We start from the raw sequence: 144,179 nt of genomic DNA on the forward strand, positions 1-144,179 counted from the left end.
GGCATTCTTTTCTGTGACAAACCCCTACTGAAACAACTTGTGCTTGAAATTCTTCCCTCTTCTTTTGTTCCTTCCACCCTCTACACCTTTCATCACAGGCAAGCTTCTTCTTATGCCTTTGTTTCTTTGTGTTGTCTCCATCCCACCCCCCGCCTGGCTCATGGCAGGAGGAAAATACATCATATACAGGGTGAAGACTTCTAAACCACACATGCTTTACTTCAGCAAACAGGCAAAATGGGAAAAGTTTAATTTGCATATAGCAGTCACATATAGTCACGCTTGCAGCAGGATTAAAGTGAAATATTAATAATGGTGAGCATTTCAGTTCAACGACAGAGGAATGCGTACCACTACAGTAGTCTTTGAGTTCCAGTGCTAAGCAGATGCTTCAGCTAGCTTCCTAGCTTCCATTTCCTGCTTAGCCTTTTCTCTCAATTCCCTTTCTCTCTCAATGAGAAGTGCTTGTTCTTGTTCCCACTCCTTTAGCTTCTGCTCATGTTTTGCAATGTCTTCCACTTCACATGCTGGCAGCTTTTCCTTGACAAATTGGGTGGTCAGGGTTAACAGGCTTTCAGATTCAACCTTGTCAAGTGAATGCAGCTTAGAGCACAGCTCCTGTCATAAAAAGGGATTCGGTGGGGAGTGAGAATGAGAGAGCCAGTCAGTCACAAAATAGTCAGCCACAAAATACGTCACTATTAACAACCAATACATTGCTGTTTGAATCTAACTATTAGGCAGGCCATACAGGCAAAGTGTTTCAACTGTAGTAGCTGGTACCATTTTTTGAAATTCTAACCTCTAGAATAATTTTTTTGAGCAATAAATCTAAACCAATGAAGTTTCATTTTTATTAACCATTGAAATTATATTTATTTTTCCAAGTTCAGTTATCTGGTATTAACAAAGATCAGTTGACCAGTCAACTATAACAAATATAATCTAAACACCTTACCTCAAAACCAATTGAACAATTTGCTCCACACTGCCTGCATTAGTATCCCTCTCAACAGATGCACATCACTTTAAATGCTCTCTTGCTAATGGCATACTCCCATGATTTTTCTTCCCAACAGTTACTGTGATCTGACGCTTGACTATGCTTACACAGACTGTACAATAGCACTAAAGCAAGGGATATTTTTTCAGGGATATTCTACACTGAAACTAAAAGCAGAGCTTCAGTAAGAAACTCTGCAGTATTTCTTTCTTGAGCTTTACTTATCTAGATTTCATGCAGCATAAAAATGTTAATTCACTTAAGATGATGAATCATCCAGTGATACTATTTCTGGCTTTCTGGAATATTTAGCCTGATGGCTCACTAACAATCTGATTAATTGCCTTAAAAGTGCAGATACACAACCAAGGAGGAGTCTCCTAGAGGAGAAAGATGACATGGCACTGGCAGATTCTTTACCCCTCACTCATTAGATAGCAACACATTTTCCTGACTCTTCTTTTAAATAAAACATTTTACTGAGCCCAACACTTGCAGAAATGTTTAAAGTAAGTACGTGTCCTAACGAAAGGTAAGGTACATCCATGCTGCTTTCCCAGGCCCTTTGAATAAAGCCTATTGTTTTGCATTGCAGGATGATGGAAAGAAGATATGGGGATCACTCACCTCCAAACAAAATGGCAATTCTGGGGCCCTGCAGATATCCAGACTTCTACTTCCAGTTATGACTGGAAGGTTATGCACTGTGCTGCGGGCGCACAGTGTTCCTCTGACCCCAGCCCACACTGGCAATAACGTGCAAAGGCACTGCCCCTCAGCTCCTGTCTTGAGGCTCTGCCTTGTTCTTACGCAGTAAACTCTGATATCCCCTCTGAGGCCTCTCTACTTCTCTCTGCCTTAGCCAACACAACTACCGGCTTTGTTGTGTTTTGCCAGACCCTTGAAGGTTTGAACTGGACAGACAGCAGACAGACTCTTTGAAATGCTACGCATATAGGTCTGAGGGGCTTGGGTATTTGGCTGTTTGTCTTCTCATTTTATGATAAAAAATGAAAACAAACCAAATGGCTTTGAAGCTAATGGACTAAAGCAATACTCAGTAATATTTAGAAGTATTCGTCTGTTTCGTTTGAGATGTCAGTATGTATACAATGCATCAGTGAGAAACATGAAAAGACCATACAGCTTGGGTCTGGGGAAGGAACCTGACTATGCATGTTTACAGATGAGATATTCAGTTTAAACGTAACTGGTTTAGATCCTTCAGACTCTCCCTACTAAGCACTACCATGGATGTACTGAAAAAGGGGTTTATGGACTGAACCTAAGCAGTATGAATTGAAATACAGAAAGGCACAAACTGGAAACTAGCAGGAATCCTCTCCTAAGCCACTGCTGGTACCACTGAACTGCTGGAATCTTCCCTGCTCTGCTGAGACACATTAGTGAAACTAGTTTAGAAAAGCAGCGGCTCTATGTCCTGCAGGTACCAAAAGGGCACATTCTTAAGTGGCTAAATCATTGATTTTTATAAGCAGTCTCCAGGGCTCTGCATGCAGACAGTTGGAGAAGGAGCACTGCTTTTAGAGAGGGTGTTCCCAGCATTTATGTGACTAATGCTTGCCCACTGATCATTGACACAGACGGAAGGAATTGCCTGAGGAACACTGTGAGCCTCAGCATACGAGACCTGAAAACAGGTAATTACAACACGAATGACAGTGTCAGACAGAGAGTCTAAGTTACAGCTCTAAAGGCTTTACCTGGAAAGAGCTAAATGCCCTCAAGTCCTGTTTGTTTTAGTGGAAGTGAAGGATGTGCTGCCTCTCACACACAGTATCTGTTAGGCTGACGTGGCTTTTTCAGGTACTTTCACAAATCGCTGTTCTCTATGAGACATGAAGTCCAAGTACGTGTATAAAAGCCATGCAGAACAAGCTACAGTTCTAGACACGAACTGTATGTCTGCAGCAAATCCACATGCTTTTCCTCACATAGCCAGATGTATGATTTGTGAAAGAACTGAGCAAGCAGGAGACATAAGCAATTGGTTTTGAGCTCAAGGTGAAAGACTGGGACATGCTGGCTAATGCAGGACTGGATAAAGCACAAAGTGTTTTCAGCAGCAGAAGTGCAAATCCTGTGTTGGGTTTACATCACATGAGGGGCAGATGATCTGTGCTGGGACAGCAGCTGTGAATGCCAACATCACCAGGCTGCTTCAGAGCTGCCACCCTCCCTCAAGCTTGTATGGATTTCTAGTGAACTTCTCTGCTCTGTGAACTATGCCCACAAGCGTCCAGGGGTTCAGCTGGGAAGACTGGCTGGTGCTGGCCTAATGGATTTGAGAGAAGAGTCTGAGAGCTCTTTCAGGCTCAGCTGAAATGGCATTCTGACTTGAGAGTTCATTTTCTCATCCAGACAACCAGAAATTGTGGCTTATTTACATATAAATTACTGTTGGATGCCTAGACTTCAGGAGGGCTATGTCTTTCTTATAGTCAGACTCTTCTGGCGAGAGCTTAGAGCTAAGCATTGGGACTGCAGTTTGTTGGCTCAAAGTCAGGGCACTCACTGCCACACCAGGGAATGCCTGAACTGGGGTTAATTATGGAACTTGTGGAAAGGTTGAGGTGAGAAGAAAACTAATCCTCTTGGCACTAAACTGTCCCCAATTTGACATTTAGGCCTTGTTTTGAGCAAACTGCATAATTTTCTTCAAGGCTAGACAACAGCTAGACAATGACAGACTCATAAAAATGTCTCACTCCCTCCTTCAAAGGGCACTTGTGTTTACCTAATTCACTGTAATTCATCCAGGCATTAATTATCACATGCTGAGCACCCACTGATTCCCAAACACTTTAATTAAAAAGTTCTAAGTGCCTACAAAGCAATTTTAGTATCTAAAGATTAGTGGCAAATAATTTATGTAAATAAAAATTAAAGAAAGCAAAGGTGTGTGTATGTGAGGTGAAACCATTGGATACTAGTCTTTTAACTTCTGAAATTTCTTTAGAACAACAATGGTCTGTATCCAGAGTAACTGTCCAAGGTCATGACAGCAACAATGAAAAGTGATGGGCTATGGAAAGAGTACGGCTCCTGGAACTATAAGCCAGATTAGTTTCAACCTGGGGTATTTGATTTTTACCACAGCACAAATCAGAGATGATAAAATAAAATGAACTCATTACATAGCTATGAGATCAAATAAAATGCACTCATTATATAGCTGTGCCCTAATGAACAACTGTTTGTGTTTCATATTGTTATCATCAGCATGACGACCTAAAGATAAAAAGGAGGCAATACAGGCCTTACTTAATTCCCCAGACTGAAAGTATAGGATGCAATGTTCCTACTTAATCAACACAAATGGACAATAAATTCAGGATGGTCTCATGCCTATTACAATATATTTTAATGAGCAAGAGCCCACACAAGGTCAGATAATGGATCTCTAATGACATACCACTTTCGCAAACAGGATTGGATTTATCATTTTGATGTATGAAAAGTGAAGATAAAATCCCAGCAGACAAAAGACAAGTGGCCTTGAGCATTTATGTCTTTGTAAGCTGCTGCTTCCTGTTTGAAGAATTGAAAATACAAGGTGACATCAGTTTCAAAAATGCCAGGTAGGACCCCTGATGCCCTGAAGGGGTGTCAGTCTACTAGCCATAATAAGTCAGAATATATATTTTCTAGTATATATTATGGAGATCTACTACAGCTTAGAATATTTAGATAAATGAAACTCTCTTACCTTGAATCGGCTGTAGTACTCAGGTGCTTTAGACTGCTCTGTTTCTTCTGATTCTGCACACCGTGACTTCTGCTCTAATTCCTTGACTTCAGCTGATTCTGGACCAGGTTTTGCTTCAAGGACAGACTGCAAAATGGTCTCCAGAGCATCAATCTGAACAAACACATTTGTCTTTGTTAGCATAAACAGTTTAGAAATACAATCTGAGTAACGCTGCTGTCACGTTTACAAACAACTTCATCAGTTACAATGTATTTTGAGATGACTTCTGTGTATAATAAAAAGAAAACCAAATTCTTAAAGGAAATGGGACTTACTCTTGGAAGAATTTTATACTGTACTTTTGGACCTTTGAGGTTAGACATTAAATCTCTGCAACAGAACAACTCCATCAATCCCTGCCAACAGTAAAACTCCCCACAACTCAGATGCTGACCGGTATTTGCAGACCTGTCAGGCTTTAGGCTAATGTCTCCTCTTGGCCTGATATCTGGCCATGAATACTAACGCTAAATGGTAGTCACAGTGATAACAGCACTAGCATGATACACAATCACAGATACATCTAAATAAGGTATTACTATGGAACGTTTGACCAATATAATCTCTAATAGATCATCTCAATACCTCTTTGGTGAAAAGAAGCAGGGAAATCACCTGTTCATCAACAAGAACATTCATTCCTATCATTAGTTTGATAATTTAACAGGAAAAATGGTAATGTAGGCATATAATATATTGGTATAGGTGCATTTTTAATCTGTGACACCTCTGTTCTCTTCATGCTTTTGTCTTTTGAGGTAGTAAGAGAACCATCCTCTGCTAATCTAATTGCAGTTGTATCAAATGAACACATTAGGTTTACTAAGGGACTTGGTAAGTCATTTCTGTATGTATTATTGATACAAAACATGGAACTGCTATATGGATGCTGCTGCTGTTTTGGGAATAACATAATCTCCATAACTGGAATTATTGGATGCAGGTTGCCTGCATTTTAAAGTTCAGCTTTCACAAATGCAAACAACTGTTATCCTTTCATGAATCCTAATTCTGAATGTTTAGCAGTAGGATGAAATAACTCTGTGTAACCTTTGAATCTGTGATGCTTTCTCCAAGCAAAAGGGATTTTGATACTTACGGTTTCATCTTCCTAGCATACAATGCTAAAGGAATATAACTTGCTAAAGGAATATATGGTTGCTAAAGACCAAGTGTATAATGCTAAAGGAATAAAAGTTAGTCTTATTCAAAATAACATTCTTGACACTGAAATGTAATCTTTAAACTAGCAGTACGAAGTAAGCAGTAAAATAATAACTGTGCTTCAAAATACACTCATTAAGAGACCTTCTCAGACAACTGAAAAAACCAAAACTTGTCTTGCTTGTTCAGTTAACAACATAGCGCAATACTAAAACAGTATTTCTATTATGTTAAGATAGTCATGGCAGAGAGAAAATCAGACACCCTTCTAGTCAGAAATGAATGAAGCTTAAAGCCTGAAAGAAAAGTTGGTGACTGATAATGATTGGGCAAATCACTTGAAAATGTTTACACCAAAACTCCACAGTTAAAAAAGTTAATTTGAAAACTTCCCTTTTGGATAATGAAATTTATTCAGCCAGAAAATACTACATTTTGGAAAAGAACCAAGTTCACAAAACCAGGGCTATGTCTTTATCAAGTAACTCTGACTGTGCAGGCATGCAAGGACAATGATTTATAACACGGCCTGTACTTCTCAGTGCTGTGATATGAATTTATAAGAAATGCATAATTGTCCTGCCCAAGAGAGGCCCAGGATACTACAGAAAAAAAGGATTTATGGCACTTAAGATGCATCATATCTGCTGCTGAATTCAGTGGAAGCTGACTGACCCCAATATTGACCTGGTCAGTGCTCTTAGTCCTTCACCCTTAGGAATACTGCATTTTAGTTGGAAATAGTAATTAAAAATATCTTGTATGGATTTTAATAGGAAAATCTTAATGAGAATTTAGGTAGAAAAGGCCAGATGATACAAATCAATACACTGTAATTACTTCACACCACATAAGGATATTGACCAACATATTTTCCTTGTTTTCCCTTCTGCATTGGGGTCACAAAAATGCATTAGAGAAAAATTATTTTGATAACAACAAACCATCCAGGCCTGATCTTGGTCCTCAGCTTGGTGAAACTTATGTGACTTGCACTATTGTTTATACACTGCTACCTAAAATCCAAATGAGGCCAAGTATCCCTTCAGGGGAGTTTCTGTGTGGCTCCAACAGTCATTGCTTTTTGGGCTCTACTACTGGGTTTGTACAGAGACACTTGCAACATTAGTGAGTAACCAGTAATAACCTTGTAAGTTCTTAGTTGTTCACTGAACAAACTAAAAAGTGTCTCTGCAAAGAAAGCATTGCTAGGTATTACTAGCGTTTAGTATTTTTTACAGTATCCGTACACAGAAGGAGCGGATCTTCTATGGACCTGTTGTACCACAGACAGATGCAGCCTTGTTTCAACACTAGGATGTTCATCTACGACCCAGAGCAAGCTGAGGACTTCCTTAATTTGTCTAGGGTTTGTAAGCAGAAAGAATCACAAGTGTATTAGGGTGAGTTCTTCAGACTTGGAGTAAGGAACAAATCCCCAAAACCACACACCTGAAGAGGTAACTCAAAATGGTGGAAGTTGCAGATGTGACACTTCCTTCCTTGCACTGTCCAGTATTACACAGAGCTGCTTCCGAGCATGAAGCAATACATAGGGGAACCTGCTGAGCAGTGCCCTGGCCTTTGTTTGTCAAAGGAAATGCAGAAACTACAAGCCTAGTAGTGGTGCTAGCAAAAGGGAGATTCCCATCACCAGAGACACCTTCCAGAAAGAGTACCAAGAAGAGGAGCTGAGACCTCAGTGCTGTTTCTATGCTCCAGCCCATGTGGTGGTGGTTTCCTAAGTTACTTCTCCTAAGCTGTCTGATTCCAGGATCAGCCTGATGCCCCACAGCACTCCTAAGCCCCAAGTCCCTTAGTCAGTGCTGACCTCACAAATGGACCAAATCTATCCATCTCCCCAACTGAGGGCACTACAATCCTTCTAGAAATCACTCTGTACCGCTTTTGGACCAGTATCACTCAGGACATCATCTCAGAGGGCACAGAATACATGCAATTAGCCAGGAGAGGAACAAGATTTGATATTTCATCCTCACAGCTACGAAGTCATGTCTCTGAGTTCAAAAGCTTGGGAAACAAAGGTGTCTTCCCATCCCCACAGACATGTGCTTCCTGTGACAGAGACCCAGATGTCTTTATAGGGAGGGAAAGGCTTAGGAAACATACTTAAATGATTGTGGCAATAACAGACACTCATTCCTAAGGACATGCCAGTAGATAGGATCACTGGCTTATCAACTGAAGCAGTGGTTCTGTTCTAAACATTACTACTTCTCCTGTCTTCTAAGGACCTGTGAAATATTGCTGAGCCTCTTCTCATTAGCAAGGCACAGAATTCACTGGTTTTACTGGAGTTTGGCTTGTATGAAATTCCCTCTGTTCAACAGGTTATAGCCTTCATACTTACAGCTTCCTTGCAGATTTTGCTGTCCCCTGACAATGAAGCCACATTCTCCATTACTTCCAAGGCTCTATTCAAGTATCCAGGTGTCCACATCAGTGGCATTAGATTGTATACAGCTCTTAGCCCTTTATTCAGCTCCACTTTCCCTGTGATAAAAAAATACTTTAGTGTTAGTACTTCAACACTTGAGTCTTAACGGAATCCTTATGGATTGGCTCTGTTTTTTAGAAGTGACAGCAAGTGTCTGGCTTTTGTAGTAAAAACAACACACTCTTCTACAAAGCTACTCTGACAGAACTGCTATTACCTTATTTTATTGAGGTGCCTTCTTTTTGCCCAACTTCACAGCTATTACATGTAGCCTCTCCCCTCACCTAGAAATTTTGTCCAGACTGAAAAGAGGAAAAGTGGTCCGGTTTTCTCGCTGTCTGGCAGTTGTAACAGCAGCTCTGAGGAGGACGTCTAGAGATCTCAGACAAATGTCTCCTTAGCCTTCAGGGACTGACTGTGCAGCATGCGTGCACTAAATCTGAGGCTCTGGACTCACCTCTGTGGCCTTTATGGTCTACTCACACAAGTGTCATAGCCAGACTGTACAGTATTTACAGTACACTCTCTGGCTAACCATACAGCCTAGTACCCCTATTTCTGCTGGAGCTTCCTGAGAGGAAATATGGGAGACCTGCCAAAATGAAAATTTTCTTCTTGATTTAGGACATTCTGTGCAACAAGCTCTTCACTGAATTTAGCAGGACCTTTGATGCACAGCATCACTGAACATGAAACTCCAGCGTAACAGAGGAAATGTACATCACGTTGCAGTTTCTGAGTACTAATTTACTGTGATTGTCACTCTAAGGTTTTGATTTTGTCATTGTCAATGTAACAAATAATACCACTTCATTGTAGCTTACGAGAGTTGTATCCAAGCTCTCAATCTAATTTGCATTCTGGCTATAATGACACAAAACTTTGAAACACACCTTACTCTTCTTTACATGGAAGAGAACAGTTTAGGAAAGGCAAGGTAATAAGTGCACAGACAAAGCTCATGGACCATGGCTAAATTAAAATAGCTGAGGTGCTTGAGGCCACTCTGTGCCGGTAGACATCTTTCACTCTCTCAGAGGTCGGTTCTATCAGTGTTGGCAAGACTGTGGAATACGTGACATAACAGTAAATAGCTTTTGATCTACTGAATGTCAATGTCATGGAACAAGTACTACTGCTCACAGACAACAGCGAAGTGCATTTTTGAAATACAGCCACTATTCAACCAATCTATACAACATAAAAAACACTCCAAACTGAATGCCAGCGGGACGGCAAAGTCCCTATTTGTATCAGTAACTCCACTGAACAGCAAACCATAGCTCTATGGAGAATCCTGCTTTCAATTTAATTTTCACATTTACCCCCCTTTTGACTGAAAATTAGTTTTTTGTCTTACAGTCATGATAAATCCAAATCAGCATCCTAACTCTGCCACTACACATTGTATTTTGAGGCCACATTTTAAGAACAAGTCCACTTTTTATTACCCTCAATAAATTCTAGAATAAAAATACAATGCAGTAATGGAACAACTGCATAATCATAAATTTTACATTAAATAATTACTTTCAAGTAAATAATCGTACTGTAGAGAAGGACAAAACCTATTTGCACTATATTCCTCTAAAGGTTAGAGGAAATTCAAGAATTACTTACCTAATTCCCTCTTCCCCTTCCCTCCAATTCTGGATATACTCTGATCTAACTGCTCTTTAATAATGTAGCGTATCATTAGCAGTGAAGACTCCTTAACAGATACAGGATAAAGGCACTGCTATCTGCTGTTCACAACAGAGACATTACCTTTACAGTGAGTAGTAAATGTTCTAAACATAGTGTTTTTCAGGCTGTGTTCTCCAAACTTCTTGAGGTTTAAGGATTATTTTAAGAAGCTCACTAAGTAGAAAAAGAGTTTATTGTCCACAACCTTAAATATGTCTGAAGGAACTCTGTATTTTATTTTTTTTACATTTGTTGGTCCACAAACAAACCAACTCTACTGTTCTTTAAGAACATCTTCTTTCTTTCAGTTGCCAATCCAAACCTGCAGGGAGCCCTAAAAGAGGTTCTGAAGCTGTCTGATAAAGGGCATACCATTCAAATCAGTACTACCCTCCAGGCTTACAAAACAGGTTCGGTCTTAACTCTGAAATTGTTCCTTCTGCTATTTTTGCCTTTTTTTTTTTCCTTAGCCTTCTCCTTGATTACATTTTAATAAAGCAAAGATGCCAATTTAATTCAGCCACTGAAGACAAGAGAGAAAAGATGACTGAGAGGGAGGTAAAACTTACCAAGGAATGCATAGCCATACAGCTGGGAGCTAAAACCCACAGTGTTTGTTTGCTTTAGACCTGTAAGCACTAGTGATGCTCCAAGATTTCTCTCCTCTTCCCACTGCAAATAATATAAACTAAGTAAGCGTTCCTTGACAAACACAAACATAAAATGGCAGCAGTCAAAGACAGCACACGTGGCTTTCATCAGATGTCTTGGCAATAAAGTAAAGAATCATTGAACATGTCTAGTGTTCAGAGTTACAGTATGTATATCCTGAGGAATAGTACACATTATACTGAGGATCACCCCTCTTTCCAGAAGACTGTAAAATGTGAGTGGTTGAGATTTTCCATGGAAGTCAATAGTGCACCTCCTGCAGGACAGAGGGTTGCACTGATTTACACTGGCTCTGTCTCTGCCCTGTATGTCCCACCACATGCTTCAGGCTAACATTGCTGAAGAAAAAAATTACATGGCATCTGTGCTAGAGCAGCCTTCTTTTAAGTATGTGCTAAGATACATGCTCCACTATCCCTCACTGGAATAGGAAAATGCTGAGAGAAGAATATGCTGCTAATGCGTTGCTCTGAGTCCAAAAATCTGCACTGTGAAAAGAACATATGCAACTCACCAAGACCACTGTATGCCCCAGGATTAAAAGTACAGCTGTCTCTCCAGCTACAGAGAAGTACCAGATGTCTGAGCCAGACCACCAGTGATGGCTAAAGAAGGGCACCCAATCAGTAAGTACATTAAAACCACAAGAGTACTGTGAATTTTGTTTTGCTACGGGATAGTACAGTACATTTTTCAAGACCAGAGAAGCACAAACATCAATGATAAATGTCTCTTTACTGCAAGTGAAAGGAGGTGAACAACTCCCATTGCTAAGAAAATGAGGAAAAGGAAGGTATAAAAGGCAATAGATTGGAGGAATTCTGACTGTAACACATGGGGTTTGTGGCACGGTACTTCAGTGTCTTGTTTATTACCTTATGACCTGAAAAAAAAAAACCTGGAGAAAGGAAGAAGCCTTCTGAAAAATTCCCTGAGGTACAGTGAGTCTTAAAAAGCACAAAGGTTCTACCTTCTGGTTTAATGCATTATTTAGAGATGTCTTTTGAAGGTATGGCATTTTTTTGTGTCTCCATTCAGGTGCTACAAGAATTTGCATGTTATTGTCCGACACAAAATACTGTCACCTGACAGCCAGGCAAGGTATTTGCCTGACCCAGAAATGGGATACAAGGAGACAGGGCTGTTTCGTGCTGAATTCAGCACTCCAGCTGAATGTTACAGGAAAATCAAATGTAACCGGAAAAAACAGGGCTTTTAGTGGTCTAGGTTCTTTGGGAGCTAGCCCATTTGGCTCCAAGAGCTGGAGGAACTGCAAGAACTTAAAGTTAACACCTTTGCAGTGGAAGGTATCAATTATATTGATTGTCTGCAGCAGTCAAGGAGGAGACTTTCTGGGGAGAGCCAAGACCACTTAGGCTTTCAGTGGTGTTTACAACAGCAGAAAAATGGAAGCTCTCTATCACCAATGCTACACACACTAAGGACTAACACAGTTAGATTGCCCAAGATTCAGCTCTCAAAGATAAAAAACATTTCACCAGGCTGCTGGACCCTAAGCTATGGTCAAGGGCCTGTCTGCAACAGGACACTGGCTGACCTGTCTCACACCTTGGGAAAAGGGAATGGGATTTTTAGGAGCAGCTGAGCAGATCTCATAACTCTGTCTATCCCCACTTCTTAAATCAAACACAGAAAATTGGTACTGAGCATTATGAGGTGTTCAGTGGTACTCTGTATGGTGTATACATATACAAATATGGCTTATTGCTGTCTTTGGATGGGGTTACTTCAAAATGCATAGTAAATAAGTCACAGCTATATAAATACACTTGCCCTTAAGTGTGTCATACGACCATACCACCCTTGCTTGCATATTCAGCTTTCATGAAAATGCTACACGTACTGACAAGTGCTTGTCTTTGCACTGAGGATACACAAACATGGACAAACACAAAGGGAGAATCAGATTTTGGTCCCTCTGCTTTTCGTATACAAGTGATCAAGCATACTTTACTCCTGGGGAATGAAGAAGAATACAGAACAGGGCAAATGCACATCTGTTTTCTACAGTGAAAACTGAAATTACAATCCAGTTGAGTAAAACCTTAAGGCACCTGTAATATGCATTTTGGAAGATGCTTCATGTAAGACAAATGGAGGCTTCAAGCATTTTCCTTATGGATAACATGCTATTGAACGCTTGTGCCAAACTACATGAAAAGTAGCTGCCTGAAGTGACGGACATGGCAGGGCCCTTTGCTGATACCTAACTGAGACCCTTCTGCAAAGGTAGAATAATGCCTGTTCCAAGAGCCTGAACTGTCCTGTTGGCCTTAAGCAAGCAAGACGTGAATAAGAAACCCCTAATCCTTGGAGACAGAAGAGATGTAACAAATTTAGTTTTAAAACAAATACATACTAGAAACAATACACCCAAAGCCAAATGGGATAGTAAAAATCCTAGTGAAAATGCTTTATAATTCTGCAACATCCCCATTACCAAGCTCTAATGGTGAGGAATACTCACCTTAACAGGGTCCTATACAATAGGTGACACAGGTTTTCTGTGTTAACTCATAGAGGCCTCTCTGAACTGAACTGTCATTTCATAACCTTACAATGGGCATACACTACATCTGAAAATCCCAACACACCTTCCCTTTCAGACAAAGGAGCAAAAGAGGTGATAAGTTATTTGATGGCTTTCCTATTTTGTTGTTTCTTTTTTCTTTCTTCTGCAGTTGTAATAATAATGAAAAAAAAAAAGGAGTATTTATTTTTTCCAGGTAAACTTAGGGGAAATAAAATATATTCAAGACTGAATGCCCAACTGACTGCACCATGACACTTAGAAATGGAGGCTTTGTGTATCATTTTGAGTGTGGTCAGCTTACCGTATATTCAGATTTGATTGCCAAGTATTGGTATGAAACATAGAGAGAAAGAAGCTGTGTTGAGAATTCATCAAAACTTTCTTGCAGCATGATCTCTGTTACTACTGACATAGCATCTAAGGAGGAAAACAATACGTAATTAGCAAGTGCAGATTTCAACAGCTCCCTTTCGCACCCACTCACGTTCACTGATGCTTTATTGCTGTACTGTGTTTTGAAGTAGCTAGCGGGAAAGTTAAAGATTTCTTATGACTAGTAGTATAGAATTTGTCTTACTCACTTGGGTTATTCAAACAAACTGCAAGAGGGAAGAATGGGTTGAATAGCATGAGACCACAGCAAAGGAGCTTTCCAAACTCAGCTCTACACTCTTCAATTGGCTCTTCTTTGCTCAGCCCTTCAATCATTAACATTTTTTAAAAAAATCTCTAAAAATGACGACTCTGTTCTTGTGTTTAGATTACAAACAAGAGAAGACTGACTTAAATTCACTGCCGTTAAGGTGACAGGACAGTACAACGGAGCAGAAATGTTGTCACAGATCACCCACCGCACTCCCTGTATTCAGTAAACAGTGCTCTGGAGGAGCTCCACAGGGAGTTCCAGTGACACTCTCTGTCAGGAAGGACATTTTATTAAACAAAAGGCCTTGAGCCTGTCACAGAAAAGAGATATGAATGGAATAAGGGGGAATTCACAGATAAGGGGGCTATCAAAATAAAATAAATATTATGTATTAATTTGCCATTTTGCAAAACCTTCGTGATAAAAGCTATAGACAAGTCCTGCAATTGTACTGTCCCTTTCAGTTATTTGTTTTACAAGGGGTCGATCCAAAGAAAAGCTCACAAAAAAAGCAAGTCTACAGTACCAGAAAACCTGCAGTGAAATGAAAATCTTAAATATTTGTAATCAAACATGACATGATTATTAATCTCAACACTTAAACAATCAATTGTGAAAGACAGGCACCTCAACATGGCAATTCAGCATGCTGGCTCTCTCCAGTGACAGAAAGTCTAGACAAACAGTTTAGACATGTAGCTTTTTGAATAGCTAAATGTAGGTAAGATGAACTCTACCAACATGCATTTCAATTCTTATAATACTCTAATTGTCACTAATAACTCCTACGATGTCGTCAGCATGTAAGTCAGACTTGTAAAAACTGGACAAGTTGGTTTACATTTGGAATGGGATTAATCACTGTAGAAGCTGTGAATTGCACGTTTCAAAATTATATAATGAATAAAAACCCAACAGAAATGAGATATAAACATGCAAAGAAGTAGTTTAAAGGAAGGACAAGGCATGTTTTTAAGGTGACGTCAGAGAAAATATGGCTCAAAGTTTTTAGTTCAAAGAAAGGCTCTGCAGATATAAGAACATGCAACGAAGGATAAATAATTGGTACATATTTTCTTACCTTCATATTTCTTCTGCTTTATAAAACAATCCAACAAAATATTGAATGTAAAATTATCTGGGAAAATTCCATACTGAACCTGAAGAGAAGAAGGAAAAAAATAAACCATCAGCATGAAAATCTGCTGTTCAAATCTTCCCAAGCACAGCACTGCAGGTATCAGAAAGATCAGAACCATAGCACCGCACACTGCTGCAATGTGACAGTTAGTCAAGCAACACAAGGAGATTAGCATGGCTCCTGTGATGTAGGCTTTCTAGCTTTCCATGTACTGGATTTGTGTTGGTGTTTCATCTGAGCCTTCGGGACCAGGAGGGGCATTGCCTATCAGGTTTTTATGCCTCTCCTGCATCTAGCATGTTTCGGACACGAACACTGTTGAAAAACAAAAAGGTTCCTGGGAAAGAAGAGGAAATTAAAGCTGTAAAGAGCTTTACCTAAAATTCAAGTGCAACATTAATTTTTGTTTTGACAAAGAAATATCTGAACTTTAAACCACAGTCTACAGGACCTGGCTGCAATAGGAATTCCAGGTAAGCCACACTTACCTCAAAAAGCTGACCAAATATATTCATGGCTTTTCATTGTAAAAACTTACCTTGTTTTTTAACGTGTATAAGGCTTTGTCTTGTGCACCATATTTTAAGCACTGTCTGATCCAGCTGTGGATGGTCCAGTCTCTCAAGTACCAGCAATTTGGACTATGCCGAAACCTAAAGGATAATAAACGGTCCAAGTGACAATATGACTCTTGGTTATCACAGAAACAAATTCTGTGATCAACAAACTATGAGTTTCAGAACCCTCGTCTTCCATGATCTTAAATATAAATCTGTCTGTATTTGACTTTGCAGTAAACCATTGCCCTTCAAAGAGCTCCAGCTAGCCCTTTCAAGTAAGAGAAACAAATTTTGATACACTTTAACAGTGTGTACGAAGGGGGAATCTGACCTTTTCACAAATGCACAATATTTTAAACATCTCACTTTCCAGAAAGCCTACTGGTTTTCCCCTGAAAAGATGAACACCATAAAATAATAGCTTGGTATATTTATGCAGGCCAACTGAGATTGCTATAAACACTATAGTACTTTTTAACCTTGTCCTTCTGATCTAGTCAAAGAGCAACACCAGTCCATGACCGATGAAATCAGCAATTATCAGAGTTACACCAAAATACAACTGGGTCTGAACCTTTGGAGCTTGTGTTATCTGGTGTCTTCCACCCTCTCTAATTCATGTCTAACTTCAACTACTTAAGAACTCACTGTGCCTCAGCACAGGCCATCCCTGGGCTGCTGCAGGCTTCATTTGCTTTAGAAATGCTTTATCAGTGAGGCATGCCTCATGCAAGGGGAAACTGCTGGACAGCCCTCCTGTGCCCCCTTGCACCAGCTGCCTTGTTCCAAACAGATGTTTCTCTAACCTGTTCTGAGACACCTCATGCCATGGCTTCAGCAGTCTTCCCAGGCAACCTACTCCAGTGCTCTATCAATTCGTAAAATTAAATACTTTTAAGTTCAGGCTCTTTTATTTCATCATTATTCAGATATTTACACTTTGCTCTGTATTTGGAGAAGTGGTGACAGAAAGTATAGGGGACTTTCCCTTTGGCAAAGACTCAAAACCCATTGAATCCAGTGGTAGCAGCTGCTGCCTTAGTCCTGGGCTGAATTTCACAGCCCAGTGTGAAGAGATGCACGCAACCTTTCCCAATTCAAATTGTATGTATGAAAAATGGGCTCAGTCCCCAGCACAGGAGTGACTGCCACTTCCTGTAGAAAATGCCAATGACTGAGCTGGGCTCATGTGCAGATGCTTGCAGCCTCAAGCCAAGCTGCAGCACCATTTAGAGGCAGGGCTGGCTCTTCCATCTGAGTGAGCATGCTTTCCAGAACATTTATCAGATTAATGTGGCCACCAAGTCTCTTTCCTCCTCACTGAATCTCTGCGTATTGCATCCCACAGATGAGGGCTACACAGATGACCAAACCTGGAAAAGTACTGCAGCCTAGAGAGCCTTCAGAACGCAGAAGACATCCATGCCAAAAGCAGAACTAAACAACTACACAAAGTCTAAATATACAGTTTTGTAAGTGGCACACGAAATCTCCCCATTAAATTAGAATTTAACAGAAAAAGAAATGCATGCTTTGAATATTAAATTACAAACATCCATTTTGTTGCTCCAATTGCTTTCCATTTTCTTCCCTCTGGAGTTCAAATATTGGGAACAGCAAGAACGTGTATTTGCTTTCATTAAAGTCCTGTTTCAATAAAGCTTACAGAAAGCATCAATTACAGGCATTTCGATTTAATCATATTTTGATGAAACAATTATCTAATTGCTACAGATTGTTTCACCAGCCATTAAAGACGGGTCAGAGTGCAACAGCAGCACCCAGCAATAAAACTGCCAGCATCTTTTGAAGTTGCTTCATTAAATGGTTAATATTGTTTCACAAGTGGAAAACAACTGACTTGTCTTATAAGATGACACTGATGCTCTCAAAGACTTAGGCCTTTCTTTTGATACAATCTTTGGCATCCTTCCTACTAATTAGTTACACAGGAGGGAAGCAAACATAAAAAAAAAAAAAAACCCAAACAAACCAAAGGTTTAAATGGGTTTGAATATTCACCTTTTTGCAGAGCTGTATTTATTCTCTTGAGTACACCACAGAGGGAGCACTCCAATAACTCCTGCACCTCGGGAATGCTACAGCCTACTGTAATAATGAAATGCTTCTAGGTTTCAGAGTCAAATTGCACTTGGACAGTAAAAGGCCTAACAGGGATGCAATAAGGTCTAGAAACAGGATGAAACTGATCCTCAATCAACAGAAGTTTTTTGAATTGATATGCACAAATTCAGAGGCATGTTACAAAAAGTCTTTCAAAAAAAGTCTTTGCATGAGCTTTGTAAGACAGGCACTGATGTGAGTGTGTGTGTGTGTATGGACAACCACAGGACCTATGAGATATAATCACTGCATGTTACTATTAAGATCTTTATGTTTGGACCAGGTCTCCACTGTGCTAGGTACTATGCAAATAAAAAGCAAACAGCTTCACAGCCAAAGAATTTTCTAGTTAATCCTAATAATTAATTACAAAACAGTTGCCTGGGAGTGAGTGAGGGGACTGGTGCCAAAATTTTTCTGTCTCCATGTCAACAAGAATGCAATACATATGTGTGTACATGATCCCTCAACACTACACACTTCCATTAACACATGATGTGGTAGAAGGAGAATTGGAAGTGAAAGGGAAGGAGGTACGCTGCAATCTTTAATTGTTTCTGATCCATATAATGTTGGGATAAGCTCTGTCTCTATTCTACTAGCTGAGAAGGGAAGCCAACAGAGTATCTGTTTTTACAGCTAACCTAGACAAACGAACCAAAAGTTGTGGCAGACATTTTTATTTGAAAGGGAATCAGGGAAAAGAGGAGATTGCTGGTCATTTTGACAAGCATCAACATCTTCCTCCTTTCTCCTCCACGAAACACAAACCAGGATATAATTAAGCAAGGCAATATGTTCAGGGACAGATGAAAAGACAGAAGGAATCTAAAACTACAGAAAGCAGAGGATTCAGAGTGAATTAAATAAAGGAAGCCTCTAGCAACTGCTGTGTGTTTAATGGAAAGACCAGGATGTTATCTTGCAGATGTCTGCTGCTGAAACTCATTTTTCTGAGAACTAATAAAAACCTGAGAAGCACAAGATTCTTATAATGCATTCAGAAAAGTCAAGGGGAAGCATCCATACAGTATTGAGGGAGCTCCCTGTTGGTACACTTCAATATTAATTACTGAAGAATCAATATGGTCATCCTTCTAGTCATTGAACTGAGAACATCTGTCCCCACAAGGACAAGAGAAGTATCTGTAAGACAAGGAGGTCCTGAAATTCAAGGTCATTCAAGGTCATTGTAAATCTAACAGCATACAGTGCAATGGTACTAGAATTCCCCTTATTTTGGAAAATTGAATGATGCAGTCCAGAAACTTGATTTTCATTAAACCATTGCTTTGTACTTGCAAAACTATTATAACTTGGAAGAGATACACTGAGTGTACAGCCTCAGCACAAGGCAACCAGAACATTTTTAGCCAAGCAAGCGCACACTCTCTCTTGCTCACAAACTGGTCAGCACATTGGGCTAAGAATACATTTTTAGTTTACCAATTTCCTGCACAAGACCCTGTTGTTCATTATTTACAACAGTGCTGAAGTACTCACGCTGTGTTAAAGAAACTGAACAATGGAAAAGTTTATTAGATACTGAGTGTGCTTTATGGAGTATCCTACTAATACAGCAAGCATGACTTACTTCTATTGGTGCCCTGCCACAGTGCAGAAAAGCCGAGTTGCTTCCGTTTATTTATTTTAAATGGTCTTTCATACTTGTTTGGTGCCATCAAGTGGTGATGCACTCTAGTGCTGCTTTCACATAGCTTGTATTCTCAAGGGAAGTAATACAGCAACCCTGAGAGAAAACAGAAGCACCAAGATGCTGGACTGTATTCTTTCACCCAGATCTGGTAGAGGGGAGTTCATTGCTTTGGGGGCAGTCACAAATGAAGAAGGTGATGAAGGAAAATTTGCTGATTACAGAAGAGCAAGTGCTACAGAAGTAATATACTACCAGGAACAGCTCTGCTGTATGGAGGGAAAGCCAGCTCAGCAGATCTGTTCTAATTCTTTGCTAAGCTGATCAGAAGCTCCCATTTTATACCCTGGGACTTTCTCAAGGGTCCTCGTACTGCCAGAGGCTATCCTTGTATAATACCCTATTTTTTCTTTTTTCCCTATCTGGGAAACAGGAAGAAGAGTCCCCTTCCTTTCTCCATCTTCATCTCACCTAATGAGAAAGTATTTTGTAATGATCTTGTCGTGGTTTAACCCCAGCCAGCAGCTAAGCACCACGCAGCCGCTCACTCACTCCCCCCCCACCCAGTGGGATGGGGGAGAAAATCGGGAAAAGAAGCAAATCCACGGGTTGAGATAAGAACAGTTTAATAGAACAGAAAAGAAGAAACGAATAATGATAATGATAACACTAATAAAATGACAACAGCAATAATGAAAGGATTGGAATGTACAAATGATACACAGTGTAATTGCTCACCACCCGCCGACCGGCACCCAGCTAGTCCCCGAGCGGCGATTCCCCGCCCCCACTTCCCAGTTCCTATACTGGATGGGACGTCACATGGTATGGAATACCCTGTTGGCCAGTTTGGGTCAGGTGCCCTGGCTGTGTCCTGTGCCAACTTCTTGTGCCCCTCCAGCTTTCTCGCTGGCTGGGCATGAGAAGCTGAAAAATCCTTGACATTAGTCTAAACACTACTAGCAGCAACTGAAAACATCGGTGTTATCAACATTCTTCACATACTGAACTCAAAACATAGCACCGTACCAGCTACTAGGAAGACAGTTAACTCTATTCCAGCTGAAACTAGGACAGATCTACACACCCAGTGCACACAACTGTATGATCTCTTAGGCCTCCAGATTCCTTCAAGACTTTCTAAATTTCACCTGCATTTTGCTTTGCTAATTGTGCATTACCATACATAAAAGAAATCCTTAAATAAAACCTCTTGTACTACAATGTTCATCTCTGATGATGCTGTATATAGAGATGCTGTATGCTTTAGAGATTCCTGTAGCATCTTCTGCCACATTGCAAGGATGTGGAGGTAGTAACAACAGAAGGACACTGAGCAATCTCCTTTCTTTCATTATTTCTAATGTACATCATTTAGATGTGTTATTGTGCTTTCCTCAGAGTTAAAACCAAAAAGATTTCTTATGTTGCTAGTCCCGTTGTAGGATCTAGTCCAGGAAGGAAGGAACCTACCTAGTGACAGTCACTGTAATAAATTTCTTCCACCTATACTTCAGATCTCTCTTACTTCTTTTAGAACTAGACAGAAATAAGGGTTTGTATGTTCATTTGCTTTAATCAGGAGGGGACAGTGCCAGATTTCTTCTCATCCACTTAAAATTCTAAAAAGTCCTGAAGCAAAATGCAGGAGACTTAAAATGAATAAGTATCGTAAGAAATGTCTCTGCGAGCCAGGAATAAGTTTTCTCAATGGAATGAATCCAAAGCCACTCTACATTTTACACAAGTCATACAGGGCTGTGAAGCTCCTTGGCAATGCCATGTTTTTTCTTCCTAGGCACATTTTTTAAGCTGCAGTGCATAATGACCAAATGGATTCCAGGCAGGCTTAGCTTAGAAACTGGAAGGCTGAGGAAACGTCACCCAAAACTCTCCCTTTGTTTGTCATTTCAAGCCACAGGCCTTGGGAAAAATTGTCTGCATTTTAAATGGACCCAGAGGCATTGCTCATGTGTCAGTGTCAAAGGCAACAGCCCTGAAAAAAATCTTTGTTGATTGAAATTTCCTTTTAAACATGGACAAAACTTTATTTTTCCATCTCTTCTTTGCCGGCATCATAGCCTTCACCCTTCTTTGTATGCATCCTTTTAAAAATTCACGTATAAACGTATCAGTCCTATAGGAAATACCTCATGCATTAACTGCCTGCACTCAAGTAAAACAGAGGGAACACTTCCCTTTTGTGTTGAAATAAAACACTGAACTAGCATACGTAGTATAAGAAATCAATTACCAAGAGCAGTAACAGGACAGATTTAAAAAAATAGACGAGTCAACTATAACAGAGGATAGTCTAATGCTGAGGCAGAATTGTACCTACACAAGAAGAGAAGCAGTTTGCGGACTCGCTGAAGAAAGCTCACATTCAGCCCTTATTCTGTTTTGATTTTTTATTGACTTTCCCTGATCTTTGATTTTAAACTAATTTAGCTCTTGATTGCTTTGAACATAAAATTAATTCTTCTAAATTAGGCTCGCTCCACCTCCACATGAATGCATTATTTCTTGCACAGCATCTTTTGTTCAGGAGTTGCACAGAGCTCTACCACCACTGATGAATGCGGCCTCAAAACAGGCCTAAATGATCAAGTTTTAGATATGGACAAACTATGGTACAGAAGCATAGTCAAACATCAAGGCTGAACAGGAGACTTGAAAGAATATTTTTAGTATCAAGTCTTGCTTTCCAGTTATATCACATTCAGCTTTCATTTCTGTCTATCCCAATGTCACAGGTTTACCTGTTTCTTAACCCTTAAGCTTGGTAAAAGGACCAGATCTGGGAGAGGAGATATTTTGGGTAGAAGTACATACTATGCAGTCATTTAGGAAGTCTCAGAATATCAACCTGGTAACCACCTTATCCTAACAACTGCAGGGACAGAATTCACCATTCAGCAGTCTCAGAGTAGCTATTGCCTTGCTCAAAACCACAATCCTGCACAGAAAGCTCATCTTTGCAAAGTCTCTTTCTAACAATGACTATCACATACAGCAATCAACCATACAGTGGCTAGGATCTTGTTTACCCTTTACTGACCTAGCTAGTTTGACAGCCAGTTATTAGAGTTGATTAACAAATGACAAGCTGAATTTCTGATACAACAAGCATTTCTGCCCATTGTTGTCAACCTCTTATATCACTAAATGCTCTTCTTCCTTTTGATGGAGTTAAGGCACCTTTGTGAGTAAAACAGAAGGAACAGCCTTAAGTTAAAAAGAAAAAATAGTATCATCAAATAGTTGCAAAATCCTAGATAAATGTTATAAATTTCAAAACAACATATTACAGCAGCACAAAAGAAATGCTTTGCTTATACATAAATAGACGTAAGAACCACCACAAAAGAAACAGTAACAGCAACAGATCCAGAGCCTACAGCAAAGTCTGACAGAATTTATTGGGATTCCTGGCTCTGAAAAGTAACTTATTTATTTATCTGTCCCTTATCAACATGCAGTGAACATAACAGAACTGCAGCGGAGCAGGTCTTCCAACCTTCTGCCACTAGGTTACACCAGGCAGCCTTGAGCCCCTCTAGAATCATTTGCAAAGCACAGAGAGGAGGAATGCTTCAGACAACTCGATCAGCTTAAGTATCCCACATGCTCACCTTGAATGCCTTCAACCTTTATACTGATTAGTTCATAACCAGACTGAAAAAGCAAAGCCCAGGCTCAAACAACATACTGCTTCTCAGTACACTCTTTGTCCCTGGGAAAACTCTTCCAGGCTGTTAAACGTGTTTCCTAAAAAGCTCCTGTAGCCATGTAGATTCAAAGTACTCCAGAACTATGCACTCCCCGGCAGGACACCAATGGAACTTCACTTCCCCAAAGAACATCAGTTAAGATTTCTTCTGTATCAGCTTGGTTGAAGGTGCTCTGTATGACTCACCCTGACATAATAGGACATCGGTCACAGGCCTTGTCTAGCTAGAAACTAAAGGACTTAACATTTAAATATCCAGTATCAACATGGTTCCTTCTTCTAAATATAGTATTTAAAGAAGACAGGTTAAAGGGAAGGTCGTCAGCTAGCTCACTAAAGCTAAAACTGGCCATTTGGGTATCCCCAGCGTGACCGGTAGAGAAAACAACATTGTGATGGTACAAATACTGCTACCGAGAAAAGGTAGTGGTGCCCAGTTCAGTTTCATGCAGAAAATAAAACCGGGCCATTTAATCAACACTCAGAAGTTTTATTTCAAATGCAAACTATGAAACGAGCAACCCCCCTTTTTGGCTTTACTCCTTTACGGTCAAGACGGAATGATGAGGTGAACAGCACGGGAGATTTGCTTCACTTTGTGCTGCTTAGAGATATATCCCCAATGACAGAAACCAAATATACAGACACTTCCATATAGTACTTCTATTTTTCTCCTTCACCTGGGATAACAGAGTGTCTTGTTACCCAACTTCCTTCACCTCTCCCACCCCTTTTGGAAAAGACAGGCAGGAAAATCAGATTTTTCTTCTCATCACACATAAAGAATCTGTACCACTTTCACCATAAAGCTGAAATTCACTCAAAGGGCAAGAGTTAACAAGAAAAAGTCTTGTCATAATAATAACAAGAATAAAAAGCCCAACATTTCCCCAAACTATTGACTGTAAAGGACACAGCTCCTAGAATTTCTCTCTGTTAAAAATACTTCTGGTCTTACAGCTGCAATGACTGGTTTTGAATATAAATGCCATTAATAATCTAGTGACTGAATAGAGTATCATAGGCTGAGGAAAACACGGGAATGATGGGGTGAGCTGTTGCTATAGTGATCCTGATAAGACATTCTCTAGTGCCTTTCCTTGTCCCCATGCAACCACATAAAGTCTAATTTAAACCAACTCTTTCATTAATTATATCTTTTCCTGGTATCCTGGCATACAAAAACAGAGAAAGAGAAATTAAGAACTGTACAACACACTACATTTCTTGCTTTGAGGAGATTGTTGAATCTCAGAAATTTTGAAGTGTGTCAGGCTAAAACTTACTGTATTAAAGCTCAACAAAGGGTCAGTTCTGCTGGAATCTTTACTTATATCTCTGAAAACTGATTAACACAAAGGCCGTAAAAAATGGCATATATAAGTAAAGTACTGATTTGATTGTTACCTTTTTACTAGCCCAGCTATGCCTGTCATTACTTCAATTAATTCTCCACCTGTCTGAAAGCTGGTACACAAGTTATCAACTAGATTAATTTTTCAAAATGAAAAAGAAATGTTAGTGAAAGCCTGCTTGTAATTTGTAATTGCTGAAATCACCTTTGTAGCTGGCTCACTTTGCAGAGTGAGAGAGATCCCCTGCTAAAGACTGCCAGAAAGTCAGTTTCTAGCAGAAAGCTAGTTCCCACTAGCTGCTTATCAGAGTAAGTTTAAAACCTTCTGGGTACCAAATAGTATCTACATCATGGACTTTCTTCAACCAGGACTATCTGTAAGATTATGTGATTTTAGGGAATAAATTGCTTCAAAGCTAGTTAGAAGTTTAATTTTAAAAAATAAATAAATTACTGCAGATGCTTTAGAAAACCTCCATCTTTTAGCCATCAACTATTGCAGGGACGCCACAGCAAAGCCTGCATTCCAGTAACCATTAACCAACCTAGATAGAGATGTAGCACCAAAGGCTTTTCAAGCTGCTTAGACAGCGATTCCAACTTTTGTAATTGTTCATTCAGTGTCAGAGGGAACTGAATCAGAGTTAGGACCAGAGTTCAGGAGTTTCTGCCTTCTAGTGCTAAGCTTCAAACTATGACAGTACACCCCTTTCACGTTATATTAAAAAGGAACACTTTATGGGTATGCCTAAAAACCACTGTCAACAAAAGCCAATAGTGACTTCTTATTATAAAAGCAGGCAAAAACTTCAGACTGTAGGTAGACATTGCTATTACAGTATTTGCAAACAGCAACTTTTTAACAGTGCCTAATAAGCAGCCTAAATTTAACCTGAGACAAAATTAACATAATTTTTACAGAGACCTAATTCGCTGAGAGCTGGAGTCCACATTGTAACTATGATGCATTTTCCATTTATTCTACTCAAATTTTTTATGCTTCACAAAAAAATCTCCCAGAAATATATCACACACTATCTTCAAACTACTGTTAACATTACACTGACTGACACAACCCTCGACACTTTTCAGTTTGATCACAGTTGAACTTGCACAGATTACAAGCGATGTATACCTCTGGCTTGAGTATCAAAGCCGGCAATACAGAAGCATATGAGCCAAACCGTTTATTCTGCAAAGTTGCTCAGTTTCACACCACATGCAACCTAAGCAAAAAGGAGGCACTGGCAAGAGAGTGCTGCAGGAATACAAATACTGAATGGATCTTGGTAGCCAACTTAAGCAAGGAAGGAGCCAAACCTTACATTTGCTGCCAAAGACTTCAAAAACTGGATTTGCACAGACCAGGTTTTACCTTTTCAGATTTGCTGCCATAGTCCCACAGTTCAAGTTAACCTAATTTTGACCTACTACCTACGCGCTCTTCATTCTTCACCGCTAGAGCCTGATTTCCTTGTGCATTGCTGTCCTTCTACACCCCACGAGCAAAAGGGAGGCAGAGCTACATGGTAAGCTTTCAGGGTAAACAAGTAAGGTTTTCATATGAAGCATAAACACCTGCAACAAAGGGGACAGAACACCTGATGCTCACCTCTAGTTTCAACCACAGTGCTGTCAAAAAGGCAACCATTTCCAAAAAGTAAACCATAGGTGCATAGGCAGGTCTTGGCTACTGGGCAGTCCACCATAAATCCATCTACATTTCATGTCACGTCTTAATGAGCAACAGCTTACTGATTTTTTTTTTGTTCTTTCATCCACGCACTTTCCTCAGAAAAATATTTTTTGCAATGAAAAACAAAAATCGAGTCCTTCATGATATATTTTTAACCGTTCCCTAACCACAGTAAGTTAGCCAATCATAGTACTTCAGAGGCTACCTTCTATTTAGCATATGTCTTAGTGTATCTAACTTCTTCCAAGCCTAATGGCACAGAAATGTCCTTTATTCCATTGTGTATGATGTCAAGCACATGGACCAATAAGCAAATCAAGGATAAACATAGCAAAACCAACTCAAGCATTTGCCAGGCAGTTTGAAATTTGTGGACTCTTACCAGCTTTGGGAATGTTTTACTCTTATTCTTTTCAGAAAAATACCATACTGTCAAATCAGTTATTTAAAGAGAGAGACAGTAGGTACCTCACTTTAAGTACTGCATGTACTGTAGGACAAATGTTCCCTTGCTTAGGTAGGTACAAGCTGTGCAGTAAAATGAGGTTGTGCTACTCAAAACAGGCAGAGAATTTCAAAATGCAAAGGGGTATTTTGTAGTTCCTCCCCTTTTGAGACAGGAATACAGCCAAGACTGTTAGTTATAAATATAACCCACTACTGGCTTTGCTTCTGCTGATGAGCATCAGTGCATGGTGCAAGGCCAGGACGACCTGCCAGTTTGCCTTGTAGCAGTGCCCCACTCAGATCTTGTATTCAGGGTCCAAACTGACATTTACAAGCATCCAGTTCTCCAGGGCACTCACAGTATAGCAGGCTTATATGTGTCATGTTACCCACTGCACAGGAGAACAGAGAAGACAGAAGAGGGGGAAAACACTATAACTATATGCAATTACGTACCAGATGTGTTTCAGTCTGGCTATTTTTATTTAATTCCTCCAAAGAATGATGACTTTCAAAACAACACAATAGTATCTTACATAAAATGAACTTGCTGCTTTATGATTTAACCTGGACAAGGGAAACTCGGCGAAAAGGTGCAATCACTGCAGGACACTAACTTCCATGGAAGACAAAAAAAGAAACCCCTTTGCAGAGAAAGCAGAGTGTACCACCCCTGCTGCGAATGCTCCTCTGTCATGGTGTCACAGTAGCTGCTATACCTTGCCCAACCCCAGTTACAAGCACCAGCAGCCAGTCTGGTTTGTCAGAGCTTTGGCACAGGCAGTGTAGGCAAGGGAGGGAGTTGGGTTGTCCATTTTATTCCCAGCTGTCTGCTGCCATAGGCCATCTATTTTGCTTGTGGCTGGATTTAGCCCTGCTCTGCTCACTCCCTAAAGGAACTAAGTAGAAAGTGGCTGATCAGACTGAAGAAAGGAGTATTTTTCCCCTTTGTTAAATGAAAACAGTAGTGAAAGAGGAGAGATCAGAATTAAATAAATTACAATTTAAAGAGGATGATCATAAAGTTGACTCTAGAGATTAAAGCCAGCTTTATATCCACACCAATTCTTAGAAAAAGATATTACTCATAAAGGTGCAAATCTGCTTGCAAAGCCAGCTGCCTAAATCCATGTGCTTTCAGCTTGACAAGCTCTACAGTGGAGGAGGGGATCAAAATCCCCATTCATTTTTCAGCAAGAGAAAGAAGGAATGTTTATTGTGTCTATACTTACAGCTGAGAAAACAGGAGTTTCCACCAGCTGCTCTCTTGTATACCCCTTTCCAATTTTAACAACAAACCCAATAAATTATTCTTTGTTGGCTGTTTAAATGCGTCCTGAACTAGATCCTCAGTCAAATCCTCACCTGGTCCAAGGAGAAAACGCATGGTTCCCCCAGTTACCAGGAATCTGCCTCAGTCCGCTGAGGACCTGGCATACCACACATGCGCATGGATCATTAATTAGACTAAAGCTGGGAGGCAAGGACAACTCCAGCACCTTTCAAGGATGTGCAGCCCAGTGTCCCACAAAATCTGTCACGCTGGTGAAGATGGAAACCAACTGCTGAGAGCTGCCACAGCATTATTCCTGAAATGACCAACTCCACATTTAACAGAGCCCCTCAGGCTTTCAAACTGATGTAGCAAAGGGGAGACAGGGAGGCTGCTGAAAAGCCTGGGGACATTCTCCTTCAGGGACAGGGGACAGCCAGGATCTTAGGAAATAGGTAAGGGGATACCATCAGCTGATAGGAGGGACTTGGGCTTCTATCCAAGCTTCTCAAGCCTCATCCTGTCCTACTCCCCCCCCCACCCCCCCCCCCCCAAAAAAAAAAAAGAGTAAGGAAGGGATTATTCTGCCTAGGAACCAAAGATTTACCAAGTAAAGGACAGAAATAGAAAAAGAGGTAACAGGCACTCTGCCAGAAGAACAGTCACAGGTAGCTGAGCAGAGTGACTGGAGTGCTTGGCACAGAGAAGTACTGAAAATGCAACTGGCCTCATTCCAGCAGACAGTATAGATACGTTATCTGGAGCATGCAGCTTTAAAAATAGCTATTAAACCAGCATTAAAACAACCCCTCCTCAAAAAAACCCCACCCAAAGTAGGCACCCCGAATAACAGGTTTTTTCACTTTGCTACTGGGCATCTTACATTCACAAATTTGCACCTTAATTTCCCATTTCTGGAAAACACAGAGAGAAATAACCTCAGATATCACCCCAGGAAAATTTTAAACTATGACCTTTTCTTATCAGTACCTCTATTCAATTACAGCAAAGCATTGTTTTGTGGGTCTGTTTGTAATAAAAGCTTCTTCTTTCCTTAGGGAGTAGAACACTTTTTCACAGGCATGAATGTATATGCAGAAATAAGCAGCCATACAAGTTGAATAAATGCACCTGCTTATTTTCATTTTTGTTCTGCACTCTAATGTTTTTGGACATTTCTAAAGATGGAAGTACATATTTAGAAAAAATGAACCATTGAAATCACGCAACGTAAGCTAGCTTTTCAAGTTTCTTTGTTACTGGAGCCAAAAAGAAACCTACAGCTTGATGGATATAATCAGGTAATTTCCTAAACGTCTCAATAACTAATGGCTGACCAAACATTTTGAGTCCTACAAAAGCATAAACATCTATTTCTGTAAATAAAAACAGCCAGCTATTTGAAAATTAACATTCCCAATCATTTATAAGCTAAAGAAAGATGTATGCTAAAGTAGGTCTCTCTCCTCCCTGTCACAGTAATTTTGATTTTGTTGTAACCATTTTGTCTATAATGGTGTATAATAAAACAAAAGAAGATCAGACCTGTACCTATGGTGCATTATTTCATCCCTTATCATGGTCATTTTAATGTTCTTTCCATTTCCAAAGGCTTTTACCTTCTGGAAACACATCACATCTGCTAGCTGTTACTACATACTCTGCAGCAACATGCATCAAAACCACAGATATTCTCAGAGCACAACACAACAGATACTCTACTGGATCATATTACTAAGTTGAATGTCTTCACTGTTACCAACAAAGCACAGAACACTTTTCTTGACTACTAGGAAGTCCAAGAAGATGGTGTAGGCCTTTTTCACATGCTTGATCAGACTGCGTTCATCTTACATGCCCCGTGGAACACAGCAAGCTTATATACCATGATTTGTTTAAAATTAAGAACATATGGATTTTTCCTTGTATACAGTAAAACGAAGGGAAGTTCTCACTGAAAATGCACGAGCCTTATATTTCCTATGTTGGCTGAGGTAACACAGGAAAAAATACTTCAGTGCCTTTGTCCTTCTCTCCATTAGTCTGCACTATAAAACCAGCACATGACTTGTCATCATTCAACCATTCTGACAATCTTCTCAGTAAAGGTGGTGCAGAATGGGAATTCTCATGCAGTGGAATGTCAGAGAGGTGCTTTGTTTCCAGCTCTGCTTCCATGCACCCTGCAAGTGCTGATACTGTTTCCACAGTAGAAAAACAACAGTGTCATGAAACTGCCCGTTTAGGTATTACTAGCATTCATATTAGTCTCCTGGAGAAACTTTTCTTCAAACATTGTAAAGAAAAAAAAACAATAGAAAGACAGATAAACACAAATCCCTTTCCATCCACTGCTAAGCTACAGTGTAATATGGCATAGAATGTTTCAAATCATTTCACATTCTTAGCCGATCTCCAGTCCTACTTTCTTGTAAGCATTACTTTTAGTTACAAACAAGAAAAACAAAACAGAAAATCCTGAGTAAACCTAGGTAAGTGGATCAGCTTTATAACATGTACGTTCAGCCCAAGATGTATTTGCAATTTAACAACTGTGGCAGGCTATACAACTCCTATATCCAATATCAGGACACTAGAGAGTCAACACTACTTTCTGCGTATCTTTCCTCTCCAGCTCCTACATTAAATTTTTCCAGAATAAAACTGACAAAGTCAAAACAATGTCCAAGCTCTAAATACTCAACCTGTTCTTAAAAATCCATTTTCAATAAAATACTTGTCTTCATCTTACCAGAAGCTCATCCACAGTTGCTTGCACAGTCCATCTAAGCCATGAACACCCTAATTCACCCCACAGAAAACCATCACTAATGGCAATAAATCAGCACCATAACTTACCTCATAAATAGCCTTTACTCTCTCTTTTACTACTGATTACATTAAAATAATCACAACCACTGACATTCCTAAGAAATTTTCTGCCTGATCTGGAAGCCTTTTGACTTTGTACTTATTCCTCTGTCTTGTGACATTAAAACTGTTCAGCATTTTGAGTACATGCTGGTTGCAATAGGACAAAAACCTGTATTTCCCAAAGTATAGGATAAATACCTTCCCATTTTTAGCCTATTTTGTTATTTTATACATAATGTGTGAAGATGGATGAAGTTAAAATGGCCTAACATTTTCATTTGAATGGCTACCCCTGGTTTTGCTCAGACCACAATTCAGTGCTACTTAGCACTGTGACTCAGTCAGCTAAAGCTAACAAAAAATTAACAGAATTTCTATTTGAAACAAGCTGCTTACAAAAAAACCCACCTGAATTCAACAAGTTGAACTAAGTATCTTTTTTCCCTCAAGAAACATATTTTACAACATATTTATCCAGCAGGATACCACAGACTGGAGAAAGTTACTAGCTAAGCAACTGAAACCAGGATTTTTAATGACTGTTGCCCCTTCTACAGCTGCAATCATAATATATTCCTTATTCTCCTGTGTTATGTTTAGTTCAGCTCAATGAATAACTTGTGACTGAAAACAGCAGGAATGCATGCTTACCCCTTCTAAATAAGAGAGAAATAAGAACTGGCACCTACAAATACTAAAATCCCGACATCTTGAGAATCTGTTAATTTCACCAAATGAAAACAAGATTTCCTGGAGTTGCTAAGTTTTAAAACATGTTCTGATAAATGCTTTCCATATTCTATCTAATATAATTAATGTTTACATAATCATTAAAATCTGTACATTTGCAGAAAAGTAATACTTTCATTCAAGTTTCCTTCTCAAGAGAGTTGTCCACATCAATGAAAAACAGCACTCTGGTAAACACTTCTCTCTTTTTTTAAAGATAATCAAATACGTAAATTAAACGTGCAAATAAATACCTGTCAACCTTGTAAGTACCTACACGAGACTGCCTCCTCGCTCAGTAAAAAAATAGTTCCAAATTTAGTACAGTCATTCCAAAGAAAATAAAATGGTTTAAAGGGTTACCAGAAAACAACCATAAGGCTTTCTTTAGAAAGATAAATAAAATTATAAACATGAAACATGATTAAAGTCTTTTACTTAAACTAAGGTTTCTTGCTTGCTGATTTAAACTGAGATCAAATTCAACAATTCAAATAATTCTAACTGTAATCAACCTATCTGTAATAAGACAGCTCAGGTCTACAGCATGTCAAGATTATTCCTTAACAATGTAGTTTTTCATTATTTTTTCTGCTGTATTTATTTTGAGTCAAAAAGGAATAAATGCTGCACCATAAAGGAATGATTTAGGCTGATGGATACAATAACAACAAAGTTAGCAGTTCCCAAAGAAGGGATCATGGCAGCTCTAGGTATGGTTGTAAGCCTAATAAAAATTCAGGTTTTTATCCTAGTAGTTGTCATCTTCAACATTACTTAAAGGGAAAAGATTGCTGTACTGTTTAACACTACTTAAGAATGCTGTAAGAGAGGGAACTCAACAGGAACAGTAACTTTATATGCTTTTTTCTTCTGTTTACACGGGTTTGGACCTGCTGCCTGGCTCTGGCTGCCATTACTGCTCAGGGGCTGTAATGGAACCTTAAGTTCCTTTCAGGGGAAGCCAGATGGGGTTAATTCTCAAGTGTATCTTTACAATTATTAGTCATCAAAGCTGGCAAAGGAATAAATCTCTGCATGTGTCTGTGTTTTAAATTCTGAAGCTTATAAAAGGCTTTACTCTATCCCGGTCATTTGTATTCATATGAACAGCTCACTCTTTACATTTTTGGCTGCAATTTAACCTCTGTCTAGACTTTCAGTATTTCTAAAATATAATGCAAGATCTGCCTCCAGACAGGCTTTTTGCTGGTGCAGGAATTTACAAAACAACCTTTAGAATGCCACTGGATATGGCACCCTGAACTTCAAGGTGAGTAGGAGTCAAATTCTGAGACAAAATTGCCTTTTCTCCTTCAACATGTAATGAATACAATATTTGAGATCTAAATACTTACTGTTCACATTATACTTCAGTCTATTTACAATACTATCTACTAGATAGAATGCTTTGAGCTGATGGCAAGAAAGACGCTGGTTGAAAGATACGAAAATTCTGCTAATAATCTTTTCTTGCAAGAATAGCATTGAAAGCCTTTCTCCCAATACTAAACATAAAATGTATCTACATGGGGTGTGGACTGATTCAGTTCTTTCCATTTCTGAATCTGACTGGCTTTATCTTCCTATCTACTCCAGAAATATTGGGGGGCTGCCCCTAAGGTTGATATATACATTCTGTCTGTAGGAGAATCCTTCTTTTTCCCTTGTTTTAAATAGGAAGGTTTTTAAAATCCAAATGCTTATCCCTCTAGTGTTGGCAACATAAAAAAAAGAAAAGATTAGTGTTGAAGGAAAGTCTTCCAACTTTTTCTGCTTTTATATGCAGTGCCTAGAAAATTCTTGTCCAGTTTCTGCCAAGCTTAAAGGAAAGCATATACAAAAAGATGAACTATGAAAAGCAGATGACTGAAAAAGCCTGTGTTACAGGAAGAGATCTTTCTGAATGCTTTTCAGTGTTATATCTTTATTGATGGTTCTCCCCCACTTTACAGCACAGTTATGCTGACTGAGCACACCCACTTGAATGAGATGTGGTTACAGGATTAGGCTTGCTGAAATTTGGCTCTGGGTTCTGAAATGTAGTTGCTAGTTACTTTCTCCAAAGGTTCCTATAGCTCAGACTCTGACAACAAAGAAACAGGGAGAGTAAGCACATGTGCCCCTCTGTGCAGAGATGAGTTGAATGCTGAAGCCTGAAGAGCAGTGGGGTCTCTAAGACCAGAACATTTACATCTGACAGCACCAGCTTGGATAGCAACCAATAGTTCTTCCCATGAAGCAGCATCACATGCTAATGCAATAGCATTAAACACAGGTATTTCTATCACTCAAGTGCAAATAAGGTAAATCTCTCTGGTGCTCTTCCTTCTGCCTCCCTACCTGTCAAACAGCAGCCCAGATCTTCTGCAAATGAAGTTATTTTGGATTGCTCAACTGAGGCAGGTGTCCAAACTGGTAAAACATACCATTCTGGCTACGAAGTGTATTTTTCTCACCAATTCTCAATATCATTTGAAAACAGAACTGCTGCATAACTTGAATAATAGGCAGATATTTCTGACTCATTTATTTTTCTCTTTCTTTTTTTTTTACCCACATATTTCTCTGGAGGCAGCGAAAGCCAAGACCTCATGAACTGATGAAGTCTTTATCAGCTACAGCCTTAGGACAATGAAAACATCTCAAAGGAAGAATTAAATATGTTGTAGGATTGTGTCTACATCTCTTTTCCTATTTGTGCTGGAACAGGTTAATGGTATTCATTACATCCTGTAGATTTATATAGAGAAACAAAGTATCATATTAGTGGGAATGAATGCCACCCAAAGTATATTTTAGGAGTAAAGAAAAATTTTTTTTTGGTCCATTGTGATCATTTAGTAAAAGCAATATTTTACAGTAACTGAACATTTTCAGACGCTATACAACTTGATCAGCATGGAAATATCAAAACCTGCAACTTCTGCACCCACAGAACAGAGAGGCAGATATAGACAGTACAGGTGAAACTTACTTTGCATATGATGTTGGACTAACTACTGATGGACTGGCATTATAAGGAATAAGCACAAATGGAGACCACTGTAGTCCCAAAATTATTTAATGACTGAAATCAGGCCTCAAAACTGTAACTTGCTACTATGAAAGATTTAACAGCGTATCTAAGAATAACTTCTAATAGTTTGCTATTATCCCATTTTGTGATTATAATCAAGTACTGACCCCAGGTAATAAATCCTGAAATCTGCAGATATAACTTCATTTCCAAAAAAGCAATTACCAACCGAGGAAAGGCAATGAAAAAATCTAGGCAGATTGTGCAAGAATTTGCAAAGTACATGCACACACAAACATTTACATTCTACAGACAGTGTGCATGCTTTTTTCTGTGGGTCATGCGTTTAATGCAATTAAAAATCCTCCTGAGTAATCTCAACATAAAACTTCCCCAATTGCTTTCAAACACATTGCAAATCTTTGTTGGCATAAAACCTACATAGAGAATCAGCAGAGTTACCTCACCACAAAACCTCTCTCCATTATGCTAATGTTTCTATCGTATGAAAAACACCCTGACGTGAGAAATAGTGACATCTCAGCGAGACAGGACAAAGTAAGGAGAACTGCAGGTCTTTGATCTGGCTGAAAGTGCTCTGCATTCTGATTAGAATTTCTGCTGGGATCCTAGGAGATGAAAGGATTTTTTTAAGTCTGACAGTTAACAGAGCGGGGGGAAGGTATTCAGAAAAGAACAAAAAGAGGAGCACTGAAAGCAGATGACGTCATGCCTCAAAATGGCCTTTACCATCTTACTGACATGTTCCACAATGTAGTGAGGCAGCTTCTACACAGCTATTCTTGAGAGCTCAAGATCCTCCATGGAGACAGTATGGCTGGAGATCCACTGCTTTAAAAGGATGTAAAGTTGGAACAGGTCTAAATATAATATGTATATTGTATTTCAGGACCCTAAATGCATTACAGTAATGCTCCAGAATACTACTTTTTGAAACTGTGTTCTGCCTCACACACTGCAAGGGAAGTCTCCAGTCTACAAAGCTTGCAAGTTCTGGCACTCCCATCTTCAGGGAAAGCCCACACAGCAAGCATGGAAATGCTGTTTACTTTGCCCTTTTGTACCAGGAACATCTTCCAACCTTGTAAGGGCCTTGGAACTGACTGCCCTTCACCTCAGATTGCCAGAGGCACCCAACATTGGGGAGAGACATCAAAATCTCTCCCTTATACTCTACAAGCAGTTAAGGGGAAAAACACAGGACTCTGGGAGCATTCTGCTTATTTATGTTCACGCAAATGCCCATACAGCCAACTTAGCAGGCCGGGTACATGCCATTTGCTCACAATGGATTTGTATACCTTAGAAAATAGAAAAAAGCTTTTTGCTGACACTGCCTTTTTCTTTTTTAGAAGCTTACTCTCCTTACATAAAGTACAAAAATTGTGCATTGAACTGTTTCTCATTAAGCCAGAAAAAGAGATTTCTTGTCAAAGCTTCTCTGCTTCTTAACTCTCTCTCTCCCCCACTTCCTTTATGTCTCATGGTGTGGCCACTTTTGCAGGACTTTCTCTGTGTCAAACATCCTCCCAGCCGCAAAGAGATCTTGATAAACATGTCCTTCATTTGAACTCCAGCCTAAGTGCAAAATGTGAAGAACAATAAAACGGGCCTTGTGGATACCAACCACATCTCCTATTTCCTGAAGCTAGCACACTTATTTTCATTTGAAAGGGAAGCTGATGTTGTAATTGGGATTTTTACATTTTCACATGAATTACAGACCTCTCTACACTGTTTCACTACCTGCATGTAAATGCATTTTGAGAATAGTTTCACGGATCATGCTGGAATGAAGTCTCCTGGAAAACTGATGCTAACATCACCAAAAGACCAAGCATTTTGCAACACCAAAACAAAGCAGCATTACAGGGAGACACACAAGAAAAATTCCAACCAAAGCACATCCGATAAGCTATGTGACACGTCAGTACCTCTCTATTCTCTCCACACAGACTACTAAAATCTGTATCAATTACAAATGATCCTATTTGATGTGCACATAACTACACTCTGACGAGCCGCAGGAGAATTATTTCTTAGAGAAAGAGTAATTAACTGTAATTATTTTTGAACCGCAAATCTCTCCTTTAGAATGTGTTTTTAAGGATAAAACCCCTGAATTTTAAACTGATGTATTAACCAGGCACAGATAGAGTGGGGAGGATATTTACATGTTAGAGATTCCCATTCTATTCTCTCCCTCTTACTATGGAATGTTTTCTATGCTTCTAATTTTTTGTCGCTCTCTCTGAACATCTTGTTTTTAAGAACAAACCTGTAAGATACATTATGAACATCTCACTCTGACTATCTGGATTTTATCCATAGCATTTTGAGGCTCAGCAATTAAACTACCACACTTTCCTCTTGATGTCAGTGCATTCAAAGGTCTCTTGGCATCACTTACCCTACAGGGCCTGTCGCCAGAGAACTTAAGTCCATGTGGCACTACGTACTCTACAATCTTCAAGAATGTTAGCAAAAGGTACTAAGAGCACATCTGTAAAACAAAAATGAGGGCTTGCCTTAAACTAGCTTTTCTTTCTCCTGTTTCCATCTCACCTGTTGCAGGATGGAAAACTGATTTTTGACCACATATTCTGACAGGACTAATGAAATCTTGATCAGATGGAATGAAAGCTCCACTAGCCTCCTCTCTGTGAGGGATTCTTCTTCCTCCTTTTATTTTTTCATTACAGGATATTGCTAGTATTAGCAAACTGGGTTCTCTTGTTTCCATCTTGAAGCTCTGAGGTTCAGATACTGCCCCAGTACTACCAAAGAATCACAGAGATCTGAAGTCTAATGCAGTCATGCACTTAAAACTATGCATATACTTAAAACAGCCATCCGGTAAACTTTTTCATTAAAATAACAATCTTTATTATTTACAAATAACAACCTGACATTATTTGTAAAGATGCTCTCTCATGCACTTTGACAGAGTGAGTTACTTTCTCTGTCAGGAAACCTAGCTCTCAAAATGTGTGTGCAACCATCCATAAAAGAACTAATTTATTTTAGTGATCAGCAAGAATTCTGCCCTCTTAAAGTCAATATTGAGATGTACTAACCTGAAATAAGCAAGCATTCAACCTGACAATATACCCAATATGCTTCACTCAACACAAAAATAGCTGCAGAAAACCTTAAAAACCCATGCATTAGGTGAACAACACAGCTTATCTGGGGAACGCAAAGTACTAAGGGGATAAAAACCAAAACTATACTTCATTTAGCCTTGGTGACTTGATCATTACCACAGCATGCCCACTCTCATTTCTGTTCATTCTAAGGAAACAAGATTCCTTGAGTCCTACAGTTACCCATGCAAATATGCATATAGCCAATTTAGTTAAATTATGACTTAGAGAACAAAAAAGTATCAGAAGGAAAAACTGTAAACAAACATAATTCCTTATAATTTCAGCACCTCTAATGTAAATCATAGCTGAAGGTTGTATTAGCTGTTCAGTGACTCAGACTAACATGCTTAACAGGAGTCAATGCCAAAGGTCCAGAAAAAGGGTAGCCATAACAAAGGAGAAGTTACCAAGAAGGCCCTTAGCTGTGAGTTGTAAGACAAGTAGATGCACATATTTTGCAAAACAGAAATCAAAGCCAGTTAGCTGGAAAGTGTAAGAGTCTTAAAAGGGCAAGACTTCATGGTATTTACTTGTATGTCTCAAAGTTCATGTTGGGGGGAAAAGATGCTTACTTGTAAAGGTAGTATTCGGCTTGATCCACTTCCTCTCGTGAAGTAATGTTGTCAACAAACTGATTAAAAAAATAAGAAATAAAAGCCTCAGAGGGAGCACTCACAAAGCCTGTTAGAAGAAAATGCCACTTCAATAAACAAAATACATTTGTTTGGCATATTTAGGTGTCTGACAGTACTGCAGGTCTTCAAGTCTTTGTTTGCTCCTACTGCTAAAAGTCAAATCTTTTTTAAAAAACTGGGAGAACTCCCCTCCTCACCTCTAAGAAACATTATGCACCTTGAAAACATGGAGACCACCTGAGAATTATGTCCATATAGCTCAGTACCCCGTATTTTTGCTGCTCCTCTCTGAATTTTTTGCTCTTTAATTTAAGAATACATTCAGATCCTTACTTTTTCTTCCCCAATTTTGAGTGGGTCTTGATATGCCCTACTTCTCTTTCTAAAAAATATTCTTTTCCCTAAAGTTTGCCTGTTGTGCCTATTCATACTATAAATCCTGAAGGACAGCAGCAACAGCATTTTGTATTTCACCACACATAAAAAATGGTAAGACAAAATCATCCCCTGTGCTGTAAAGCACAATTTTCCTCTCCTTTAAAACCTTGTCTACTCCAGGCAATCTTCCAAAATTCCTAGTGCTATCAACTATTTAAATAAAAGCCAAGTTTTCAACCAGACTTTGTCTTATGGTAACAGTGAATCCTGTTTTCCTGTAGGTTTTACTAACATAAGCATAGAGATGCTGGAACATTCCAGACTCTTCCCAACACAATACTTTTAGCTCAGACTATATAAACAACATCTTTTCAAGGGCAGTACTTCTCTTCATTCTAAGCATAAGCTAAAAATAATAGTTTCAGCTGACTGGTACTTGGTCTCCAGTTTCTTAACTCTCCTTGCACACTGTGTACACGTAGGTCTCATCTTTTGAGTGTGGCAATAGCAAGCCCATGTGCTTTATTTACATCTTATAAAATAAGAATCTGATGTGAGCTCCAGGTATTGGAAAGGGGAGCTGTTTCACCATCTGGAAATGCCACTTCTCCAGGGAAGAGGACAGCCCAAAGCAAGAACACAAAAGAAAGGAATAGAGCTGATTAAGTAATAAAAGGGAGAAGAACACCCACTTCCCGCTGTCTGAACGCTTGATCTGTATAAATGCTTGATCTTGTAACTGTAAAAAGATGTACAACATCTTGTCACTGTTCTGTGACTCCTCCATTAGCGGTGCCAATGATCCTAATTAGTGATGTCAGTGAGGTACCAGGATGGTGCCTTGGCTTTTTTGGATAATTTTGAAGATAGAAACCAGTTTGGTTTGTGGTTTTTTTTAAACAAGTGACATATTTATTCTCCTTCTGCATGCAATACAAACACCCACACAGGGAACTTAAAAGCACATCTCACATCTCTGCCTTCCATCCCCCTCCCCAGATTAAACCATCCAGAGGATGGAAGTAGTTACTAATTCCAGTAAAACCAATGGCTTTTCTTATCCCACGCCAGCATTTGTCCTGCCTCAGTCTGCTGAGGCAAGGAAACAAAACCACAGAGGCAAAATGTATTCACCTCTGCCTCACTCTGAAAGAAGCCTGAAAGTGGAGGAAGATACACGCAGACAGGCAGTGTGCTAATTCACTGCATTCCCTTAGCAGCCTGGGTTCTTATAAAGTGCCTGAGGGGTCATTAAAACTCTGGCTAAGACAGAAACCACAGGAAGGCAGGGAACATATATCAGGGAAACACATAGCCAGTAACAGCGAGGCCCAATTTTACTGAGAAAAAAAACCTATTTCTGTTTTGAAGACCCTACAGTCCAGGTACTACCTAATGAGTACAAAATAACAATAAAACAGCTTTACACAGCAATTGAACAGTGTAACAAGACATTTACGGTCCCAGAACTCGCAGCAGAGGTGATATCATTTATCCCCTCTCAGCTCACTTGATTTCATAAGCATTCCATCACTTTATGATTGGGATTTATTTCCTTACCCGGCCTATTGTCAAAGAGCTGACAGGCAGCTTTCTTTCATAGGTTCTGTCCATTAAGTGGGCTAAGTCAGCTGGAGAAAACAGAAAAAGAGTACGTTTAATCAACTGGCATTACAGGAAAATCTGCAGAGCCATCATATAACCTAGAATAGAACCTCTGTTCATGAAATCAAATTCTGGTTCCTTGTTAACATCTCATTTTGAAGTTGTATGAAAACAATACTTTCAATTATTGTTAAGTACTTTAACAGAAAATAATAGATGGAAAGGTTCTCAACATGATTATTTTAACTTACTAGAAAGAAGGGGTAAACAAGCAAACTACCCTACAATGTCTTGGATGAAATTAGCATAATTAATGTAACTCATCTAAAAAAACTGAGCAGATGTCCTTAAAACTCACACTTGCTTTCAAGCTTAGCGTATGCTGGACAGTGCTTTTGACGTGGGTTTCTCCTTTATTTTACAGTAAAACAATGAGACACAGAAACAAGCAGTACCATACTGATAAAGCCTAGTCAAAAACAGCAATCCAAAGAAATCCTGTTAATCAAACTGGGCACTGTGCCAGTACCTTATTAACGTTATAGCATTCTGCTCCAGCAGTTGTGTAACAATATTAATTTGACCATACAGGAACTTTAAGCTTCTGACTGCTGAACAGGTAGCCAACCATTCCATTTAGTGAATTTACAGAATTTAATTGGAAGTTAAATTAATTTAATTTAGAGTTTTAGTTTTGTACTGTTCCTGGAAAATAACGACGACTCAGGAAGAGCAAACTGTTTATTGTATGCTTAGTGTCAGCTGTTTGATTCTTAGCTGAGACGTGAACTGATGTATTTAATCTATAAAATTTGGAGACTTCAATCGTACTCTTTCTTTCTATTCTCCTGCACCTTCCCAGGACCACGAATCCAACATATTCTCTCTGCACCACTAGCAGTACCTTGCTTCATCCTTTGCACCCCAAGACTACAACTGTTACTAAACGAGCCTCTCCTTTGACACCTCTCAATTAGTCCAATTGGCCATACTTCAAGAGCTGACAGGTTGGCTCGTTTTACAATTCATTTTCCAAAAAGGTCATCTGACCTCCACACCTGTCAATCAAATGTGAGGTGGGCACAACTTGCAGCACCACATCAGAATTGACTAAGCTTTCTACTCTGGCAAAGTTGTCAGGGGCAGGATGCAGCACTGCACCAGTAACATGCTGTGTCTCAGAGGGATGAAGTCCGTGTTATGTTCTGTCCGCACAACAAGTGGTATCACTATTCAGTTTAAAAACACACCTGTACTGCCAGTGAATACTGAGGGGTATGTAGCTCTAACACTACGAATGGCATTCAATGCTACTCTGACCTTATAGGTATTCTCTAAAATTACAACACATGTGCAAAGATCTTTGCTGCAGTAAAATGATAGAGCCTTGATTTGGAATAAAATGATTGACTCTTAGTCTGTACAATGCTGCTGTCTGCCACATAGCAGTATTTTGTATTTACATAACACCTTCCTTCCTGAGGTACTTTAAGGTGTTCTTCAAAACACAAAAAGAGCATTTATCTCTGGCTGAGGGAAGGCAAGCATTTCATGACCATGAAAGCAAACGGAAATCTGGGGCAAAGTTACTGAGGCAAGTACCAGCTCCTACAAAATACAACACAGGATGCTGAGCTGATGTGGGCCACCAAGGCCATGCCATACCAGATAACTACTAAAACAGCAGATCAACTTTTTTTAATGGTAAAGAATTTTCTGTGGGAATATCCTTACAAGAATGGTCTGTATTGACTCTATACTACCCGTGTCTCCAGCGCCCTCAAAGGTCAGCAAGGAGCATGCAGATAAAGACTTTGGGAGCATTCCCAGTAGCGCTGTAAGTTACAGAGAATGGATGCTATGGCCAGGTCATCTTGTCAGGAAGTAAGAACTGGCTAGACCCTTGCCTAAACATACTAAGCTTACTGCCATCCAACACTCTTCATCTGCATTTCAAGGTAACTGGAAAAAAGTATTAACTCCAAAATCTGCCGTGTTTGATGACAAAGCAACATGGACCTGAGACAGACAGCTGCACAGGTTGGGAGTTCGTTTATCTATTCCAGAACTGTTTTTGTTACGCATCACCCTCTGAAAACTGTAAGGTGATACCTAAGACCACGTTGGGCCATACTCAACCCCTGACCATGGCACTTCTTTGGTCTACATGCTCATGAAGATGAAGAGCCCATTTCAGGAAACACTGAGTACTTAAGTAGAATATAAACCAAATGAATACAATGCTATGAGTGCAAGATCCCAAGACTGTTAGCCGTTACACACAGGCCTCCTCTGGGAGACTTCACACACAGAATTTTAATGACTGACCTTTTATGCTGTCTACAAAGCTAGAACTCTCCATCAGAACTTTAGCATGGAAAGCAACATGAAACACTCATCTATCAGCTCCAGTATAGGAGTGACAATAAAATTAAAGCTGATTAAACCTTAAAGATTAGAAGACAACTCAAGTTAATGGGAAATTTAGCTTTGTTTCCAGACAAATTGCTGTTTCTGCTGTAGTTTCTAGATATGAATAATTTGTAGTGAGTGATTCTTTCCTGGTTTGTTTTCTCTGAAGAGCATCTAAAACCAGATTTTTTTCTCATATTCATGATTTGAAATAATTGATCTACCTTTTGTAAACCAAGTTTGCTCCATAAGTTGCTATTCAATAATCAAGATTAAACTTCTTAGTTAAAAACATCTGACAGAAGTACTAGAATGCAAGAATGTGAATGCTTAAGTCTCCTATCACTGCTGGTAGTAAAAATTGAGCGCGCTAACACTGGTGTATAAACCAAACAAATGTTTTAATGGCCAAAGCAAAATTTTATGTACGTTCCAACAGCTATGTGTTGCAAGCACTTTTATCTGATAGTCATAGTACATATGATCTCTCATACACATCGCCTAAAAATACATTTCTACAAGATAAACTTTTACAAAACTTTAATTTCTCTAAGAACATATTTCTGGATGTTGCAGAACCTTATGGATTTAAACAAACTAACAAAACAAACCGTACGTCTGAGCTGAGGCCATTTAACTTCTGGACATGACTTCACAGTTGTCTCTAAAATATAGGTATCTGAGATTTCGTATTCACTTTTATTTTCATTTGTTCATAGAAACTCAATGTCTTGCGGCCTGCAACAGGGTGATTCAGAACAATGACCAGGAAAGCATTGACCCTCACCTTCCAAGTCAGTGGTTATGACATCTAATACCAGTTTGCTGGCCTAGGAAATCAACTCGGTTTCAGTTTGATTCTCAGTGTGAACCTATCCACAGCATGTAGCCACCATGTAAGGACTGAAATCCAGTGATGGGGCAGCAACGGGAAAGCAGATACAACCATGATGCAAAGTCTACCTGTCCTGGGAGTGATAGGCAGAGCTAATACCTTAGCACACAGGCTAACATTTCATTTTCTATACAAAGAAAGCCTTGAATTATTTTAAAGACCCAATCAAAATATAAAGGAAGGCCAAAGCAAGTACTTTGCCTTACAAATTTATATGTTTCACATTTCTCAGTACTTCCACATCCCTAGCAGCTTCTGGAAAGAACCACAGCTTTGTACCAAAGAAGGCTTTGAATGGAAATTATTCAGGTTTGTAAAGGCAGCACTGCCACCTGGTGTTGCAGATGAGCCATTCTGGGTTTCTAACAAAAAAAGGCATTTCATCTCACTTGGATTCTGCTGTCCCCTTGGTTTCTGGTAACTGCTATTCTTCTCATCAAGATGCTTATTGTCACTTAATTTTACCGTTGTTAATGATGAACAAGCTGAAACATTGGAGAATCTATGTCCAGCCATGCCTCCTGTTTCCTTGATATCTCATTTTTAATAAGTGGAGTCCAAATTACTTCTAGACAGATGTCTTCCTACCAGCAAGCAGCTTGTAAATTCCAAATTAACACATTTTCAATTCTTATGTTTTGAACAAATGTGCTTCTGTACATAAAATACAGTCTTGTTCTTTCCCATACTTTTTTCAATACTGAAGTTTGCTAAACTCATTTATGCTTGGGAGTGCTACACTGAGACTATGGAGAAGAGAATAAAGCATATCTTCTATGGACACAGTAAATGACTTTGAGTCTGGGATGGCACCACATCACTGCAGCAGAGAAATGGAACTGACTTTAAATCAAAAATACTTCTTTTTCCTTTAAATGTATTCTCACAACACAGTTTTGCAGAATAACAGTTCTGAAACAGTGTCTGAAATACACAAATAAAAGAGCATCTCCTCAACACAAGGAATTCACTCTAGCTACAATCACCAGTTACCTCACACAAGATTACATGTGCAACCCATACAGCTGACAGCTACAGAGCAGACGTCTGCAGGGCTGTCTCCTCTTTGAAAATGCTAATACAGCTGACACCGTGTTAACTTGTTTTGTCTTTTCTGTGAACACAAAATGAAAATGCAAAGCAGTTCTTTGAAAAGCATAGAACAGACATCTGCTTTGCGTCAAGATTGTCGGCAGAGCAACAGCAAGAACTGTGCTTGCCAAGCAGTCACAAAAGGTCTTGCCAGGCCTGGGGAAAGCCAAACATGGGCTGTACCAGCACTTGCACAATAATGTTTTCTTCTACAGTGGATTTCTATCGCCTATGACATTTATCAAAGTAAGAACTCTTTCTCATCTGGAAGCAACTGGTTCAAATGCATCCCAGGGCACTAGTCTGTGGCTCCAGCCAAAAAACACTGCATGAGCAGTCCTATTGACAGTAAAGGCTTACAAGGTATTAACAGTCTCTGCAGGATCCAAGCTACAGCCATGAGCACCCACCGGCTGTTTCTGGCCCACGTACAGTAAAACACGTTGACAATACCAACCTAGCTGTTTATAGGCAAATAACAGCAACAAATTAGTGCATAAAAATCATCACTCTGATCACTTTGTCTGTCTTCCTGTCTGAGACAAATGCCCTTGAATTTTACCTGCTGATTCTTCTGTCAGCCTCATAATCTGTGTTACAATTAACAAGCACAGTTCAGGGGCCCAGGAATGAAAAATGGAAGACAAAGATTATGCATTAAGGCATCTCCACAATACTTGTGGTAAAAAATAATGCATATATATCTTTAGCATGGAAAAATGTTTTGCATGATGCTTTCTATTTAACATAGTCACCAAAAAGATGGTGGAATGTCATTTCAAATGTAATCTAATCAAAAAATTTAGCTATGAAATTCGCACAAAAGATCTCAGCACCATATGCAGATACAGTTTAATGTACAACTTCTCGGAAAAAAAATGTTTAGTTTTGTTTTTCCCCAAACAAAAAATTTACATTTCTTGTTGAAATTTTAGCTTTGCCTCCTGCAAAACTCTGAGGAAAATGTTCTTTTAAGAAAATGTTTTTAAACAGGAATGCCCTGTAATACTTATAGAATAGGTCTTCTTTCACACTGCATTACAATTAAAACAATGTCAATGAAGAGGACACTTGGAGACAGTCTAAACTGTCAGACAAAAAACTATGACATTCATAAAAGCTTGGAATTTTGTGAAAGAAAAAAAATCAGCTTTTAGAAACCAAACACTAATTAAATGGGCAAATTCTAACTTATTTCTGCATTATAGCTTTGAATATATATGACAGATTTTTAACAAGTTGAGCAGATTTTGACATAGAACCTCAGAAGCGTTTTGCCCCATGTATTTTTTTATTTTGAAGTATATATAGGTGATGAGCTAGTCTAAAATGAGTTCAGGTTCCAATTAATTAGTCAAAGCAGAAAAATAGAAACAAACTTTTCTCACCCAGGCTATGCTCCTCTTTTTGCCTCTTTTCCCATTTTGAGCTGTCCACATAGGCCGCAGAAAGAAGAGATCTTCTACCTAATGAAGAAAGAAATGACTACATAAGCCAGGTTGCTTAGACATTTCTAAACAAACTAACACTTTATTAGGTATCACCTTCTCCTGTCACATTTACTGAGTTGGATGCATTAAACTGTCTATAGGACACAGCTGGCTGCAGCAGCTACCATAACAGTTCAGATTCCTTGTAAGTGGAATTACCTCATCCTTCTCACAACAGAAAAGCTTTCCCCTTTTTTTTTCAGCATGAAACAAATCTTCCCAAACCTGAACTCTGTATTTTAAGAAAATGATAATTTTGTAAAGGTAGAAAAAACCCCAAACAACAATAAAGGATAGCTTCTTTGTGCACACAGATGTTTTTCATCAAATGCTAACAATTAGCTAAACATAGGCATAAAAGTATAAGCAAAAAAAGATGAATATGCACAAAAAGGCTTTTCTGTTGTTGTTGGATCATTATTTTTTCCACCTGTAGAGATTTGTCTCACTGGAAATGAAAGGTAGATGCTCATCTGGATATACTCTCATTTTTGACCATCTCCTTTTTTTGCGTCTCCTGTGAACTGCAGAGTTCACTCAAATGTTTTTGAAAATTTTTTCCAAATACTCTTTGTACCACCTTTGAAATGTCCTCAAGATGCTGTTCTAGCTTTTGAAACAAAAGGGGAAAAAAAGGGAAAATGCCTCATTTCAAAGTAAAAAATAATGTTTGTGCATCACTCGCAAACGATGAGGCCTTGAAGATGCATGGGGAACATCTGGATAAAATTTGTTGAAGGAAAATATAGAAATACATGCAGAAGATTGCAGAAATTAATGTGAAGAAACATTAAATATTTTAAAAATAGACATTACTATGCTACACAGAATTCTTAGCAACTACCTTAAAGCCTTTATGTGAAAATCTATCTGCTACCACTAAAAGTTTGTTATTCTTGGGTGTGAAACAATTTTTCTCTTCATCATCCTTCTGGCTTGTAAGTATACATACACATGCAGCTCTGAACACCTTTGCAAATTTTTGTCAAAAAAACCAAAATTCCACAGTCAGAATATGAGAATACGTACAACACTTTACCAAACAGTTAGCAAATAAGAAAAAGAGGTATTTTTGTTTAGTTGGTGGGGTTTCTTTTAAAGCTATTTTTCTTTATGTTGATATAACAGGCACACAAAAGATCTGGGGTTCCGTTGATTTTTTTTTTTTAGGATAAACTTCTGTATGCTCATTCACAGCTAAGGATGCCACTAGCAGGCATGAGGGTTTAAAGAACTGTTTTCTATAGCACAAGCAACTGTCTGCATGACAGGGCTTTGCTCAGGTCAGCTGGAGGTCTGGTTTGAGCTCTTCACGCCGGTTCACTGCTGGGCAGAGCCAGAGGAACCGGCGGCCTTTTTGAGACATGGGTGTCCAGCTACCAGGAAGCAGCACAGACAAATTTCTGCTCGGGGAGGTGAAAGGGCACAACAAAGTTACCCATCCTCACCACACTTCATGTACACATTACTGACTTCAGTTCTTCCAAAGGCCAGGATTTTTTGGAAAGGTGGCTTTTCAAAAACATCAGTCTTGGTTGTGCTTCTGCCACCTGAGTTACTAGTAGGTCTTGTTGAACACTCACTGCCGCGGGTTTGGCGGCCTCCATACAAGTCCATGCGGCTTCCCGTGACCCAAAAAGGCAGGTCCTAACATATTAAGCTATGAAATCGGCAACGTGGAACATCTATGAAAAACAAAATAAGAACACCCTCCCGCACCGCATGTTAGCGCTACGCCCTCCTACAGCTGTCCCCAATTTTATATATGGATGTATGAAGGGGAAGTCCCCGCGCAGCACTCCGTCCCTGCTCACGCTCCCCACGGCGGCGGCCACCGCAGCCAGCGGCTACCACGGCGACTCGAGGGCCCGGCCCGGCCCGCGCCGTCTCTCAGCGCGCCCCCCCACCCCCGCCCTTGCCCCGCTGCCGCCTGCCCACGGACCACCGACCTGCCGCAGCGCCAAGGGCCCTCCCGCTCCAGAGCACGCCTCTGCCGAGCACGGAGGCGGCCATGGCGCCGAGGGAGGAAGCGAGCGGCGGCGAGGGGCAAGGCCTGCGAGCGCCCCGCCCCCGGTCGCGGCGGCAGGCCCGGGCGCAAGATGGCGGCGGTGCTCGCCGGCGGCTCCCAGCGGGTGGTGCGGGAGGCGGTTCGCCGCTCGGCGGTTCGCCCGCCCGCCTCGGGCTGCTGGGGCTGCGCGCCTGGAGGTACCGCGGGCTGCGCGGCGGGGGCGGGCGGCGGGATGCCCGGCCGGGGCCTTGGGGTGCCCGCCGGCTGGGGGGCCGACCCTCCGGCGGCCGCCGCTGGCCTTGTGCCTGACGGGAGTTGTAGTTCCTGCGGGGACGGCGGTCTCGGTAGCGGGGAGGGCCGAGGGGCTCCCGCTGGGTTCCGGAGCGGGCCCCGTTGAGCCGCGGTGGGTGGGCAGAGCTGGTGCGGCAGGGTTACCCGGCGGGGAGGGTTGGCAGCAGCGTTACTCAGTTTATCCCGTGCTTGCTGCTGGCTGGATACGAAGCACTGAAAAAAAAAAAACCCAACCCCATGCAGTTTCATAAATATATATTCCGAGAGGACAAAAACGTTAGCCAGGCCCTGTGCTGCGCCTGCTGGTTGTCACCACCACCGCACCCGGGCTTCAGAGGCCCTTCAAAGGTGCTCCCCCGCCCAGAGAACAAAACGGGGACACGTGGGGGAAAGGAGGTGTATGGCGGAGGGCTCCCCAGCGTAGGCCTCGCCTGGGCTCCCGGCTGGCTGTGCCAGTGTCAGTGGAGGTTTTGCTCAGTTTACAGCTCTGTTAGACCCCTCAGAGACATCCTGCGTGGTGGTCTGCCCGCCACTCTTCACTGGCCTTCCTTTTCGAAGGTTGCGGCACAGCTGAGGTAAAGCAAGTTGGTTGGTTAACTTCTCTGCCACGGCCTGCACTGCCTGCGTGCACCAGCCATCGTATTAATCTCCCTTCTTTTTCCTCGGAGGCCCTCTTAATTTGATTTTGCAGTGGTTTGTTTCTATAGCATTGTAAGGTATGAATTTAAGGAAACGGTCGAATTCAGCAAATTGAATTCAAGAAGGGTAAAATTCTGCAGCCCCAAGCAAGCTCTCTGCTGACACCGCCTCTGGCCACTGACTGTCTATGAGGTGTGATGTGCCTGTCCTGCCCCAGGCACCAGCATGATTCCTGCATCAGCTCTGGAGAGGCCCAGGACAAGGATGGTCTTTTGGTGTTAGACGGGCTGAGAAGGTCTGTGGGAAGTAAATGGCAGGGTAATACAGGCCAATTTCATGCTGGGTAAAGTGTATTTGTTTACCCATTAGAACTGTTTCCATTAAATTTAATGGCTAAAGGTGCCATTTAATGGAATTTTTTTCTTCTGATTTTATGAAATGTATCATTAGCATGCTTCGCTTGCATAGAAAACAAGTGTTTTTATTTGCATGGCCTGTTACATTTTGCTAGGGAAATGCAGAAGGAGAATATATAACCTAACTTGGGTCAATACTTGCTCTTGTCCCTTCATGATTAGAATCATTCTTTAAGAAGCCAGAAACTTAAAAGATCAGACCGTGGCAACGTAAACTGTTACAATGACTCTCTGTTACAAAATCACTGGTTGCAAATAAAAATCTACTGGAGAGCTGGTTTTGTGGCAGCAAAAACTTCACCAACAGCATTTGCATAACGCTTTCGTTAAACAAGCATACAACACAGTACAGTTGAGGTTGACACTCAAAGTTAATGTTGAGATTCTAGACTCAATGACTTGTCTTATCTCTGATAGTCTGTACTGCACCAGAACTTCACTAGGTCTCCTGAGTGTTACTACAATCCAAATAATAAGCTTTTGGTTTTTTTCCCTTTTGTCTTCCTACTGCATTTGGAACTTCCAGAGCAGTGCATTCTACAATAGCGGGGACAGCACATGTGAGGAAAAGAAGCTATGCCACTAATCAATTGTGGTGAACGAAGAGAGTACAAGAAAAATCATTATGAAAGCATGAAAGGGGGGAAAGATCTTATTCTTGTGCAGAGTCCTCTTGTACCCTGGCTAGGTGGAGAGAAACGGTGTCTCTAGTTTTTCTTTTGCACATCAAATAAAAATATACTTCTTCATCCTTGTACACATTAACTCTGGAAAGCTGTGACATAGTGCGGGGGTTCTTTTGTCAGTGACATGAGCAACTGCAATGTTTGCAGTCTTTTTTTTTTTAGTGTCATGCTGCCAGTGGTCTGGCATCACACAATAAATAACAGCAGTAATTCATAACTGCAAAGTTCAGTAGTATTAAAACAGACTGTGTGAAGTAAAACTCAACCTTCCTCTTTTTTTCTTGTTGTAGGGAAGCGGTATCTGCTAACAGAAGATGATATAAAGTTACAAGAATTTCAGCAAATGAAAGTGGCAATTAGAAATGAAGTTCATGGCAATAAAGGTATTGGTATTTATTTCATAGTCATCATTCTCAGTTTTAGCATGAGTCCTTGGAAACAAGACAGTCAAAGTCAGTGTGACACCAATTGACCCCATTTAAAGCAACAACTCACAACTTCCTCTTGCAAATTTTTCTTAGCTAAAATTATTGGAAGATCTGAGGCTTTGTAGAATAAAACAATATTAGTCATGCTGTGTTGGAAAATGTGGAGAAGCTTTCAAGTATGCAAGGTGTTTACATAAGACCTGAAATGCTTGTGTCCTTGCTTTTCTGACTTTGTCAGATAGTCAAATAGAAAATACTGTTTCAGTCTACAAATCTTGCTTCAAATACACCATCAGCAGAGAAGGTTAATTCAAAGCCTAATAGCTACTGAACTATACAGAGAAGGCCTATGCCAGTAATTCTCTTTTAATCTGCTCTGTAAATCTAGTTAGCTTATTCTTTTAGGTTTTTTTCCTTTTACCTAATGTAAGTTCTCAGTTGTACACCCAATTCCAGTTGACATATGCATACTCAGAATATGAAAAACAAATTCAGGTTTTCCAAACTAACAAAGGAGCAAGATCAGTGGATTTTTTTCTGATGGAATTTGGTCATGCTGTTTAAAGTGTATACAAATTCCTTTCCTTAATGAACATAAAAGCCCTTAATATTTAAGAAAGGTTATGTAAAACTCCATATCCTGCACCTGTTTAATCATGTGCAGGTGTTCTAGTGATACAAATTGACAATTGTTCCAAAGGATATAGTTAATTTTAATTTATTTTGTGTGGCAAGGAAGAGACAAATAATTAAATTTAGTTTTATATAAACCAGTCTTCTGGGACAGAGAGGGAGGTAAAGTCAAGATGACAGGTTTTCTATATTAATTAAAAGTAGAATTTAAATTGGGCAGTGGCAAGTCATAATGTTACTGTATTTTGCTGTGATGACATACTCATGTTGGGGATTATTCATCCTGTACTTGAGATACATTGAATTTATTGCTATGGGCCAATCACTTTTGCTAAAACAGGTTTGTAGAAGCCAAATATTTGGCTTTACAGGTCACAGTTGACCTTTTTGTTTTGTACAGATAGTAGCCTCTGAAGACTGATGAAAACAACGTGCCAAGCACCTACTTGTGTCTATGTGTGTATGGTTTCTATACCCAGTGTTTAGTCTAATACTTGAAAGATGAAAAGAAGTAATTAGGGCTAGTAGTAAACTTGATTTAGAAATGAAAAAAAGCAGTAATAACTGTTCTGTTACACAGAATATGTAATAGGTATTATTTATTACAGTTATAATGCAACTATTAACTGTAATAGTTATACTATTACTTACAGCAGTTAAACAATTACCTACAGTAGTTATAATAACTATTATGTGTTCTTTACAAACACATCTCAGCTTCCAGGTGTTTCTGTGCACCTTTGAACACATCACAACCATTATATACGCATACTTACATATATGCATTCTTCTGACTTCACAGGACTCAGCTCTGCATCTCAGTCCTGAGTAAGGACTTGTATTTGCATGTAGCAACAGATATACATCCAGTAGCTAATATGTTGTTCTCTGGGGTGCTTACTTTGCACCTCTTGTGTAGGTTACTCACTTGTAAACAGCAATGACCCAGCAACCTCTACAAAAAAGTTCACTTCCCCACCCAAGACCAGGGGCAGCACCATTAGAGGAATGGGGCTGCCAGGTGGTACGTGTGATTTTAGTCTTGTGTATGTGTGAATCAGAACCTTGAGATTACCAACGGGAGGATTACCCCCTCTTTGCGGGAGGCGGCGGGGAAGCAACTCGTAAGTTTATGGCTAGGTATAGAAATACATAGATTATGTATAAGACTCTGTGTTTGCATCAATCATGAGGGAATTTAAATCTTCTGATCAAACAGTGTTGAGTAGAAGTTCTTATGCTCGTTTGAATGCTGAGTGGGATTAGTTTTGTTTGCTTGCTTGTCAAAAAAAGAACATAAGGCAGAAAATGTCACTTACTAAATTTCCATCCTCTTTAAATTTTTTGTATTACCTGATATATTCCATAACATACACAATGAAATTAAGTTCACAGTAAGCGTCTTCTTGGTTTTGCAAGTCTGACATGACTTCATGGGGACACCTAAGCATGCTTGTCTGTGAGAAGCTTTATACCTTTTTCATGGTGAAGAAAGCAAGCGTTCTGCTTCACTGAATCTCCATGTTTCAGGTACTGAGTACGCAGCACAGGTAATGAAATTGTCTATAGACTGCTGCTATAATGTGTTTTATTTTCAGATCCGTATTTTAAAAGTATTAAAGAAAAATTAAAGAAAAATGGAATGATTCTCAAAAATGAATTAAAAAATCTACTGCATTTATGTCAGACTTCATCTGATGTGGAACTAGCCAGAAAAGTTATTTACAGGTATTTTTAACAATCCAGGTAACGCTTTTTTCTGTCTTTATTTTTTTGCTTCTATTAGATCATCTAGGGTTATGTCTGCAGTTGAGGGCTTGCCCTAATTCAGTGGCTATATGCATACTTAATCCCTTAAACTAAGGCTGTATTTCCATTTACTTTGGATCTTCCAACCTTTCAGAGACTCTCAGATCAAAGGAGAGTCAAGCTGTGGGAGCAAAGTGATGTCCCACTGTATGCAGAATGAATAGCGAGCTACACAGAATGTCATCTCTCAGCTGAGAGGTAGTGGTGTGTTCAGTGGCAGTTTCCAGCCAAGACACACCTGGTTATAAACTAGTCTGGATGGACCCAGCAGTGGCAGGTCAGGAGGTTTGTGAGTGAAAGCCTTCCAAGCAATTACAGTGTAGGAGCTAATAAAGAAAAAAGTAAAACACTTTAGCTTTTTATTTACTTATTAGCGTAGGAGAGAAAAAGTTGAGGTATTTTAGCAGGGACTCCTGCAACTTCCTGTGCTATTGCCCTGTAAATAGAAGGTAAAGTAGCTGGGGATTTTCATGGCAGAGGCCCATTCTATTACTAATCCAATGCAGGTTACTTTCATGGAAATAGAAGAGATTACATATTACTTTTTAATTTATTAGTTTGATCAAAACAATATTTTTTCCATAAAATTAATCTCCTGTTATCTAAATGTCATTGGCTGGTGCAGATAGAGAAGTGTGCCTCTGTCATTGCACATACAGATCTTGCTGTCTATTTAAAGCTGTTTTCCCTTGACAAATTCCATGCCCTGCGTGATTAACTTTTTTTTAACTTTTCCAATAGGTACCATGAACAGAATGGAATCGCAGCCTTACGTAATTTTAAATTTGGGCCCCTCTTTATGAGGCTATGTTATGAGCTGGACCTTGAAAGACCTGCAGTAGAACTTATCAAAGATCAGGTAATTCTCCTATATATTTTGAAAATATTGTTATTAGTAGTAGTAGTAGTAGTAGTCCAATGTGAGCAATGGGTATGCTACGCATGAGCCTTGCTTGAGCTCATAGACTTGAAGTATATGTGTTGCAGTAGCAAGGATGTCTATGACATTTATGTAAGGATGCAGATTACATGGTTTTTATTTTAAACACAGCAAAACAGTAATTAAAAGAAAATTAAATGCCAGTTTGACTGATAACTTTATTATTGCACTTCTGTATAATTGCATCATTTGAATAAAAAGTATTGATTAAAAAATAATTCCTCAGATGAACACAGCTGATGCATGTTTTCCTACATCCTCCGTTGCATTAGGTCATTCTTGGAATTAGGTCATTCATTTCAGTAGTCCTCTGAAATCGCTTGGATTATTTGCACCAACAGATTTGTCATGTTACTCTGTACTTCAAACTCCCTCTGAACCCTGTAGAGGTGGTATGATATTTGTCAGCTCAGGAACTTGGCCGTTTTAGTGCTGAAGAAACTTAAAGGCCTTGGTTTTGAACATCTGTAAAATGCAATGTGTGCTATTATGACAAGAGATTAATCATGCCCAGTGCATAATAAATTAAAAAGATTCAGTGCAATAATGTCGTTTCTTCAAAGATCTCTGGCAGCCAGTGGAAAGTCATCGCTATGATGTTAATTCATTAAGGCATGGGATATGCCTAGTCAGAAATGGGAGAAGTCTTGCTTGGGCTACTATTCTTGAATTAGACACGTGTAAGACTATGTGTGGGTTTTGTTTTGTTTTGTTTTTAATTGAGACCTATGTCATTAAGACAGGTCCTGCAGTACTTGCAGGACTTGGTGACTGATGGGTAGTAAGGTACAGTACCACATCTTCAGACTCTGCTGCAAAAATTTAGACTTAATACCTCTGGCATTTTATTTGGCTATTCCCAACACACAGTGTGATTGAAGTGTGATGTAAAATACACTTGCTCTTTCTTGTGCTACTCTGCTTGTCATTACTCAAGCCCTTGTGCTGATCGGTTCATCAGTTGATACAGTGATTAGCAAAAAATTCTTTCAGTTTCATGGTGGTGGTACTTTACGCCAAAGATATTGTTAATCAGCTGCAGGCTATATTTCTGCTGAGATTTTGGAGTTGTCATTAGTCAATGACTTCTGCTTACATTAACTTAGAGGTCACAATCTGTCATTTAAAAAAAACAACAGTGGGAATCTCTGAGAAATTTCTGTTTAATTTTAGTGAGCTTTTGACCATACTGCGTCACTGGTATTTTAGAGATTACTTGACAGAGGGACAGTCAGGGAATCCAGAGAGTTAAATGTTGAACTTGTGAAGGTGGGGCTTATTCCAGTAGGAAGACCTGTTAAATGCTGTGCTGTTCGTAGTAAGAGTGCTCACTGTTCTAACTTCCTTTACACTTGCTCTGTTTGTTTCTTCTCCAGAATTTGCGTGGTTTTTTCTCAGAGAGTACATCATTCCATATTTTGATGACTATGTTGTTTAAAAAGGGCCATTTTGAAAGTAAGTACTGTGTTTACTAAGCCAAATGCATTTTGAGGAGGATGCTTCTCACTGTAAGTGTGTGTGTATATATAAATATATATATTTTTAATGAGTGTTGCTGATTGGTTTATGGTTTTAGAAGGCCAAACATCATATAAATCAGTGTAGATGTGAATGAGCTGCACTGTAGCGTGTAATAAAAATGGAAGGCTGTATTTGTTTCATACTTCCAGTGGTATTCTTACCATTCTCAGTTGCACAGAATTGTGATTATCCAGGTGGCCTGTTTCCTAAACTCTCTTCTCTGAAGGCTTAACTTCTCTTTGCCATGTTATTTCCCATAGCTTTTTGTTTTCTCTCTTGAAAGTTTGTTTTACATGGTTTTTGGAACAGTAAATTTTTCAACAATTTTTTTGGCAGTTCTGGATTTCTGTCAGAGCAGGAAGGAGTACCCTTTTTCCTTTGATAACAAAACCAGACCATAGTCTTCTCTTGGTTTGTCTTACTAGTGTGCCCACACAAGGTGGCTACTGCAATATTTAAGTCAAATGCTTCAAATTAGTTTGGCTCTTTGTAAGGGTTAGGGGGAATCATCTGACCTGACTGAAAAGTCTTTCCATGAGAAAATCTTAAATTGAGTATGGAGTAAGCTTTTCAAGCAAATCCCTTTATTTGAAATTTGTTGAACATGCAGTGCTTTGTATCTTGATGTTTGACAAATCTAAGTCCAGTAGTTGTCCTAAAAGTTGAGACAGAGCCACTGTAAAAATAACTAGATCAGAGCCTGAATGCAGTGTTGTGGTGTAGTAAAACGTGTGTGTGTGTGTTTGCCTAAAATGGTGGAAGCTTTGATCATGTATTTAAAAGGCTTGATTTCTGGGCAGTTAGGAAGAATGAGAGTGGCTTTGTCAAGTATCTACAATTTAGTTTTAGATTTTTATGAAAATAATAGAACAGTAAGGCCAGATGCTAGTGTAGAGTGAAAACCTCCTTGCTGGGAAGAAATATTTACATCCAACTGACTCTAAATGAAACTTTTTGAAATGTATTAATTAAAAAAACCCCAGATTTCAGTTTATGTTCTTATGTTGAAATAGACTTACTGAGCTCATACCACATTGAATTTTTTTTTTTTTCCCAGTTACTAAATGTACAGCCTTACATTTGTGAAGTGAGTAATACTAATGTATTTTTGATAGGTGCTTTGGAAGTTCTGGTAGAAATGAAAAAACAAGGTATACCTTTCAACAGAGAAACATACCTACTTGCATTTGCAATATGCTACAAACTGGTAAGTACTTTGAATGTGATCACTTTTTATGTGATGAAAAAATATTTGAAATGGCATCTCTGTGTCTTCCTTTTTGATTTTAAAATTTCCATATGTTCCCAGTCATGATTTCTTATCTAGTGCAAATATTTTAGATATATTTAAGTCCTAAATTGCTTTATTGTGCATGACATGGTGCACATATATAGCTTCCCATGCAAACTAATGTCACAAAGCAAATCTCTAAAAAATTACATGGACGTAAGCACTAAGGAACAAATTTGATACAGCCTTTGATTAGCTGATAGTATTCTTTCTCTGGGATCTCTGCATCTCTTCAGACTATACTCTGTGCTTGAGCCTCAATATTGGTTTTATAGTCTGGCTTCCTTAAGAGACAAGACATATATATGATATGTTCTGTTTGTCAGGCATCTCCCATTCATTTCTCCCCCTCCAAGTAACCTTGAACCGTTTCTGTAATTGCACCCAAATTTGACAAGGATTAGAGTTTTCGAAGGTAACCTGTTCCTACATGCCTGATGAAAATGGGCAGCTGAGTGGAGAAAAGAAACCTAAATGAATGCCTTCAGTGAGAGACAGGCTGCCCTTTGAGCTTAACTGTATTTTTATCTCAGAGAAAAAGAGCATGAACACAGTATGAAACTAGGCTACGGAGGTTCTACGACTGTTTCCTTAGAACTGTTTCCCTTTTGTAGCATAGTGAGATCCCCAGACTTTTTTATTTTGATCTTCCTCTCCAGATTTGAATTAGTTCTGCAATTTGAAATATTAACATAGGCCCTTCCCAAACTCAGTAGGAAACTATTCTTAAATTTCCCCATGTTTTTAGGAAGAAAAACACTAGTGGAGGAAAAATTACACCACTAGACTAAACTTCCTCAGGTTTCTCAGTTAACCATGCAGTGAAACTGAGTGCACATGTGATAAAAAGGAGTTGGCCTAAAATGGTAGCTCAGTAGTAATTTATGTGGTGCTTCCAAAATTCTCAGTTCTAATGAATCAGGGCTGCCTTTAGGTCAGGGGAAATAGAAATAGCCACATGGCTTTGGTGTTTGGTGAGTGGGGCAGTAGACAGAGTGGAGAAAGAGCTGTGGAAGTTGTCTGCTGTTAAAAACAGCTAGAGATTGATGATTGCAGTCAGTTTAGGGATGTTACCAGTTCTACGTAGAAGGCACCTTTTTTAGAAAGTTTTCAATGTGGAAAGACTCTGACACTGTGCTACAAGCCAAGTTTATAAGCTAGTGTTTGCTACTAGCATCCACTGAGGCAATATTTACCACTTGAAGGTTGCTCCTTGGTCTGTACTCTGCCTGTTTAGGTAAAGGCTTTCATAGAAACCCACTGTGTTTCTCTGAGGTATCCTTTACTCCCTCTGCTGTAGCTTCTTCCATAAAATCTTTACACAGTTCTTTCCACGGCCTGCTGTCACAAGGCTTGGATCCATGGCATGTGCAACAGGAAGATGTTCCTGAGACTTCTGTTTTCTACTACCTCTGGCCCTACCTGTGTTTTCAGTAGAGAATCTGGCCCATCGTTACTTGTTTAGTGAATTGGTAAAAATAAAGGGGAAATTATTCTAAACTGTCACCCAGCTGTTTTAACAGCCATAATAAATTTGTGGGTTTTTTTTCATTAAGATAAAATACTATCAATAAGGGAATAAGCTGTCGTAACCCTTTATGCACTAAAGAGGATTAGGTGGAGCTCTTTCAAAAGCTTAATCTGTTGATTCAGCTATTAGTGGTAGGAGGAGAAATCATGAAGCTCAAAAGTGATTTTGGTCGTGATGCAATGTAATAAATTTCAGAAAAAAACCTGAAGGGAAAGATCTTCAAGATGCACTACCTGAGTACTAGAAATAATGGTGCTGGTATCATTAAGAGCAGTGCTGGATTTTTACCAGGTTAATTCTTGGTTTCTTTTGAATAACCAGGCCAGAGACCAGTACAGAAAAATGTACAAGGCTTAAATTTCAGATTATTGCTAGTGGATAAACAAAGGAATTAATGTTTAATCTTTGTACAAAAGTAGTTTAGAGGTCAAGTCTAAAACACTACTGAGATGTTTTAAATCATTGTAAGGCACTGCTGTCCTCTAAGGTAAAAGATGGTCCTTCTTTTAGTGCGGGAAAGGCTATAGGCCTTTTGATGACAGCAAAATATTTATGTAATAATCAATCTCCTGTCAGAATGTTTCTAAATTTTCAAAGAACGTGGTTTAAACCACAGGTTTCTCATGTGGTTCAAAAGGTATTTTCACAAGCTGTGCAGACCATTCAGGAGTGGCATGGAAAAGCATCCCCTAAGCACCCAAAGGATGACCATAATCTCTTAAATCATGACCAGTATTTTGCAGGAATGACTCTTTGAACAGTAGAAACAGAAATCAACACCAAATACTAGGAACGAATATGAAGGCTCTTACCCATATTTATGGTACCAGTTGTTACAAAACCTTCCCACTGCCAGCTTTTAAGTTTGGCAGGTATTATTTTGTTTGGGGTACAGTCAGCTCTATTCATGATTTCCAGTGTGAGTAGCATTGTTTTTGAGAGTTGGTGGTCTGTGAGACAACACACGGGTAAACTCATTGCCTTTTACTATAGACTCCTATTGAAAATAGTCTTAGCAATAATGGAAGCTTTCTGTGTTGGAAAACAGGCAGATGTCTAAGCTATTGTATTAGAATATATACTTGGGAAACGTCTTGCAAGATTTAATCCGTAAGAGAGGCTAAAAATTGCTGAATGTCCAAATTTGCATTTCCACGGATTTCTTTAGTGTAATGGTGCTGAGTAGTTCAATGCTTAGAAAACACTGCTTTTCATTAACTATCTAATGTAGCTTTTAGAATAAAGTTAAGGGCAAAAAATCAGCATTTTTCCTGATTTGGGAATGACTGGAAAGTGGAAAGGAAAGTGTCAGTTGGTTTTAGCATAGTACCGGGGTTGTTTTATCTCTTGTAGAAGCCAAAACAGTTAGGGCAAGGTGTAGTTGTTAAAATAATGGAAGTTATTTTTACCCTCTTCTGAACTGTAGCTTTGAATATCATATTTTGATGTTGTGTTTCTCAAGAAGTGGTGCACAGAATCTGCTTGGTTGGGTTCAGATATGGATTGCCGTAGTAATCTTACAGTATGTTGACTCTGAATGCCTTCTGAATGTGATTGCAATTGCCTACAGTCCTTTCAGATCACAAGAATAACAAGTGCAACTTCGGTTTGAAATTTCTATGCAGGACAATCTGGAGTCTTGCAAAATCTCTGCAAAACTGCTCGAAGAAGCACAGCTAAAAGGTGATGCGTTACCACTGCGAGCATTCTACTTTGCTGTGGCAACTGCTTTGAAGCAGGTACAGTAACTTTTGTTTTGATCTGTGCCTGAATCTCTATAGTTTTATTGTAGTAAAATATACTGTAGTAAGTAAAATATATTGTAGTAAGATAGTCAGTGAAAGGAAGCTAACATAGAGGAAGCATAACTGATCTATCTAATAACTTCAATTTCTAGGACTTTTAAGCCCCCGAAAGAGTAGGATTATAGACAACTCCCACACAAAGTGAATGTGGAAATTCTGAAATCTAAACATCTCATGTCTATTGCACAGGTATTTTGTGCTAATGACAATGTCATGTAGAATATTTTTAGAAAATGAAAGAGATTTAGGTCAGCAGGTTAGATCTAACCATGGACTAAGTCCTGCAGATACTGCTGCTTAGTGATAGTTTCCTTTAAATAGAATTAAAATGATAATTTAAAATATTTGCATAATCACCTCTTTAAAATGTTTGTCTTGGGAGGCAAACGCAAAGGTTATGATGTGTATTGCCCTACTGCGTGGGAGATGGCCTGTCTTTTTCCACAAGTTTCTTTAGGAGGAGGTTTTCATATACCTCATGTGCCTAAGCACTGATATGAAGAGGCTCTGAGGCAGTACAGGGTGAAAGACTGAGCAGGAGAATAACAGTTAGGAAATTCTAAAGTCTAGTATTTCCTCTGCCATTAATTTGTGTATACAGCTTGAGGAAATTCTGAACTTTCTCTGTTTCATGTCTAAACAGAGGTTAGAGGCACTGTAACAGCTAGCGATTTGATGTTGTCCGTGGATTTGAATGAATGAAGTAGAATTGTTGAAATTTTCTAATGCACTCGGTGGTCTTTTTTGCACTGTCTCAGTGAACAGAGACACTGAACAATAGCATCATTGAAATTAATTTATTCATGTGCATGATGGTGTTACAGGGCATGTCACTGGCATTGAGGTTAAAAAACAAAATCTCTGTCTCTGAAACAACATGAAGTATCCTTGATGCTGTTCCTTCATGTAAAAATCAGTTAAAATTCTTGTTTTGCAAACAGAATAATGCTTCACCTTACATTTAACTATTCCTTAAGCTGCATTATCTTTGACAGTACATCTTGCTGTGAGTAAGATCCCAAGTAACAGTGGTTGGTCTAGTAAATGTCAGTGTAACATTTAATGTCTATACAAATCAGTTGATGACATAGATACAGTGCTGTAAATGTGTATGTCCAAAAGGTTAAAAGTGCTGGGCAGGATAAATACCCACATTAACATATGCTGCCCTTCATTTAAGTACTCTGACATGTGCCAAACGGAGCGTATGTGTAGATCATTTATCTTTTAGGTGCTCTTATGCTCAGTGTTAGTTACATGCTTCCTCTCTCTGCTGATCTGAGGCAGGGAGTACTGTCTAATGTGCTGAAGAGCCAGATGACATGGGAACTCCAGTGTGGGATGTTCCTTTCACAGGCTGAATGCTGTTTGGAGTCTATGGGTCTTGGTGAAGGGGTTCTAAATGCTGGTTTGTGATTCATTGAAAAGTTGTGAAAGGCTATTGTTCTTGAACTTTATTGTGAAAGTATGTCACACATGTTTAACCGTATTTTTTTATTATTTACAATTCCTTCCTAGAATGATGTAGCACAAGCCAAATTTTATTGTTCCCAGATAATAAAAACAGAGAACAAACTATACAATAATCTTAAAGTAAGTATGCTTGTTTTGTATTAGAATCTTGCAGAGAAGTATGCTATACTGGACAAAAAACTCCCATGTGCAGAGTAACAGAAGGCCAGCTTCTGATACAGGCGTGTATCACTACTGTTGCTGAGCTTGTTTTTGAGCCAACAGACAATTTCTGTCAGTTGGATGAGCTACTTTCTGAATTGTTAACATCCTCACCCCGTTTTTTAAAATCGCTTCCTGCCGCAGATGGAAATGGAAACTAGAGCAGTCCTACATCTGGGAGTATAGACCCATGAGCAATTTCTAATTATGACATTGTGACTTTGTGCTTTCTTGCTACAAGAGATTTAAAAAAACACATCTCCAAGTAAATGCCTTCTTTAGCTGTGCTCTGCCCACTTCAGGCCTCGTTCAGCCCTATGAACCTTAACCACATATGTACATACAACAATTTTTTTCTCTAATTGCATGGTCTACAACCTTAGAGAATGTCTGGTGCATGTGCCCTGTAAGTGACCTCTCTAAGCTATGGAAAAAAAACACTTTATTCAAGAACAGCTAATGCAGCTCTATCAGAGGCAGTCTGCCTCCAGGCTCACCTTTCCTTTCCAGGTCCCAGCTGCAAAAAAACCCCAAACCTCTGTGGAAATTGATAATTCCCTCTGCTTCCTTCATGATTTATGGATTTTTGTCAGCACAGCATCTAGAAATGTATTTTGTCCTGCTTTGCTTCATGTCTTCCTCAAACAATTTTTTTAAAATTTGCGTTCTTATGATAAGTACTATTTGTGTGGTGTGGTTTTATTTTATTTTTAAGGTTCTTGTCCAGCTCAGATCTGGTTTGCTAGAAGAAGTAATAAAGACATTAGAGGCAGCAGTGGAAGTAGATACTCCTCCTTTTGTGAAAAAAATCGAGTTTTCTGAGCAGGTGGTAAGTATACAGTAATGAGACAAGGTCCATGGTGCTCAGCTGAGCTACGATGACAGTGGTTCAGCTACAGAACTTCAGGTACCTGAGTTCACCCTACTAAAGTTGTTTGGGTTCTCATGCATTCAGATGCCAAAGCAGCTGGCTGGCTTTCTGTACTGTTGGACAAAGCACTTAGCTGTCCACTTCCCTTTTTTGTTACGGATCTTGCTCTTAGAAGCTCAAATTTCATCTGAATGTAGATTAAGTGTTCCCTAGTAGCATGAAATAATTTAGTCCCTTGCCTTCTATGCTATTTCCTTTTGATGTAAAGATGAGAATAAAGTTCTAATCACAGTGATACTGTTAGGCTGGTAATATTTGGAAAGACCTGTGATGCTATTCAGGGAAGTGTGACATGGGAAATAACAGCTTTTGCTATTTTACTATAAAAAATAGCTTTTACAGTTATTGATCACCAAGAAGGCTTCCTTCAGAGCACATATGTACCCCTATTAGCTTGGCAGCATGGCTGCTGCTTTTCCTGAAGCTTACTAGTGTATTAATTTTGAACGTGTCTATGGAACAAGATATTTTAAGACTGTGTTAATAATTAAATACTTAGCCTTTCACCACTGCCTATTAAACAAAATGAATAACTGATATGTAAAATAACACATACTAGGTAGAAGGGGGGCATACCTTTCAAAAAATAGCCCATGTATATTAACTGCTATGTTAAAAATTTTTTTAAGCAACATTTCATTTTATAAATTCAATGCAATAAATGTTGCATGTCTCAATGTTGTATTTTGATTTTGTGTTGCAAATTTGTAACAGTCCCTAAGAAGACTAAGCATTAGTCCTAACCCATTCCTTCCACAAAAGGTTATTGATCAATAACAATTTTTAAGAGATTTACTTATACCTCAGCTCATACTCTGTGTATGGCATACAGAACTTCTCAGTGTTCTATAGTCTGACTTCTATTGATTTGTACTCTAGTGTACATTTAGTGTGATACATAGTAATAATTAGAATTGTGCTGATCTGGAAAGTAGATTCCAGGAAGCAATTATGTTTCCTGGTTTTAAAAAGAAAATAATTGTGTTAGTCTATACTAGGACTGCAAATAGGACTGTACAACTTTGAAGAAATTTTAACTCTAATAAACTCTCTCTAATAGGTATCCAGTTCTTTTCCACCATTGTCTGGTGATACACAATGTGTTCTGTGTAAAATCCTTATGAGTCATTGCGTTAGCCACATACCTTACGTTCTGTACTTTTTTTTTTCTTTGAGTGATTGCTTGTCTTCAATATGATGGTTGAATGAGATCTTCACTTGCTGAACTGTAACAGTCTGTCATTTTCTCCTCCTTAGCTGGCTACAGTCAGGGAAAAGATGGAAGAAAACCCCAACCTTTCTGCCAAATTAGGAGATATTTATACGAAACTACAAGCTTCAGGACGGATAACCATTTGCACACTGGAAGACATGCTTTTCCAGATTCCTAGTTCAAAGAAGACCCCTGCAAAGCTTTTAAATCAGAAACAATTGGTCTATCAGGCTGCTAAACCACGTCGGTCAGATCTGTTGTTGGAATAGTTCAATATTTGATGGCAAACTGAACTGCTGTTAGCATCTCTTAGAAGCCAGGTTCAAATAAAATGTCTTCCCCCCTCCTCCACAATGAGCAATTAAGTTGTTTGTGTGAAACTGCATTTTCAATACAGATCATGTAGCTTCCATGTTTCAGTTTTGATGCTAAAAACAAGCTGTGATGGTGGGTATTTGTGTTTTTTTCAGAAATGGGGTGATAGAATGATTTGAAGTTTTTCCTCAGGCACTTAAGTCAGGATTTTCCTATGGTAAATGTCCTGATGGAAGTCAACAAAATAGTATGCAGATCTGACCTGACTTCTGTGGTTCGTGAGAAGAAAATTCAGTCTTCATCAGATGTAATGTTCTGACTGAAATGATAGATGCAGTCCAGAGTCTAGATAAAAGAGTATGGAAGTGCTTTAACTGTTTATTCAAATTCTGTACATCTCAAGAGAATCAGAGGAAAGCAAGCATCTTTTGTTCCTTTTAATATCTTTTTCTTCAGAAGCAATGTATTAATATGTTTCTTCATATCAAATCGGATCATGGAAATGCTGTGGGGGTTGCAGGGTAACCAACCGGTTGTTTTCTCACTTGAAGGAGATTCCCGAACGAAAGTCAGAGTCTCAGTGTGAGTGGCCCCACATAGTGCTTCCTTCAAATTTTCTGATGTTAAGCCTCCCAAGATAAGCAGATCTTGATAAAAATTTGCAACCAAGTCCTAAGAAGTTTCTTAGAGCAAGTATGATTACTTTTTTAGACTAGAATTACATATCATCTGCATAATTCACTCATACGTACAGCAAGTGATCACAGAAACAGTACAAAGAAGCTTCACGTTGACCAGCTTTAATGACTCCAGGTCAAATGTGCTTGGTTCTAGTAATAAAAAGCTGTTTGTAACTATGAGTCCTGTATACCCAAAAATCTTTTCTCATTCACCATCAGGAATAGAAGGAATTTGAAACAGGTATACCTTGGCTGACCCTCACGTACTTTTGCTTTACTTCTGCATATGAAGTGTATGTACAGAGCTTAGCAGTCCTGTGAGCACAAGAGTAGGTGGAGCCCAGCTTGGATCCAAGTTGGGCCACCTTATTTCTCCTTTGGCTTCTGTTCTTTCTATTTTTGTTTTGTGTCTCCCCGTCTCAAGCAAATGCCAGAACTCAAAGGATTCCTTCTGTGAGTGAATCTGTGCATGCTATATGAAACTTTGTTGAAGCCAGTTAGTCATTGAGAAGAAACAAGAACCCATCCATGCAGAAACACATCTTTGGCCATCAGAGCAAATGTGGCTACAGCAGGTCAGAGGTTTCCGTCTGAGGCTCCAACACTGTAACTCACTTCTGTCACCAGTATGTCTTGTTAATACTAAAATACACAAAACTATTATGCAGTGGATGGAATTTCATGCAAGTGTACGTGAAGAATAATTTGAAGGTTGTGATTTTTGCAAAATAGGTGCACACTTTATGAGTGGTTGCAGTGGTTAAAGTACTACATACATTAGTCTAAGAACACAGCTAATTACTTGTTCTGTAATATTGTGTAGCACCTAATTTCACACATAATTCAGGAGTACAGGTTTTTAGCCAGTTTCTTTTCCCTCAGTTGGAAATTCTTTCAACATTTCCAGTACAATATGGACCCTTAAGTAGCTCCCAATCTTTTCTCCACAAATAAATTTGATACAGGATTTGTAAAGGCTGCTTGCAGTGTGGCAAAGATTAGTTTCAAAAAAATAAAGGAGTGAACTACTCTTCAATTTTGGTTGGTACTAGCAGCACAACTGTTTGATGTAAAGCCACATTTTTATAGGCAACAGAAGATAGTTTGACCCATTTAGCCTGTTGGGTAGCAAATATATACGGTTAGTTCTGTTTAATTTCCTTATTTGCCATTTTCAAACTTGCATTAATTGCAAGAAGTTGGTTCATCCTAGGACTGACGTGCGCATGGTTGATTGCTTGTTTTAATCTGAATTGGTTAGATTCATGACTGAAGCTGTGTCTTACCTGCAACTGAAGTAATGGTAACTTCTATTACAATTGTCAATATAGCTGATGTTTTCCATGCTTTGTTCTCTTGATTACTTGTTTTGTTGAGGCTGATTTACTTAAGCTAACTATTAAGGCAATGATTTGTTTTAAAGAAACACCATTTCTTTGTCTTGAGAGAGAAGGGGATGCCCTTAAATAACTAACAATACTTCATTAGAAAAAGAAAGCAGGGACCCAAGAAGGATTAAAGGGTAGGTTCAAAGAAACACACACAAAATTCAGACAATTAAACACTCGAATATTGAAGGGTGCTCTAGAAGTGTTGTAGAAGACTGGTAATATCCTCCCTTAGGAAAAAAGGTAGGAGAAAAGAACAACTTTCAAGATTTATGCAGCTGATTTCAAGCAAAGTCTAATTTGTTTTATTAAAGTTGCACAGAGTCTTGTTAATTGGGAAAGCTTGGATCTGAATGTGTATTTATAAATACACCTTTTGATGCATCAAGGTCCTGAACACACTGGCTGTTGTGCGGAAGAGTCTTCAGCCATGTGCTTAGTTTAGTGTATTTAGATGTGGTTGGCTTCTGGTTTCCCAGTGCCCAAGAGCAGGAAACCAAACTTTTCTAAAGTTAAGCAAATACTTAGGGGATTTGCTGTGTCAGAGTGGTGGGAATGTCAAGGGCTGAGTTACTAGAAAGCGTTTCTTGGAGACAGCCTCAGAGAATAGGATGTATGCTGTATTATTGCAGTCAGTGGAATAATTATCTTTGCTTATATGGAGTTTTAATCAAGGATGAACCTTGAAATTAAAGAGAAGCCAACATTGTGAAATTCAATTAATAGATTTTTTTTTTTAATTTGGTGAACAATCTGGAAAAAAACAAGGCATTTGTGTTTCAAAGTGAATCGCTGCATTTTTTTTCTAGGTTTCACTGCAAAAGACTTCTGTAGGAAATGCTGCTTAAAGCTTTATGTAGTAAGTAGCCCAGATGAGGATCTGATGGCTGTTTTGGGTACTGTTACATGGCAAGGGATTGCTATTTATCGTATTCAAATATTCTTCTTGCAGTAAAACAAAACATGAGCTTTGTGCACGTCCTTGCACTCCAGCAGCTGTTTGGAACAGTAATCCAGGCGACAGCAGGTGGCGTTTCTTGATCATCCTTTCCTACCGACGCGATTTCCAGGGATAACTTTTACCTGCAGTGTCAGTTATGTAAAGGCAGGGCAGAATGAACGGTTTGCCTTATGTTTAACGCATTGCCATCTTAAAATGGAAAATCGAGGCATTAGTCAGCAGCCTGGAATGGTTGGTGATGGGCATATACTGCAAACCTATAGATTCACAGCATTTAATTTGAAACTTACAGCATTTAATTTGAAACTTGCTGCATTTATTGAAACAACTCATTTTTTCCCATGATCAATGCAGTTTTTACGGTATTCTGTGGAAATACTAGCCAATGACCTAGGACACAGGCTGCTGATGTTAGTTCTAGTACACCAGTGACAATTATAAAGGCTTACTTTGCTATACCTTTAAGAGAAAGTTGGACACCTTTTCCAACTTGAATTTTAAGAGCATTCATTTTTACATCCACAGTGCGCAGTCTTCAAAGGACTGTTATCCCCCTGCTATAGATGCTTCTGCTTTTCTCCGTGGGTTAATACCTCTTTCTTTTTCATATTCTTTTCCACAAGCATCTTGAGTCTTAGTAAGGAAGGATCACTTTCTCTGTGCTTGTCCCAAGTTAATTTTCTGCTTCAAAACAATAAAAATGAAGGTGAAAGGCTTAGTCATTGCAGGGGAGCTCAGGAATGCTTCCAGGCCTCAAGAAGAGTTTTTCTGTATTTAATGAACCTTCTACACAAGTTTAAATAACTTTTGAAACAAAGACTTGTTAGAACTTTGCAGCACTATAGAGAGTAGGGAGACCTATAGTGTATAGGCCTAGAGCTATTCAACTTTGGGTTTGCTCTTTTTTTTTTTTATCAGGGTTGTTTTAGATTGCATCATTCTAAAAAATTTTAATTGCAAAATAAGCAGAGACTTGTTTGTTTTAAAGCTACATCTGTTGTGGCTGCTTACATGCCCTTGTGCTACCACATAGTCCTTAGCAAGTTTATTAGAAGTAGATGTTGCTCATACACCCCCTTCCTCCTCTGTTTTTCTCCTGCTGCTTATGAGCAGTGTTTTGAACTCAGTTAAATGCCTGATTGTCTGCTCCCCTTCCAGATTACTTTTTAAGTCACCTTATTTTCATCTGATTGATAAATTTAAGCAGTGAGATGGACTAGGAAGTCTTAAAACTACTACATGTACTGGCCCCATGTTTTGTAATGTGAAATACAGTGCTATTTCCGTATTTATCTTTCGTTGTGCTGTTGAAGATAGTTGGCTGAAGACCTTCAGGAGCTTTTGCTATGTCTTTGCTCTGTGCAGTTGTCTGGATCTCCTAATAATTCCAGCAGCACATGCAGTGAAAACCTAGATGATAGTCTGACTTCACCACCCCAAGCATAGACACTGCTTTTTGGAAGTACTGATAACTCTAACTAACCACAAACCCTTTTGTATACTGTCAGGTAAGGTCAGCTCCCAAGTCGCTATGCCAAGCAGCAACTCAAAATAAATGCAGGAGCACCGATATCAGAGGGAAGTTGAGTTAGGGACCATCTGCGCAAATCAAACACATGGGATCAGAGCCAGCTGACCCTGAACCTGGTGTCTGCATGAAGGCTAAAAGCAGTGTGATAGTTACAGGAGACTCCCTCCTGTGGAGATGAAAGCAGCAATCTGACAAACAGTCTGGAAGCTGTGGAGGTGCTGCCCAGGCTTGTTCATCCTTTGGACTCTTAGCCCTTGCTTATCTTCCATGTGGGCACCAGTGATGCTGCTGGGAGTAACCTGGAGTGCTTTAATGGTGGCTACAGAGCACTGGGAGTGAGGGTGAAGGGCCAGGGGGCCAGCTGGTGTGTCCTCAATCCTGTCAGTGAGAGAGAAAGACCTAAGCAGAAGTGAACTCATCCAGGGTGTCACGGCTTGGCTGCATGGCTGGTGTCACAGGCAGGGCTTTGGCTCCTGTGACCACAGTCACAGCAAGGGCTATTGAGCTGGGATGGGTTATGCTTGACAAAGTGTGGCAAGGGTGTTTTTGTAAACAGGCTTCCTAACATGATGAGGAGGGCTTTACATGAGGTATGCTGGGGAGGGTTACCATAACCTGGAGAGATCTGAGGGCACAGGAGGCAGAGCAGATGCGTCTGGGAGTCAGCATGAGAGGGGAGGCTCTCACACATCCCCTGTAAAAGCAGCACAACTTGCGACCATCTCAAAAGCCTGTACACAAATCCATGTAGCATGAGGAACAAGCAGGAGGACAGTCTATGCACAGCTGCAGAGCTAAGACCTCATTAGGATCATGGTGATGTGATGGGATAGCTCGTGACTGGAGGGATGCAGGAAAGACAGGAGTGGGCAGGGATGGGACAGAGGTTGAGCTCTGTATAAAGGAGTTGTATGCATAGAGCTTTGCCCTGGGACAGGTGATGAGCCAGTAGTGAGCTTGTGGGTAAGGATCAGAGGACAGACCAGCACAGGTGGTGCTGCAGTGGGTATCTGCTACACCCCATCTGATAAAGAAGAGGGGGCAGGTGAAGCATTCTTTAGGCATCTGGAGAAAGTCTCAGTCACAGGCCCTAGCACTCATCAGTGACTTTAATCACCCTGCTGGAAGGGCAACGTGGCTGGGCATAACCAATCCAGGAGATTTCTGGAATGTACTGAAGATAATTTCTTAATGCACATGACTGATGAACTGGTGAGGGAAGGTGCTCCGTTGGACCTGCAACTCACAAGTGGGCAACAACTGGTGGATAACGTAAAGGGCAAGGGCAACCTTCGCTGCAGCAACAACTGAGACTTCAATGAGTTCAAGATCCTGAAAGGAGTAAGCTAGATCCAGGACTTCAGAAGAGTAGGTTTTGGCTCGTTCAGGGAAGGAACTGTAGGAAACTTTCATGGAAGGAAAGGTCTGGGACACGCAGCTGATCTTCAAGGACAGCCTCCTCAGAGCACAGGAATGATCCATCTCAATGTGCAGGAAGTCAAGCAAGCTGGAAAAAGGCCAGCACGGATGAACACAGAGCTCCTGGCTGAGCTCAAACATAAAAAAGATGCACACAGAAGGTGGAAGCAGTGGTAGGCAACCCAGGAGGAATGCAAAGAAGTTGCCCACACATGTAGAAATGGAGTCAGGAAAGCTAAAGCTTAGCTGGAGTTGAAACTAGCAAGGCAGAAGCAGCATGTCAAGAAAAGTTTTTCTAAGTAAGTACGTTGGCAGCAAATGAAAGGTTAAGGAGAATGTGGGCCTACTGGTCAGTGAGGCAGGGGAACAAGTGACAAGTGACAGAGGAAAGACTGAGGTGCTGTCCCTTTTTGCCACCAAGTTGGTCAGGGGAAGAGAGGCTGAGAGAAATGGGTTTGCTCAGCCTTAAAAAGAGAAGACTCAATGAAAACCTTATTCCTGCCTACAGCAACCTGATCAGAGGACAAAGAGAAGATGGAGCCATACTGTTCTGAGATGCATGATGATAGGACAGGGGGCAATGGACACAAGTTGAAACATGGGACATTCTGATCAGATATAAGGGTAAAAAAAAGTTATAATGAGGGTGATCAAACCCTGGAACATGTTGCCCAGAGAGGATGTATAATCTCTGTTCTTGGAGTTCTTCAAGACTCAACTGGGTATGGCCCTAAACAACCTGACCTGATTAGACCTGCTCTGAGCTTGGGTTTGGACTAGATGACCTTTGGACGTTCATTCCAAACTGAATTGTTCTGTTAAACACCCATGTGAGCTACTGACTATCCTGGCTTGTGTTCCCCCACTGTCCTGTGAGAAACAAAAGCATATGAAGATTTCAAACTGCCAGCATTCCACCATGTAGCTGGCTTAGTAGTTGGCTTCTGCACATTTGTATAGACAAGTCTCTCTTTTTAGTCTCTTCCATACTGAGGATGGTGATCACCCAGCTGGGGGGTTGCCTGGTCCCCATGCTCACTTGGGGTGTCAGTGTTATGAGTTAAAATGAAGGTTCTGGACTCAGACCTGGCCCCCCTGCTGTCCCTTTGTTATCCAGAGCATAGCAGTGCAGAATTCCAAATCATGTGCTGTACAAACAAGCAAGATGACAGCTAGTCTGGCTAATTCCTTCTGACTGGAAATAACCAAATTTAGCTAGACATGAGATAATAAGAACAAAGTGGCCTTGGGAATCCAATAGTCAGCAATGACCTAGTAGATATCCTGAACAGGCATGAATAGTCTTTTCTCAAGTTCTTTTATAGAACCCATGTTATGTGGTCAAACATTACTCTTTTTTGGTCGTAAACATCTCTAACATCAAATGTCCAAAACTCTTGGGGAGTGGTGGTGGGGGAATTTGAAATTAGTTCAAGAACACTGTCAGATACTTTCATCTACAGTAGAACTATAGAACATTTTATTCCTTTTCCACAGCTTGTCTGATTCATATTGTAAAATCCAAGATAGAAGGGGGTAAGATCAACATTGTGTTGCTACCTGGACTCTTCTAGACAGAACTGGTGTCCTCAGCCTCTGATTCAAATATTCAGTTGCTAGACTCTCCATTTAGACCCAGAATTATCGCTACTTCTCTGGTTTGTTTGAATATGACATACCTCGCGGTATTTTGGCTTGAGATGCTGGTACAAAGTTTTCACAGACAGATCATGTATATAGTCATTTAATTTCACATACTATCAGCCTTTATTTGTCTTCTGAAACTTTACAATTTGCCAGGATAAAAGAAAATGCACATCTCAAATGAGCTTTGGTTTACCATATCAGTAAGAACAGGCCACTAGAGCAACAGTCTTAATGTTTCTTGCTATCTTTGGAGTAATTTAAGGGGGCATCTCATTTTCACGTACAGTATCAAAGCAGATAATGATGTGGACTAACATCACATTACCAGCAGTCTGCTCTAATTTTCTTACCAAAGAGTCACAGCTCTATGTGCAAGTCATACCCACTGCCTGCTTCAGGAATGAGGCAGAAGAAAAAAGTGCAGTCACTTCTGTCAAACACAAAGCTTTGACTTAGCTGCTTGGGCTGATGGTATCCTTGCACAGATGACGTGACTGTTGTTTATATGAAGTAGCTGGGGCTCTTTGTTCCTGGAGTCCCAAGGGGATGGGTACTTGCAGTGACCTGCCCTTGCATCCACTCCAGTACCTACTCCAAAAAAGAAATTGTCCTCCTAGTTCACATTAAAGGTGTTTTTTTCAAGGCTTTGTACTCAAGGTAAATTGTAAGATGTGCTTTTCATGACCAGTTTCCTAAGTCTTGAGCTGGTCCTTGCTTTCAGTTTCTATGCAGTTAAGGGAACTTTGTCGGGTCTCAGTCCCATTGACCTTGTGAGATGTTTGGAGAAATTAGGACTTTGGCCATATCCAACAGAAACTGCAACATCAAAATAAAATAGAAAAGCACCCACCAGTGTTCTTGCCTGTGCTAGGTAATTCAGGCTAACTACCATGCCAGAAATTACATTTACTTTAGGAACAGGAAACGTCTTGTAGCAGGAGACTTGGCAGCACCAATCTTGATGGAAAATTTTAGAAAAGAATAATGGAAAAGGTAACTTAATATTAACATTTGAAACAGCTGAGACAGTGCAGTGTGAATTCCCAGGTAACAACTCCCTGGTAATTATTCCGTTTACAAGTACTTACACGTGCTGTACTACTTCTTTCAGCTTTACGGCAGTAAATGGACCTTGCTCTGGATGGCAGGATTTTAACGATGTTTTTTTTTTTTGTTGCTGGCTTAAACCATTAGAAAGAGTGGTCCTGCACTCCTTTCAGGCACCATGTGCTGCAGAACCGGAGCTAGAGAGTCCAGCATAACTTGCTAGAACAGGAAAGGGAATAATTTCACAGATTCATTTTACCTAATTAAAAAAATCCTACGTGAATGGTTAAATATTAGCAAAATAGTTTGAGAAACTTCTCATCCTCCTTCTCTATAATACTGTCACTTGGGGAGGGGTAAAGGGAAGGGAGGAAAAAAAAGGAGAAATAAAAGGCAGAGGCATTGTTGAGAACTTCTTCTTTATGTTTGAAGCTTTATCAGTTCTCACATCAGAATGACAGAAAAAGAGAACTGTGATGGAGAAAGGATGATACATGTACAAAATTGCTCTAGTGGTTAAGTACTTTCAGGGGAAATTCAGACCACAGAATCTGCCCTGCTGCACTTTTACTACCCTTTGGAAGGGTTTAAGATTTGTAAGCATTGGCAAATTAAAGCTTTGAAAAATGCCTCACAAAATGCTAAAAAAAGCATATGCTTGATTTTAGAAAAGAACCTGTGGTGGCTGTTGCCCTAATGCAGCTCCCTATGGCCAGCCACAGAGATGGAAACATCAACATGACAAATTTCAGATCTGACAGTTTACACAGTATACACCTTTGCATGGGCAGAACTGGATGGGCTGCAAGGCCTGTCTCCCTCAAATTGCCACGTATCTTTCTCTGCTGTGGGTATCCAAAGTAGTTTGCTGCCTTGAAGAATGTGATGGAAAAAGCGTGGTGCCTTGTCATACTTGCGTTACTAAAGCCAGTTTTAGGTTTTTTGTTTGTTTTCCATATATTTGTAACCATTTTAGTGACACCTATGTCTTGGGTTGATGTTTTTTTCTTGCAAACTAATCACAGAACTATAGAGTAACTTACATTGCAGGAGATTGCTGGAGGTCATCTTGTTCCACATCCCATTACATATTAGCGGCGAATAGCACTGAAATGTTAAGTCAGAGAAAGGAAATTTGAATCCTTGCCTGTGCAATTGCAGCCATATGGGTGTAGCTCCCTTTTCTTCCAATGAAACCATGCTTGTTCTTTCACTTTTTATTCATTTTAAGAGCCATATATTTTCAGTTAATTGTCTTGCTTCATACCTGGTCATATTTAGCTCTTGTTCCTGCCTCCTAAAACGACTGTGCTCCAGACTCAGTAGAGTGTTTTAAGTATGGGCTGAGAACCTCTCTGAATGAGGGCCTGTACAAGTAACTAGCTTTTATTGTTTTCTTCCTAAGCAGGGGTGCCTAAAAATATCCTCTGACCTCCCGAGAGTGGAGCAAAAAGTGTTCTTCCATCGACAGATGATTTTAAATATCTCACTGCTGTAGCACAGTTTTATTCTGCCCACAGTCTATTTCTTTCTTACAAGCTAAATATTATCAGTCAGTCTCTACTACAGGTGAACCTTTCCTACCAACTAGTATACAATTTGGAGTTCCATTTATTTTATTAACATTCTTTTTATAATTACACTGTTCTTTTAAATGCATTTTTCTTAGGGTCAGAGTGGATGTACAACTTCCTGAACCAAGTCAGGACTTCCCATGTTAGTTATTTAATGGAATACCTATATAATTAGCCACTTTTATCTCCTATAAGTCCTAGGGATGGGGATGGTAGTGATGTTTTTCCTAAGGATATTTGTCTAAAGACCTCTTGCCAAATCCTGATGACATACACAGAAATGTCCAGATCATGGAAAGCGTTTGCATACTGCCAAAATAGCAGCAATAAGAAGCAATATCCCAGTGTGTTTCTGATTATTCCTGTGTGAGATGTATGTTGTGTATAAGGCTTATAAGCAATATACAACTTTCTGTTCTGTCTCTTCTCACTCGCTGAGATTTGGATGTCCAAAGACCAAGCTGTTTTCTTCCCAAAGTGAGCTTCAGCAGTCAGACATTTTCTGTGGTCCCACAATGACATGGCACTGTATGTTTCTTCTCCCTTGTACTTACATATAAATCCAGGTGTGATTTTTTTTTCCCCATTGTGTTCTGCTTGGTCCTGTTCCTTCCCTATCATTTAGCGAGAGGTGTAACACTGTGCTCAATTAGCCAATGGGCATATCATGCATGTTATTATAACATTTTGCTTGCATAAATGGTTAGTCTTCCTGTTAGCTGCAGGGTATAATTTACACATGTGCGTTTTGTCTTATAAATATTCAAGGTCAGTCATAAATAGTAAGTCAGGCCATTATTGTGTGTTGTGAGCAAGACTGCTTATTTAATTAGTCTGGTCATTTATGCAGACAGCCTGGAAGCTGCAAGTTAGAGTTGTACTGTGCTGGTCTTCTGTTTGATTTCTTAATATCTCTTTCCTTAAAGTTGCACATCCAGAAAGGAGACCCATTAAAACAGAGTGGTGGGGAAGAGGAAGTGAGAACTGCTTCTCCGTATCAGAAGAAAACTACAATTGTGAGCGTTTACTTCATCAGAGCTGTTTTCCTACCCTGGATGCAGTCACAACTCCTGAATTGAACTAGGGAAAAATCAGAGAAATGAGGAAGGGTAGTAACAAATCAGCTGGTTCATCGGTATGCGGAGAATGTTTCCCAGCTGTTTCAACACCCATGATATCCTATTAAATAGCCCAATATGCTTCCAATTAATATATTCTTGAAAAAGAAAACACCTAGAAAATTACTGTAATGCTGAAAAATTGAGTCAGTTCCACTATGCAATGCAATAACTCAGAAATTTTCCTGTGAATGCATGAGGAACTGGCATCTCTCTCTGATTCTGACTAAAAGTAGAGGTATATCCTCTGTATGCTGCAGTAGCCATAATCAATAACTCATGTGAGAACTGAAATCTGTTCCTTAGGACTGCCTGAGATAATTTAGCTAACCTGATTCCTGAGTTGCTAGCCAGAAAGACTGAGGGGCTAAGAATTAACATTTATGTGATGGGTTTATTTCATGTAGTTTATAGACAAATATGTATTTATAGCCAAACTTTTGATATTTTCCCCAGTTTTGGAGACACTGTCGCTGGAAGTTTAGGGACTGATTTTCATATGCTGTTTCACGTGGATTTTCTGTGCTGTCTGGCAGCTTAGAAAATCAGGTACAAGGTAGAGTGTCCCAGATATGAGGCACCCCAGACTGGATGCCTTTTGTAAAAGTGGTGTTGACAGTTTTGGCTGGTAGCTATACGGTATCTCGGTGACTTCCAGCTGTGAAATGAATTAATAGCTCCTGGCAGCCAAGTCACATGCCCACTGTAAGTGTTCTTAACCAAGCTGTTTTACTTCCAAAGCCCTTCCTTGTACCAGAAATAGACGTGCAGGAGTATGATGGGAAGCGATGTGATCTTGTAATTTACCTACACACCTTACAATTCCAAAGATCCTGAAATCTTGACAGTTTTTAAATTCCAGCACAATTAACCCGAAAACTTCATAAAACCCAACGTGTTTGAATGTTTCCATAAAACATACCATATCTTGAAATAGAACTACTTTGGTATTATAGCATCCCAATAGGCTTCATTCAGTTACGTGAATCTCCTGGGCTTCTGTAGAAACTCAAGAAAATATAGAAGCCAGACCTCCACTGGTATAAATTGTTGTGTGACACTTTTTGCTTCAGCTCAGCTCTGATTAATTCTGCTGTTAAGAGGATTTTCCATTGGGTTCTAACACCAAGCACCCAGTCTGTAGGCTTTGTAAAAAATGTGGTTAAAAGGGCAGCTCAGAGAATGCTGGTGTTTAAACAATGAGCAGAAACATAATGAGTGAGAATGCTTCCTGTTTCCCTAAATGACCTTAAGGGAAAAAATGAAGGTATAAATCTGAGAATACCAGACATTTTTTAAAAGAGCCTTTTTGAGTCATAGAGATAAATTCAGTTCAGAAGTGTAGAAAAACCCACGAGAGATTTGCAATTTGTTGCGCAAAACTAATTTTGGCCTTGTCTAATTTAACTTAGTTTCTTCTTTGTATAAGAGAATAAACCCCACATTTTTTGTAAGATTTATGCCTCATCATTGGCAAGGTTATTTCAGTATGCCCTGACCTGTGAGGAAGCCATTCTCCTTGTATAGATCTTTATCTATGCACATGGTTTTCTTTCTCTGGTGGGGCAGCATTACCACTGAGCATGTACCTCATGCTCTGCCAGGTAAGACAGGAGGCAGGGACCTTTACCTTTGTTATAGACGGATCTTTCTTTCTTTGTGCATCTCACAACTCCTTCTGCTGCCTGTATCTGCAGCCATTCTTTATTGTTTCTTGTTCCTTTACATTTATGGAATAAACTGAGACTCTGAATTCACCATTTCTACAGCAAAACGGTGGTGAAGATGTCTTGCTAAATCTGGGCCCACCTATGTCATGTTTGTGAAGCTAGAGTGAGACTGCAATTATTTTTACTGATGGATTCAAATGTCTGAAAACTAGCAAGGCCAAAGGGCTTTCTGAGAAAAGAAAATGTTCTGCTTACGTACTCCATTGAAAGCCAGCTGTTGCTTTGTGCACTTCCTCTCGCTAATGATAAATGTAATACTGCTCTTCTGGCATAGAACAACTTTTTGTGTGTGTAAACTATATATTGTAGCTGTAGGCTGTAAATTTCAGCAGCATGGACAGAAGCTGGGCAAATAACACACAGAACGGTATTTCGCTGTTTCATGGGACCAGATAGTTGCACGTGCACTCTGAAGCATGGTAAATGAAATAATGTGAGATCACCTCACAGTATTACAAAGAATTTACATCTGGAATCAGACCTGTTAATACAGATATCATCATGCTGAATCAGCTGAAACAGCAGAAGGCAAATGAAGGCAAGATAAAGCAAGAACTGTTCAAGCATTGCAAAAAGAGCTGTATCTCAAAATCCCATATGTCAAACTTAGAGCAACAAGTTCAAGCAAATTCTCTGTACATAGGAGAAACCTTCTGCAGCTGGGGATCTAGATAGTGAGTGCTAGTTATGCTGGTTATTCTACAAAACCAAATATATTAGTATACAACAGAAAAAAATAATTTTTTACTAGGAGACAATGTTTCACCTAGGCAATAGTTTCTTAAAGTTTACTGAATCCATTGTGTGTGACAAATACATAAAATAAATTCCTTACATACTGTGGATGTAATGAAGTATATAGTTAATGTTTCTGATGTATGAGGAGGACAACTGCAAGTTTGTCATTGACCCCATATGCACTGTTTACCTAAGTAAGTCAACTACTTGCCATATTTTATGTACTTTCAACATAGTTCTGTTCTGTGTTCAACATCTGTAAGACAAAATTTCTCTTATGTATTCTTTGCAAGTAAATATGGCTTTTGATTCATATTACATACCTGCTGAATTCTGTACTTGCACTTGCTGGTATTCTTACATAGAACAGGCATCTACTGGCTACGCTGAACTTGCATGTACTTAAAAGATGCTCTGCTTCAACTCCACCACTGGTTTTGCAACTTCATTTGACTACGACCTTAGTTTCAGCTATCAGAAGAGATAACATTGAGGAAACACCTTGTTGTGTACAAGGTTTTGTTCACAGAATTAAAATCTGTCTAACTGTGACACTGATAGAGTAAAAATATGCCCTCTATCGTTTTCAGCATGAGATGCTAACTCTCAAGAACTTCACAAACTATAATTCTATCAAAGTGATTGCATCTTTGGAAAGGTTTCAAAGAGTAATGGAAATACAGAATAATGTATACAGTTATTTATGTATGGTTTTAAAGAAGCCCCGGAGGTCACAGTGACCTTCATCTGTCCACCTCTACACATAAAAGAACAACTAGAAGAATTTTGTGGTTAAAGATATTTTCTACTCTTGACTCACAGTACACAAATAACCAAATTGCTAAATAAAACCCAAATATCCCATCACACTTACTAAACATGACGGACTTTTCTCTTCTGAATATGTGTTATACTGTTTTGCATTGGTACCCCAAGTTTGGTATCCATGGCTCTCAGTAGTCAGAAGCCTAGTATTGCCTGAACAACACTATATTTAGGAAAACTCCTGAAATGCCTGAAAAATGCCCATGTGCTGCACCAACACATTACAGTAAGCACAACTGAATCTTAACTTCACTAAATGCAAAATCAGAAAGTCAGAGTTACCTGTTCTTGCACCTTGTCTCTGCAGCAGGACTGAAAATAGACCTCCACATGTCACTGTAGTTACGAAATTTTCATCACTGAAGGAATGCTCCTTATGCTTTCTCTGAGATCTTACATCATGGTATGAAAGCATTATTTTTCCAATATATTTTAGATGCTCAACCATGAAGAGTGGTGTTGTGTGGAATCCGCAGTTTATCTAGTACTGGTGTACTCCCATGTGTTTTCTACAGTGGCGACTAGAGATGCTTTAGACTCCACAACAAAAAGCTTAACCATTCCAACCACTTTCTACCAATACTTTGAAAATAAAGTTTTTGAAACTTGCCCTCTTAAAATTATTCCTCTGGAGTATATGATTGGAGGGAAGCAGCTATGCAAAATAAATAGTCATCCTTTTCCAATTAAGAGGCAAATAGACACCAAGACACGTTGACTGACTATTTCTGCTTGCCTCCACAACAGCAAATCTTGAAATTTGTCACTATACTGTGAAAAAACCTTTAAACATTTTTGACTGCACCCAAATTTTGCCTTTTCTCATTTTTTCTAGCTTTCAGGCATGCTGTTATCTGCTTATCTATTACAACATTTAGTAAAGATCATTGTGAGTTCTTTTTGTAGCTAGTCAATAACATACTTTTGTTACATTTCCTCCAGATCTGGGTTTATTGTTGGCATTAGAGTAGACAGATTTCCGATCAATTTAGTTCACAGAAGCTTAGAAATGTGGGCTGGAAGGGCCACTGGTGGTCATTCAATCCAATTTCCTACTTGAAGTAAGACTATATCCCAGGCTAAGTCACATCAGCCACAGCTTTTTCCAGCCAAGTCTTGAAAATGTCCATGGACTGAGACATACATCTGGGCAAGCTGTTCCAGTGCTGAACTAGTTTTTGCTAGCAAAACCATGCTTTCTAATGCCCCTAATGTACAACCTGAACCTCCCAAGCCACAATTTCTAGCCACCATCTCTGTTACATCATCTAGCACTACCAAAAACTGGTCTGTCATCTTTGTAACTGCCATCCAAGTAGTGACAGGTAGCTGCTAGATCACCCCTTAGCATTCTTTTCCCTAGGTTAAGTAAATCCTTCAGACTTTCTTCTCAACATATATGCTGTAGACCCCTGGTCCTGTTGGTAACCCTCCACTGGACCCTTTGCATTTTGTCCACATCCTTCTTGAAGGGAAATGAATAAAACTGGAGGCAATATTCCAAAGCCAGCCTCACCAGCACAGAATATAGTGTGTCATAACAAATTTCCTTGGCCTGCTGGTTATAGTCCTCCTAAAGTAGCCCAGCACATGAGCCAGGTTTGCCTGATGTGCAACAAGAGTGCTCTTAGTGAGTCCATTCCCAGCCATACAAGTGCATGAGCTTCTTCCACTTCGCTTTATTGAGTCTTGTGAGCTACTTGTTGGCCCAGCCCTTAGAGTTATCAAGATCTCTCTGTGCTGATACTCTGCAATTCATTGTGTCAGCCACTTAACCTTGGTTAGTGCCACATTTCAATTATGTTGCTCAAAATGTTTCTCCGCATCTAAAGAGCCTCTCCTTTGAATCCCCCCTGGCTCCACCCCTATCAATTTAAACCTCCTCTCATCCATGTGGTATATAATCCCTCATGGTTAATGACATACATGGGGACTTTGAATAAACAGAATGTATAAATCATTTGCCTTCTTGTTTTTCAAAGATTTTGTCAGTGCTGGAGAAAGAAAACAAGCCCATTCCCACTGGGTGAATAGAGATTGGATATAGACTACATGCAAAGAATAGACACCTGTAATTTATGGAAAAATGCCTTTGATAATGAGGGTTGGATTTTTTCTACAGCAAATCTGGGAACTTGCTAACTCATTTATTATTAATGTGCTTCTTCAATATACATTAATGTAATTTCCTTTACAAGTTGCACACTCTGGATCTTCTTACTTTTCCTATATGGGAGAACAATAGCAGGAAGGAGAAATATGTGTGTATTATTTAAACTGAGGAAGGGACAGGTGCAAAATTAAGTGACTGCTAGTTCAATAGCACAAAATGTTTACACAAATTCAAATGGGAACCACTTAGATATGTGCTAAGAAGATATTTGCAAGAACTGATGTCATGAAGGATAATGATACATAAGCTACTATTCTAATATTTTTACTGCAAGGTACAAGGAAGTTACTAAAATATCCTGAGAAAGAATGCAATGGAGATTTGTTAGAGCACATCAGGGATTTTTGTGGTCAAATGGATGTTGGAGGCAGGGCAAACAGCTCTGATGTCTGATGAATCAGAAATTTGGGGCAATTATTTTACTTGGTCCCCCTAACATCACACAACTATTGTTAACATTTGTAAATCTGTGTGTCTCTCCTTTATTATAAGAATGTTGTAAGGAAAAAAATGGACTAGCGACACTGTTCTACGTGTTTTGTAATAGTAATAATTTATGTTGGCTATTCAAACATATACTTGAAATGTTCATTTGAATAATTTCAACAAAAGTTTTAGTAGCAGCTTGGAAGCAGGCATTTTATTATTAGAGTAACTTGGAGCATTTTACAAAGTGTACATAAATGTTATTAGTTCTATCTTTACTTTTAAATGACAGGACTTAATTTTCAGCTCAGTTCCAGTGACTCACCACACCTAGCCTTAGCTGACAGATTGGAAATATTCTCTAGCTAAATCGCTCTTCAGCAGAAAACTAAATTTTTGATGAAATTTTTGTCCAAAGATTTTCTGTCTTCCATGAAGAAGAATAAACTTTTTTTTGGCCAAGTCATGGAATTCCTTGAAATCAGTAAAGGTTTTCTTTGTGGCTGAAGTTTATTATATTTCAGCTGAAATTAAAGACTTGTTTTCTGAATGATGTCTTTGCAAAATGTTGTCTATCAGCAATGAATAAACTACATCTTCTATCATGTCTTAGCTCTGCAAGCACTATATATAATTCTCTTTCTTTTCAGAGGAGGACAGCACATAGTGCCTTCCCAGAGGCTTCAGCCAGCTAGGAAACCTGGCCAGTAGAGAAAAATAGCATTCTGACTGAAAAATCTATTTCAAATGCAACTGTGTTGTACCACCTAGCAGGAGCCATAAGACAGTGCAGGTCTCCTTTCAGGGGCTCCTGTTCCTCCTTTCACTCATTTGACAGGATCTTTGAGTTTTCAAACAGTACCAGGTCAACTGGACAACAGAAAAGAGAAACTTTAACTGAGTATGAATAGCAGGGTCAAAACTACTGGCTGAAAAGAAACAGGCAAAACTCAATAAATCAGTATGAATTTTTAGCAGCTCAAAGGTCACTGCCACTAAACTGACTGACTCTTATGATGAGATGACTGCACCACACTTCGCAAGGCTTTCGACATGGTCTCTCATAGTATCCTAGTCCCCATATTGGTGAACCAGGGATTGGATACGCAGATGGTTGAGTAGGTGGAAAATTGGCAGGATTGCTGGACTCAGGGGGTTGTACGACCATGAGTGTCAAGTCCAGCTGTTGGCTGGTTACTCACTGTGTCCCTCAGGGACAGATACTGAGACCCATACTGTTTAACATCTCTGTTAATGACCTGGATGATAGGAAGTTCACCCTCAGCAAGCCTGCCAATAATACCAAGCCAGGGTATGGTAGATATGCTGGAGGGCATGCTGAGAGGAACCTGAAATTCTCAACAGGCTGCAGAAATGGGGTGCCAGGAGCCTCAGAAAGTTTAACAAGGACAAGTCCAAAGTCCTGGTAAAGAACAACCTGCAACACTACAGAGAATGGGATGAGTGATTGGAAATTAACTTTGCAGAGAGTATTTAAGTGCTATCTACAACTGCCTCATGGGAAGATACAGAGAAGACAGAGTCAGACTCTTCCTGGAAGTGCACAGTGACGGGTCTGGAAGCAACAGGCACAAATGAGAACATGGGAATAAGAAAAAATTTTCATTGGAAGATTTCCATTGCACTGGAACAGGTTTCCCTGAGAGTCTGTGGAGTCTCCATCCTTGGCAGATACTCAATACACAACTGGTCGATATCTTGAACCATCTGATCTAGTTGGACCCATTTTGAACAAGAAGTTGGACTAGATGGCCTCCAGAGGTCCCTTCCAACTTCAGTTATCCTGTGATTCTCCCGCTCTATAAATACTGTGTCCTCTTCAGCTGCTGAAATTATTAATACAACAAATCTGTTTTCCTTTGTCAGTCAGACAAGTTGTAATTTCCATGGTAACAAGGGGAATTCCTCTTTCTCAATTTTTCCTACTTGTTAGATTAATCACCGTATTTTAAGAAGACCTAACTGAGGGTGGAGGAATTCCTGATTACTACAGGATTATCTTGTTTTTCACCATGATGTACTACTATTCAGTTACTCTATCAGATGGGGATTTTGGAAGACAATGTTCAGCAAATTGTCTGCATAGTGTCTTTTGGTGCCAGTAAAAAATGTGGAGAGACATTTCAACTTCTGCCTATTGCTTATTGCACAAAGATAGCTAGAGAAAAGGAAACTACTCTCATCTGCTTTACCAGAGTCTGATTAGCAACCTCCCACATGTGAACAACCTGACTTCAAATGAGTTATTCCTGGTTTACACCGTAAGAAGGCAATCAAGTTCACCATAAGAAGACAATCAAGTTATATTCCTGGGCTTAAAACCACTACTTAAAACCACTAATAAGAACCAACAAATAGTTAAACATTTAACATGTCTTGCTGTGGAGAGGAGCAATTGGGCTTTAGATATCTACTGAAATCTCTTATGCCATTGTTCTGACTTTGTGTTGCTTTTTAACTGATTTAGAAAGATACTCAATTTCAGCAGTGTCTGCTGTGCTGTAAAATGAAGGCTTCACTAACTGCTATTTACCTTAATAGTTTTCAGATTGCATCCCACATAGCTACAAAAAGGGAAACATCAGCTATATTTACAATGTCAAGAAAGACAACATTTTTTTCCTTAAGCTTTCATCTTGTTTGCTCCCTTAAAAACACTAAAAATGAATAGAAAAGAATTTCCTGGGGAAAACTCTGAAACACTTAGATATAATAGAAGGAAATGACAGTGAAAGAGAGTGACAGACCTGTGTGTCATGGATGGGGGTGGGAGACTTCAAATTATGAAGCAGAGGGTAAGAAGCAAAGTGTTTCTTCGTAGTCGGTGGCTAAAAAGTCATGACATTATTAATCATTTGTATAGGACAAGAAATGTGCATGGCTCTGTACTGTGAAAGATAAACAAATAGATGGATCTGTCATGGGTTTACATTTTAAAGGAAGGGGAAAAGTCAAGGGAACACAGTACTGCACATGTAACCATCACAGCTTTCAAGTTTTAGAGAGCAGTTGAAGTTTTTATAAGGTCAGGAGTGGCTACAGTTGAGAAACACTTTCTGAGTAACTTCTGTCAGAAAAAGCTGTTTCAAATCAATCTATTTCTCTCCTGCAAAGCTGTACTGATTTCAGTGAAAAATTCTGCGGTCAGAAAGGGGTTGACTGCAGAAAAGATTCAGATTGCATTTTTTAATCTATTCTGAAAAAAAAAATTGTTATTTGATGTCATTAAATGATATTATGTAAGTAACGTAAGCTGTGCGTGTAAATGTTTCAAGGCACCTGCTATAAATTTCTTGCCATCACTAGCTCTTCATTTGCCTAGTGTAACATGTGACTTAGATTTGATTTATACTGAAATATTCTGGAGAGAAGAAGTTGGTATATATGCTACTTTTATCCAGGCAAATGGGCTGCTCACTAGGAAGCCAGTCTCCTTGCATAGCTAGCAGAGAAAGAGATATGTCTTTGTTTTCTGTGATGGTGATTCACAAGAACAGGGAGAGCAGATTTGGAGGCTGAGACAATTACTGCCCTCCATTTGCTACAAGGGGATCCTACAAAAGTGTAAGCTCAGAAAGCATTTTTCTAAGGCAACACGTCAAATTATTTTTCAGTACGAACAATAAAACAAACATCAAACTGCCATTCTCATTAAAGTGGATTTCAGCCAGCTTTAGGACCAACCAAGCAGCTTCGTTGGTGAATTAAGTCAACTCTCCTATTTGATTCCTAAACTGGACTAACTAGGTATACGCAACGCATTTACTAAATCACAGTGTTTGTGATTCACATCTAACAACCGCTGCTGCTAAGAGCAAATTTGGCAGAGGGACCACATTGTTATACCCTTTTGTTTTGTATATCATCAGCTGGAGTTATTTTTCAGAACAATGCTGAATGCCTATTACATACTGCTTCAAGCATGCTAGTATATATTAATATTACACTGACCAGCCATATTTCATTTTCATGGATGTCATGAAAGGAGTCAGGGAGGTAATAATTATGGTTTAGCATACAAGGTGACCCTCAGGAATGTGAAACCAAATTAGTTTTAAAGTAGATTAGGTAAACTGCATGTAATTCCTTTTTGTATAGTGTTTTTAAGAATTAAATTTTTATGTGGCTTAATTCAAATTCAAAGGAAATTTAATCAAATCAAATTCACACCACCTTAGCACCTAACAATCTAAAGCTGAAGAATGCTCCACTTTAAATGCATACCTTTATATAATTCAGATTCATCTTCTCAATCCTGATCATGTTGTCAACCTGCCAGATTAATTCCTTCATATTCTAATCTGTTTTCTTTTAATAATTACAACACCTCTAGGATGGAAGATGCTGGTAGCTGTCACGGTTCATAATTTTGATGTATTGGTGAATCTCAAATCTCGGTATAGCTGTCTAGTAGACTCTCATATAACCTCACTGAAAAAATAATTAAATACTCTTTTGCTTGGCAACAAATGAAACAGTAGAAACTGCTACCCAAGTCACAGACCAGCAAGGTGCTAAGGAAAGCCTAGACTGTACCAGTCAAAAAGCTTTCTCTGGGACATTTTGCAAACACAGGTGATGGGTTCAGACTAGATCATAAAGGTACATATGTGTGAGTGTGAAATGAACCTAACAAAAATGCAGTCAAAAAAGAGCCAGGGCCAGCCAAGGAAGTACCAGCAGCATGGCCCTGGAAGAAATCCAAAGAGGGAGAGAAAGTTCTAATTTTGGACAGAATGCTGGCTTAAAACATTTGATTTTCTGAACAAAGAAACTGCCTCCTGTTGTTTGTCCCTACTGTATTCAAAGAGACAGAATTCTGTGTACTTTCTTTGTAAATAGAGAGTAACACACCCCCCAAATCTCAAACTCTCCAGCTTTAACATGTTTTGCATCAGGAGTCCTGGCTGAAAGCAGAATTATGTGCCTGGGGTACTTGGTATTTGGTTCATAGCTACTGTTTTTCTAAAATCCACTGCCTTTGTTACCTCTATTCCTCAGTTTCTTTTGCACAGCTACAAGTGGCTATTGATCTTTGGCAGAAAAAATAGTCTATTCAAGAATCTAAACACTACTTGTTTTTTCTCCTTGCGTATTTTGCATTGATGTAAATAGCAGAACAAGTCATCGTATCTTTTTCTCCCTGCACTGCTCCCTGGTGATGCGGAGCACCCCTGCAGAAAGGCATAGAATCATTAAGGTTGGAGAAGACCTTTGAGATCATCAAGTCCAACCGCTAACCTAGCACTGCCAAGTCCACCACATCCCTAAGCACCACATCTACACGTCTTTTAAATACCTCCAGGGATGGTGACACAACCACTTCCCTGAGCAGCCTGTTCCAACGCTTGACAACCCTTTCTGTGGAGAAATTTTCCTAATACCTAAACTAAACCTCCCCTGGTTCAACTTCAGGCCATTTCCTCTTGTCCTATCACTTGTTACTTGGGAGAAGAGACCAACACCCACCTCGCTACAGCCTCCTTTCAGGTAGCTGTAGAGAGCGATAAGGTGTCCCCTCAGCCTCCTTTTCTCCAGGTTAAACAACCACGGTTGCCTCAGCCACTCCTCATAAGACTTGTGCTCCAGGCCCCTCACCAGCTCTGTTGCCCTTCTCTGGACACGCTCCAGCACCTCAGTGTCTTTCCTGTAGTGAGGGGCCCAAAACTGGACACAGTACTCGAGGTGCGGCCTCACCAGTGCCCAGTACAGGGGAACAGTCACCTCCCTGCTCCTGCTGGCCACACTATTTCTGATACAAGCCAGGATGCTGTTGACCTTCTCGGCCACCTGGGCACACTGCTGGCTCCTATTCAGCCGGCTGTCGACCAACATCCCCAGGTCCTTTTCCACCAGGCAGCTTTCCAGCCACTCTTCCCCAAGCCTGTAGCGTTACACGGGGTTGCGATGACCCAAGTGCAGGACCCGGCACTTGGCCTTGTTGAACCTCATACAATTGGCCTCGGACCATTGATCAGCCTGTCCAGATCCCTCTGTAGAGTCTCCCTACCCTCAAGCAGATCAACCCTGCCTCCCAACTTGGTGTCGTCTGCGAACTTGCTGAGGGGATGTTTAGCACAAGGTCCTCATTCCTGGGGGAAGCTCCCTGGGTGCTGGCCTGGCTGTTTTCAGCCAATGTGAGAATGTGAACCCACATTCTCCTCTGTGACACAGCAGCTTTGTGAGAATGCCCGTTGCCTGAATTCACCTCTCAGCCTTTTGGGAAACTAGTGGAAATGATCAACAAGAGGTGAAAGCTGCTCATGGGGCCATGACTCAAAACCACCATGGTCATAATAATGAAGCAGCTTGGAGGGGAAGGTTTTCTGCCTGAAGCGTGATATTCTTCTATGAATACTCTTTATTCCTGCTGTGGATTTCTTATCTGTCTGGCTTAGACAAATACACTGTACACCATAGAGCCTGCAAATGGGTATTAATGAACTTCCAATGATTTTAATTTCCCTAAATGCTTTCTTATCACTGACTTTATTTCCAGTTACTCAGCTGAACAGTATGCTAGATCTCCAGTGTCTACCACCTTGGTTTCAGGGTTGGAGTGTAAACCAGTCCCACACTATACCCATGATACAATAGTGTAACAAACAGTGAGAATGAGTAAAAATTATGAGACTGTGAGGGTATGAATGGTAACAGAACATCTTTGTTTCAGTTGGAAACTAAAACATAGGCTCCCCATTTCTTTCCTCCTGCTATTCCAAGCCTTTCCTTCCCCTTCGGATGAGGAGCTAAGGAGATCCTTATACAAACACATGGCTTGTATTGGTGCCTTGGTGTTCTTAGATGGGACAGATAGCTTTTCTAAATTGCTGTTCACCGGGAAGAATATTGTGCATCAGCTCAAGTGACCAGACTAACAAAACCCAATGCAGGCTGATGTAGCCTTTTTTTTAAAATAGGATTAAGAGTTTCTGTGAGGATGGAAAAGGAGAGGAAGAAAGTGATCTGATATAACCAGTTTAACCCACAGATGATGTCCTTTCTAATAGGTTAGCATTCTTGACAGCAAGATGAATGTAATCAAACTCTGCAGTGGCACCTTGAATTCCAATTTAGATTACCACCTCCCATGTCCCATTTTATTTACCAGGGACTTCCAGATCACACATTTGCATCCGAATATGGGGTAACTGCTGCTATAGAAACTGTAACAGCAGTTCTCTATTGCAAGAACTCCTTTCTGTCTTTCCAGGATTTGCCACGGGTAATGATGTTTTTTGCTGCTGGCTAGCACAATGAAGCTGAAGTACAGCCTTGGGTCAAGACCCATATCTTTACAGGGTCAAATTGTTCTTTATCTAGCTCAGCATCTTTGACTGCCTGCACTGCTGCTTAGGCAGAAGAAGAAGGAAGTTTGCATGTCAGGAAGATTGCTTCCTATTGCAGCATGAATAACCCAACTGGTAGCAAGCTGGCTGTGTGCCATTCAAAATTGAACAGCCAAGTCAAACTGGGTCAGGTTTGCACTTTACCAGGGTAAAGCTGTCTAGTCAGACACCGACACAGGAGCATTTTCAGATCAGTCTGCTCAGCTATCGGAGGAGGAAGAGAGAGCAAAGGAAGCTTGGCTGTCAGAAACCTTGTTTTATCTTCTCTTGTAAATAGCCAACTGGCAGCTGGTCAGGCATTCAAAGTTGAAAGGTCTAGTGGCACCTGTTTTAGGTACATCCCTTCCTCAGTTAATGTGCTGAAAGTGTAAGCATCAGGCAGCAGCCTCAACTGACTGTTTTCCATTTCAGCTGTGTGGTGGACTACATTGATCTGTAAGTTCTGCGTGTATGCCCTGCCTATGGGCACACAGCTCAGGTTGATATTGTCATCGCCAGTGGATGAGGCAACCTCTGTTCTAGCTGTCACACCCAATCTGCTGCCTGTTAAAGACAAGAAACAGACCTGGGGTGCTGTTCATGAGTGCTGAACTGGCTCCATGAAGTCCTCTTTATTCTTGTACGTGTTACAATCAGTTTGCGGTAAAGTGAAAGTAAGTTCTGAAAGTCAATTCAACTTTCCTGTGGATCATGGTTTTAAAATTTACCCTTTTAAAAAACCATTCCTTGAGATGGCTAAAGACAAGAGAATTAAAACTTTCAGGTAAAGGCAGAGAGTGCAATTGCATCTGCCATAAATACAAAGCTACTATTACTTTCTTGCACAGTGAACCTTAACACGTGCTTCAGCTGCACAGTTAGGGCAGCATGCAGTTTTGCTCTATATTTTCATCTGGACTAACATAACCACTTACTGCTTCCCAGCTGAAGACAGGATGTGCCAGTTGCATCTGCCTAGAGGAAAAAATAAAAAACAAGCAAAAGAAAGAAAGAGCAGAAGGGAAAAAAAGTGTTGCTAGAAAAAACATGGAGCACAGCCTGATGGCACTTGAGGCCAGTGATGATATTCCTCCTTTCACAAAGAAGAGCTCCATAATGACAAAATGTATACTCGAACAGAACTTTATTCAGGTTATAAAGTCAAACACCCAAAGGTTAGCAGAAGACAAAGTAAAGAAGGTGTGAGGAGAAGGGTTCTGACCAGGAGAGGAATGGGTTTGAGCACCTCCATCAGTGTGGAAACCAAGTGAACTCACCCACTCAGTGAGGGAGATTCATCAGTGTGAGCAGCGAGGTGGAGAGAGGCAGTCAGGGGGTCTGGAAGGAAGAACTCCTGTTTCTCCAGTGCTCAGAGGAAAAACTGAGGTTTTGGTAAGTAACTTTGCTTTAAAGGTGTTGGAAACCTGTGATGAAAATGAGAAGAGATGCGTAAGGACTGGCTATCCTTGTCAGATGGTTACTGGAGGTGTTACGAGAAGGGCTTGTACCCTGCAGTGGTGAAGGACCACTGGGCAACCTTGCAGCTGTGGTGCAGCTGCTTCAGCCCTGGGAGCTGTTGGGTCCATTTGAAGCTTGTCACCCTCTAACATGGTGGTGAAAAGCCTTACGTCTCTCCTGTAAAACCGATTGTGATGGCTTGCACCCCACAAGACCAAGCTGGAAAGCTTTTCCTCAGTAACCAGTTTGTCAAATGCAATGGTCAGGAGGTACCAGCCAAGGAGACCTCTTGGCTGGAGAGGACAGGGCTGCAAGGCAAGGGAGGTGTGGTTGCTCTGATGGCCTTGCCTCCGGGCATGCTCCTGTGTAACTGATTCAGAAAGCAGCAGGAGGGCCAGTAATGTGGAAGTACAATATAACAAAAAAACCTGCAGAGTAGGGCTTGAAAACCTACATATTTAATTAAATGGGTTTGGAGGGTTTTCAGGTTTAACAGTGTAGGATAGCTTTCTACTTGCTGGGCAACTAGGCCTCGTCTCCATGTTAACATCATGAAGAAGCTCTAAAACAAAAGAAATTTTAGGCATATTTAATATACAGGTTGGAAGGTGTTTAATATTAGTAAGATTACCTATTTTTTTAATCAGTCTAGATCTCCAAAACGATTATGTTGTCTTTCTCTGCTCCCCTAACTTTTTTTTGCATGACTCATGGCAATTCGGGCTGAGATTTTAAGGTCAAAAGGTGAAGACAGTTGAAAACAAAAAAATAAAACGGGGAAAATATTCTAATGTACAAACAAATGCCCCCCTCCTTTTGACAACACTGTAATTGACACGCTTGAGCTGCAGAAAAGAGAAAGTGGCAGATTATTTTTGACAAAGGTATCTTTAACTGTGCACTTACAAACCCGCATTTGCACAAGAGCAAGTCTAGGTTTGCTGACCGCTGCTTTATGAAGCTGTTGTTCTGGAATGATATGAACAGGATGAGACCACCCTTCATATCCTGACTGGCAGGATTTTATGGTTGCTGTCAATCCAAAGGGATTTTTTTCAGGTGCCTTTGAAAGAACTCACATATGGAAATAGCTGCATTATAAATATACTCTGGCTGACTAGACTGCTAATTCATGGGATATAAAGATAAAAGGGTGATTGGTAATCTTTGTCTACTATTAGTGAATCTGTATGTTCCCATTGCCTTCTATTACTCATATTCCATTCATAGTCCGAAAAGTGCAAACCCCAAAATACTGAAACAATTTTTAAAAATTAATCCAAAGATGTTTAAATCTGCATCTTGCTTAGAAGAAAGGACTAATGTGCCATACTCATGGTGCTGGCTCTTGGAAATTATAATAAGTGCACCTGAGTCTGTGATTCTGTCTGCTTGTCTATCACACTGGGATATTCTTTTTTCTTTCAAGCATTTCATAAGAAAAGGACGGAAATGGCTCTGTAGCAGTGGTCTTGGAGTAGATCACCCTGAACACTTATGGTCCCCTGTAGGAAGCGGATGAGTGGTCTATGCACTAGGGTCCTGAAGAGTTAATCAGAAAAAAATTTAACTGGAAAAAGAGGAAACATTTTTAAAAAATACAAAATAAAAAAAGCTGAAGCATAAGAATATTTAATTTGCTACTTTGCCAACATCTGTCAAAAATGCATGCAAGTAATCACTTGCACTTACTCTCCTTAGTATGCATGATAAGATCTACACAAAAATTGGTTTTATGTGGAAGCCTAAAAATGAAGAACTAAAGCCCTGGAAAAATGAACCTGGAAGTATGTGATTGTAAGAAACTGAGGAAATGGGTCAAACTATCTGCAAGGTTATTAGACTCACATGGTGAGACCACTGGGGCAATGGACATGAAAAAGCACTACATTATCCAACAGAGTATGTGTAGTTGGATGGTTTCATGCTGCACAGGGGTTGGATCTGCTAATACAATTCAGGTAGAAGCACCACTGACCTCACTGCTGAAATCAGACATGTTAGTGGATGTTCATTAGTAAAATGGATGCAGCTATTTAAAACTTATTTGTCCCACAGCTGCATGTTACAGAAGAGTGACTGGAACAGGCTGCATGAGCATGCCTCATACCCTTCAGAATGAAATTATGGAGGTTTGCTTAACCTGGAGATAATATAATAAAAATGGACTAACTGCACTAGAGTGGGTGACACTTGCACAATCCTCTCTCATGATCCATTTTGCTGGTTGGCTGTGGAGTGGTTGCCTCCTGCAGAGTGATGGTAACAAGCATGTATGAGCTACTGTTATCCTAAGCAACCCTAAACATTTTTGTAGGAAATATTTCAGAGTAGCATTAGTTTTGCTGGTGTGTAGTCTCAACTGATAGCTCATGTGAAATCTGCCTCATAGAATCCTTTTAGAACTTGCAGTGTAGTTAACCCCAGTTTAATAAAAACTCTCATTAGGGGACAACTTTTAATTTTTTTCCCATAAGTAAGATCACATTTCTTTCTAAGCTCCCAGGCAGTGTTTGCATGTGCATTTATCAGACCTATACCATCTTGGACCTGTTTGGTCTTGGTGCTGCTTTCATAGACTTCCAAGATAGATTGTACTAAGCATAATCCTGTTTCAATTTTAGTGTAACTTTCTTCACAGCAAGACTTCACCATTGTTGTCAGTTTTCGTTATATTTATGTGGCTGGCTGGAGAGTTGATTCTTTCTCTTGTACAAATGCTTCATATACCGATTTTAAAAAATCATCTTGGCCCATGAAACAAATAAAAAAGATCAAGAGTTAGTGTTTCTAGAAAAGTCCTATAGCTTGTAGTAGAAAATGGCAAGGTCTGTAAAGAATTAAGGAGCTTGCAGAATTCCCTGGCAAGATATCACTCTATATTGATAGATATTTTTCTGGGTTTATATCTGCCACTTATCTTGCTAAACTGTAATTCTTTTAGAGACATTTCTGTGACATCTTGTCTGTCATCTTTATACTGTTCCCATCTCCGTTAATTTTATAATAGCTCTCGATAGGGTAGAAATAAATTTCTTGTTTTCACACAACTCCATCATTCTCATTTTACTGCACCCCATCTTTTAGTCGGCTAATTAGTGTCTTAGTCATAATTTATTCTTTAACCGTTTTCCATTCAGAACTGTAAGGGTACTTAGGTACTGAAAAATGTACAGTACAAACAGATAATCCCAGCTCCAAAAACATAAACCAAGATTCTCCACTGACATAAATTGACAGAGATCTGTTGAACAAAAATGCTCACACTGCAAGGGATTTTTCAATCCAGGAAGTAATTCACTGAAAGGGAATGGTGTCTGGCTCCATCCAAATTAAATCATTTATACGAGTGGACTGGATATACAGTATTTTTTCAGACAGGGTAAACAGAATGACAGGACACCAGAAGGCTTATTCACAAAGTAGCTGTTCTCTGTTCAGCTGTATTTTCACTACAGGCTGATCACTAGGGAAATTTATGCTGTATGATCTAACACACCATCATATCATATCTGGGAAAAGCATTAGTAGTGAGCCCTCTTTAGTGTTTCATCATTTACAAGTGCTGAAGTAACTGACACCCTGCATGTGTTTTTAGATCAGATTTTTGCATCATGAACCAGTGGGCAAACACAGTTAGCTGTATCACACTACACAAGCCATAGAGTGTACTACTGGGACAAATTTGGCAAGAGGTTGTGTATTCCGCCTTGTTACTTAAAGTAAGATTTTAATTTGTTGAAAGTCTAACACACTGCAACTTGAGAGTAACTTGCTTTTCTCAGAGATATCCCATATCATTTGTATCTAACTAGGGTTGGTTTTCCTTTTAATGATTCACCACTTTTTGTTATATCATCGATATTAATTTGGCTCTCTCCATGAAAATACTTTAGATACACTGGGCCTTTCACCATTTCACTACAGGCACAGAAAAGGTCCCCCAGAACATCTGAGAGGCCCTCTTTCTCTTCTACTTCATTTCTGCTTGTTTGAAGACATTAGTGAGCATAGCTCAGTTTTCAACAAAAATGAAAAGGAAATTTGTGAAAGGACTAAACATGTTTTTCGAAATTATATTTTTGTGACTGGCAAAGGGGAAACTTTGAGATTCACTGATACTGAATCACATGGGAATAAACTAAAAGTCACTGCCCAACATATCCTCCTCCTCCTCCTGTAGAAGTAGCTTGTAATCTTCATAGTGGTTGTTACCTGCAATCAAAACAGAAGGGAAAAAAAAGACAATAAGAAAACAGGAAAGCAAAAAAGGCTTAGTTCTGTTTCATTTAGCCTCTTACATGTATTTCTAGTGTTTGTATAAGCCTTCTTGCACTTTTTAAGGTATACACCTCTGAGAATTAGAAACTGAATCTCTATTTTCTTTATTACCTGAGTTATTTTATAGCTAGCATTCCAGTTGCTTTCTCTCTGTGCTCAAAAACAGCTTAAAATGTTCTCTGTGAAGTCTGATGATACCAATTCCATCAGGATCTCATTAAAACAAACAAATCCAAGAGTTTACTCATGACTTAAAAGTGATGCTTTTCATTAGAAAAAGAAACTCTGAGCCTCTGAGTTCAGAGTCTTCTGCTTATTCCTTAAGTTATAAAGGTATTCCTACTTTCTTAATTTCAATCTTATAACATGTCTGGTTGGGTTTTCCTCTCTTTTTACATGATGCAGATCTTTTAAACATCTTTAAGATAAGGATTACATCTTTCTTTTTTAGCTTGTCTGAGGCCAAGTTAACAAATACCATAATCATTCCAGGGCATTCTTTATGTCCTCCCTGCAGTCTGTAATAATAAAGTGATCTCTCTACCTCAGAGGACCTGGAAACTCTTCTGCCCTTGTCTTCTAACTAGTCCTTCATCACTGATTTAGACCTCCCTTTACAAGGACCACTCTTCAGTGCTGCTGAGTGAAGTATGACCTTGTCAGACCAGCCCCATGCATTTACTATATAAAATAGCTAGCATGCCAAGAACTCCAGATCCATTTCAATACAAAGTACAGCAGCTTCTGCAGTACATATTTATTTGCTTAAATTAATACAATATATCATACACGTTTTTACTATTGAGATAGAAAGCCAGAAATTAAAAATTCACAGATAGTTGGTCCATTTTTTGAGTTGGGGCTTTAAATAGGAACCCAGTGTTCTATGTGCAATAAATATACACCACATTATTTGCACAATCTGTTAGGAGTACAAAATGTTAGCTCTGTTACACCTTGTTCAGCTAAGCAGACATGACTTGTTTTCAAAACTGTTAATAATTATTAAAAACTTCTTGGAAAAGTATAGTACTTATATTATTTAACTGCACACTCATAACAGCAGAGTCCAGCAGCAGCATATGAAGAGAGAAATCAGAGAATAGCCAGTAGACCAACACAGAGTTGTGAAAAGGTAGGTGCAGTAGCATTACTTGGTCTTTCTGCTAACTTGTTTTATAGGACACAGCACAGGATAAACTCCTATTATAATATTATCATACAGTGTTTTACCCTTTGATCTACTGAACACAGAGCACTTGTCTTTGCCTTCACAGACTGGAGGCTGCCCAGCAGCCAGGAGAACTCAGGTTCACAAGGAGATGGCTGAGTCCCGGTGCCCAGAGTCAAAACAGCTTGTTCCAGGGTTACGTACACCTTCACTTTCTCAGTAAATGTGTTGTATTTCTTTACCCTCAAATTTTACTAACCCGACGTTTGGCTTTTCATCCACCCACTCTGTTCTGTACAGTCTTGCAGAATTCTCCCTGCTGCCCTTAATAGCAGAAAAGCCTCTAATTTAACAAATCACATGCCTTTACTTGCCCAGGCTCATAATATTGTGGCCAATTTACCTTTCCTCAGCATGGCTTCTTGAAGCATCTCAGTTTGTAAGAATTTGGAAAGCGTGTCAGTTATATGAGTTTGTGGCCACTCTTATTGCTCTGATGCTCTCCAAGAGGATGAAGTTTGGCTTCATATAATAATGCAGGGAAATGGTATGGATGTAATTTAATATAGAGGTGGTGGAGACTGGGCTTTAATTTCATGTGTTACCACAAGCTGAAAACCCAAATAGCAGAGAAGAGTCAGATAAATACTTTTTTTCCCACAACACAGCAAGAAGAAGGTAAATAGACTCAGATTAGGAAGGAGGAAAAAAAGAAAATGTGTCCACCAAGGTCCAGGACACAGGCAATGTCTCTACAGGACTTCTGAACCTCTATTCAAAGCAAAACAAGGAAGCTAATCCCTCGAAAATTAGAAATGGGAAATAACTTCATTATGAGACCAAATTTCTATAAAGCATTTTCAAAGCTATTAAAAAGCAAAGGCAGTTACTGTCTGTTCCCAAAACGGTGCCAATGTAAATAGCATGAAAATAACTTATGTTTGGAAAGCAAGGTGCTTCACAATGAAGGCTGTTATTTCACTTTTTATTTGTCCCTTGGGGCCTCTTTGTAACAAGTGTCTCAGACCCAGCTGCATTATGTTCTGCAGCAGGGAGGACTATCATCTCCTAATCTCTCTGCTTGGGTCACTTGGCACTGTCTCCTTATCTCAGTAATAGTTCTGTTTGCAATTCCTCTGACTGGTGACTTACAGCTTTAGATGAGTTCTTTACTATTCTAACATGAATTAGCCTTGGGTGTTTGTGAATTAGCTTGGTGTCACTATGTGACTGGGCACCGTCTCAAGGCCTCATTGTAATGGAATATTCTCCGCTTTCTAGGAAGAATGCAAGAAAGGGGATTCACATTATGAATTATTCCCAAATAGCATTGCCATTCTGGGGACTTCTACTCCCTTCCACCTGGCTGTATGTGGTTGGCAGTTGCCTTTGCTCCAATGAGAAGTGGGACTGTAGAAGTGGATAAATTGCAGTGACAGCGTGGTTGAAAGTGTTTGGGTTAACAATTCAGACAATCCAGAACTGTTTGCAGAGATTTCCTTTCCCAAGGACATGTCTGTCACTTTCCCTTATACGGCCTGTAAGGGAACTCTGGACTGCATTCTTCCAGTAGACATCTTTTTTGTGGTTATGATGTTATCTACTGGGAGATGAGCTCTGCTGAAAATGTCTCCTTTGCTCCATTTGCCTGGAGTGCTGTTGATATGTAATCATTTGTCTCTTTCTTGATAAGTATTGTCTAGCTGTCCCACAACACTCTCCAATACATAGACAACAGGGCTTTGCAATGGAAGGGCTGCATGCCTTTCTGATTTACCCACCACAGAAGTGAAGGGACTTGCTAAGTTCAACTCATCTGCATGATCACCATTTTAGGAATTGCAACCAGGTTCCTGATTTGTTGCTCATTCCTCTTATCATAGGAACTAATATGGCTGCAAAGGTGGAGTGGACAGATCATGAGTCATGCACAGCTGGAAACTATACCACCTTGAGGGAGACATTTCTAAGAGTCAGTAGCTCCCAGCTCTTGGCTGTATATGTTCTCAAATAGGAACTTTTGTCTGGCAGAGACAAGATATTGCCAAGAAGGTAACCGAAGGACTTGTTCCCATTTCTAAGAGACTATATCCTAGCCCATGCTGAATTTCTACCTGATCATTTATTTCCCCTCTCATCTAAGAAAGAATGCAGTTACACACATTACTCTGAAAATTTTCTGATTCTTCTTCTTGACCACAATGTCTTCCTTGAAAGAAAGATGGCTCCTTTTTCAACAGGATTTATCTTGCAGTAGAAGCAAGGAAGTTGATTATATGATAAAACAGTTCACCACTGAAAAAACGTGGCTATGTACCTCTGAAATATACCTCATTTTGAAAGACATCATTAATTCTAGGCCTAAAATGACCTACATTCCACTTCAATTTGGTATACTCTTTTTATTTGAAAAATTATGTATATCAGCTATAGAGTTAATTACATTTAGAAGAGTCACCCGTATGTTACAGCTTCTTTTACCAACAGCTATTTTTGATCTTCATTAAGAATCTTTATTATGCTGTGTTTGAGCCCTGAAAAATGAAACCGCCTTCTGCAACCTTGGACTACACAAACCCAGTTTTATATGATGAATAAGGGCTGCTGCCCTGTGAATGCTGATTAACTGGTAAGTGTGAGAATCATTAGTTCTGTAAGGTGAGTGGTTTCTTATTACGGTAGAGAGCTGAAGCTGCATGACTCTAGCCTTAGCAAGCCACAAGTATATGACTATATTCAATTATAACTTGCTATATATTGAGCATGATAGCAAGGTATTTCAAATCAAGAACTTGGCAGGTAAGTGAAGAAGGTAGTAATATTTGGAAAAGATGTACCCTATATATGGATTTTAAACTTTTGAGCTGGGATGTCAGAATGACATAGGACTAATTAAATGACTTATTAAATCTTTATTTCCTTATGAGCAATAGGATGGTGTGGGGCTGTTTGTCATCTATCTATCTTGAAGATGCAGGAATCAAGCACTGGTCAAAATATTCATGCAATTAATGGAATGTGCTTAATGGAATGTGCTTTTAGCATCTTTGTTATGAGCATACAATTGTATGGGAATCAGAGGATGAAATGTTGGGAATGACTCACTAAAAACAGTGTGAGTGGAATTGTTCTGAAAGGCCTGGAGCTTACTGTTCAAGTCACGTTGATAAGGGAAAATTTCTGATTCCGATAAGAGGAAATCCAAAACCAGTTTTCCTCTGTGAGCTACTGCTCACTCTGTAAGGGCTCTTTTTTGGTATACCTTCTAAAATAAAATCTGACGAGAGCTGTGCATTTCAAAATCATCCTAGCTAGATAAACTGAAGAGATAAACAGCAAAATTGCATCATTTTCTCAATTAAATTACTCATATTGCTTCATGTGTAATTACAGCAAGACTTGCAAATACTACACGATGTTGCTGCTTATTAGATGTATTGGTCTGAGCAGACAGTAGAACAAAATGTCAACATAGTCCATGCTATTTCACTTGAAGAATTGCCAAATACTCCCATACTGACTGAAACATAGCAAAGCATGAACATCCCTTATGCCAGAGGAAAAGCTTCTGTGACTGTAATAAATTCCAGTCCTTCCAAAGCCTTACAGAGCTGCCCTTCACTATCTCACAAGACATTAGTATTTCTTCTTAATTTGTTTCCTATTTCTCATTGTAAGTGGTTGAACTAACAGTCACATCAGTAAATGAAAGTATTTGGACTGTGTTAGTTCTGAGAGTGACAACACTTTCATGCACACCATGTCTAATAGCACTCTTGCTTATACTCTGAAATACTTAGTATTTTCAGATTTTTTTATGAGATGTTTAATTAGAAGTGTTCATATATATTTATTCAGATAATAAATCAAACACTAAAGTATGTTGCTTTCTGATAACTAGAAAATTGCATATAAGACTCTACCACCCCAGATAAAGGAAAATAAACTTCTGTACCCACCCCATTGCCTGCTTATACATCAAATGAATAAGTATAAAATTGTTATTGTTCAATATCTATTGCATTTCTTGGTGACCTTCGACTGCTTTATTCTTTCAATGTACATGTTTTACCTTAAATTATTTTTATTAATTTGGCTTGTTTATTTCTAAAGGCTACTACAAACTTCCAGGCTTTAGTAAATTACAGTTCATGTTAAAAACTATCTGGTTCCCATTTTTCAGCTGTTTTTAAATGTCCATTTTAAATGCCTATAAGCATTGTTTGTTTTTCCATTTTTCTTTCCAGCAATTCTTTCAAACTCTTGTTCCTGTGCTTGAAATAGAGGTAATCAGAGAGAGAGTGGCCAAGTCTGGCTTTTTCAAAAGATCTAAAGCCAAGGTGTTCTTTGTTGTTTGCAAGGTCTCTCTCTCCTTGGCTCTCCTGTTTGTCTGAATTTCCTATTCTCTTCTCCAGTCCTGCCTCACTTAGCACTTCTTCCTTCTCATTGCAGTAGGACTCTCTGAAGTCCTTCATCATGCACTCAGGTTTGCCAGACAGATCTTGAGCCACGTACAGCTTGTTGTCATCATAGCGGTATATGGCAGGGCTGTACCGCTCTGCCTCATAGCAGTTGTCTTCCTCTTCTTCCTGGCATGAGCTTCCCTTGGCACTCTCACCATCCGAATGAAATGAGATTCCCTTCCCTTGGCTTTTCTGGGAAAGATCAAAGGGCTCTTCCTGTTCCAAGCTTCTCAAGACATTTGTTTGGGACAGAGCAATTCTTCCTCTTCCAAAACCTTGTAGTGGTTTGAGGGGAGGAGAAAAGAACAATTTATATATAGGAAATTTTACTACATGATACATGGTTTAAAAACAAAATATGAGGCGGCCTTCTATTTCACACTTTACCTTTGTCTTCTACCCAGCTATCTCCAAGTACTTTACTGTTTACATCACATGGCATCTCCTTTGAGATGCTGTTAAAAGAAGTACTATTGTATACACTTCACAGCCAGGTCAGGACACACAAAACATTGTGATGTTTTGGTGAGGGAGCTAGGAATAAAAGTGAAGTGGCCTGGCGTCTTGTAAACTATTTTTGCTAGTGAATCTACCCACTTCCTCCTTCCTATTTTTTTTTTTTTTTTAGTGAAAACTTTGATCTAAACTGTCACAGGCCATAATCAAAGTCCCAGGTTTTGTACTTTTTTTTCCAGAGGAGTGGAAGAGATTAAAAACATGTTAATGTGTTTGTTCTATGGACACTCTGGTTCAAAGTTACTACTTTAAAAACGAAAAGACAATCAAGTCTCAGTGGTCTACAACCTCCACTCTCCTTAATTTTTCCGCTTTCACCCACTGAGAAGTCACTCATGCCACTGTAAAGTTCTATACACTAGATAGTGCTTCAGCTTGACGAAATCATTATAAACAAATTATGGTTTTGAGTGATGCAGTATAAGTCTGAGTTTAGTCCTGGATCTGGTTTGTCTTAACATATGTCAGAGTGTCTCCTCTGTTGCTGGAAATCCAGACGTTACCCAGGAGGCATCTGTGGACTCAAATACACTCTAAGCGTTTGTATGCACAGAAGAAGATTCAGACACTGCAGGCATAGTCCATCTTAAATAAAAAAATAGTGACAGTACTGCAGTGAGGATTTCACCCAATAGCAAATATCTACAAAAGCCACTATTTTACTTGCTTTGTTTTGTTTTTTTCCCCCTCAGTAATTGAATCCAGTTTCTACAGGATCTAGGCTGCCTCACTAGATACAGCTGCTACTTTGCAACAGGTTATATTTGTTAAAATGGTTCATGACCAGGTGGCAGCCGTTATGAATTGTCTTGTGACTGATAAGCCTCAAGGGCTGAAGAATCTCTGTACACTGTAAAGCTCTTAGGCTGTCTTCAATTACAAGTAATTGTGTAACTAGCATGGAGATTTACAGGAAAAAAGAGTCATTTATTTCATTACCTTTCAGGATATTTGTAAATTTTATGCTAAATGTCATTAGCGCATGTGTTTTACATATGTGCTAGGCCGTCCTAAAGCTTGAATTTGAGGAACACTAAGAAATCTTACCCATGAAAGAATTATTTATCCAGAAAGCCTTAATAAACAAAATATCTTGGATACCCAAACTCTCAAAACAATCCTCCCTAATTTCCCCCCTTCTTTAGACAGCATTGGCATGTGTGCACACGAGTCTGACTTTAGGAAGTGTATGTGCTAGGTGGGTGATAGGAAATGCTTTGCAGGATACCCTGGGTAGTAAAAAATCCATATACTTTGAGGTGGAGGAGGAGTGTCTTCTCCTTTTCACATGCTTCTTTGTAAACTGGGTCCTGAGCCTATGGCCTTCACCTAACATGAGCTATGTCAATGTGGTACAGAATAACCAAGGCTCCTGGACATGGAGCCATTCAGGCTTCCATTCCTATTCCAGATATGAATCCAGTAAGTAGTGAGCAAGACCCATGACATCCTCTAGATTTTTTGCTTCTGTCAGCTTTGAATGAATTTATGATTCATGATGTACCTCAAACATGAGAGAAAAACTATGAACTCCTAACCAAATGTGTCTGGGGAAAAATGCCTGCTTGTCCATGGCTGCTAGGCTGTGGTTTGTCAGCCTCTGCAAATCAAGCCCCTTGAAACTGTAACATTTATTCAAAAATAATGGAACTACACCTTCAGTTGGGGAGATCATGTCATGCAATCATTCCCCTGGCCAGCTACATGTGCCACAGCTTCACTACAGCTTAGCCTCCACCAGCTCACTCCCATCTGTGTCTTGTGGTACCCACTTGCTGGGAGAAGATCTGTGGTGCTGTGGATATTACATCTTCTTACAATGATGGATGGGGAGCCCTGGGCTTAAGTACAAGAATGTTTGGTACAGCTTGATAAATCCTCTGCTCTCACACTACTGCCCATATTCTCCCTAACACTTGATGACAGCAACTTTGTGTGCTAAAATTATTTCCTTTGTGCTCACAAATACTGTCTCACTTTGTCTCTATCTACTCCTCCATCTCAGTCTGTACCTCTGTGTCATCAGATACTAATCTGACAGGTCTCTGAGACAAGGGTGACTACCTTGGGGATCTCTCATCTGTAGCACTGGAGTAATACAGATGATAGTTAAAAACAACCTCCCAGGCTTATGGGATTCAATCTCTTCCAATAGTATTGGATCTATGGTACAAGATCATGGATCTGTGGTACAAAGCACGTTTGGGTTTACCAATATGCATCTTCAAATCTCTCAGAGAATAACCTTGCTGAAAAATATTACCTTGAGAATGAAATCCTCTTTCCATGACCCCATGTTTGACTTTCATGTGCCTGGTTAGGTTCCCCTTCAAGGTGAATTTGCTGGGACAGTAAAGGCACTTGAAAGGCTTACTGTCCGAGTGCAAGTGCATGTGTCCCATTAAATTGTGCATTCTGTTAAATTCCTTTCCACACAGCTGTAAAAACAGTAAAAATGAAGATTATTAGTTCAAAGGGGTACTTCCAAGGAGAACATCTTAAAAGGAAATACAATCTACTCTTCTCAACTTGAGCCCTGGTCGCTTCTGGCTGCAATTTGTTTTTCAAATATACAGGCAAAACTCCTACAGACAAGAATACGTGGTTGAGTCTGATCTCTCTAGAGCCTTCTGCACTGCTGCCATTTTTTAAATTTGGTGACTAGGACGCACAGTCAAGGACTCCCCAAAAGCAGGGAATGTTGTTATAAGGAGGGGAGAGGCTTAAGCGCGTAACCTGGAAGGCTCTTAACTTGAATGAAATTCGAAGTATAACTTTCTGCCCTAGTGAACCATTTCATTTGTAGTTTATAAATCTAGCCTTTAATCAAGAACAACACCAGGCAGAGATGGAGATACAAAATAAAACCATTGAAGGGTTTCCGTGAAACAGTCAAGCAGAATATCACTTCTCCTTAAGTGGAAATGAAATGGCTGCACATTTTGCTTAAAGCTAGAAAAAGCAATTCCTTTATTTCTTTGTTTCTTCCTCCCCCATTTTTCTCTGATCCTCTTATCTTCTGTTTACCAACTTCTGTGTTTCGGTGTCTCTGGTGAGTAAGCTGGAATTTAAACAGTCATGGGGCTGTAAGAATGACTCAGCTTTCCCTGAAGCCTGTTCCTGCCGGCTGAAGCCATTGATCGTGCAAGTTTCCCTTTGATGAAACAATAAGGGTTTTTTTTCGTTGTTGTTTATCTAGATGGGTCCTTTTGTAGTCTGGTCGCTTATAAATCAAATGTATTCTCAACACATGAGAGTTCGACATCACTATTACAAGCTTCTTGTCTTACTTGTCTTCTGATCTTTCATTATCACATTTATAATTTTATTCACATTCAAGTGGCTGTTTCCATCCTCTGCAAACTTCTGTGTTTGCTTTCTACTTCAGCTCATTTTTTTAACGGTTTTAGACAAATATTTTTTTATGATCTTTATTACTATATGAGCTAGAATCACCATTACTGAGTAACTGAGAATTCCATCAAGCAGTGTACTGATCTGGGAGAAAATTACTAAAAAGCAATTACTGAGATTTCACCAAATTTTTGGTCTAATGTGACTTCTGATTTAATTTATCTTTTTTACAGAAGGTCTGCTACAGTACTTTTTGATTCAAATTCACAAAGCCATGACCTGGAATATCTGGATGAAATGTAGATAATGGAATGATCCTTGGTGAAATTGTACTGTATCCTTTGCATTTTAAACCATCTCTTGAGGGAAAATGGAAGCAGTTCATTAACATAAAAATTTGCAGGGATATTGTTTTTAAACAAAAACTAGAGCTGAGTCAATGCTGCAAAAAGAAAGAGTCTGGAAATATTCACTCACTTTTAAAAAATTACTTGCTTCAGCTGCGTAAGTTCTATTCTGTCATTTGCTCTCTGTGGTTTTGCTAAAATGAACATTCTAGCAAATACATTTATCAGCAAAGCGTTCACCAAGACAGTGGGGGGGAGGGGGCAGGGGGGAAGCAACTGAAAATGAGCTATTAATTTGTAAGGGTAAGATATCTGATTCCAAGGGTCATCCATCCACTTAAGGACTGTCTTTTCTTTGCATTCAAAGAAAGCTAATATGCCGGATGACTTATATTCAGGGAAATGAATGCACCAGAAAACCACTCTGAAAGTGTTGAGAAGAAACGAGGAGGAGAAGAAGCACTGAAGAGCACAGAAAATTCGCAAGGAAGAACAGCAGCTGATTTTATCTTGACAGCTGCTGGAAAGACCTATGACATGTCAATATTTCTCTGGCTACAAGAATGCCAATAATAATACCTCTCTAATACCTCTTAGCAGAAGGCTTCTGGTTATCTGCTTGTATTGTGACTGACCTGTGTTCTCACCAGCTTTTGCTTTCTGATAACTAGGTCTTTAATTCCCTATCTAACCTGGTAATCAAGGAAAATCAGGTTGAACAGGTGAATGGCTAGAGTACTTCATGCAAATCTATATCTTTATAGGGTCTTGAGTATTAAAATGGGTATAGCAGGAGCATTTATTTTGTTTCTGTCAAGGCAATATTTATTTCTCTTTCTTCATAATGAAAAGACAGGGGACTTCATAAAGAATAGTTCCTTACAGCATAAGAGTTTTGTGTCTCTGAATAAAGGGGGTAGGTTTTCCATTTCCCAAAGTCATGCACAGTCTTAAAGATGTGTAATGTGTTCCTCTCCTGAAATCTCCTCTGGGGACATGAGGAAATGGTACTAGAGTAGAGAGGTGTGGCAGGAAAATGAAAGAAATTCAGATATGAAAATTGTTTTTCGGAGTGATGGCATTGTTTGGCACGGTCTCTGGGTAACCTATCCTTTTCAAAAGGCACAAGACAACTTTCAGATGAATGTCCATGGTCCAGAGGGTGAAAGGAGGAGGTTTGGGGCTCAAGTGCTGGAAGACAACAACTCAGAGCTAGCTGGAGTTCTAGCTACTGCTTAAAGAACAGCTTGAGTCTGCAGACCAAGCCAGGAAGGTGTACAAGATTTTCTTTCTCTGTGACAGGGCAAGTGTGTAAGCACTGATGAACAGAGTGTGAAAGATGACCCGGAGCCAGTTGCTTGGGATGGAGCTCCATCAGAACTCACCACAGAGGACCTTAGCATATGGGGCGATGTAAAGCTCATGCAAGAGATCTTGGGATAGCAGAAACAACATGGTTTATTTGTGGACCTTTTGTTAGGTTCAAGCCCTGAAGAAAAAACCTCAGCTGCAAGTCTGCTGAACACACTTTGTTGCACTGGCTGGTGAAATGGACTTCAGTGCAGTTTGCTAGAAAAGTTGAATTAGTTCAACACTAGATTTTGTCTTCCTAAGCCACCACAAGAAGTATCACCTTTCTAGATTGTCAAGTCTGTTTTGTTTCTTCCCAAAGTACTTACCTCTCACATTTTCTTTGGGTTTGACTCCTGATCTAAACCCATGATTTTAGATGGGAAAAAAGTGGAGTTCAGAACGTCTGCTGCAAAGTGTATTTGGCTGGGCTGGAGAAAACTTCATTGCATTCTTTATTGGAGGTCTGAAACATTGCTGACTTCAGCACTAAAAGCAACTGTAAGTTTCATAGAAGCTTCCTCTACAAATCAGAATTAGCACTATTGCACTAGTTGGTGCAACTACTTCAGAATTCTTCAGTGGTGTTTTTTTTTTTAAACAGAAATAAACAAGGCAGCACGTGCTCAGGCCTTTAAACACTACAGAGAAGTTCACTCTTCAGAGAAAAATCAAACACAGATCCAGACTGCAGCTGGATGAGGAAGCAGAAGGGACAACTATTTGCTACTCAGTCACTTCAGATAGTCTATGCTTAGCTGTGATTAGACATATAGGAAAGCCTCATGTTTTCTTTTGCTGTGAGAAAAAGGTAAAGAAAACCATTGCATGTGGTGAAGTAGAAAGGCTACTGCTGTGCTCTCTTTCCCTTGCATTCTTCTTCTTCTTTTTTTTTTTCCTTCATAAGAAGGGTGTTCCTTTCCTCAAAGAGAGAGGGAGAGGGAGAAAGACTGTAAACTGTCCAAAAGGACCGTGAGAAAACAGGAAGCTTTGAAAAGTACAAGAGAAAGCAAGATGAAATCTATTTGCAGGCGGTTCCCCGGGGACATGTGAGCCATTGTTAAGCAGGCTGTTCATACAGCTATATCCTTCCTTCTGCTGAGGAGGAGCTTGGTGCCAAAAGGCTGCTATCTGGTCATTGCCTTAACCCTCTGAATACCAGCCAGAAATACTTGCTCGAGTCTTTCAAGGGCTCTGCCAGAGAGGCAAGGGATGTTCCTAACACCAAAGAGCAATTCCTGATTCTCCCTTTGCATATTGTTACAATCTCCACTCCTTTTAGGGGCACTGATGTTGATTCATGCCCCTTCAGACACAGGAGAAACTGGTTCACTGTGCTTACTTGTTTCTCTCCTCCTAGGAACATTGGGTGGGGACAGAGAAGTAAAAAAAATAAGAAAAACAGGTGTTCCTGTAGGGCTTTTGTTACTGGCTGGAAAATGTACTGGTGGTACTCCAGTTCCCAGTTCAAACTATTGCTACCTCCAAGTTTTAATAGTCTGTCATCATCAAACCCTAACCTGAACACAAACTTCCAGCTAATCTGCACATACCTAAAAAATATTGTGGGTCCAGATACTGCATCCAGAACAGCTGATTAAACAATTGAGTTTCTTTTCTGAAATTTGAGCAGTCAGGGGAGGACTTTGGCCAAATGGGAACAAAAAGACCTGTTCACAGATGTTCTCAAAGAATTAAAGTCTCCAGCAGACTTGACATGGAACTACCCAAGCATTTCAGTCACAGAAATTATTTTATCAATATAGAATAACATAAATCCTAGTATACAAAATAACATTTTAATAGGACATAAATTAAAATGAAACAAAAAACTACAGAAAGACTTTGCTGTTGTTTTTTCAAAGTGAAATGCTTCAAAGTTATCAAAGCAAAATGAGGATGTAAAAAAGATTCATTTTGACATTTTCAAATTAAAATTATCACTGAATGCCATATTTTCCTATGACATTTTGAAGTTCTACATTTTTCAAGAGAAAATAATTCCATTTAAAATTTTTCATCTAGTTCTGCTTCTCAGTGAAATATTCCTTTTAAGAAAATATTTAATTCCATAAAGATGTTACATGAAAGAGCTCTAGAAATTGCTTCCAGATCAATCTGCAGTTACTTAGGCATAAACTGGGTAATATGCTCCACTCTGTATTTATAGCCCTCTTAGAGCAGATCAAAGTGGGAATAAAACCTACAGCCTTTGACTTCACAAGGTATGACTACAGTAATGAACCAGATAGGCAGCAAAAGAAACAGATGTAGTGTCCAATACTGAGTAAGAACATAAACATGAATAATTCATAAGGAAGATATGAGATGAGCATGGTCAAGAAAGCCAAAGCCTCAAAGGTTTACAGGGAGGGAGGAGAAGAGGGGGTGGGAAGGGAATGTCATCCTCCAACGTGCTGGATGGAGGCAGCAAACTGGAATTCGCACAGGATGCTAAAAAGGCCAGATGGTCTCAGAGGCTGTTTTGTTAGGATACTGATGTCCTGCCCTGAATTTCAGTCTGGTAGTTGTACTTGGCCTATTCAAATCCCTTCTGCAGTTGTATTTTGCTGTGACTTTCTTTGAGTCTTTCCCTGAACTGTCACATAGCATCACTGTGTGAAGTCATGGCTGCTGCTTTTCCATGGTCCGTGTGGTGTGCACGACTTGATCTATGGTTTTAGTCAGTGTTTTAAGCTATTAAGCACTTAGACTTCTGTTTGGATGGCTGTACTAAGCGATTGTCAGGTATGTTTATTGTCCTCAAGCTGCCATGGCACTTAAATGCTCATGAAGAAGAAAAAAATATTTGAGGATGAAAGTTACTGATATTGAAGGGGAAGGGAGTAAACCACAGATATTTACCTCCATTATTTTGTGCTATGTAAGCAGAACCTGGATAAAGAAAGAAAACCAGGCTGGTTTATGCTAATTTAAATGCAACTGCAGTACGTGTTAACAAATCTTCTTTTCCTAATTCTACCATATCACAAGATGATGATATCACAGAAATATCCAGCAGGTTAATGCCTCTGTCACCAGATGCACTTACCTTGCATTTAAAGGGTTTGACATCAGAGTGAACAATCATGTGGGCCTTGAGAGTCTGCTTTTGCACAAAGCTCTTGAAGCACAAATGGCATTGATAGGCTCTGATGTTGGTGTGGATCAGGACATGTCGCTTCATGTTAGCCAGCAGAGTAAATTCCCTGCCACAAATTCCACATTTGTGCTCTTTCACACCCTGTAAGAAAAGAAAAAAAATCAGAAAATTCTGTAGATGGAAAATTTTCTAGATCATTTCATCTTCAGTACAGCAATATATGAATTATTCATTCTTCATTAGCAAAGCAGGTAATAAATTATTTCACTTTTAACATCATTTGCTCAAGTAATACATACTTATGTATTTTTTTCCTGACAAATTCTTACAAGAATCTGAGAAGCAGGGAAGGAAAACAAAATAAAAGCTTAATGAAATAATGAGTTTTGTTTCCAGCAGTAAGTTTACAAATCAATGAGACGTAGTCAGCAGCAGAGCTTCTCTGTCCTACTCTGCTGTTTAAGTAAAGTATTGGTCAAATGTGTACACTTTTCAAACCAAGAATAAAAGCTAACCAGGTAAGACAGTAAAGGAGTGCTTGCTTTTGATAATTGAATTTCATTGGTTTCTAAAAAAGGCATAGCCCTGTTTTGGAGAAAGCTATAGAAAATAATCTAAAGTAACTGAGAACTAGTCAAGCAATGTCACCAAATAAGGATATACATGTTACACTCAATGTAGAGAAAAAACTGTTCACTCTTAGTGGGACTTGCACTAAGCCTAATGGATTGGTCTCATTTTATCTGGTGTTTACAGAGCATTTCTAGCACCTTTTATGCCATCCAGTGAATTTACTAATGCATAATTCAATATTCTTGCTCACACCCATGTGGTCTATCTGCCAGCTCCTCAAAAAGTCATTTAGATGCTGTGAACATCAATGAATTTACCACTAAACACTTTAAGAGTTAGAGAATAACTTGCTGAAGGTAATGAGGATTTACTAGTGAAGTGCTGAGAGGAATTACTCCTCCTGCGGGCCCCCATTACAAAGAAGACTTGAAACAATCTCTACTTTCGTGCCAGCCAGTGGTATTCACAGTTAATTGCAAAGCTAAAACTGTGAACACCAGCAGTGGCTTTAAGTGTCTGCCTATCTGATGTGAGATTGCATTTGGTCACCTAACTACTGTTAATTATGTTCACAGCTGAATCCACCTGCAGCTGCAGACAAAGAAGCAGAAGCTCTTTAAAGGCTCAGGGGCATTGCGTTTCCGGTGACAAAAACCTTTCAAGCCTTAAATTAGTAGAATTTTGCATGGTAAATCCAAAGACCAGGGAATCTCCAAAAAGAGCAGAAATTACAAACATGTAGTAGGGAAGAAAAAGCAAATGTGGAAGTAGAGGTTGTTGGTTTTTAAAAGACAATGTGTCTATAAGACTGAAAGGCTGCAGCTGTCCGCATTTTTAATGTTTTTCATATAAAAGCCAAAATTCAAGTTTTAGAGGAAAAATATGCAAAGCTGGAAGCAAATTTTTATAAAATCTGTGGGGTTTTGACTTGTCTTAACAACATTTTTGTAAAGGTGGATAAGCCAATTTCAGACATTCTTGAAAGGAACAGTTACATTTTTCCTATTTTTGAAAGCGATCTTTCTGGATGTGTTCCAAAGCCCGCACCTAGCCTAAACTGACTCTGCTGTCATTGCTGTCAGCAGTGGCAAGACTGCCACTTCATAAAAATTGGCTGGGATTATGGTCCTGCTTGTCCACTTTTATTAGCTGGCATTCTGGATAACTAAAACGCAAAGGGGAATTTTTCTTACGTTGTTTTTTTCCCTAAATGTCTCATTATAATGACTCTTCAAAATCTGATGAGTAATAATACACTTTCTTTTGCTGCATACATAGTCTACTGCAAATCCACCTACTTCCCAGTTAAGGGAGCAAAGCAATAGAACTGGTTTTCAGTAGCAAATTTCTATTAAAATTTCAGGGAGGTTATACAGCTCTACAAAATTGTTATGTTACAGAAGGTCATTCTGAAGATAAAACACAGAAACGGAGAGATGTGAATACAGTTTTGGGAAGTAATAGCGGTGGCTTAATTGAACTCCTGTTTATAGTGAAGTGGGTTTTGTGTGTACTTTCTTAAGACTAACAGACATGTCTAGCTTCTACTATTGCCAGTGCTGCTGGGGCTTCTGCTCTGCATAGAACTCTCCAGCTGGCAAAGGACCAGTGTGACACACTACAGACCGATTACCTTCTCTCTGAGGAGGTGCATACGTGTATCTTTAGTAGCCTGTAATTCCTGTGCTACCTTCCGATGCAAGGTGAAAGCGCAACCCGTGCTGGCTTACCTTGTGAGTTAGGGAGTGTTGTTTGAGATGGTGGGGCTGCACAAACTCCATGCCGCATTCAGTGCAGATGTATGGGCGGATGTCTTTGTGCTTCATCATGTGGTTTTGCAGCTGACTCGGGTACTGGAAGGTCTTATCACATTCAGTGCAATTGTACTGTATAGGGCCACGGTGGGTTGTTAAGTGTCTCTTCAGCTGGGCCAAGGTTGGGAAGTCCAGACCACACTCCACACAAATGTTCTCTCGGCCACTCTCGTGCTTTGACTCGTGTGCTTTCAGCTCGCTGGGGTAGGCAAAGCCTCTGCCACAGATCCTGCAGTTGTAAGGCTTGATGTCACTGTGTTGCATCATGTGTCTTTTAAGGTGACTAGTTTGAGTGAAAGCCTTGTGGCACACCTGGCACTTATGTGGCCGAGTGCCCTGGTGTGTCAACATATGTGTGTGCAAGTGGCTCAGCTGCTTGAAAAGCTTGCCACATCGGGTGCAAGCATGTGGCTTAATGCCACTGTGCCCCAAGATATGGGTGACCAAATTGTACTTGGATGTATAGGACTTCTCACACATGGGACATTGCCAGCGTTTCTGTTCACCCCCCACGTCAACATAGTAACTGTCATCTATCTGAAGGTTGACATCTACTCTTTCCACTTTCTGTTTATTTTCACCACTTTCTCTTACTTCAGCCCTCCTGAAGGGTGGCTCTGGAGGTCTTTTCATTTGAAAGGCGTTCCTGAAATGAAAGTTGGGTGGCACAATAAAAGGAAACATTAAGCCAGAGTGGACTTTAGGATAATAAGGGTAAGGAGCCTGCATGAATGCTGGGCTACTGGGCCATGCCATGTTAGGCTTTGCTGGTTCTTGCTTAATGGGCTTGGCTCCAAAGTGCTCCAGAGTTCTGTAGAACTGAAAACCAAAGTTGCAGAGGTCAATCATCTGGGAACTGTACTTGGTCTGTGCTGGCTGTTGGAACACCAAGGGGAGACTGGAAGAGCCTATGTCATTGTGATCTTCAGGTCTGCCTGGTGGTGATGAGGAGCCCTCTAGGGTGACAGAAGGAGGCATTTTTGTTGGCATGCTCTTGCGTTTCCGAGACCCTCCTTCCAAGGACCCCTGGAATGTTTCCATGTCTCCCAGGGAAGGAGGGCCATAGCGGAAATGTGAGAGGTGAGGTCTGAATTCTTCACCAAATGGAGTAGTTCTGTGTGGCTTTGTAACAGGGCTCAGTGGCTGCAGGCAGCGGGAGAAGGGAGAGGCTTGGGTACTGTCCGCATTAAAACTCGTTTCTTCGTTCTTCATCATATTTGATTTTTTCTGTGTTGCCCAAATTCCTTAAAACAAACAAAAATTCAAATCTCTTTATTTCTTCCTGTTCTCCTGGGTTTAACAGTTTATTGCCTATGTTATTGTTTTGGAGGTTGTTGGGTTTTTTAAATAAATGCAACTAAGGATGTCTTAGGCCCACATAAGACAAAAGCCTTTTAAAGCAGAATTAAATTGGTTAGTGAAGAACAAAGAAGCTTTGGTCTTCCTGTGGTAGAATTGATGGTTTAAATCAAGTTTGACCCATACAACATCTTTGCAACATAAACATGCTGTACCATGACACACTGCTTTGCAGCTGAATCTGTATAGCAATGTTTCTGCTTAATGTAATTCAGCCGGGCTATTTGTGGGCAAAATCCTGTCCTTGGCTGTGCATGCACAGGCTCTAGAAATTGGCGGTGCATCTAAAGGATATGGCAATACAAACAATAATGTGCACATTTATTATGGTTGTGACATGAAAAGCCAAAGCCAAAAAATGTTAAACTTCTTTGTATCATTAACATGTGCTGCTGTGAGAGAAAACAATGGCCAAGTGATCTAAGGACACTGTGTACCATCAGGTTTTGTGCCGTGTTTCCTGGCTTCTCTCACTTTGTATTGTAATAAGAAGGCGGAGATTAATTTATTTTCTTTGTTTTAATCCCAGAGATATTTACCTGGCAGATTTGGGGGAAGAAAGACCTTTGACAATTCTCCAAACTACATTCAGTTTTATAGACTTAATCTAGGGGGGGTTTCTTTCTAAATAGGAGGGCAAAATCTCCACTATAAAACTAAATATAGAATTAATGTCAGCAAACCCCCAGGTCTCCAGAGTAATTGACACCTAAGAATGCTCTGAGCATTTCCAGTGGTACAGTGTGACAAGGCAGATTAATAATTTTCTTCTGGCAAAATTTTATGTTCCACTATCATACAGGGAGCTTCCTCTGAATTTGGGGTTCAAGTAAAGTATTGATTATGAATTTTGGTTCATCTTAAATAAGGCTGCTACCTTTTGCCTTGGCTCTGTAAAATCATAGAATATTAGAATCATAGAACCATTTAGGTTGGAAAAGACCTTTAAGATCCTCAAGTCCAACCGCTAACCTAGCACTGCCAAGTCCACCGCTAAACCATGTCCCTAAGCTCCACATCTACATGTCTTTTAAATACCTCCAGGGATGGTGGCACAACCACTTCCCTGAGCAGCCTGTTCCAACGCTTGACAATCCGTTCCATGGAGAAATTTTTCCTAATACCCAAACTAAGCCTCCCCTGGTGCAACTTCAGGCCATTTCGTCTTGTCCTATCACTTGTTACTTGGGAGAAGAGACCAACACCCACCTTGTTACAACCTCCTTTCAGGTAGCTGTAGAGAGCGATAAGGTGTCCCCTCAGCCTCCTTTTCTCCAGGCTAAACAGCCCCAGTTCCCTCAGCCACTCCTCATAGGACTTGTTCTCTAAACCCTTCACCAGCTTTGTTGCCCTTCTCTGGACACGCTCCAGCACCTCAGTGTCTTTCCTGTAGTGAGAGGCCCAAAACTGAACACAGTATTTGAGGTGCGGCCTCACCAGCGCTGAGTACAGGGGAACGATCACTTCCCTAGTCCTGCGTGCTGGCCACACTATTTCTGATACAGGCCAGGATGCTGTTGACCTTGTTGGCCACCTGGACACACTGCTGGCTCCTATTCAGCTGGCTGTAAACCAACACCCCCAGGTCCTTTTCCACTGGGCAGCTTTCCAGCCACTCTTCCCCAAGCTTTGCACAGGGTTGCTGTGACCCAAGTGCAGGACCTGGCACTTAGCCTTGTTGAACCTCATACAGTTGGCCTTGGCCCATCAATCCAGCCTGTCCAGATCCCTCTGTAGAGTCTTTCTACCCTCAAGCAGATCAACTGCTCCTGCCCAACTTGTTGTTGTCTGCAAACTTACTGAGGGTGCACTTGATTCCCTCGTCCAGATCACTGATAAAGATATTAAACAGAACTGGCCCCAGTACCGAGCCCTGGGGAACGCCACTTGTAACCGGCTGCCAGCTGGATCCATCCAGTTTTTTACTCAGCAAGGAGTACACCCATCCAAGCCATAAGCAGCCATTTTCTCCAGGAGAATGGTGTGGGAAACTGTGTCAAAGGCTTTACTATAGTCTAGATAGACAAAATCCACAGCTTTTCCCTCATCTTCTAAACTGGTCAGCTTGTCATAGAAGGAGATCAGGTTAGTCAAACAGGAGTTGCTGTTTAGAAACCCATGCTGACTGGTCCTGATCACCTGTTGTCTTGTACGTGCTGTGTGATGATCTGCTCCATAAACTTCCCCAGCACTGAGGTCAGACTGATAGGTCTCTAGTTCCCCAAATCCTCCTTCCAGCTCTTATTCTAGATGGGTGTCACATTTGCTGACCTTCAGTCAACTGGGACCACCCCTGCTAGTGAGGACTGCTCATGAATGATGGAGAGTGGCTTGGTGAGCACTTCCACCAGCTGCCTCAGTACCCTTGGGTGGATTCCATCCAGCCCCATAGACTTGTGTAGGTCTAAGTGGTGTAGCAGGTCACTAACTATTTCCTTCTGGATTATGGGGGCTTCATTCTGCTCCCTGTCCCTGTCTTCCAGGGGTCTGAGTATTCAGAGAACAACTAGTCTTACGATTAAAGGCAGAGGGAAAGAAGGCATTAGGTACCTCAGCCTTTTCATCATCCTTTGTCACTATGTTTCCCCCCACATCCAATAAGGGATAGAGATTCTCCTTAGCTCTCTTTTTATTGCTAAAATATTTATAGAAACATTTTTTATTGTCTTTTATGGCAGTAGCCAGATTAAGTTCTAGCTGGGGTTTGGCCCTTCTGATTTTCTCCCTGCATAACCTCACAACATCCTTGTAGTCCTCCTGAGGGATGCACTTATCTGAATGTGTGTGTGTGTTTGTGTACATGCATCTATCCAACCAGGCAGAGGATAGGTTGGAACACGAAACATATTTTCCCTCTGTCACCTGTGACATGTTGATGCTATTTATAACACCGTTCTTGGAAATGCTGGGTGGAGAGCATGAAAATGGTTGAAGTACTAAAAACACTCCTGTTTCTTTTTCAGGAACCTCTGTGCTGGATAAACCTACTTCTAAAGATAGATAAAAGCACATCTCTGTGACCTAGTTAGGCTTGGACAAGAGAAGACATCTTAAAAACCTGATTGCAAACAGATTACTTCCTTCTAACAAGGTAGACTGTGGAATTATCTTTGAGATACTCTGTGAAGCGAAAGGATCAGTGACAAAAATTTAAGATGGAAAATCTAGACAAAGGGATCAATCAATGTGCAAAGGACGAGGAGTAATTGAAGCAAAAATTGTAGGATCTCTAAACTGATGATTCAAAAACCACCTGTGATAGTGGAAAAGGCTAAAAAAAAATTTGCTTACAACTGGGACAAGTATCTAATAATTATACCAGGATGTGACTTTCAGTCCCTAGCTCACTCACTGGAAATGGTGTCTATATATATACACTATACATATATGCTCTATTTGTGTGTGTGTGTATGTACATATATGTAGTATGTATAAGTGTGTATGTTCCATCACAGAGTACTGTTAGGGAGTATGCGTTCTGCTATGTTTCCTTGTCACCCTAACTCCCTGGACGAAATAAGGAAGTTAGACCTTGAAGACTCTTTGGGTACAAAGGCTTGACTTATTAAAAGGGAAAAGGGGAAGGGAATCCTGTGAATACCAAAAAAGACTCTACTTCTTTCCAAGAGGGAAAAAGTTTATTTTTTTCAAAATTCAGTTTAAACAAAGTTAACTCACACAATTTGAACATAAAATATACCTGTAGACCAAAATCTTCCCTTCAAAGTACGGGCCTGTCCCTCAAATATCTTTCATCTTGTGTATCTGATTCTTTCCCAGCAATATGGGTATAAAATGCTTCAGAAAGCCCATTGCAACTGAGAACTCATCTATGTTATTTACTGGTTTTGTTAGATTATTGAAATGCTGCCAAAAATACACAGAAGTGACAGTGAGTTGTGTCTAATTGCTCTCTTGTCTGTTGGCTGCCGGTTACTCCCTTCTTCCACAGCCCGTTTTATGCAAAATTCCAAACGTTCTGGAACATAGAGTTATGGCAGAGGCTGTATAACTGCTTGAAATTACTAGAAAGAATTTCTTTGCACTACTAACCTTTGGCTGCTTTCACTGAGTGTATGGGTTTATTCCACTGTCCGCAGCTACACACATCATGGGACCAAGCCTACGAGGGAAAGTGTTTAAACAGTCAGTGACCAGCACAATCGGAGAGGTGCTACATAATCCAAAAAAGAGCACCTAAAAGGGGAGGGAAAGTAGATTTACAGTCTAAATATGGATCACTTTGCTGCTTTTTTTTTTCCCTTCAACCTGCCAAGCCCCATGATGTAAGAATTAATTGAGGAAAGATTAAATGTAGCCCCTCTTCTCATCTCCTTTCATGTTGGTAGCAAACCCCTGTTAATTTGAATGGAGGCATGATCTTCACCTTGACCAGAACTTAATTCCATAAAAGTGTGAGTCCTGAGGAAACTGTAGAAGAGACTACAGATGTGACCACCATGCAAGAAATAGTTAAGGAGCAGTCCCTTCTTCTTTAAATAACTTCAGTAGAGAACTTTAAAGCTTTTAATAACACAGTTGCCCAATAATTTTGTTCTGTCTGATCCTGGAGTAGCTGATGTCATTTTAATACTCAACAATAAATAAAGGGGTATGAATTGAAAAATTTCTGTTTTAAATATCTCCTAGGGACCTTTTGTGTTTCCTATATAAGCACTTTAAAACTTATTTCTTTCTTTCTTCAGCACTTAATATTTAAAATATAATGATATGTAGCACAGTGGTGTGTGATGCTAAACATTGAGGTTCTTTTAAACCTGGAGAGACATTAAAAATTCTAACTTTTATCACTAGTATTTTAGCTCCTCAGTTTTGAAAAATTGGTCTGGAAAGCTCACTGAGACAGAGGTTTCCATGCTGTATTGGCACTTAAACATAAAAAACCCCCTAAACCTAGCACTCCAGAGCTTATTAAAAAGTTAATTTCTTTAGAACAAACAAGCATCCTCACAGTTTCTTTCTTTATGTAAATAAGTATATTTGGAAATACACTGTTTTGAAAAATAGAACTCTCCCTGCCCTTTCAAAAAAAGAAAAGAAAGGCTACAGTGAGCTCAGATAGTTGTTGAGGTATTTCCAAAATAGCATATCTATGCAGCAGCTAATAACGTTAACTTCCACGAAGGAGGAAGAGAGTTTAATACAGAATATGAATCACCATTTACTTTCTAATTTCCACTCATCATATTTCTATAAAGGATTAAAAAAGTATGTAAATCATGCAATTCACTCTACAGGCGTACACATTGTTACAGTCCCTAGTTAATATTCTGTACTGAAGTCAACAGCAAATTTTCTTTAGAATTCAGTAGAACCAAGATTCTGCTTCCTGTAAGTGCCTTCTGTCTGTAGACTAGTAATAAGCCCAACCATAAAAAAGTGAGGTTATGAGGTTTCTCACACTTAAACACTGACTACTACTGTTCTGATTTTGCTCTTGGGCAACACAACGGTAAAAAAGAAATGAGACCAAGATGAGTTGAAGTGATATGTACCCTCTGACAAAGGGAAACGGGCTACTTTATTAGGATGTTTGCACTTGCACTTGCTATTTCGAAGAAGATGAAACAGAGGGAAGTGTAAGAAGTCTAAAGGTGGCTGAACAGGCTGAACAGCTTCTCTTAGCTGGAAGAGAAATTCCACATTTAATTGAACATGTATGACTGTAGAAACTGTGCCCTGTAAGACTGCACTTCTGCTTTTGTCTCAGGGCCAAAAATATTGTCATCTATAAGGAAAGAATGAACCCAAACAGCTGTTTCTATGTTCAGTGTGGTGAGGATCAGTGACAAATGACACACTATTACATTTCTTGAGCTAAAGTTGAGCAGCTGAACAGCTTCAGCCTTATTGAACAACCAGCAGGGTTTTTTTCAATCACTGACTTTTGTAAATTTATTATAGAGTTGGTTATGGTTATCTTAATAGGCTTAATGGGATCTCCTTCCTTCAGTTAACACTTCCAAATAGGTTTTGGTTTTAAATGTATTCAGTTGTACAGCTGTTGAACTAAGCATCAAATTCTTTACTTAGTTTTCACTCATTTGCTATTTATGCAAAACTTGCGTCTGTCTCAGGATCTGATGAAAGGGGCTTTAATATGGTGAATTCATCTCATTTCAGCAGTGAAGCAGTGTTCCCTACTGAATCTACACTGCTTTGAGTTATTTGTCAGACTTTGAAAATGCCAGGAATACCTGTACAAACTTGAAGGTATCCATTACTGGTAACCAAGTATTTTCAGTTAGCACACATCTGATCCCTCCTTACAATTTTCCCTGCTAGTTTCCTTCAAGGGCAGCATGAACCCTCCATAAGCCCCTTTTTTCTTTCTCTTCCACTTCTTTTCTGCTGCCTCCAGTGTGTGAGTGAAGTCATGCAATAATGTTGCCATTCCTCATTTCCTTTTTCATTGCAAATTTCATAATTTCATAGAGTTGGAAAACAACAATGTGGATGTTTTTAACCTGTAATTTTCAAGTGTAACTTGTCTGTTTTGAATAAGAAGTTGGACTAGATGATAATAACATTCTGTATCTGTAAAATCCATGCACCTGCCAGTCATTTATACAGTCAAATTTTTGTCTGTAGGTGCTGCCTTGGTGAATGATGCAGAAATTCTAAATATGCTCAAAAGATTTAGAGTTATTTCAATACTAGGTTCACTAGATATTGGCTCAAATTACCACTGTTATTCAATAATGGATTTTTTTTTTTTTTTTTCAAATTAAGGTATTCTATTTACTCTAGGCTTGAGTGACTATAGTCATTAGAGGAGGGAAGAAGGTAAAAACCCGTACCAGAACTTCTCTAAAATCACTGTCAACCCTACCCTCTTATTCTCTAGAGAAGTCCATGCGAGTTGTGTTTTCCATCCATGTTCTCCAGGCATAAATATCCACATTTCAAGCACATAAATTTGAAAAATGGACTCCATTAACATACACTCAGTATATGTTAATATACTCAAGCTGAGTATATAAACTGAGTACATGTTATATATAAACTGAGTATATATTAATAGACCCAAATCAGCCTTAAAGTCCTTTTGCTACATTATTCGAAGCTAACCTAAAAGGTGATTTACATTTTAAATGAAGAGAGCACTTTTTCTGTCACAGTGTGGAGCTGGGAGAAGACAGAAAATTGGACTACCTTGCAAAAATAAACATGGATTTAGGGAAAGTATCCAAAATCAATCAATGCAGATACTGATTAGGGAGACACAAATGTTGGGAAGCCTTAAAAAACCAGCCCTGAGCTGGGAATAATAGCCATTATGGAGTTTAGTCAAATACTACTTCTACAAACACTTGTTTTCTCTCTCTCTCTCTCATATGCATGTAGACCTGTCCATGATTTAACCATCAGCTTAATTGTCTTCTGAGATAAGCCTTCTTGTTCCATGTCTTTAATGAGACAGATATGTCTGCTTAAATGGAGAACGCTATCAAGATAAAGATATTGTCATAAATATTTCTCTTCCCCTTTTGGATTACCATCATTAGTATAATTGGAATTGGAAACAAGTAAACAATTGTTCATCAAAATGATCTGGAATGACTGAAAATGAGAAGTGGACCAGATCAGGTTTTTTCTTCCTACATTAATATGATAGTACTGAGAGCTCAGTGTCTTTTCACTTCTCCCTCGGAAACTACCTTCTTCTGCTGGTATCAGCCTTCAGGATAAAACTTCTTCTTTCCATCAACAAATGTGGGGTTTTTTCTCAGCAAATGCCTGGTAAAGGAAAACTGTTAACCTTGGTAGCTCTTCTTAGAGCATAATCAGAACTCACTAAGGCTTATGGAAAGACTTCCAATGAACTCTGAAACTAATCCTTCACAATTTTCCTTGTTATTTATTATGGGTTCTGTTGTCCAATGAGATATGAATCCATCTATGCCATGAGCAAAATTTGATACTTTTGACAAATCTATTATATACATATGGAAAAAAATAACTTTTATATCCTGAGACAATATATTAACAGATAGTAATCTTTGCAGGCAGACTTAATGGAAATCATACAATCACACACCTAAGAAACTTAATTGATTAAAAAATCTGACACATTTAAACAGCTTAACGTGACACAGTAAACAGATGCAACAAGCAATGAACTTTCAAAGATATCTTATATATTAAATAATATTTTTTTTCCTTCATTGACTCTGTTTTGGCATGTCTTCCTTGCTTCATGTGTGAAGTTTGATCATTTTAGACATTCCTTCTGCTCTAAGGGCTTTTTATGCAGTGTAGCTACATTAATATTGTCTGGAGATGACACCATTACAAAGAAACGGGTCTTCTCTCAGAAAAATGTGCAACAGAAATACCCTCCCTGCATTGTCTTTATTATTCCCAAATTTTAACATTTTAACTTAAAACATTTTTGGTTTATTTTGGCTGGGAAATACAGAAGTTTAGGAAACATACCCATTTGCCTGCACTGCCTATACAGTGGCTTTTAGAATCATCTTAGATATATCTGTAACATGGTTTTGTACTCAATTTTCAGGGACAAAGACACTATGAGCACTTTTACAGGAGTATAGTTACTTTAGTATTTCTTGTAATAGAAAAAATGCTTAAAATAGTATAAAAATGAATGCATATTCACTTTTCCATAACTTATAGATAATTTTTGTTTTCATAATTATTGAAAGTGTTAAACTATATTCTGAGATTTCCTCTGCTGAAAGTCTGGATCAGTCCCACCACCCATCCTGCAAAAGCTGGGGCACTGTTTGTGGCATCAGATGTGCTTATAGAGTGGTTTATGACATAATTTTCTTTCAATGGTGGCATTGATTAGATAAAAATTGCCTGGTGCTGTAGTGAGGTGGCTGTAGATATTTTTCTTCTCTCCAGTATGAGTGCTGTGTTCTCAGTTTAGCAAAATGGTTTGCTATCCTTCTTGTTGCTTTTATGTGTGCTCTGTCGTTAGTTTAGCAAAACGTTTCTATCATTCTCACTACTGTTCTGTTGCCTAACAAGATGGTGGGTGGAGGTCACAGAGCAGTATGGCTGGGTTAACCACTGAACATCTGCAATAAGGCCTTACTGGTAATGTCCCTAGCAGTACTTAAGACTCATGGATTGTCTCTAGGCATTTCAATGTACATATGAAGTGTCCTTTGAGTACAGTTTAGGCTTGCTGCTATTTTGGCTCTTTATTTCTCTTTTTCTTATCCTCCTTTCTCCTTTTTTTTCTTTTTTTCTTCCTCTTTGTGAGTTTTCTTAGTTCTTCTCTTACGTTTCCTTCCCTCTTCACTTCTCTATTCCATCTGTGGTTCAATCCCTCTCTGCTTCTCTATTCTGTCTGCTAAAATGGTCAGCAACACATAGATAACCTGGATAACGAAGTAGATGTTAAGTCCACTGGCTCTGAAGTGTTAGCTGTTTACACAAAGCCACCCCAAACCACAGCTACACATGGTGGGAGCCTGCAAGGCACAGCAAATTATCCAGTCTGAAAGTGTGTAAGGGGACAAAGATTATATGTCCTCAGCTGAGCACCTCCACCTGCCTGATTCTTTGGTACCAACAGGGAATTCAAGGCTACTTTGTGGTGGGAAGGAAGGGGAGAGGGAACAATCATTTGCTGGCAGATCTCTACCTCTGGGTCCAGCCGTATCAGCTCAGGCTAGTAGTGTAGCTAACCCAAGACACTGGTCTTCTGAAGAATATAGGAAACAGGAGAGAGTATCATGACAACTTTCCAGCATTGTCTTCAGGGCTCCAGTTGTTTGTAGCTCAGATCTTTCCTGACCCAAAGATGTTGCATTCTGATTTTTTTTCTTATTCCATGAAGAATGGATGTGGATAAAAATTATTTAATATAAAAATCCAGAGACAACTGTTTCTTGTGGGCTGAGGGGCATACAGACATAGGTACAGTGTCCTGGGGAAGTGAGGTATCTCTGAGTGCTTTGATGGAAGGTCTTGTACCTCTGGAGATTTAGAAAGGAGCCAGGGCAGTGAGACCTGCATGGTGTGGGAGGATAGATGCCCACCTCCACTATTCTCAGTCTACCTCTCCCTGAAACACCTCTATTTCTTCTCCTTAGTCCCCTGAAACCCACGAGTACTGTAGGTTATTTCACTCATGCCCCACTTTCAATCTCCCCACCATCTCCCTGAAGAGCTGACCTTGTTCTGTTTCAATTTCTTCCGACTTCTCCCTGCTACCTGCTCCTTGGCTCTTGCATCTTTGTCTGTGTAATGGCCCTGCTCCAGCCAAAGGACACCCTCACAGGCTCTAGTTAGGGCACTCACTTAAGAGGCTAGAGATGTGGGTCCAAGCTCCTCAGAGGGGAGGAGGGAAATAAATCAAAGTTTCCCACCTTGTGGCTGTTATATTTTGCACTGAATTTGATGTTGTTGGTGTATATTCTATTTCATATAAATATTCTTACAGTACTGGGTCCCCAAGAGCATTTGGGCATAGGTATACTGAGTTTCCAGACCCTGCCCAGAGTTCAGGGCTGACAAGACCAGATTGGCCATGATGGTGACATAGAGAGCACACACAGTAGCAGAGATTCAAATGTGCAAAGCTTAACTGGTGCCAGCTGACTGGGTGGAAATGCAATTTGATCCTGCCCTCACTAGTTATTGGAATTAATGATGGGTTAGCCAGCTCAGTTAATTACTCAATTAAACAATGGCAGTAATTCATCCTAAGTAACTGTCCTATTTCCCTCCCTGGCATCATCCATGTTGTACTGAAATCATTACGGAAAATCTGGGGTGTAGCTGAGAGCAAGATTTGGGATTTGGCTGTTATGAGGTGATGCCAATAAGACAAATGTCTTCCTCTTCTTAAGTGGATAAGGAGCTCTCATGTCAAAGGCTGGAACCATGGATCTGCCCCTGCCTTTAGAAAGTATGTGGAGTCACTTTAATCACTGTTTATAGAAGTCCTATCACTCCATCCCTGTTTCCTGTCTACTTCCATATCTGCCACTGCAAATAAAAATAGTACATTTTTGGCAGCATAGGAATCCTATGTATTGAATAGGTTTTCCTCTGGAAAATTATCCAATAACAGTAATGCAATTTTAGGATTTTTTTTCTCACCATACAGATATTATAACAGACAAGGTGAACGAAGAACAAATAAATAATATAAATAAAAGGAAGGATCTGGTAGTAAAATAGTAATACTGAATAGTGTGGAGTCCTTGAAAGAACACTTTGGACATAATCTTTCCACCTACAAAGCACAATGATTAAACTCTATAGAGTGAAGTGGAGATAGAGGGGATTTGAGCTGTACAGTAGTATTATTTTAAAACAAGTAACAGAGCTATGCAGAACACCCAAAATTAGAATGATCAAAAAAGCATGCCCTTCCATAACCCTCATGCTGTCCTGCTTGGGCTGTTGTTTTGAAAGTAAACCTTCCACTGGCTTTCATGACCTTTAAAGAGGAAATAGATTGGGCTTTCCTTCCTACTGTAGTCCCAGTGTCGTTATCACCTCTATGGAGGCCAGAGAGATGGTCTGGTCTCCTCCCACCTCTTTGTTATCTCAAAGGGTAGCTAGGGGCCACCCTCAGCCTTGGTTCTTCAAGTCAGCCCACTGGCACCCTCCTACATTAGCAGTTAATTGCACCTTCGGGCCGTTGCATGTGTAAAGCAACAGGTACCTCAAAAAAGAAAGCACCAGGTAAAATGTGTGCCTAAGCTTGGAGAAGGGCCAAAGGAGAAGAGGATTGTATGGGAGAGTTTTCATATAAAGTCTCCAAAACAGGTTAGTTTTTTAATGAAAGGTTAGTTTTACTTAAACATGGGGGAGTATTATTAGACTTCAGCAGGACCATTGCTTTTTGTATTTATTTTGCATTCAATTCTTTGTTTCACACAATTCAAAATTCACAGTGAAACTTAAGGTGGCTAAAGTGGTAGGTATCATGTGTTCCAGTAAGACATGCTATATCCTACAAGAACTGAAAGAAGAGGATTTCATCCAGAAACTGACAGAATTAGGAAAAATGTACCTGCTACTGAACACTTCTCTTGGTGTCCAGTTCATTAAAAGTAATTACCAGATTATGCTTTCCTAATCATTTAGGAAAGAGGAATAAATTTAATTTCAGCTGAAGTTTGAGCAGACTTCTTGCTGGAAAAGCTGCTTGACTGAAAAGACTGATTAATCCCTGTTAACCTCTATTACTAACTTGCAATTAAGCTGGCTCAGTAGTGACTTAGACATTTCCCCCCAAATATAAGTTCAGTAGGAAACACTGCAAAGGAATTAGAGATGTCACTGCCACTCCTAGGACACCACTGTGTTTATTCTGTTGATACCCAAATAGAAAAAAATAAGAATTATGAGCAATGAGACAGAGTTAAAAATGGCTCTTAAGGCAAATTACTGGGACATTGGAGGAAATTACTTTTGATGTATCTGCACTGTGATTAGGGAGCTCTGCTTTCCAAACTAGCAGAGCATAAAATCTGTGTTAAAGCATTGAAACTGTGCTGAATATGTATTTATTGTTCAGAAAAATTATCACCTTCGCATACATCTCACAATAGCATTCAAATGAGGGTTCATTTTTTTATAATCAGTTTATTTTGTTTTAAGAGAAATGTTTTTAGTTCTTTATTTCCAGCATAAAATGGTATTTTTGCCTGATCATATGAAGTGCTTGCAGGGAAGTAATTTAAGATAACTTCCTCTCTGGCTTTGCCCTTCACCTGTGATGCCAAACTTGAATCTTCTCCTTGACTGAACAGCAAAAAGCATATGCTTTCCCTCTCTGTTCCCCAAAATGCATCCTGCATACTGCTCTTAACTATTTTGTTAACTTCTAGAAAGTTTTGAAAATAAAGATCAGTTTGTTGCCCCAACTAAAGAACATCTGTAATTTAAAACAATTCTTATATTGCTTCTGTGATTTTGATCAATTAGAAAACAAATCTCTATGTAAATCAACTAACAGGGAAAAATTATTGAGGTTAATTATTTTAAACTGAAACAGTGTGCCTGTTTTGGCTGGGATAACATTAATTTTCTTCATAATAGCTAGTATGGGCCTATGTTTTGGATTTGTGCTGAAAATAGTGTTGATAATTCAGGAATGCTTTAGCTACTGCTGAGCAGTGCTTACCCAGCGTCAAGGCCTTTTCTGCTTCTCACCCCACCCCACCAGCGAGCAGGCTGGGGGGGCACAAGAAGTTGGGAGGGGACACAGTCGGGACAGCTGACCCCAACTGACCACAGGGATATCCCAGACCATATGACGTCATGCTCAGCATATACAGCTGGGCTGGAAGAAGAAGGAAGGGAAGGATGTTTGGAGTGATGGTGTTTGTCTTCCCAAGTAACCGTTATGCGTGATGGAGCCCTGCTTTCCTGGGGATGGCCGAACACCTGCCTGCCGATGGGGAGTGGTGGATTAATTCCTTGTTTTGCTTTGCTTGCGTGTGCAGCTTTTGATTTACCTATTAAACTCTCTTTATCTCAGCCCATGAGTTCTCTCACTTTTACCCTTCCAATTCGCTCCCCCTTCCCTCCAGGGGGGAGTGAGTGAGTGGCTGTGTGGTACTCAGTTGCCAGCTGGGGTTAAACCACAACAGTCCTTTTTGGCGTACAAATCCAAAATATAGCCCCATACTAGCTACTATGAAGAAAATGAACTCTATCCCAGCCAAAATCAGCACAAACAGATTTAAAATGACAGTTTTACTGTATTCAGGAAACTAGCATACGGAGTGGGAATGGCAGCTCAGACTTAGCCAAATGTCATCCACAGATACTGGAACAGAGACTAGAGCTACAAACAAATAAATTACCTTTTGCCAAAGAAAAAAAAAATCCTGAACATTTCCCAAACCACTTTAGTACTAATCCTTCACCGTTAGTGATGCCAAAGGCTTGTTCTGCATACTAACTCAGTTCGGATTTTCATCACAAGAAAAAGGAGACCAAAATAACCATCAAACCACTGTGACTCTACTCCATGACTAAGACTGGACAACTGGCAATATAAAATGAAGTTTTGTAAGAAACCACCTTATATATTAACACAACTGTTTCTCTCAGTCATCCCCCCCGCCTCGCCCCTTCCCCAATCATTCTAGTCAGGGCTTTTTCCCTGGAAAAATGCCAAGTGCCTCATACAAAAACCTGGAAGATTTGGTAGAAATTATTACTGTGTTTTGGGAAGAATAGCAGGCAAGGCTGTGGTATGGGCAGGGGGACATTACCCAGAGGATAAATAGTTCTGTGAATTCTGTTCTGACTTACTACATTCAGTGCCTTCCACTGGATACCTCTTCAGGCATTTTTTTCTGTCTAGTAGTGAACGAGCTAGTGAAAATCCTCACTGCAGTCATTAGAAGGGATCCCGAGTCCTGATCATTTGCCTACAGAATCCAGTGACGTCTGTTCAATTACATTTCTTTACCTGTGGCTTAAGCTTTGGGGGGGTTCCCTTTTTGTGCGACATGAAAAAAGAAATTAATATATTTGGGATCAAAAGGCTTTAGTTAGTATTTTGATTTTTCTGCAGAGGCCAGAGGAGATATGGAGGAGGAGTTGGTCAGCACCATTTCTCTGATGCATATGCCTGCGTCTGTAGCAACCTGACAAAATCCTACCTACAGACATAAAAAATTATTCTGGAAACCTCGGTGACTTCATATTGTGGGTACAGCATTATGCAGAAAAACCGTTTGATATAACATTCCTGCTGGTGTGATTCCTTGCTGCAGTGCTGCAGAAAAAATGTTCTTTTCCTGCACCTTTATAAATGGATGGATTTTGTTTCTGGTAAACCTATGAGCACATTGTTGTCAGCTTGTTCTTCTAGGAGGTCCTTTACTGTTTTCTGGAATTGCTATCGCAGACAATAGTTTTGGACAAATACAGGACATTTCATAGCTTCAGAAACCTGCACTAGGGAACCAACCCAGTGGGGGCTGGTGCCTACAAGATGGTTCAAACAAGTTCTGCTGTTCCTTAGAAGCTGACAGGTGCTCTAAAAACAGGTCATCCCTTTCCTTTTTACCCGTTGATATTGTTTTCATTATACATGTATTCTAAATACTTTTAAGAAAAAGTAGACAGGTAGAAAAATACCATGCTACCTGGCAGTACTGCATGAAAGACACTCCCTTTTCAAATAAAGTTTTCAAATAATTCTTATCTGGAGCTGAAACACCTAGCTGCAACACTACTTGCTTTAGAAAGCACCTCAGAGAGAGGACTAAACCTGAAATAGTTAACTATATTCTAACATGTTCTTCCTGGATATCTTTAGAGTAGGTATATTTAAGTTTTGTTTAAATCTAGTGTATTCGGTGTTGGTAAGAGCACATACCCTTTCCAATTTACTAAATCTTCAGTAGCAGGTCCAGCACAGAGCCCTCCACAAAACAAAAGGTCTTTCATCACTGCAAAAAGAGCCTAACAGTTACATTGCAGCCCTAAGCAGAGAAGACTGAAGCATAAGTGGCTTTTGCACAGTCAGGAGCAGCAACAAACCAGTGAAGAGGGAGACTGGAAGTATCTTGTCCCTTCCAGCCAACACACTTGTGGCTTATCAGAGGGCCTGCTGTCAGAATAAGCTGCTCCCTGAGGAGGGGCAAAGCCATGTGCTCCCATCCCAGAGCCACCACACCTGCTCCTCTGCCCTGGGAACACCACCCTGCAAAATTCTTTCCATACAGAGAAATTAGGTGGTTTCTATTCTTCATCAGGCCTCCAGACAGAGGGCTGGGTGGATGATTCCTGCTTGCTGTGCATTAGTATTCCTTGTAGTACAGCATTGTCTAAGAACAACAAATAAAAACGTATGACCCTTCTCATAGCCTTGCTTTCAATTTCAAATCAAATTTCCCTAATTCATTAGTGAAAAGTGATGTTAGCAATGTATAAGACTCAGTTTACCCTATAGCATTTTGTAATTAAATGAACCTTCAGATTCAATGAACTTTTGTATTTTTCAGTGTTGTCTGAATTCTAGTGCCTCTAATGAATATAAGCAGCTGGAAAGTTGAATGTTTCAGGTTTACTTTTTATGAATATTGGCAAGGGGAAAATAGGTTTTCAAGAAACACACTTCTTATCCTAAGTTTTTTCTTTTAAATCGCATGAATTCATGCACACCCACAAAGTAGAATGAAAATGTGTCAGTGTTTTAGCATTCATAGTAAAAGAGGGAGGGGGGAGAAAGTAAGAATAACTTTTTTTTTTCATCCCTCATTTAAATAATTAATAGTGTGTCTTTCTAACATACAAAGCAGGAAATAAGGAGTGAAAGTTAAAAAAAAAAAAAAAGGCAAATATTCACATAATTTCTTCCTGTAACCTTCAGAGCATGAAAATATTTTCTTTTAATATATGATTATTTAGCTTAATTACTTCCAATGACATTAAGAGCCTTTACAATGCATTGAACATTGTTGGTTTAGAAGGAAAATGCTGTGTTTTGCTTTTCAAGATCAGGGTAACACCAGTATAAAACCAGTTGCTTTAAAAAAGCAAGTTACAAAGGTATTAAGTTTGGAAGGAACTAAAACAAAGATTAAATAATATTTTTAATTGGATCATTAGTATTTTAGAAGCCAGGCAAGAAGGACTGGTCTCTGCCAGATAGATATAAAGAAAAATCAGACAACCACCATGAAGTTCAATATGTGTTCTAAATAACCAGTATGTATTAAATTAGGCCTCTTCATTGGATGAAAATCTGAATATCATCCATAAAATTCCACTGCATTTTAACAGCAATGGAGAGCTGTGGTCTCAGTTTCAGAATATCAGCTTTTCAGCAGAAAGAGGATAATCCCAAATCATCTTTTTTCCAGATTCACTTCTTTCTTTTTAAAGGCTTCATATTATTTGTCTCTCTGTAATTCTTTTTTCTCCAAGCTGACATTCCTTCCTTTTCAGTGGTCTTCTGGGACAGTAAACTAAAATGGGGAAAACTGCTGCATTTAAGAAGAAAATGCTCATTTGATTTTAACAGGTAGTCTATTTTTAAAAATCAGTTCGGTTATAAAATTAATCTATCAAACAAATGAATAATTTTACAACTATCTGTAGCAGTCTACACAGCACTCATAAGGTCTGTTTGAAGGAGCAGTTTGTTTCATTGAATCAATTACTACTGGGGAACATGCATTAGTGCTCAAAAGCTATGGATCATTTCTTATCAACTAATAAGAAGCTACTTTTCCTTATATACCTTTGCCTGACTGGTGTCCCTAAACCATGGCCACAGAAAAACCCTATTACCTTATGCAGCCTTTACTTTTTTTGTTTCTCATGGTGGTATTCCATTGACATGTCTGGCTGAGTGGAATGGTCCATTCAGATAGACGTCTTTCTGCATCGTTGAGGCTTTGCAGTATCAAAGATTGGAAACAATATAAGTGCTATCTGGGGTAATCCATACTCTTCTGCCTCTGTATATGAGGCTTGTCTTGGGTTGCTACCATGATTCATCACCCTGTGCTTCTCCCATTCTAAATCCAGCATATCTATCTGGTCCTACTAGAAATGACACCTAAAAGACAAGCCAATAAGTTCATTTGAGATGCACACCGTGCCTCTCGGTCCACCAGTATCTGCTCTACATCCAGACAGTCCTAGGGCAAGGCTTTTATCAATGTTCTTGTTTGAAAGAATGCAAAAACAATAAAAAACTTAAAATTCAAAGATTCAAATTATCTCCTGGTCTAAAATCTGTATTAGAAATGCCAAAATGTTACTAGGAATGTAACTCAGTGCTACTATTCTGCATCCAAAACTCACATTCTCAACAGTTTTCAACATTAAAGAAGCTGGTCCTAAATATAAAAAGGCAATGACATTTACAAAAAGCTTCTATCGGTTTCTATGCTTTTTGAATCAGACTTGTGAACTTGGGATTTCCATGGGTGACAACTTGTTTTCTGTAACATCTTTGCCATCACTGGTGTAGTTTTGTTTTTATTTTTCAGAACAAATGGAAATAATAGCTTTAAATAATTCTCTGGGAAAATACATACACTGACTGACCATTTACTTATATATGCTATATACATAAATATGGCTCTAACAGCCTCTTTTTATTCTTGGTTTATTGCTTCAATTTTTTTTTTTATAACTTTGAGGTAAATAACTGAAAATTCATTTCACAAACATTTAATTTGTGCCATAAGCTAGTACTAGATCTGTACTCAATCCAGCCTCAGACCATAACCTTCTCTGCTTGTAAATATCTCAGAGATGTGGGATAAGGATAACACATCAGCCAAAAATCTCCATTTCCTGACACCTCGAGAAAGATATTAGTTGTGTTACAATTACCATTATGCCAGATCATGCTACAGTTATCCCAGCAATAAATTATACAATATAAAAAAAATAAACTCCAAATGATTGCAAAGATGTATTATTTGAAGGAAAAGTAAACCCGATAGGTGAAATCTAAGAATGAAGTTCAAAATTCAAAGTCTATCTTTTACTGTCAAATTATTAAGCATTCATTTAAAAATGGTCTTTCTGTGTGCTCATTATTGGGGAGTGGGTTTAAAAATAGCATGTATTGCTTTTGGCCACCTGCTATGAATATGAACGCACGTATTCTTATTTATGTATTTCAGACAATCTCTCAGAGAAAGAATTTATCATATACATGGTCCAAATCAAGAATACATTTATGTTTAGTATCATCAGAAACAAAATCTATACCTAAAGGCTGCAACTGGCTCTTACTTACACGGTAAACTGAACTTCTGAACTAACCGGATAAAAACCTGCAGGTGATTGCAATCCAGACTAACACTCTGCATTTTGAGCAAATACCACTACAAATACAGAGCTTGTGTATTTTTTTTAATGTTTCAGAGACTCCTCTGCTTCTCACTTGAAGTAAAAAGTGGTTTTGCAGATGTTTGATATGTACCTGTCAAAATAGCTGTCCAAATCATCTATTTAATTTGAATCAGTATTTAGTCACACAAAACATAAACCCAGGTATCCCGAGCGAAAGATGTGGCAAGTGGTTTTCATGGCAACATCTGGCATTTACTTGCAATTAGCAGAGGATTCTTTGCGGGTTAAGCATAACCAAATAAACCTAATAATTGGTACCGGACTAGACCGAGCTGCAACATTAAGCTACGGATTTCAAGAAACAAGTTATTTCCACCTACTTTGGCAGAATCCATGTGCTGCTCCTAAAGCAAAGGGTATCCACAACTTACCCAGAAATCGTGCTGAATTTGGAGCTGATCACTCCTTCCTAAGGAAAAACTTGCAGAAAGACACCAGATAGAGGGGGAAGAAAATCCTTTCCTCTAGTTGGTTCAGCGAGGAGTGGGAGCAGAGGGCTGTCCCAGGGTGGAAGCACAGCCCAGGTGCCCCAGCGGGAGCGGGAGTGGGAGTGAGAGCAGGATCAGGGCAGCTCAAGCTGCCTACTGGCCTTCCGTGATGCTTGCCCGCCATTTGGAGCCAGTCTGTCCAGGCTCCGGGCATCCTGCAGAGGACCCTGCACTTCAGAGAGCTGTGGCTTGAAGAAATACTGGATCAGAAGATGACCAAGCTCTCCTTCTGCAGAGAAATTGACACCTGTCCTAACTCTTCCCCCCACCTCTGTATTCTGCTTTTATAAAGGCGTGCAGGGCGATTTTTCTCTTCCAATATTTGAAACGTACTCTTGCATTCAATTACTCATTTTACATGCCACTTCTGTGCGTTCTGACACATTTGTGCCCAACATGAAAAATATTATTGGTATCTCCAGCAATGCAAACAACAAATCAACATTTGAGTCCATCTTATTACTGATGCTGGTGATCAGCCCTGGTGTTGTTATATACTACACAACATGAACTTTTGCTTTTTTTCTAGTGGCAACCTGGAACTGTCTTACCATGTCTTAAATGCCACTGTTCCTAGACTAATCATATTCATAGATGAGTAGGGATAAACATGTGTAATCATAAACACAATACAGTTTGAAGAAAAAAAAAAAGCCCTAGTAATTCTTCTCCCACTATAGCACAGGTTGGTGGGTTGGAGCAGACTTCAGTAGTGGCAGATGATACATGAAATACATCAATTTGCATATGACAGAGCTTCTCTCTTTATTTCAGCAATGGCCCACTGAATCTTGCTGAAATATTCAGGATAAAGTTAGTGAAGCCTGTAACAAGATTCGTGTAGCAGAAGCCATATATGCAAAATTCACAGTAGATTATGTTATGAATATTATCAGCCTCACTGGAAAACACTTTCTTGTCTGCATTGGTTAACCTGTATGCTATTATCACCAGTATTTAAAAACCAGACTATAGGTATCTATAGCGTAAATATACTGCCTGTCAACGCATATGGTTATTATCTTTTTTAACAGTTAAATGTGTATCTGATTAATGCCTTTTCATAATACAAAATCATATATATTGCACTTCTAAAGAGTTAACCATAAAAGCATTTTTACTTAACTTACCAGTTGCTGAAGCTGGAAGGAGTCTTGCCCTAAACTCTCTACCTGCTCTCATGTTGGTAATCTCTGTCTCTCTCTCCCTCTCTCTCCCTCCCCCTGTGCAGAGATTGCAGTAAACTTAGAAAACTAGCAGGGACAGTGTTTCAAATGACTTAAGAAAGAGAACAGGAACAATCACTTCGTTCTCTTTTTTTCAGATGAGTACAGTACCTTCAGAAAGAAGGAAGGAAGGGAGGGGAGAGGAAGTCAACAACCCTTTGCTTTCCTGCAAAAAAATAAGGAAACAGCAGATAGCAATCTCATTTTCTCTCAAACAAAATCTTTGGAAAAATAAATATATCCAAACCAAAAGGAATTCCTCAAGTATTATATCTGCATTATTGGCTTCATAAAACCTACTTTACAGTTTGCTATGTGCAACTACATGAAATGAATTTCCGAAGTAGTGGGTAGTAATAAGAAACCTATATTTTATGCAGAACAATTAACTACGACTTGCACAGATAATGCAGGCTTTTACTCTAGAGAAGGAGCAATCATAGATGTTTACACATATCTAGTTGCCACAGTGATATAGGTACAAAAATTCCTAAACCCCCTCTTTACTGTGATCACAAGAAAATAACATGTTGGATATTTATAGAATGCTGTGAAGTAAAAAGGGGGACAAAAGGGCTCACCATAATGGTGAGGATCATAGCTTGATATTCGAGTTGCAGTAACAAGTAATTTATCTCAAAGTATTGCATTGTAGAATCCATCCTGATTTATCCAAACAAAACCAATGTGCTATGTTCTAGAACAGATTTTATACTTTATTTAGTTTCTTTCTTTCCCCATAAAACATATTTTGACAACCAGATACTGGCCAGTTGGCTGGAGTTATACTTGGGATAAGTTTAGTCCATTGTGCTCCACTGTGTTTTTGTTTGCTTGTATGTTTTCCTCTAACTTTATCCGTTATCTGAAGTCCACTTATAGTGATTATATGCTCCCTTTTTTTTCACACAAATTTTTTTCATTCTAATATTCCTGCCAGTAAACACATTCACACTGTCACTGGGGTTGTGTTTTCAGCTAGCTTTGTAATGTGGTCCCGAAGACGGGGCTGCTCATTGACAAGCAATTCAGGGTTGAGTTCTGTGAAAGACATAAAACACAAAGCCATTTCAAATGGCCCCCTCCTATAAACTGTGCATCCAGACTTTGCTCTGGGAACAATAGCTACATGAATGCTGTTGAAGTAAATTGAGTTGTTCTGGTAAATCCAGTGTTAATGTGAGCATAAGTTGGTACGCTATCCCATAAAGATTATTATTTCTTTTGTTGTACAAGAATGAGAATTGATAAGCTGCAAACCAACATAGGAAGTAGCTCTTTGGCACCTGTGTTCCTTCATACAGTTCCTGGTGCTATTTCCAGAAGACCTCTAGCAATGATTTGGCTGGAGAGTCTTTTATTTTAATATTCAGAAACTGAAAGCTTTGATAATGGACATAAGAAGTTGACAGAGCAGTGCAGGTGCTGCAAGTGATCTCTGGCCTTACGACAGCACCAGTGTTTCCTGGAGGGGGCAAAAGCTAACAGGAGGGTGAATTTTAAAAGCAAAAGAATGCAATGCACTTAGGGTATATACTGCAGATGAAGTCCTTGATACTCCCTTGGGAATGGAGGCCCTAATCAAACAGATCTCTAGTACATACCAAGCACAAGAAAAGTAAAGAGGCATGGGAAGCCATTGTCCTGTGGGGTCAGTCTAATAGCGAAAAAAATTGGTTTTGTTTTGAAATTGTTTTTCAAGATCTTAAAGATGGTAGCAGCTTCCAGGCTTTTTAAGTTTGTTTTAGTTATTTATTTGCCACACTTGCGAGGTTAATGAGACCCTGAAGACTGCCATTACCTATCATTTTGTTTCTCTCAATTGGGAACACATTGCAGAAGTTTAGTTGAAAACCTATACTGACCAAGTTAGGATCATTCTTAACTAAGCTGCTGATGAAATGTGATAGTCTGTGTACTCCTCCTCTGTGAAGGACTTGACTTAACTGTCACAGATGTCCTGTACTTCTTCAAATACCAGGTTTCCTTTTCTTGAGGGTTGCAAAGCTAAGAAGCTGGTCACAAACATCCATGTGACATCTTCAACAGGTTGTAAGACTTTGCTATTCTTATTGAAGGAGACTGCGAGACATTGCCCCCCACACCCCCCTTCAGCAAGGAGAGCAAGAGTTTTAAGGGTTTTGTTCATCCTACCTCACGTCCTATTGTCAGCAGCCTTTCTGCCACCCAAGTGCTCAGGACTTACTTAGCTGCCCCATCCAACACCAGGTAAAGTAATCTTACTTCCCAGCATGCAGCCACTGTAGTACTTGACTTGCTCTTACTTCTGCCAATTTCTCCCAACTGCTGCCAGAAAATCACAACCAGAGGAGGAAGAAGCACTGAAACTCTGATTTTCATGCCAGAAAAATACCTCGTGAGGTCATTGCCTGTGCAATTACTGACTGTGGAGAAATAAAAACATGGCCATAATCATTGGTATCTACTACAGTCATGAAAACCAAGTCACAGTAGCTGACACCATTTATGATATTTACCCAAGTTTTAAGGGTTCATCTGTTTTTCAGAACATATTTCTGGAAGAAATGTTAGCCGCCTTTTTTTTTTACCTTTTCTCACTGTGTTGTTGTCAAAGTGAAGCCACTAATACAAATTCAGAAAGGTACAGTGCCAGCCTCAAGGCAGATAAGTGAACAACTTCAGGTCTAAGTGTTTCCTGGGTCCAGTGTAAGGAGTGGCCAGGAAAAAAATATTCTTGTGGTCATGGTCAGGGTAAGTACTATGATCAGGAAGATTCCTCTAGTACCCATCTGTATGATCAGACTAGATCTTCAACCAGACTGACATCTATGATGTTAAGGCCTTGATTTCTATTTTTTTCTTCTTCTTCTTCTTTTTTTAACTCCAGTAGGGAATAAATTGTGTTTCACAGGCTCTTTCCAATGACAGCAAGGATGCTTTCCTATATGTTCAAAATAAGAATGAAATAAACAAGTTCAGCATGCTAAAAATAATTTGAGCCTTTATCCGGCATAAATAGGAGAGAACACAGAGATAACTACAGCAGCAATAGTATTCCACTTCATCCTCAGAAAATGAGGCCAGAGGCAAAAACCAGAGACATTTACTGGCTTGTTTGATTGCTTTAGGACAATAACCATATATATCTGAACTGGCTGTGAAAAAATAAGATTAATATCTTCCTTCCAGTCTATAGAATACCTGTGGCATTTTAACTGAGTAAAAATAATACACTTCTCACTCAGAGACAAAAAAAAAGAAGGACACCTAATTGTTTTCCATAAGTCACTCTGCTGTGCTTTCCTGATTTCTTTTCTGCATTGCATGTTTACTGAAGACTGTTCATGAACGAGCTTGCAGAATGCTAATGGGACTGGAGACAAGTGGAACTGAGTCTAAAGGACTCCCCTTCTGTGCTGCAGAATGTGGAGAACATGGCTTGGGTTACCAATATTCTGTTATATACTGCAATTTGTTGTATTTCTACGCATCAAGCCTGCGTACATTGTTACAAAGTAATATGTCTCCATTTTTTTCTTTTAATTATTGCAGTCATACTATATGTATTTCATTTAGTTTCTCACATTAGAAAATATTAGAATGTTAGAAAATATTCTGAAGGTTTTACACTACTACCTGTCTTTCATGATCGTAGTATGTTCAGAGTAGTCTCAGTATATGCTTGTACAGCTACATTTATTACTCTGTCATCGACATGTTTTTTACTTTTGAATCAAGTAATATCTAATCACCACATTAATGAACTATTAGCATTTGCAGACTATAACCTTTGGACCAACCACATTTGTCAGTTGTTTTGGGGAGAGAAAAGTGGGAATTTGTATTAAAGAGAGGAGTCTCCTGGCAATAAACACCTTATTATAATTTAAAGTGGCCTTTATAACTCATCCTGGGATAAACTCATTTCTGGTAAATGACATTGGCTGCAGTGATTTAAAGACAGGCTTTTCCTGTACCCTGTACGTAATCATCACAACTACCTTTATTAAAACAATACCATCAAAAGCTATTTTAAAATAAGATGGTATGATTAAGAGGATGTGTTTTCGTCTTTTAACATACATAAAGTTATGTGAACAGGATTGTGAGCCCTATTCAGGTCAGAGGTGGACAAGAACTAGGCTTTGGTCACTATGTTTGAATTTGGTGTCACGTTTGAAGATCTGTAACATGTGGAAAGTTGCCAAAGTATCCACCAAGTTTTTTGGTGGTTTCTCAAAGCTGACCATTTGACAGCAGTAAAGCCTGCAGTTTTACCTCTACTTAGACTGGGAAATTAATCCAGCATTTGTTCTGGTCTTTCTTGGTGATCTTACTTTATCAAGTATCAAGAGTGTCCATGTACTCTGATGTCCACTATATGTACTGTAACAGCTGAAATTACTTAACATGTTTACAGGCTTAGGCTAGGTATCTAATGTTGTAAAATGTATCACTCTTCAGAAAATACCGGGAAAAGGCATGTTTGCATATTCTTCCCTGTGCAGTGGTGTTTCTTACCTTGCTAGCTCTGATAATATGACAGTGTTTCTTCTGGAAGCCTGACAATGTATTTCAACATGAATTTGAAATAAATACAAATTAATCTAATTTTTGTAATCAGTCTGCAATTGCAGTAATTTTCATTTTAATTATTTTAGTCACTTAGTTGATGTAGTCTCTGTCTTATATGAAGTAAATAACAGTAACAATTTTTGAGATATGCCTTTGTCCTTTAGTTTGTGATATTTTTCCAAAGTATTCAGTGATAGTGCTACAGTTGAAGTGCTGTGGGCACTGAAAAAAGTCCCTTTCTGGGACCAAAGTAAAGATACTGAAAACCCACCACGACTGCTACCAAGTAGTGCACCTCTGATTTATAGCTGCTAGGCTGTTGAGCCAAGAAAACTCTTGGGAAATCAGTACTCCACACCTGTGTGAATGATAAATTGTGTCTCTAAGGCTTTTTTTAACTCTCTGTGCTTTAGGGAAAGAAAGAAAGAAAGAAAGAAAGAAAGAAAGGGGGAAAGAAAAAGAAGAGAAAGAAAAGAAAGAAAGAAAGAAAGAAAGAAAGAAAGAAAGAAAGAAAGAAAGAAAGAAAGAAAGGAAGAAAGGAAGAAAAAGAAAGAAAGAAAGAAAGAGAAAGGATTCTTCTATTTGTGTTAGGTTAGGATTTGGGGGTATTTTTTTCTTTATTTTGGGTTTGGGTTTGGATTTGCTTGTATTTTGGCGTTTGTTTTGTACCTTGACACTTGGGAAACACAAGGCAGAGCAAACGCTGTACTCCTGCAGTCCTCATTCATTTGATGCCCCTACTGACCGCTGTAAGACTTCCCCATAACTGGAGATACTGTGTGAGGTCCCACTCACATTAAAGGCAACAGCCAGTAATCACACAACGTAAATTCACTGACTGCATGTGACAGAGCATATGGATTGACACATGAGCTCACAGGAGTTCAAAGCAGTTATCAATAAATAAAAAGTAGGTGTTAAGACATCTAGCCAAGAGTAATTAGGGGAAAAGAAAAGCAGAGGTCTTAGGTCTGTTAGATCTCCTCTGTTCTTCAAAAAGTTTAGATGGGTTTTGGTTTTGGTCCTTGGTTTTTTTTTATTTTAACAAAACACTTTTGCTGAGACTCTATTGTTTTGTAGAAAAGCATTTGGTTATAACTTAAAGCACAGGAAAATACCCCATTTACAGGAAAAACCTCAGACTACACTAGAAGTCTTGCCATTGGGATTTCTTCAGCTGTACATTTCCCTTTTGCTCATCAAGGCTGCTCACTTTGGTTCATACACCAAAAGCATAGCCTGACATGACACTGCTGGTGGTCATTCTGTATATGCATAATGACAGAATATCCCTTCTAAGAAGTTATTACTCAGTAAACAGTGTTGCATGGTTCCTGAATATTTCTGGAGAAGCTCTGTGTGTGTAGTGACTGACAACAGTGCTATTTTGTAAGGCAGTTTTAATTATTTTTTTAAGTCAAGTCCTTTGAGGTTTTTGACTGGCAACACTTGGTCCTAGGCAACGGTCATTAAAAAGGAGGATGGAAGAACCACATGGAGCAGAACTGAAGACTGCAGTTACAGAACACGTATTATCTCATGGGCTTGCATGATTGAGTGTTGAATTTTCTGCAGATTTTTTGTCTCCTGCCAACCACAGACTCGAAATTTTGGACATTTTCTCTTGCTGCTTGAGGTAAAGCATTGGAAATGGACTGCAGCTAGAAGGACTGTTGTGATGGATGCACTTGACCCTCTAACCAAACTAGTGGTAGTTTGGTACAGGCTCCAAAGGAGGTAAAGCCCAAAGCTGTTAACAGGCCAAGAACTCCTCTGGTTTCAATCTCTTCTCTGAAAACCCACAGAGGAGCAGAGTGACACAGTGAGCATTGATGCATATGAACTTGGAACACCAATCATGCGATTAACACATGAATAGCAGGTGGCTTTTCCAAGACTCATTTATCAAGGAACAAAGAAAGTTGTGGGTACAAGGAGTCTCATGCATACCTTTCCCATCGCATATTATTTGACTATGAGCCAACCACTTTATTCCATAAATATGACAGCCTAAGTGAGCCTTCTTTGAGCTCTCCCCACTAGGCAGCATGACTGCATGGTGGTGATCCCCTCTTGAGCTAGGACACCTCTCAAGGTTGCTCCTCGAGGCAGAGAGACCTTTTACCAACAACAGATCTTTGGTAAGCAACCGATATCGCGCATAACCTTGTAGTATGGTAACATTGATTTGTGCCTTGGTAACTTTGATTTGTTTCTTGGTAGTGTTGAATCATTGTTCAAATGATTGTGCCATATAGTAACAGAGTGAACCTTGCCATCAAACTTTGTTAAGTTGCACTTTCACAACATCATATTAAAACCACTTTTGCTAATACCTTTGGCAGTGATTCTTTAAGCAATCTAAATCACCCATTCATGACAATGGTTCACAGTGACCATATGCATACTGTTTGCTGCCTTCTTCCAAGAAGAAATCCTTCATAAAAGTTGCTGTTAGATCCAATTACTTTGTGCTGTTCCAAGTCTCCTAACTTCATTGGACTGGTTCTTCCTTTCTCACTAATGTATATCACAACTGGTCCCTTTTCCCAAGGTTAGATTAGACCACTAAAGCATCATTAGCGCTCCTGTATGGTTTCCTCCTCACTAGACTGTCCCTTTGAGAGACTTTCTCAGTCTAAAACACTATCAGACCTAGACAACAACGTCTGATCATAATTCCCTTTCTCGTGGTTGGTGGGTTTTTTTCAGTAAGACTGAAGTCTCAGGACAAGAGAAAATCAAATTCTTTGGGTGCAGATGTTCTCTCGCCTCCACCCTCAGCTGTACAGGCTGTTCCCCAGGCCCTGGCACACTCTGCCTGTAATGCTTTTCTGCTTAGGAGTGAGACCCAACACAGCAATAAAGTGAAGCCAGACGCATGCCCTGGACAGAAACTGCAGCAAGCTCCAGTAGGTGCCAGCTTGGGGAAAGCTACCTAGAAGCTGAACAATCAGTCTACATACAGTGCTGTCCTTTTCAGTTTATCATAAGGCGTCTGACAGTGTGTGGGTTAATAAGCTGGGGAAAGAGAAAAGAAACCCAAATCAGGTCCTGAATCATCCCTCAGCGTGAGGACGCCATCAGACAAGCCTGTTGTTCCTTTCTCAGACATGCTGTTTGCCTTTCTTCTATTTGTCTGAAACCACCTACGTTGCAAAGGTTTTTAGCTTGCGTAATGTGGCAACCTACATTCACCAGGCAGGGAGCATGAAAAGAGGAGAAGGAGAGATTTTATGTTCTCTGCTTGGCAGCAGTCCCATCCACAGGGCTTATATCTGAACAGTATGTGCCCAAGTGGCTCCAAATCAGATGGTTAACAAATAGCAATAACATAAGGAGTGAGTTTCTTCTCTGTTCTTTTTCTTTATAACTTTAACGCCACAGTTCAGACTGTGGGAGTGAATCAGCACTCTCAAGACAATCCTGTAAATAGCTGTCAACAGGGTGCAAGTGGTAGTGACATAATTGCTCAGCTGCAATATTGTGTTTGCTAATTTTCCACATGTAAGGTTACGATGTGGATTAAGATTTTTATAATACATGGCAAGATTGGTTCCAGTCTGCCCTACATAACTGTGAAGATCTTAATCTCTTACATCGGCATGAATCCTGTGAAGTCCACCAAAGTATTTTGGATTTACTGAGTATTTTTGGATTTACTGTGCTGCTAGAGCATTGCAAAAACAACCACCAATTGTTTTTCTTGTAATCATTGTTTTTCTCCACATTTTAAGAACATAAAATTATGGATATTAGAAACCTATTCTATACTGCAGAAAAAAACATAACAATAAATGCAGGTTTTCTTTGGCTTCTGAATTCATTGCTTTCTAATGGAAAATTGTTAGATCACTTAAGAAATTGTTCCTGATCATTATTTTTATCTTTAAGTCTAAGATGAACACAAGTTTAAACTTAAACTGCCAAAACATATAGTTCTAAAATTTCAGAGTTGTTATATAGGCTTCATCTCCTATATCATGTATATTTCCAACCAACAGCCTGAGTTTTGATTTTGTGTGCAGGAGGAATGTATATGCAGGCTTATGACACATCTCTGCTTGACCAATCTAGATGTCTGCTTTTCATGGTGATTGAGCTCACTGAAAAGCTCTGTGTTACTCTGAGTATCTTCCAGTTTGTATTAGGAACTACTCAGAGCAATACACCTGGCTTTTCCAACTGCTAGCCTAGGCAGAGAGTATGTTGAAAAAGCTAGCTGGCTTTACCGAAGTGGCTGATTTTCATGCAAAGTCTGCTTTCAGGATGAAACCAAATCAGAAACTGAATGCCTGATTTTGGTTGTCTTGATTTTATTCTCTCTAAGTAAATAGTACAATGCTGGAGTCATGCTGGAAAAAACCTGGAGCCTTAAATGTCCCACATGGGGGAGAGGGAAGGTCCCAGGATGGGAATGGGACATTTCTGCTAGGAACAGATATAAAAGGTAAAATTGTTTAGAGTGGGTCTGATTCTGGTTCAGAACCTAGGAAACAGATTCTCCATGAGTGAAAATTGTCCCATAGCAACTTAGCACAGCACGGAATATACCCTAAATCTGAGTGAAGGAGAACAAGATCAAAATTCAGTTTCCACAATGCCATCTGAATATCTGCAGGATCAATGTAGCTAAAAAAAAATATCAGAGTTGGATCTTTAAATCAGATACAAATCAAGACATTTTGCAAGGGTCGGGGGGAGCAAAGATAAGGCAAGTTTTTCAGGGGAAAGAGAGCCTGTCCTTGTAAGAACACATGATCTGAATCTCTTTCCACAGGATGGCATTTTCAGGAATGTACACTGAATGTGATTCAGCACAGGATTAAGAAAAAAGCACTCAAAGAAGGTGATTATTTTTTCCAGTGGCTAGAATCACTGACGAGCTCTGTGCCATGCTGAACAGGGTAGGTGGGGGATGAAGCGTCATAGTGTCTGACAGACAGCTGCCCACACCACACTAGTTCCTTGCATCCACATTGTACAATGGCTGCACCATTCCCTTAGCATGCGTGGCCAGGGTGGAAAGTAGCACGTGCTCTGCTCCCTAGCAAGGGGCAGTCAGACATTTTCACAGCAAGTTCAGTTAACCATTTTTGCATTGGCAAATCTAGAATTTGATTCTTGAATTTCAGTAATATTTTTTCAAGTCTGTATATTTTTCATTATTTTTCATGTTTGCTCAGTGTTTGCCTTCATTCAGTTCAGAAAAATAAGATTAATCAGATATACCATTCTTATAAATCAGGTTTGGTATCACTTATTGGTGTTTTACAAAATCCAAAAAACATGGTAACACAATCATCTGAAAGATGAATCTTTAGGTTTTGTAAACCTTTATTTTATCAGTTTTGGGAGCGGTAAAATTTGGACTTGAACTACCTATTGGTTACTTTTAACGTTTTATTGCGACTAGCAAATACCACACTCCTAAAAGTTCTTTAATGCACTAATAAAAAGCCAACTCACAGACTATGAAGACATTTTTCTTTTCTTTTCATTCCCCCATGGCTGCCTATAACATAGATTCCCTTTTCATCTTCTTTGCCAACAGTTGTCACTAAACCAGATACATGGAGAGATCATCCACACAAAGATCCTCTTTGTGTTAGCACTAATAATGTGCTCCTGTAATCCACTAAGCAAACAATCCTCAGTCTCTGGTGTGTCTCATCATTTTCACAGGCTTCATAAAACATAATGTCAGTAAAGGATAAGATTTGAAGAACTTTGCAGTTGCAAGACAGATCACATCCTGTTAGAGAACAAAGTGGGAGCTAAGCACTTCATAAAAATATCACCCATTCTTGGAAAAGACTAAAAACGCTGGTTTCCTAGGCTTTTTATTGTGTTCTGTGTGCCTTCGTTATAACAGTCCTAGTCTCATTAGTCCCTGTGCCATTCCCCTGGAAGATAGAGGAAGCTCAAGCATGGCTGTTCATGGGGAAGGGGTTTGTCCAGGTGAGCACCATGGAGGACATGTGGGTGCAGTGCTCGCTGATGGGGAGACCTCCTCACCCTCAGTCCCTCCCTGTGCACAGCAGGGACTGGTCCATCAGGAGAAGAAATGCTGGGGGCATTCTTCTTCATGCACCAGCTGACAGCTCCTGGTGCTTGAGCTCAGGAAAGAGGAGCTTTGGCTTGTGCAGGTGTGTGGTCTCAATATTTTGGGTCACTTTGGGCTTGTAGAGTGGGAAACAATGCAGAAGAGAGGAGCCTGGATGCCTGAGCTCCTAAAAGAGTTAAGGGAGAGAGAGACACAGCTGTTCAGAAGACTAGTCAGAG

At 39.5% G+C, this 144,179-nt stretch overlaps 3 protein-coding genes across 4 annotated transcripts; 1 reads left to right on the top strand and 2 right to left on the bottom strand.

Moving 5' to 3' along the window:
* Nucleotides 1–215: 215 nt before the first annotated feature.
* On the bottom strand, nt 216–48,316 carry MRPS27 (mitochondrial ribosomal protein S27). The gene is made up of 11 exons (XM_030005525.2): nt 48,186–48,316; nt 46,135–46,212; nt 40,303–40,373; nt 38,302–38,360; nt 15,635–15,749; nt 15,037–15,115; nt 13,611–13,726; nt 10,653–10,755; nt 8,311–8,453; nt 4,734–4,886; nt 216–618 (listed from the first exon to the last, which is right to left on the bottom strand). Exons 1-11 carry the CDS (start codon nt 48,247–48,249, stop codon nt 379–381), a joined length of 1,221 nt encoding a protein of 406 aa, XP_029861385.1. The 5' UTR covers nt 48,250–48,316; the 3' UTR covers nt 216–378.
* PTCD2 (pentatricopeptide repeat domain 2) lies at nt 48,248–64,403 on the top strand. The gene is given in 11 exon segments (XM_030005524.2): nt 48,248–48,316; nt 48,318–48,441; nt 50,567–50,659; nt 52,936–53,065; nt 53,888–54,005; nt 55,463–55,541; nt 56,723–56,814; nt 60,055–60,168; nt 61,753–61,827; nt 62,624–62,737; nt 64,097–64,403. Coding segments are annotated over 11 exon segments (1,233 nt in total). The 3' UTR covers nt 64,322–64,403.
* Nucleotides 64,404–96,692: 32,289 nt separating this feature from the next.
* On the bottom strand, nt 96,693–133,361 carry ZNF366 (zinc finger protein 366). Of its 2 annotated transcripts, XM_041121042.1 has the most exons (6): nt 133,242–133,357; nt 116,816–116,885; nt 111,320–112,647; nt 108,966–109,157; nt 103,126–103,300; nt 96,693–100,621 (listed from the first exon to the last, which is right to left on the bottom strand). In XM_041121042.1, exons 3-6 carry the CDS (start codon nt 112,616–112,618, stop codon nt 100,086–100,088), a joined length of 2,202 nt encoding a protein of 733 aa, XP_040976976.1. In that variant the 5' UTR covers nt 112,619–112,647; nt 116,816–116,885; nt 133,242–133,357; the 3' UTR covers nt 96,693–100,085. The 2 variants fall into 2 exon arrangements, with proteins under 2 accessions (XP_040976976.1, XP_040976975.1); XM_041121041.1 differs by lacking the exon at nt 116,816–116,885 and having other exon boundaries at nt 133,242–133,361.
* Between the last annotated feature and the right edge of the window lie 10,818 nt (nt 133,362–144,179).

The sequence above is a fragment of the Aquila chrysaetos genome, chromosome Z (assembly GCF_900496995.4).
Source record: "Aquila chrysaetos chrysaetos chromosome Z, bAquChr1.4, whole genome shotgun sequence".
In the NCBI taxonomy this organism is placed as follows: domain Eukaryota; kingdom Metazoa; phylum Chordata; class Aves; order Accipitriformes; family Accipitridae; genus Aquila; species Aquila chrysaetos.

Coding starts and splice junctions, on each gene's coding strand:
- ZNF366 (XM_041121041.1), bottom strand. CDS start 133,293: ATGAGAGCAGGTAGAGAGTTTAGGGCAAGACTCCTTCCAGCTTCAGCA. Junction 112,648..133,241: donor CCTTCCAGCTTCAGCAACTG/GTAAGTTAAGTA, acceptor GTTTGTTTTAAG/GAATTTGGGCAACACAGAAA. Junction 109,158..111,319: donor AACACTCCCTAACTCACAAG/GTAAGCCAGCAC, acceptor CTTTTCTTACAG/GGTGTGAAAGAGCACAAATG.
- MRPS27 (XM_030005525.2), bottom strand. CDS start 48,249: ATGGCCGCCTCCGTGCTCGGCAGAGGCGTGCTCTGGAGCGGGAGGGCC. Junction 15,750..38,301: donor GCCGAATACTACCTTTACAA/GTAAGCATCTTT, acceptor ATTATCCTTTAG/GTTTCGGCATAGTCCAAATT. Junction 13,727..15,036: donor AAAGCAGAAGAAATATGAAG/GTAAGAAAATAT, acceptor TTTCCTCCTTAG/ATGCTATGTCAGTAGTAACA.